Here is a 144,179-nt window from a genome sequence, read left to right as displayed (position 1 = left end):
CTTCCCATCCTTTCCGAGGGGTGGGCACTCCAGCGGGAGACAAGACGCTCTTTAGGGGAAGAGGCAGCAGCTGAGCAGCTGAAAATATCTGAGGGCAGATGAAGTGGGGCTGCATCTCTGCTTGGGCTGTTAGCACAAAGCCCTCCCAGGGTAGCTCTTCGTGGAAAGTCCCCCTGTGACCTGAGCCGGCAGAGAGGCAACTCCAGTGGGAATAAGCCAGCTCTCACGTGCTGGGCAGGACCGGTTCCAGCACCCACACCTCAAAGGTAAGACCAGGAGCCCCAGGGGCAGCCGTTTCTTCCGGTCGGGACCCCTGTGGTTCTTCCTCTCCTTTTCTGAAGGAAGCTGCCCGCTGGGATTTCAAGGTGATACTCTGGCCCCCGCGCTCCCGTGAAGTGGCTAGAAACTGCTGTTGTCTTTCACTAGAGAAGGCGTAAAGGAAAAAGATTTTCTCAGTAGCGAGAAAAGCTGTTAGACTTGGTTGAAGCAGAGCAAGGTGCCCCAACCCCCCAGGTAAACGTGTGCAACCCTGTTTTCCCCAGAGGAAATGAGGCAGTTTTTGAAACGTTTCTTAAAGCGACTGTGAATTCGCTTGTGATACCCTTAAAGGCATCTGCCCGCAGAGTCACGCTTTGAGCAGACTTGCCAGTGAATCGTTTTGGGAGGCTACGTGGCTGATTTCCCCACTTAGGAAGAGCTCCAGGGACCTCTTGCTTTCCCTTACCGACCCCTGGTTATTCGTTACAAATGGCGGTAGTGGAGGGTGGATCTGAATGACTGAGGGCAAATGCCAGGAATATTTTGCTCACCTTCTCACCCCCAGGACACCAGTCAGCACTATTTGTTGCACGAATTTCCAAATTACTGGGTTAGTAAATGGAACTGGCAGGTCAGCCTCTCTGCCAATTACATGTCCCGGGCGAATGCACGTGGTCCCGCCACGCAGCTCCCCTTGGTTTCTCCCACCTGCGGCCTGCTTGTTTGGGCGCTGGCTGTCTCAGCTGTGCTGGTTCATTTTCCCTTTGTCTACGCTCTGCTCTTCCTCTGGCCATTCATTAGCCTGCTAGATTCAGGGCCCTCTTAGAAACTACCCGGACGCTAGCTCTGCTTTCCTGCTTACAGAGGACAGGCAGGTGGAGCCTTGAGAGCCCTCACCAGGTGTGCTGTCACCAGCACCATCGTCTCTAACTTGCTCGCGGGGGCCATCAGAGGGGAGGGTTTGAGAAAGTAGGGCTTTGCCGCATTGCCTTGAAGCCCAGTTGGAGTAGAGGTCAAAACCCTCCTCTATGTCCTTTTAACCCCTTTGTTCGTCTTCCCTCTGTGCCCAGGCAGAGGGACTTTTAAACTGGAAAAGGTATTGATTCAGAACTGAGCAACCCAGCCTAGCATGTCAGGGCCGCGATGGCTTCTGGGAAATGGCCAGAACCTACCTGGAGCCAGTGGGGACACGAGTCACCAACCTGCCCTGGACCTTGCCTGGTGTCATCTTAGGGTCACCTTAGTGTCCTCCCACCACTAGGATGGATGTTCACCCAGTATTCAGTTTTAACCAAGCCTGGCCCTCTAGCAGTATTCATAACAGCTGGAAGGGACAGTGTTCGAGTCAATTTAATCAGACAGTTCCAGGTGTTTCCTTTCAGTGGCCAACTGTGTGTATGTGATGCATTCAGGATGCCTAGGAGAATGCCAGGGGCTCTGAGGACCTAATCAACAGTAGACACGCTTAGGCAGTGGTGGCCAGCCCTTGGCCAGGTGGAAAGGATGAACAGCTGGAGCACAGAGGATCTTCAGGGCAGTGGAAATACTCCGCATGATACTATAATGGTAGATACACGTCATTATATGTGTTCAAACACCAAGAGTGACCCCTAATGCAGACTGCGGACTTTGGAGGCTGATGGCGTGTCAGTGTAGGTCCATCCGTTGTAGCGGATGCCTCACTCTGGTGGGGGGGAGGGACGTTGCCGGTATGTGGCTCTGCTCCTCTGAGAATGAGGTACAGGGAGAGAAAGTCATGGATTAAGACCTGGAGGCGCGGGGACACGCTCTGGCCGATCTGGACGTGACGGGTGGGTTGTCTGCACACGACGGGGGCAGGAAAGAGGCTGCTGTTGGTTATGACAGAAACTCATCTAGGGTTCCTTCCCCCACCCTGCCTCGCCTGGCCCCTCCCTCCCTCCCTCTTGGGGAACAGACGCTGAGCTGTGTGCAGGCTGGAAACTCACATTCTGCGTCAGATGCTTAGTTTATTTGGGAGCCGATTGTGAGCAAGCTTGGACCTCCTTGTCTGCTTCCCTGTGGCCCAAACACTGGCTGGCCACATGGCCAGGCACGGGCCAGCCTGGAATGAAGACCCTGTGGTAGGGCCCCCCCATGGTGTCCAAGACTTCAGGCTGCCCCGGTTGGCTAATTCTCACCTGGGGTGATTTGCTCACTCCTGGTCGCTGGGGTCTGGGGAGGAGGGTGGGGACCCTTCGGGATGACCTTTCTCATGTCTTGTTTGAACTCTTACAATTTGGCTGAATTTCTTTTTTAAAAAAATAGTTGATTTACAATGTGTTAATTTCTACTGTACCGCAAAGTGATTCTGTTATACATATATATATACATTTTTTCATATTCTTTTCCATTATGGTTTATTACAGGTTACTGAATATAGTTCCTTGTGCTATATAGTAGGACCTTGTTGTTTATCCATTCTGTATATACCAGTTTGCATCTGCTAAACCCAAACTCCCAATCCATCCGTTCCCCACCCCCTCTCCCCCTTGGCAACCATCAGTCTGTTCTCTATGTCTGTGAGTCTGTTTCATAGAAAAGTTCATTTGTGTCATATTTTAGATTTCACATATAACTGATATCATATGGTATTTGTCTTTCTCTTTCTGACTTTCTTCACTTAGTATGATAATCTCTAGTTGCATCCATGTTGCTGCAAATGGCAGTATTTCATTCTTTTTTATGGCTGAGTAATATTCCATTGTATATATATATATATATATATATATATATATATATACACACACCACAACTTCGTTATCCATTCCCCTGTCGATGGACATTTAGGTTGTTGCCATGTCTTGGCTGAATTGCTTAAGGACCTGGCTCAGTGGTTGTCAGATGTGGCTGCACATTGAAATCACCCGTATGAGTCTCGCTGGTTCTGATGTAATTGGTCTGGGGTGTGACCTCTGCAGTGGGAATGTTTAAAGCTCCCTCTGATGATTCTAGTGTTGGAAAAAGGCGGGGGCTCAGTGGCCCAGCTGAAGCGTTTCTAGATCTGATGAGGATTAAATAGCCTGACACTGGAACTCCTTACTGCCCTCATCTGGTTCGTACAAAGAAGAGATGACTTGGAGAAGAAAGATTGGGTTAGGATGCTTCTCTGGAAACCCTCCTATCTTTAAGGCTAAATGTTCTTTAAGGCTAAATCCACCAGGTGACCAATCTCTTATCTTTTGAGTAAAGGATTTGAAAACACTTTTGATACATGTTATATATCAGATAAGATACAGAATGCCCAGTTAAACTTGAATTTCAGAAAACAGTGAATTTATTTAGTATAAGCATAGCCTATGTAATATTTGGGATATACTTATACTAAGAAATTATTCAAATTCAACTTGGAATCCTGTATTTTTGTCTGAAAAATTGGGAGATTATAATAAAGTACTCAGAATTCTTCTGTTACAGATGACAAAAACCCAACTGAAACTAATTCAAGCAAAAAAATAAATTAATTAATGGGTTTCTGTAACCGAAAAGCCTGCTTATTGGGGCTGTATTTAGATGTGTCCAGGGAGCTGTCTCCATATTTCTTAGCTCCTCTTTTCTCCATCCAGGTCTTTCTAAATAGAGGGAAAGAAGGCCTTTGGGGGCTCTGGCCTTGCCTAGTCCTAACAGCTTGTGATCCCAGTGGAAGAGAAAGTCTCTCCTGAGTGCTGCAGAAACAGGCAAGGCTGATTTTTCTGGCTTGAGGCCACACATCTACCCCTGAACCACTGTGGCCAAGGAAGTTGAGTAGTGGGTTTGCTCTTGTGTTTATCCCATGCCGGTCTGGAGGGGTGGTTACTCCCTGCCCCACCCCACCCCCAAATCACATGGACTGATCAGCATTACAACAGATGGGAATATGGGCGGTTTTCCAAGCGAAAGGATTCTGAGCACGCGTATGTCTACTACATGCAAAGAGGGAATGCACTTCTTTTTTTTTTTTTTTTTTTTTTGCGGTATGCGGGCTTCTCACTGTTGTGGCCTCTGCCGTTGTGGAGCACAGGCTCCGGATGCGCAGGCTCAGCGGCCATGGCTCACGGGCCCAGCCGCTCCACGGCATGTGGGATCTTCCCGGACCGGGGCACGAACCCGCGTCCCCTGCAGGCGGACTCTCAACCACTGCGCCACCAGGGAAGCCCGGAATGCACTCCTTGATCATCCCAAACGTGAGCATGCACTGCCTAAGGAAGGGAGGATCTGAATTAGCTAGGATGGCTGTGAGGTCAGAAAGAGTGGGCGACCCCCTGAGGATCTCTAAATGAACTTCACAGCTGCTCAGCTCTTCTAGCAGGAGAGCACACACACCTCACCTCTCTGCCGTCCAGTGGGGGCTCGTGCATGAAGAAGAGACCAAGGTCTTTAGTGTGTCATGTGGGGTGGGGCTCGAGGGCCAGTACTGCCTTGCTGGGGGCATCCTTCCTCCAGCTCTGTGTACCCCTCTGGCTATACAGAAAGGGGGAAACCTCTCAATCTGCTATGGTTGAAGACCCCCACTTCTGATGTCTGAATGGCTCATCCACAACATTCTGACTGCACTGTGCCCTGGTCACCTCACCAAGGTGGCACCTGAAAATCCTCTGGCCGGGTGGGTGGCTGGCTGTTTACACTGCAGAGGGAGGGGGAGGGCTGCAGGGGTTGCCCCATTCTGCTTTGTGTCATGACCTTTCTGTTCGTGGGGCTCATGTTTGAGTTCTCGGCTGTCCCGCTAGAGCATAGGCTTCTTAAAGGCAGAGACTCTTCCTTCTCGTCTTTCCTTGGGCCCAGCGTGGGGCCTTGTTGGATGTATTAAATTACTAGAAAGGTGGGGAAGAAGGCTCTGTTATCCTCCTGTCCCCAGTTCTCATAAACCAACATTTCTATTTAACACACCTCTCCATCAGGGAGTGTCTATCAGAATCAATGTGTTCAAACGAAATGGCCTATCTCATGCTTTAGGAAATCGTGATGGAGAAGGTGGGGATGTTGGGTTGGACAGGAATGTGTTTTTGGTTTTTGAAGCGCTCCACCAATAATTCTGATGAGCTGCTCTCTTCTTCCCACAAACCACCTTCAACGGAAAATAGTTCTGAAACAATTCTCTCCTGTGGCTTAGAATATCAAAACTAAGTCTGGAGCAGCAAAGCCTGTGGTTTGATTTCAACACATCTTCACACTACGTGGTATGCCACCATTGTGTTGGAAATAATTTAGTAGAAACGTCAGCCAAATAAAGTTGCATGTCGCTAACCAATTCTAGTCTTATATTTAGAAGTACTTTCATGCAAGCACAAAAGGTGATTTCTAGAAAAAGAGGTTCATTAATTGGGGGAGGTGGTTTCCCTTCTTCCGATGACTTAGGTTTAGTTCTGACAGAGCTTGAGGGTGGGACTTAAGGTTCTTTTTCCTCTGGCTCCTGAAAAACGTGTTGTGACAGTGATCCCCATGATGTCTGGGGATGGAACTACTATTGGCAACACGGATATTAAATATGGGGAGGAAGGAATGCTCTGTTGGCTTTACTTCAAGTTATAATGAATAAGAATCAAATCCTGCGCAATAATGTCAAAAAGAATTGGGAGCTGGGAAGCATGAAGTCGAACAATAGCAGTGGGAGGGGCTCAGTGTGGGGTTGCCAGGCTGGCAGAATAGGAAAGGAAAGTGGTGAGTAACAGCTTGTGGATGAGAGACACCTAAAACCCAGGACTCTGCCTCGCCTGTGATGTAGATTCCACCTGGCGACTCTGAACTTATTCCAGTGTCCCAGCTATCGGCAACCACAGGAGAGCTTTCCCACACCCAGGTCTCCTCCATCTCTGTCCCACTCAGCTCAAGGTAAACCACGCCTCTCTAGAACCAGTGGGAACATAACTAAACTCAATGGTTATCTGGTCCCAACACTTAGGTTTTAAATGACAACAAATGAATCAGAATCACTCAAGAAGTCAGGGGCCTCTCCCACCCCTGCTCCTGACACCCCTTCCCCCAAATAAAAGCAGTATTTTCCAGTCAACATAAGTTTCCACATTGCAGGTTTATACATGAGTATTTTTTAAAATCAATTTATTTATTTTTGGCCGCGTTGGGTCTTGGTTGCTGCACGCAGGGTTTCTCTAGTTGCGGCGAGCGGGGGCTACTCTTCATTGTGGTGTGTGGGCTTCTCATGTTGGTGGCTTCTCTTGTTGTGGAGCATGGGCTCTAGGCACGTGGACTTCAGTAGTTGTGGCGCGCGGGCTTCAGTAGTTGTGGCTCGCGGGCTCTAGAGCGCAGGCTCAGTAGCTGTGGCTCGCGGGCTCTAGAGCGCAGGCTCAATAGTTGTGGCTCGCGGGCTCTAGAGCGCAGGCTCAGTAGTTGTGGCACATGGGCTTAGTTGCTCCGTGGCATGTGGGATCTTCCTGGACCAGGGCTCGAACCCGTGTCTCCTGCATTGGCAGGCAGATTCTTAATTACTGCACCACCAGGGAAGTCCTATACATGAGGATATTAACATCTAACCAAATCCATTATTTTCAGATTCATACTTGAACTGAAATGATAATAATACTTTATAATTAATTTTTTTAACCACTAGATTACTTCCCTAATGGTGGAAACTTTCCCACCGAAATACAGCTATAGGGCTTCTGTGCTCCACCCTCCCAAGGGATTTGAAGTCATTGTCTAAAGAAGTCATGCACAAGCCCCAAATTTCCCCACAGACCTATGATTTACCTTGAAAACCACTGAAGTTTTTCTAATTCTACGTCATTAGGAGATCTGGGCTTATTTTAATATAAAATAAGATTTTAAACCATTAACTATCAGGAAAGCTGAAATGAACATAAGTGATATCATATATTAGGGTTATAAAAATTGAAGAACATAGACTCACATAAATATGTAGAAAATAACAGTGTTTTCTCACTGCTATACAAGTCATGATTGGTAATTACTAAGGAGAGCTGCCCAGAATAGTGTCAAAGACTTGGTATAGTATAACATTTGGGGCCACTTTTGGTATAAATTTACTGAGACAGTGGGGTTGAATGGTACACTGAAAAAGTTTCCAATCCACTATATCTTCACCATCTTGCGAAGTATTCATCAACATTTTCTGTGAGGAAAGATGGTGGGTCCTTAGATAGTGTCCTTAATTTTACCATCAGCGTGATGATTTTTATTACACATCAAATACTTAACAGTCCCGAACACATTATAGTTCTCTCAATTCATTCTCTTTAACTCTCAAGCCTTTTTTCATTGCAGGGATCTTGTCATGTTTAGGTTTATTTTTTTAATGTAATTTTGCCTTGAGATTGTTGAGAGTGTCAGGCCTTGGAAAAATATCTGCCTAAATAAACCAATTTTGAGATATTTAAAAAAAATTATTACTATGTTTAACCAGTGGTGCACTATTTTTAAAAAAGCCCCGACATGTTGTTTGCCAATTACAGTGGTGTAAATAGTCCCACCATGGCCGATTTCTAGCTGTCAACACGCATCACTGAATAGGAAGTTGGGATAAAATAGCACACGTTGGTATGAGGAGGCAGGACCAGCAGACTCTAGCACAGCAGTGATGTTAACTATATGGAAAGATGCACACAACCTGTACATATAAGTTAACAAATTCTTTTAGAGAGAATACCCATGTAACTCCACCAAGGTCAGGAAATAGAACACTGTCAGTGCCCCAGATGTCTACCACATGCCCTTTCCCATTTATAACCTCTTCTTCCCCGTGAGAGTTAACCGTACCCTCCCTTTTATGGTGATCTCTCCCATGATATTCTTTATACTTTTACCACCTAGGTATACATCCCTAATCGTTCTGACTTATTTTGGCCTATTTTGAACTTTATGTAAATGGAATCATACCCTATATCTTCTTTTATCCTTTGTTTACTTTGCTCAATGTTACATTTGTGAGATTTACCCATGTTGGTGCACGGAGCTAGAGTTCGTTCACTTTTACGGCTGTCTAGTGTTCCAGAGTCTGAATCTACTGGATGATGTGCTGGAACCGGCTTGTACTGGCTCAGAGGAGCTGGCTGTTGAATGTTCAGGACTTTTGCAAGCTGGTTGATACCATGTTGGGAGCTAGAAATTGGCCATGAATGGGAGTATTTACATCACAGAAATTGGCAAATGCTACAAACCAGGGTTTTCCCCCACTGTTGTTAAACATCTTCCAGCATGCCCCTGAATCCACTGTAATGCATTTATCCCTTCTACAGTAAATGGACGTTTGGTTTGTTTCCAGTTTTTGCCAATGAATATTCTTACCTGTGTCCTGGTACATAGGTACTCACATTTCTGAAGGCCAGACTGTCCCTCAGGAGGGAAGTTGTTGCTAGGTCATAGGGTATGCCCATGTTCAATCGTAGTCAATAATGTCAAATTTTCCAATTATTTCCATTTACATGGAACCCCAGCAGCTTTGAGACTTCCTGTTACTCAATATTATTGCCGTCCTTGGAACTGCCAGACTTTTAAATTTTTACCAAAATAGTGTTCGTATACTTATGTATCATTGTACATATGTGATACTTCTGTATCCTTATAGTTTTAGGTTGCAGTTTCCTGATAGCTAGTGAGCTTGAGCACCTTTCCTTAGGTTATTTGGCCCATTTGAATGTTTTCTTTGTAAAGTATTAATACTTAAGTCCTTTGCCGATTTTTTTTTTACTGTCTTTTTGTTGTTGATTTTCAAATTTCTTTATACTGATATTTTAATATAAACATCTAAGGCTATAAACTTCCCTGTATTTCTTTCTTATCTCTTCCTTGAAGTTTATTAGCATAGTTGCTTTGCCATTAACAAAAAGTCTTGTTTATGGTTAATATGGGTGCCTTAGTATAGACTTTATGTTTACTGTGATCGTCTCATGAATTTTGCTTGACATCCTTTAAACCTCTCTGGAATCACTTTATTCCTCTTCATTCTGAGCTATAATTTAAAGACGGAGTGTAGAGATTCTTTCCATTTCTCTGAGGCTTATAGAGGCAGGAAGAAGAGGGGAAATTTTGCATGCGTTGTATATGGGGTCCTGTACTATCCCCTCCAGCCTCAGATACTTGTAAATGTCCTGGGCCCACTCTTTGTAGCCAGTGTATTGCCTTCTCTTGGGTGCTGGAAACTTCCTGTAACCCAACACAGTGCACTGGAAGATGGCAAGTCTTGAATGCCCTTCTAGGCATCTGCTAGATCCCACTGAAGGCTAATGGTAAAGGGAAAGAAGGAAGCAAAATATTATTATATAATAAAAAGACATATGTCTTAGTCCACTTGAAACTGCCATAGCAAACTCTCATGGACTGGGTGGCTTAAACAACAGACATTTATTTCTCACAGTTCTGGAGACTGGGAAGTCCAAGATGAAGGTGCTGGCAGGTTCAGTGTCTGGTGAGGGCCCACTTCATAGACAGATGTTTTCTCACTATGTCTTCACATGGCACAAGGGGCAAGAGAGCTCTCTGGGGTCTCTTTTATCAGAGCACTAAGCTTATTCTGTTACTTCACCATCCCACTAGTGCCCTGTCTACCTGCATGGCCAGGAAGAGCTCAACACCACCACCCTCAGCCAATGAGAAGGGGGGAAAAATGAGTGATGGGCATACAGCTCCCATGTAAGTGCCCAACCATAATTGCATACATCACTTGTGCTCATCCTATTGGACAGAACTTAGTCATGTGGTCACACCTAGTTGCAAGGAAGGCTGGGAATTGTAGTCTTTACCTGGGGGGCTAAAACTTGAGGGGTTCTAGTAATGAAAGGAAGAAGTGGGGGAAGATCTGTTGGGAGTCAAGAAACAGTATTTCCACAGGTACTCAGCCAAGCTGCCTGGTGACGACATTAAGAGATCACCACGCACCTCACCCTGCCTCTACCTCTGGTCTCACTTTCCCCTGTAAGTTTTCTTCTTCCCTTCCCGTACCTGCTCTTATCTCCTTCTCAGGTTCTGCTAGCCCTTTGGATATCAGGCCCTCAGAAATAGCTCAGGTAAGTTCTATCAGAGCCCCCAAGGCTCTATAAAGTAGGAACCATGGAAAACCTAAGGACCTCTTGAGGCAGGTTATACCCATCATGTTCTGTGGCCTTCATCATTTGGTTGCATGGTGAGCCATCAGAACTCTAGTTTTAATTTTTCTGATATTTGGGTTTTGGCCTTGGAAAATGAAGCTGCTTGGGGGAAAGGAAGAGAGACTAGAAAATGGGGCTGGCCCACCTACAATAGAAGGTATAGAACATGGGTTCTCAATGTTAGGGTCACCCAGGGAACTTCAAGGGACCACCAAGGCTGAGAACCACTGGTGTAGATTGTAGAGAGCACATACGCCATGTTTTGCAAACCCAACTTCACAAGCTCATAGATGGGGTGACAAAGGTCACTATGACCCATCAGTGACTATGTTTCAACTTTGACTGCTCATAACTATGTCACCCCACCCTAGGAGCCTTCTGGAAATGTTTGTGCATCCAGAAAGACCATTTAGGGTGTGAGCTAGAAACTAGAATCCTCTGAAACAATCCAGCCACCTGGGAGTAAAAAGCACACCAGTGAATCTGATTCCTATTTCAGGTGCCACATCTGTCACAGCTTCCCCTCTGCTCCCTTTTCTGAACAGCTTCTCTTGTCCCCAGGGCCAGATCTTTTTTAAAAAATTTCCATTTTTACCCACTCCTGGGCATATACCCAGAGAAAACCATAATTCAAAAAGACACACGCACCCTAATGTTCATTGCAGCACTATTTACAATGGCCAGGTCATGGAAGCAACCTAAATGCCCACTGACAGACAAATGGATAAAGAAGATGTGGTACATATATACAATGGAATATTACTCAGCCATAGAAAGGAACGAAACTGGGTCATTTGTAGAGATGTGGAAGGACCTAGAGACTGTCATACAGAGTGAAGTAAGTCAGAAAGAGAAAAACAAATATTGTATATTAATGCATTTATGTGGAATCTAGAAAAATGGTACAGATGAACTGGTTTGCAAGGCAGAAATAGAGACACAGATGTAGAGAACAAACATATGGACACCAAGGGGAGAAAGCGGGGGTGGTAGTGGTGGTGTGATGAATTGGGAGATTGGGATTGACATATATACACTAATATGTATAAAATAGATAACTAAAATAACCTGCTGTATAAAAATTCAAAAAGTTTTTCTATTTTTATCTCCTATAACTTTTCTATTGGAGTATAATTGATTTACAATGTTGTGTTACTTTATGTTGTACAGAGAAGTGAGTCACTTATACATATATCCACTCTTTTTTAGATTCTTTTCCCATATAGGCCATTACAGAGTATTGAGCCGAGTTCCCTGTGCTATACAGTAGGTCCTTATTAGTTATCTATTTTATACATAGTAATGTGTATATGTCAGTCCCAATCTCCCAATTTATCCCTCTCCTGGTAACCATAAGTTTGTTTTCCATGTCTGTGAGTCTGTTTCTGTTTTGTAACTAAGTTCATTTGTATCATTTTTTAGATCCCACATTTAAGTGATATCATATGATATTTGTCTTTCTCTGACTTCACTGAGTATAACAATCTCTAGGTCCATCCATATTACTGCAAATGGCATTATTTCGTCCTTTTTTATGGCCAATATTCCATTATATGTACAGGCCACGTCTTTATCCATTCCTCTGCTGATGGACATTTAGGTTGCTTCTATGTCTTGGCTATTGTAAATAGTGCTGCAATGAACACTGGGGTGCATGTATCTTTTCAAATTATGGTTTTCTCCAGATATATGCCCAGGAGTGGGATTGCTGGATCATATGGTAGCTCTATTTTTAGTTTTTTAAGGAACCTCCATACTGTTCTCCATAGTGGCTGTACCAACTTACATTCCCACCAACAGTGTAGGAGGGCTCCTTTCTCTCCACACCCTCTCCAGCATTTACTGTTTGTAGATTTTTTGATGATGGTCATTCTGACCGGAGTGAGGTCATACCTCACTGCAGTTGAGATATGCAGTTCTCTAATAATTGGTGATGTTGAGCATCTTTTCGTGTGCTTTTTGGCCATCTGAATGGCTTCTTTGGAGAAATGTCTATTTAGATCTTCTGCCCACCTTTTGACTGGGTTGTATTTTTTTTTTTTTTTGATATTGAGCTGCATGAGCTGTTTGTATATTCTGGACATTAATCCCTTGTCGGTCGCATCCTTCGCAAATATTTTCTCCCATTCTGAGGGTTGTGTTTTCATTTTGTTTATGGTTTCTTTTCTGTGCAAAAGCTTTTAAGTTTAATAAGGTCCCATTTGTTCATTTTTGTTTTATTTCGATTACTCAAGGAGGTGGATCAAAAAAGACATTGATGCGATTTATGTCAGAGAGTGTTCTGCTTATGTTTTCCTCTACGAGTTTTATAGCATCTGGCCTTACATTGAGGTCTTTAATCCATTTTGAGTTTAGTTTTGTGTATGGTGTTAGAAAATGATCTAATTTCATTCTTTCACATATAGCTGTCCAGTTTTCCCAGCACCACTTAATGAAGAGACTGTCTTTTCTTTATTATATTTTCTGGCTTCCTTTGTCATAGATTAGCTGACCATATGTGCGTGGGTTTACCTCTGGACTTTCCTGTTCCATTGATCTATATAACTGTTTTTGTGCCCAGGGCCATATCTAATGCCCTGATATTGCTGCCAACAGGAAGGGACAAAGGGATAAGGGGACAGGTGGTGAATTGGGGGCTGGTTTACTGAGGGATGAGGGAAAACCCTGGAGTGGTTCCCACCCCTTGTGTGCCCTCTTGTTGCCTCAGGTGTCCCTCTTCTTGTAAAATAAACAGGTCGAGGGGCAGAAAGTTGCCATTTGAAAGTCCACTAGAATCTGGACTGAGCTGGTTGCTGTAATCTGGCAGCTGAACCCCCACCAGGAAGATGACAGGCTGATGGTCAGCGCACAGGGGGTTCAGAGAACAGTGCAAGGCTCCCCATCAGGTGTCCTTCTCTACGCACAGTATCCTCTTAGATGGGTTCCTGGAAACCACTTTTTCTTGGTCACTTGCTCATTCTCCTTCCTTTACACCCTTCTGTTCACCTGACCTGATCCCGGATCCCATGTGCCTCTGTTCCTGTGTCCAAGCCTGGGCCACCTATGCCTGGTTCTGTCTTAGAAGGGCTACGACTGTCCATCCATCACGAGATCCTTCAGGCACAAGCGCCCTCAAGACCCAGACCTCTCACCTACCAAGGTGGTTTCCTTCACATAGCATCAGGCTGGGCGTCATTGTGCTGAACGACCCCCGTGGACAGGCTGGGATTTGGGGAGGGACACACAGAGGAGAGAGTAGGTAGAAGAGGCAGGGAGGCCAGTCCTGCCCCACACCTCAGCCTGTGTGACAGAGAAGCAGCTCTGGGTTGATGGTGTGGGGTGACGTGAACCACAGGGGGCTGGAACTGTCTGCAGGAGCACAGCTGAGCTGCCCTGGGCCCCAGAGTGAAGCAGAAGGTGAGTGACTCAAGGGGCATGATTGTCCTCTGGGAATTCTTAGAAAAATGGCTGTTGATTCACAGATTTTTTCACAGTTTTCCAATTCTGGGAATTTCCCAAGAGGGGGGCATATATAATTTTATTTCCATTGAAAAATGTCTCTAGGTGACTTAGAGCTATTCCAATTATAAATCTCCTCCTAAATAGAATAAAACTAAATTACAAAAAATTGTAGAGTGGGAGACACAGATCTTGAAGGGAATCACTTCCTGAAGTGAACAGACGTGTGTGAGGAGAGTGATCATCTCTGGGGAGTGATGGGCACGTCGAGAGGAGGGGAACGTCCTCAGACAGTCCCTCCCCTGCACACCTGTGCTCCCAATCCATAGCTTTTCCCTCCTTTACACTTTGGATATTTCCATTTGTTCCTTCCATGCCAACTCCATGTCTCATTTGACTGGTGCGACCACTAAAAATTGTCTCAGTTTTTGGCTTCAGTGGCTTTTTTCTTATGTATCCTTTCATCATTCTGAAGGCAGTGTATCTGCCCCGTTAGCGTCACGTCACTCCCCAAAGCCCCGGGCTCAGCTCACCTCTTGCTCCTCTTCTCCCAGTTATAATCCCTGCTAAAAAGAGCTTTTGGCTCCCTTTTGCATAATAAGGACCCTCAAATCTACTATATGAGTAGCCTTCAGTGCTACTCAAAGTGTGCTTTCTGAGAAGAGAAAAATAGTGGAAACATCCAGAAAGTTTTTAGCAAGTTGACTTTGCTATAACATCCAAGTGGGTGATTTTGAACTTTACATGCTATTCCCAGTTGCCAGCTCCCTTCCAGTGGTTAAAATGGGGCCTGGAGTTGCTAAAGTGGTGTGCTGAGGATGCAGGTTCCTAATGCATTATAGTGGCAACACGGAGGAAGTAGGATGGCCTGTGACCTATGTCTTGGTTTGCCTGGGAGAGTCCCAGCTTGTAACTGCTGTCTAGCATAATTATGTCAGAGTGTCCCTATTCAGTCTCAGAAGTGTCCACGTTTGGACAGTAAATTAAATGGCCACTCTCCCTGATCCCCATCCACATTGCATGGCCTCTGTGTTCACCCTCATCTCGTCACCCCAAATTGCATAAGAAGCCACGGTGATTTCAGAGGAGGCCAGAGAAATGCTCCATCCAGTTCAAGTACGTTTCTTCTTCAGGGATCTCATCCTCGGATTCATTTTCTTTATACGCGCTTGGTGCCTTGTGACTTATATTCCAGTCGTTACTGAGAAAGCCCCCTGGTGGGATCAGAGAGCCTTGCTCCACAAGCAACTTTCTGCAATGAGACGTCACAGAAGTCAAGAGCCAGAGGATGCAAGGAGATGGAGAAAGGGTGATGCTTCTTTTCACTCTGAGTTGACTGATGTTCTCTGTAAATGACGATCTGTAGTTACTGCCTATGTGGTCCCTCGGGAAGAAACTAAAAGTCCAACTTGTCTACAAATACATGCCCTTAACCTGTTACTATGTCTAAAATTCCTACTTCACAGCTACTCTTTCAGTTGAATCCCAAATTCCCAATCCTTCCCTCCCACACTCCCCTCCCCCTTGGCAACCACAAGTCTGTTCTCTATGTCTGTGAGTCTGTTTCTGTTTTGTAGATAAGTTCACCTGTGTCATATTTTAGATGCCACATATACGTGATATCATGTTATTTGTCTTTCTCTTTCTGACTTACGTCACTTAGTATGATAATCTCTAGTTGCATCTGTGTTGCTGCAAATGGCATTATTTCATTCCTTTTTATGGCTAATATTCCACTGTGTGTGTGTGTGTGTGTGTGTGTGTGTGTGTGTGTGTGTTTATACACACATATACCACATCTTTATCCATTCATCTGTTGATGGACGTTTAGGTTGCTTCCATGTCTTGGCTATTGTAAATAGTGCTGCTATGGACACTGGGGTGCATGTATCTTTTTTGAATTATAGTTTTGTCTGAATATATGCCCAGGAGTGGGATTGCTGGATCATATGGCAACGCTAGTTATTTGAGGAACTTCCACACTGTTTTCCACAGTGGCTGCACCAACTTACATTCCCACCAGCAGCATAGCAGAGTTCCCTTTTCTCCACACCCTCTCCAGCATTCATTGTTTGTAGACTTTTAAATGATGGCCATTATGACCGGTGTGAGGTGGTACCTCATTGTAGTTTTGATCTGCATTTCTCTAATAATTAGTGATAGTGAGCACCTTTTCGTGTGCCTGTTGCCCATCTTTATGTCTTCTTTGGAGAGATGTCTATTTAGGTCTTCTGTCCATTTATTGATTGGGTTGTTTGGGTTTTTTTTGTTATTGAGTTACCTGGTAGTTGGTTTTGAGCCAAAGTACAAAAGAACTGAAGGATGAGAAGTGATAATTGGCTGTTGTTTAAATATGTATTTATTTATTTTGGCCACGCTGGGTCTTTGTTGAGGCATGCGGGATCTTTAGTTGCGTCATGCACACTTTTTAGTTGTGGCATGTGGACTCTTAGTTGCAGCATGCATGTGGGATCTAGTTCCCTGACCAGGGATTCCACCCGGGTCCCCTGCATTGGGAGCGTGGAGGCTTAGCCACTGGACCGCCAGGGAAGTCCTGGCTGTTGTTTAAAACTGTGGACATTCAAATGCTTTTTCTCCTTTGTATTTTCATAGAATGCTAAGAAAGGTTGTAGTGGATTTTGCACGGCTAGGATTATCAAAGATGGAAACTAAATTGTCTTAATCAGGATAGCCTCCCCATTGCCCTTCAACTCACCCTTTTTTCTCCCTTTCCTTAAAACACCAACAGTGTTCTTGCCTTTTAGGGAGGTCCTTCTTCTGAAGAGCAACTTCTTCACTCCTGGACACGTGGCTCAGTGCAGCCCTGAGCAGTTCCCAGGGTTGGAGTTCCTGTGTGTGGACCTTCCTAAGAACCTTGTAATGAGGAGTTAGGGACCCTGCGTGGTATGGGCTCACACACTGACTTCTGCAATGGACTGTAGTGGAGCGATGCTGGCTTTCTCACGTGGAAATGTGCTGTTTTACAATCTCAGGTAGAGGATGGAGCGATTATAAAACTAAGCTCTACTTACAAGTTGAACTCAAGCATCAGCGCCCTTCCTTTCAAGGCTCCCCACCTTCCAGTGCATCTGGCAAAGGTGTAGGTGTTAGCTTCGGTGTCTCCTGAGGGGACTCTTGGTATTACTCCTGGAGTCTGAGAGCTCTTCCATCCCTCAGGGATCCCACTTTCCTGCTGGCGTGGATGCACCTTTTTGATAGGGTGCCATTCCCTGCCCCTGGGTACCAGTGGAAGGAGGGATGTGGAATCAGTCAGAATTCCCCTCACTGCCCCATCACATTAGGGTCCACACCAGCACCACACAAGAATGAAGTCTTCACAAAACCATTTCATTACACTTGACCTAACAATATGAAAGAGGATGACTAAATAAGACTTCCCTCATAGTTGACGGAAAAAATACCTCAAAACTTAACCCTCCATGGACAATAAATTACCTGCTTTAAGAATGAGGAATTTTTTTAATGTACTGAAATGGAGCAATCTCCAATATATATATATATATATATATATATATATTTTTTTTTTTTTGCAGTACGCTGGCCTCTCACTGTTGTGGCCTCTCCCATTGCGGAGCATAGGCTCCGGACGCGCAGGCTCAGCGGCCATGGCTCACGGGCCTAGCTGCTCCGCGGCATGTGGGATCTTCCCGGACTGGGGCACGAACCCGCATCCCCTGCATCGGCAGGTGGACTCTCAACCACTGCGCCACCAGGGAAGCCCTCCAATATATATTTTTAAATAAGTAAAGTACAGAATAGTGTTCTGTGTGTGTGTGTCTGTGTGTGTGTGTGCGCGCGCATGTGTGCGCACGTGCATGTGTGTGTATGTGATAAGATACACAAGAAACTGATAATTTTGGCTGGTTCTGGAGAGGAAACCAGATGGCTGGGGTATTTGGGTAGGACTTTTCCTTATACATCCTTTGCCACCTTTTGAATTTGGGATCATGTGAATGTATTAATAATTCAAAAATTAAAGCTAAAGTTATCAGTTTTTGTTTAACATAGCTTGAGCTGGATTTTCTGTCATTTGCAACCAAAGAAACGTGACTGGGCTACCTTTATGGCTATATATTTAGTTTGCTCTGTCCACAAGGCAGGTATCTGTTTCTCACATATGAAACACTCAATGTTACTTATTTCTTTTTAGTTCCGTAGTGAGTTCTGTATGGATTTCTTCATGTTACCACCTGCTGCCTTGTGCCTTTTACTGAAGGGTTTGGGTAATTAAATGGAATTTCATCCTAGGGGTGGGCGCAGTACCTTATAATTATGTGCTAAATATGACTTTCCTCAAAGTCCAAGAGGAAAATAGTTAAGAAGTGAAGCCTTACCAGGGAATCCCCTCAACGGAATATTCCTTTTCGTGCCCAGTTCCCAAAGGGAAATGTTTCAGCTCTACAATCTTCCAACATGTGGGAATCTCCACCCACCTAGAGTGTGTACTGCAATGCCTTAGTACATGTGAGGGCTCCTGAAATAGAAGCTCTTACTAGTATTCCTACTCTGCAATTCACTTGAGGGCCAAGAGAATCCCTGGGAATCAGATATCTAAAAGTTCACAAGCCAGGGCCCATCACTTACTAGCTATCTGAGTGGGAGGAAGTTAGCCTTTCTGACCTTTATTTTTCTCATCTGTAAAATAAGTTTCCATTTTATATTTGTAAAATACTTGCTCCAGGATGGTTATGGGGATCCAATGAGACAACGGAGAAAAAGCATTTAACCCAGAGTCTGGTGCAGAGTAAATAAAAAACAGCTCCAGACCTCACAGTGGCGAGGCGTCTCCATGTGCGTCACGAGCCGTTAGGCACACTTCTGTATTCAGAGGGTAGCTGTGTGCCGCTCAGAGCGCAACTCTTCAGTGGTGCTGAACATCTTCTTTTTAATAACATGGGATTTATAACCATGCTCCCCACAGCCTAGCCTTCATTTTCTGTGCCTCACAGTAACCTTTTTAAGGAAAGAACTACTTGGCAGTATCAAACAAGGCCAGCTGCCCTAAATTAAAAATTTTAAACATTTAGTCTGGTTCTACACTGAAGAGAGCTCTCTGATATCTGGAGAAGTTTTTCTTTTCCTTTTGGAAAGTGAAGCATTTTGTTCTCTGAGTGATTGGATATAGGCCTAGATTGTCAAATGATTACCACAGTAAATTTAGACTATTCATTTTTCTTCTTGTGAAAAGAACTTTTAAGATTTACTCTCTTAATTTTGAAATATGTAGTATCCCACTGTTAACTATTGTCACCGTGCTGTATATTACATCCCCAGGACTTACTTATCTTATAATAGATGTTTGTACCTTTGGACCACCTTCATCCAGTTTGCCCACTTTCATCCAGTTTGCCCACTCCCTCCCCCTGCCTCCGGAAACCACCAATCTGTTCTTTGTATCTATAAGTTCAGTTTCTTTTTAGATTCTATCTATGAGTGAGATGATACAGTACTTGTCTTTCTTTGTCTGACTTATTTCACTCAGCGTAAAATCCTCAAGGTCCCTGCTTGTTGTCCCTAATGGCAGGATTTCCTTCTTTTCTATTGTTGAATAATATTCATATGTATCTGTGTAGATATATGTATGTATTTGTATACACATCGTATCTTCTTTTTCCAGTCATCTGTTGATAGACACTTAGAGTGTTTCCATGTCTTGTCTATTGTAAATAATGCTGCAGTGAACAGGGGGGTACAGAGAGCTTTTCGAGAGAGTGATTTTTTTTCTTTCATAATTGAGATTTTATTGGTTGTTTTGAGGATGAGTGCACAGACATTTCAATTTGTCCACAATTCTCAACATACGTACCAAAAATCTAAAAAATCATGTAGTTGTGATTCTTTTCTACACAGTCATTGCAGTGACTTTCCAGCTTAAAATTTGGAGGCAAATTTCCCTTAACAGGACATCAAGTACCAACATCTTCAGATATTGGCATGTTGTTACATCGTAAGTCCTACTAATTCACAATTTAATATCACATACCCTACATAGTCAAATTGTCAATCATTCACAGCACATTAACAAAGTTACTAGGAAAACTGGACTACCGCCACCAAGGATGTTACAGAGTGCACAGAATTCTGACCAGGAGAGCCAAGATCAAGGAGTGGGTGGCTCGCTTTAGGAAACAATTCTACCAGAAACAACATGGGAAGAGAAGCAATTTAAAGTGTTCAGGACATTAAATGCACAACTGACTCTAAACTGCCATTTAGTGTGCTTTGTATTATAGGATAGAAAGGCTCCCCCCCATCTATGGAATGTGAAGCTCACACCCAAGACAATCAAAGCCTCCCATATTCAATATCCCACTATTTTCTGGTTGTACCAAAAAATAAGCAACGAGCAAATGATTTCACCTCTTAAAAATAAAATGAAGCAAAAAAATAAAAAAATAAAAAGCAGCATTTACAGTTAAAAAATGGGATGAGGTAGGATCCCTCCTTTTAAAAAATGTTTCTGGAACTACTGAAAAACTTGCATTTACAAAATAGTTGATAAAAATGTTCCTCTGGAAGGTACAAGAAGGGAGACAGGGGCCCTGATAGGACCGGGTGCGTGGTATTAATCAGACTTGGCTTCTTTCTCTCCTGCTTCATTAGAGGCTGGGGGCTCCTCGTTCTTAGTTTCTCTGTTTACCGCAGGTAAGTCGTCTTCAGTCTCTTGGTTAGCCACTTCGACCTGTTTTCCCTTTGCTCCCCTTTTCACTTTTTTTGCTCCCCTTTGCACTTTTTTGTCTGAAGATGTATCCTTTCCTGCCGCCTGTTTTGGGCTTCGTTCCCACTTCTGCAGGAGCGGGTGTAGCTGACAACCTCGCCCATCTCCCCTCGGGCTCCTCGTTTGCCGCCCCCGTGGCGGAGCTGACCTTTGGCGAAGCTGGGATGCCTGGCCGCTGCCGTTCCTCCTGCTGCCCGAGCTGCTGGGGACCCGCTCGAGATAGTGATTTTGTTTCTTTTGGATAAATTCCCATAAGTGGGGCTGCTGTATCACATGGTAGTTCTCTTTTTAATATTTGGAAGAAACTCCATACTGTTTTCCATAGTGGCTGCACCAGTTTACATGCCCATCAACAGTGCACAAGTGTTTCCTTTCTCCACATCCTCTCCGGTATTTATTTCTTGTCTTCTTGATAATAGCTATTCTAACAGGTATGAGGTGACATCTCATTGTGGGTTTGATTTGCATTTCCTGATTATTAGTGATGTTGAACACTTTTTCATGTATCTGTTGTCCATTTGTATGTCTTCTTTGGAAGAATGTCTATTCAGTTCCATTTTTTTTTTCTTTTTTTATATTGCGAGTTCTTGTTAGTCATCAAATTTATACACATCAGTGTATACACGTCAATCCCAATCGCCCAATTCAGGACACCACCATCCCCACCCCACCGTGGTTTTCCCCCCTTGGTGTCCATACGTTTGTTCTCTACATCTGTGTCTCAACTTCTGCCCTGCAAACCGGTTCATCTGTACCATTTTTATAGGTTCCACATACACGCGTTAATATACGATATTTGGTTTTCTCTTTCTGACTGACTTCACTCTGTATGGCAGTCTCTAGATCCACCCACGTCTCAACAAACGACTCAATTTCGTTCCTTTTTATGGCTGAGTAATATTCCATTGTATATATGTACCACAACTTCTTTATCCATTCATCTGTCAATGGGCATTTAGGTTGCTTCCATGACCTGGCTATTTTAAATAGTGCTGCAATGAACAATGGGGTGCATGTGTCTTTTTGAGTTATGGTTTTCTCTGGGTATATGCCCAGTAGTGGGATTGCTGCATCATACAGTAATTCTATTTTTAGTTTTTTAAGGAACCTCCATACTGGTCTCCATAATGCTGTATCAATTTACATTCCCACCAACAGTGCAAGAGGGTTACCTTTGCTCCACACCATCTCCAGCATTTGTTGTTTGTAGATTTTCTGATGATTCCCATTCTAACTGGTGTGAGGTGATACCTCATTGTAGTTTTGATTTGCATTTCTCTAATAGTGATGTTGAGCAGCTTTTCGTGTGCTTCTTGGCCATCTGTATGTCTTCTTTGGAGAAATGTCTATTTAGGTCTTCTGCCTACTTTTGGATTGGGTTGTTTGTTTCTTCAGTATTGAGCTGCATGAGCTGTTTATATATTTTGCAGATTAATCCTTTGTCCATTGATTCGTTTGCAAATATTTTCTCCCATTCTGAGGGTTGTATATTTGTCTTGTTTATTGTTTCCTTTGCTGTGCAAAAGCTTTGAAGTTTCATTAGGTCCCATTTGTTTATTTTTGTTTTTATTTCCATTACTCTAGGAGGTGGATCAAAAAAGATCTTGCTGTGATTTTTATCAAAGAGTGTTCTTCCTATGTTTTCCTCTAAGAGTTTTATAGTGTCCAGTCTTACATTTAGGTCTCGAATCCATTTTGATTTTATTTTTGTGTATGGTGTTAGGGAGTGTTCTGATTTCATTCTTTTACATGTATCTGTCCAGTTTTCCCAGCACCACTTATTGAAGAGACAGTCTTTTCTCCATTGTATATTTTTGCCTCCTTTGTCATAGATTAGTTTACCATAGGTGTGTGGGTTTATCTCTGGGCTTTCTATCTTGTTCCATTGTTCTATATTTCTGTTTTTGTGCCAGTACCATATTGTCTTGATTACTGTAGCTTTGTAGTATAGTCTGAAGTCAGGGAGTCTGATTCCTCCATCTCTGTTTTTTTTCCCTCAAGACTTCTTTGGCTATTCAGGGTCTTTTGTGTCTCCATACAAATTTTAAGATGATTTGTTCTAGTTCCGTAAAAAATGGCTTTGGTCATTTGATGGGGATTGCATTGAATCTGTAGATTGCTTTGGGTAGTAGAGTCATTTTCACAATATTGATTCTTTCAATCCAAGAACATGGTATATCTCTCCATCTGTTTGTATCATCTTTAATTTCTTTCATCAGTGTCTTATAGTTTTCTGCATACAGGTCTTTTGTCTCCCTAGGTAGGTTTATTCCTAGGTATTTTATTCTTTTTGTTGCAATGGTAAATGGGAGTGTTTCCACAATTTCACTTTCAGATTTTTCATCATTAGTGTATAGGAATGCCAGAGATTTCTGTGCATTAATTTTGTATCCTGCTACTTTACCAAATTCATTGATTAGCTCTAGTAGTTTTCTGGTGGCATTTTTAGGATTCTCTATGTTTAGTATCATGTCATCTGCAAACAGTGACAGTTTTACTACTTCTTTTCCAATTTTTATTCCTTTTATTTCTTTTTCTTCTCTGATTTCCATGGCTGGGACTTCCAAAACTATGTTGAATAATAGGGGTGAGAGTGGACATCCCTGTCTCGTTCCTGATCTTAGAGGAAATTCTTTCAGTTTTTCACCATTGAGAATGATGTTTGCTATGGGTTTGTCATATATGGCCATTATTATGTTGAGGTAGGTTCCCTCTATGCCCACTTTCTGGAGAGTTTTTATCATAAATGGGTGTTGAATTTTGTCAAAAGCTTTTTCTGCATCTATTGAGATGATCATATGGTTTTTATTCTTCAATTTGTTAATATGGTGTATCACATTGATTGATTTGTATCACATTGAAGAATCCTTGCATCCCTGGGATAAATCCCACTTGATCATGGTGTATGATCCTTTTAATGTGTTGTTGGATTCTGTTTGATAGTATTTTGTTGAGGATTTTTGTATCTATATGCCTCAGTGATATTGGTCTGTAATTTTCTTTTTTTGTAGTATCTTTGTCTGGTTTTGGTATCAGGGTGATGGTGTCCTCGTAGAATGAGTTTGGGAGTGTTCCTGCCTCTGCAATGTTTTCGAAGAGTTTGAGAAGGATGGGTATTAGCTCTTCTCTAAATGTTTGATAGAATTCACCTGTGAAGCCATCTGATCCTGGACTTTTGTTTGTTGGAAGATTTTTAATCACAGTTTCAATTTCATTACTTGTGATTGGTCTGTTCTTATTTTCTGTTTTTTCCCTGGTTCAGTCTTGGAAGCTTATACCTTTCTAAGAATTTGTCCATTTCTTCCAGGTTGTCCATTTTATTGGCATAGAGTTGCTTGTAGTAGTCTCTTAGGATGCTTTGTATTTCTGCGGTGTCTGTTTTAACTTCTCCTTTTTCATTTCTACTTTTATTGATTTGAGTCCTCTCCCTCTTTTTCTTGATGAGTCTGGCTAATGGTTTATCAATTTTGTTTATCTTCTCAAAGAACCAGTTTTTAGTTTTATTGATCTTTGCTACTGTTTTCTTTGTTTCTATTTCATTTATTTCTGCTCTGATCTTAATGATTTCATTCCTGCTGCTAACTTTGAGTTTTGTTTGTTCTTCTTTCTCTAGTTCCTTTAGGTGTAATATTTGATTGTTTATTTGCGATTTTTGTTGTTTCTTGAGGTAGGCTTGTATAGCTATAAACTTCCTTCTTAGAACTGCTTTTGCTGCATCCCATAGGTTTTGGATCGTCGTGTTTTCATTGTTATTTGTCTCTAGGTATGTTTTGATTTCCTCTTTGATTTCTTCAGTGATCTCTTGGTTATTTAGTAACCTATTGTTTAGTCTCCATGTGTTTTGTTTTTCACGTTTTTTCCCCTGTAATTCATTTCTAATCTCATAGCGTTGTGGTCAGAAAAGATGCTTGATATGATTTCAATTTTCTTAAATTTACTGAGGCTTGATTTGTGACCCAAGATGTGATCTATCCTGGAGAATGTTCCGTGCGCACTTAAGAAGAAAGTGTAATCTGCTGTGTTTGGATGGAATGTCCTATAAATATCAATTAAATCTGTCTGATCTATTGTGTCATTTTAAAGCTTCTGTTTCCTTATTTATTTTCATTTTGGATGATCTGTCCATTGGTGTAAGTGAGGTGTTAAAGTCCCCCACTATTATTGTGTTACTGTCGATTTCCTCTTTTATAGCTGTTAGCAGTTGCCTTATGTATTGAGGTGCTCCTATGTTGGGTGCATAGATATTTATAATTGTTGTATCTTCTTCTTGGAATGATCCCTTGATCATTATGTAGTGTCCTTCCTTGTCTCTTGTAACATTCTTTATTTTAAAGTCTATTTTATCTGATACGAGTATTGCTACTCCAGCTTTCTTTTGATTTGCATTTGCATGGAATATCTTTTTCCATCCCCTCACTTTCAGTCTGTATGTGTCCCTAGGTATGAAGTGGGTCTCTTGTAGACAGCATATAGATGGGTCTTGTTTTCGTATCCATTCAGCAAGCCTGTGTCTTTTGTTTGGAGCATTTAATCCATTCACGTTTAAGGTAATTATCAAGAGGTATGTTCCTATGACCATTTTCTTAATTATTTTGGGTTTGTTTTTGTAGGTCCTTTTCTTCTCTTGTGTTTCCCACTTAGAGAAGTTCCTTTAGTATTTGTTTTAGAGCTGGTTTGGTGGTGCTGAATTCTCTTAGCTTTTGCTTGTCTGTAAAGCTTTTGATTTCTCCATTGAATCTGAATGAGATCCTTGCCAGGTAGAGTAATCTTGGTTGTAGGTCCTTCCCTTTCTTCACTTTAAGTATATCATGCCACTCCCTTCTGGCTTGTAGCGTTTCTGCTGAGAAATCAGCTGTTAACCTGATGGGAGTTCCCTTGTATGTTATTTGTCGTTTTTCCCTTGCTCTTTCAATAATTTTTGTTTGTCTGTAATTTTTGCCAATTTGATTACTATGTGTCTTGGCATGTTTCTCCTTGGGTTTATCCTGTATGGGACTCGCTGCACTTCCTGGACTTGGGTGGCTATTTCCTTTCCCATGTTAGGGAATTTTTGACTATAATCTCTTCGGATATTTTCTCTGGTCCTTTCTCTCTCTCTTCTCCTTCTGGGACCCCTATCATGCGAATGTTGTTGTGTTTAATGTTGTCCTGGAGGTCTCTTAGGCTGTCTTCATTTATTTTCATTCCTTTTTCTTTAGTCTGTTCCACAGCAGTGAATTCCACCATTGTGTCTTCCAGGTCACTTATCCGTTCTTCTGCCTCAGTTATTCTGCTGTTGATTCCTTCTAGTGTCGTTTTCATTTCAGTTATTGTATTGTTCATCTCTGTTTGTTTGTTCTTTAATTCTTCTAGGTCTTTGTTAAACATTTCTTGCATCTTCTCGATCTTTGCCTTCATTCTTTTTCCGAGGTCCTGGATCATCTTCGCTATCATTATTCTGAATTCTTTTTCTGGAAGTTTGCCTATCTCCACTTCATTTAGTTGGTTTTCTGGGGTTTTATCTTGTTCTTTCATCTGGTACCTAGCCCTCTGCCTTTTCATCTTGTCTATCTTTCTGTGAATGTGGTTTTTGTTCCACAGGCTGCAGGATTGTAGTTCTTCTTGCTTCTGCTGTCTCCCGTCTGGTGGATGAGGCTATCTAACAATTTTTTTTTTTTTTGTCTTTCATTCGGTAGCCATTTATTGAATGCTTACTGTGTGCCAGGCCTTACTCAAGGCTCTGAGGACACATCCGTGAACAAAGCAGATAAAAATCTCTGCTCCTGTGGAGCTTAAATTTAAGATCTATCATAAGGGATGGGATTAGCAATAAATTTACATAAATTCAACCATACCTATCAGCAAAATGAAAAAAACACATTTAAATAGTTTAATTATTGGTACTACAAAAGTCTACTGTTAATATGTAGTTTTTTATTATATATTCTACTTACTATATTCATAAAATATTCATACCCATGTATAACTCTACAGGCATTTGAATTGTAAGATTATAGAGATTTCCAAGGACCATTTTGAGCATGCTTGATTCCATCCTTAGCACAGCCCTAAAAACCCACCCACCTTCTGAGCTGTGACTGTATTGTACCACAGTGGAAACTCTGAGACTGTTGGGCAAAGGAGAACCATTTTAAGTATTTGAGCATGAGAGTGACAGCATGATAAATCCGTGGCTGTCGGTTTAGTCTGGTAACAGGGAACAAGAGATAGTACATTCACATAAACATACACAGTCAATCAACAGTGGAATTCATGTCAAGAATTTTAAAACAGTTTGTGAGCCATTTCCCATTGTTTTAAAACAACTAAAATAGTAAGAGCTTGAGGTCATAAATATTTATAATCAACTCCTGATTATAAAATCTAAAAGAAAAAATCTTAACACATGGGCTTATTCTGACTAAAGGGTTATCATTGTAATCAATTTTTCAGAGTATTTAAAAAGAACACCTAGTTAAGAAAAAATCATTTTTAAATTTTGCAGTATTGGCAAAGTGATTGGTATACATTAATACCAATCATTTAACACTGAAAACATTCTTGTACAATGTAAAAAAAAATTTGACAGTATGTGACTAGAAATATTCCATTACCATAAAGCTACAAACAGATTTATGCTCCTAAGAGCAAAGTTAGAAAAGCAAAAATAATACTATAACACTGATTAGCACCAAGACAGAACTTTTTTGCACTTAGGGCCTGATTGGTTGTATTTAAACATAACCTCTACCAAAAAGGACCAAAATGACACCTTATTTGGTAAAAACAAAGAAAAAAAAAAGGATAAAAATATACACACTGAGGTCTGGAAACTGAAGAATGCCCACTTTAAAACAATAAAATCAGTCGTACCTGTGTTTTAACTAATGTGACATTTGCAAAATACATCCATGTCACTTCTCTTCCTCTTTAGTTCACTTTTACAATTCAGACTCTGCCCCATGTTTGTTAATGTGTTGTCACACTAGTGTAAAGAAATATTCTGAATTACAGGAGTTTGCCATAATGAATCCAGACCATTGGAGCCAGACCCAGTAGCTCAAACAATCTTAGTTGCAGCTCATTCCAACTAGTGAAACACATTATTTATCTGTGTAGTTTTAAAAAACCTTAGCTAGATGAGGGGTATGTGTGTGTGTGCGTGTGTGTGTGTGTCTGTACACATACAAGTTTGCCAGGGCAGTGGGAGAGTGTCTGCATCCCAGAGAGAGGAGTGATATACAAGCAACCGTACACAATGGCCCCAAAGACTTGGGCAGCCAGACACCGAATTCCCCCCCAAACAAACCTGAGGCTGAGCAATGGGGGAATTACAGGATATGTGCTCACAACGTGGAATCAGTGAGCGGTTCGGAAAACTAAGACTAAGGCAGGATGCCTCGGCCACAACATTCCCATGACACTGGAGGATGTGAAGCAGCGACAGGGTTCACGCAGGGATCAGGGACTGACTCTGGCTGCACTTGGAGGGATTCCCTGGGTCTGCAGCTGAGGATCCCTGGACCTTCCCCAAAGGGCATTGGCAGTGGCCCTCCACCTCTTAGCGAGGACGTCTCACGGATCCCAGGGTCTGAGCCTGGGTATCCCTGCCTCCCGGTCTCAGAGGTTCTCTAAGTACAGATACTATCCCTTCTAGAAGCTTGGCCAAAACCCATCACTACCTTCCACTGCCAACTCAGTCTTAGAAAGGGGTTCTCCTTCTGTCTCTGTGGGGTCCCTGAGTTTGAGGTAATGCCAACGTACCGTACGCTGTGTGGCAGTAACAAAGTCAGGCAGTCCACTGGAAAGCTCAAGCAATCTAGATTCAATATATTAGCCTGTTTCTGTTATCTCAGTAATACCTTTTAGCGAGATAGTTTCTCCACACAACTTATAATGTGTGGGGTAAAGGAAAAAAATATTGCTAGAATATGATAGAAAGATTTTAAAAGTTCAGCACTGAAACTCCTTCTTTAGGGAAGGAAAAGGAGACATATTATGTTCCCACTCTCTATTTTCCATCCTTGACTCTGAGGTACAAGAGCACCAAGGTTCCTGTAGAGCGTGTTAAAGGTTCTCCTTGTCTCTCTACCCACAAAACAATCCTAGGGAAATCCTGAAGGGTCTACTTCCCAAATCTGTAACCATATCTCTGGGCATGTCTATGTAGCTCTTTAATTCACTTTCAAAATCCATAGCATTTTTAAAACAAAATGACATAGTTGCATTCTTTAAATGCCAGTCATGAAATCATCACTTAAAAAAAAAAACTAGTCAGATTATATATATATATATATATATATATATATATGTCAGATAAAATTGTATCTTTTTAAAAAATATTTATTTATTTATGGCTGCGTTGGGCCTTCATTGCTGTGTGCAGGCTTTCTCTAGTTGCGGCAAGTGGGGGCTACTCTTCCTTGCGGTGCATGGGCTTCATTGTGGTGGCTTCTCTTGTTGGGGAGCACAACTGCGCTAGGCGTGCAGGCTTCAGTAGTTGGGACACGCAGGCTTCAGTAGTTGTGGTACACAGGCTCAGTAGTTGTGGCACATGGGCTTAGTTGCTCCACAGCATGTGGGACCTTCCCAGACCAGGGCTTGAACCCGTGTCCTCTGCATTGGCAGGCAGATTCTTAACCACTGTGCCACCAGGGAGGCCCTCTCTCTCTTTTTAAGGTGCTTTATTTGGTCTGCTGAAGACAAGCCTATGGCTGCTTCTAAAAGCCCTTAAGGAGAGCCTCAGATGATATCCTGCAGTTGGATAGTTTGCTCCAGTGTTGTCAGGTTCTTAAACTACACTGTAGGTATAAGTTATTGCATGAAAATTCCCCAAAATGTGCACACTAAATGCAGAGGAAAACCTCATTTATAATTCAGGTGAATTTTCATCACACCAAAATAATCAAACCTGTTCAAACATGTAACTTTTCTCTTTTTTCCCCCATGAACTAAATCCTCTTCTTTAAAAAATGGTCAGATTTGAAGATCAAGTTAAAATCCACCATATTTCAAGTTAAACTCTGAGGGTTTCTATACAACTGTAGCATGATTTCAAATTCATATTGGCATTCATCTTTCTATATTTTCCTATACTTATCCTAAATAGGCTTCCTGGATCATAATATTTACATAGAAATGAAAAGCGTTTTATATTATATTGCGAAGTTCCAGTAAATTCTGTGTATCAGGGTTTACCCTTAGCTCGATGTCATACAACTTCTGTATGAGGCAAGTATACCGGTAACAAGTTATTTCAAATACAAAACTCTTAGCTCTGTGTCATAATTAAATTTGGGTAAAACTACAAGCCTTCCACTGAATCATCTCAGCAAGAAGCAACCTTTCTTTAGCCAGGAGGACAGACATTCCCACAGGCTTAGCAAACTCTTCTGATGTTAGAGACCCCTTTTCTGAAACCGTCTCCAAGGCTGAGGCCACCATTTACTCCTCCTTGTGGGACTGAAGTTCAATTACCATGACACCGCTGTCAAACACATGGAGGCCGAGAGGTAATTTCAGGGCTTCCAGCATCTTGCATGCATTCACTAAATCTTCTGGTGAGAGCAATTCCATTCCTCAAGCTCGGTTTACTAAACAGTACACCTCTGTGAGTGACATTTATTCCCCCTCGTTCCTCCAAAGGCGCCTGCAATATTCCAGCCAGCTGTTTGGCCAGCTGCATGTGGTACTGTGTGCCTGAGCCGTACGTTTCCCTGGTAACCGGGTTAGCTATTCCCATGCTCAGTAAATAGGATTTAAACCTGATGGTCTCATCATCTGTGATGTCACCTTGCTTCTCTTTAATCTTATTAGCGATGGATTTTGATAACACCACCAATTCCCTTAGCCTTGACCATTAGCTTACTGAGGTCTCCGAAGGCCTCAGAAATGTTTGTCAGTTTCTTTTCTTTTTTCTTCCAGTTTCTTTTCAATACCTACAATTCCTACAGCCCTTATTCTTCCTGGCTGGGGTCCTCTATTTGCTTGTAACGACTGGGAAACTGGCATATTCTCCCACCTTCTCTGTGTCACTTCCTCTGATAAATGCCTGTAAAACTCAATCTCAAATGTCTTTTTAGATCTTCTGCTCATTTTTTGATTGGGTTATTTGTTTTTTTGTTATTGAGTTGTACAAACTGTTCGTATATTTTGGAAATTAAGCCTTTGTCAGTTACATCATTCACAAATATTTTCTCACAGTCCGTAGGTTACCTTTTTTTTTGTTTATGGTTTCCTTTTCTGTGCAAAAGCTTATAAGTTTGATTAAGTCCCGTTTGTTTATTTTTGCTTTTATTTCTATTGCCTTGGGAGACTGACCTAAGAAAACATGGCTATGATTTATGTCAGAGAATGTTTTGCCTGTTTTCTTCCAGGAGTTTTATGGGGCCATGTCTTAGTCTTTAAGCCATTTTGAGTTTATTTTTGTGTATGGTGTGAGGGTGTGTTCTAACTTCATTGATTTCCCTGTGGCTGTCCAGCTTTCCCCACACCACTTGCTGAAGAGACTGTCTTTTCTCCATTGCATATTCTTGCCTCCTTTGTCGAAGATTAATTGACCATAAGTGTGTGGGTTTATTTCTGGGGTCTCTATTCTGTTCCACTGATGCATATGTCTCTTTTTGTGCCAGTACCATGCTGTTTTGATTACTGTAGCTTTGCAGTATTGTCTGAAGTCTGGAAGGGTTATGCCTCCAGCTTTGTTCTTTTTCCTCAGGATTGCTTTGGCAATTCTGAGTCTTTTGTTGTTTTTTGTTGTTGTTGTTTGTTTGTTTGTTTGTTTTTGCAGTACGCGGGCCTCTCGCTGCTGTGGCTTCTCCCGCTGTAGCGCACAGGCTCCGGACGCGCAGGCTCAGCAGCCATGGCTCACAGGCCTAGCTGCTCCGCGGCATGTGGGATCTTCCCAGACCAGGGCACGAACCCGTGTCCCCTGCATCGGCAGGCGGACTCTCAACCACTGCGCCACCAGGGAAGCCCCTGAGTCTTTTGTTGTTCCATATAACTTTTAAGATTATTTGCTCAGTTCTGTGAAAAATGTTATGGATAATTTGATGGGGATCGCATTAAATCTGCAGACTGCTTTGGGAAGTATGGCCATTTTAACAGCATGAATTCTTCCAACCCCGAAGCATGGGACATCTTTCCATTTCTTTAAATCATCTTCAGTTTTCTTTATCAGTATTTTATAGTTCTTAGCATATAGGTCTTTCACCTCCTTGGACAGGTTTATTCCTAAGTATTTTCTTTTATGCAATTTTACAAGGGATTGTTTTTTACTTTCCTTTTCTGATATTTCATTGTTAGTGTAAAGAAATGCAACAGATTTCTATATGTTAATCTTGTATCCTGCTGAATTCATTTATCAGTTTTAGTAGTTTTTGTGTTGAGTCTTTTAGGGTTTTCTATGTATAGTATTATTTCATCTGCATATAATGACAATTTTACCTCTTCCCTTCCAATCTGGATACCTTTTATTTCTTTTTCTTCTTTGATTGCTGTGGCTAGTACTTCCAAAACTATGTTGAATAGAAGTGGTGAGAGTGGGCATCCTTGTCTTGTTCCAGATTTTAGCAGGAAGGCTTTCAGCTTTTCACCATTGAGTATTGTGTTGGCTCTGGGTTTGTCATAAATGGCTTTTATTTTGTTGAGATATGTTCTCTCTGCACCCACTTTGGTAAGAGTTTTTGTCATGGAAGGATGTTCGATTTTATCAAGTGCTCTTTCTGTATTTATTGAGATGATCATGTGGTTTTTGTCTTTTCTTTTGTTGGTGTGGTGTATCACATTGATTGATTTACATATGTTGAACCATCCTTGTGACCCTGGGATGAATGCAACTTGATCGTGGTGTATGATCATTTTTATCTGTTTTGGATTTGGTTTGCTAATATCTTGTTGAGAATTTTTGCATCTATCCTTGTTTTATATAAGGACATTCAAGCTTGGAGAAGTTAAGTAATTTGCCTAGCACTACAAGTCGTGAATGAGCCAGAGCAAGGAATTGAACTCAAGGACATGTGACTTCAAACTTTGGGGTCGTAACTATTACATTATTTTGCTCAGTGCTGCTACTGGTAAAAAGTCTGGGTCAAGCAAGGACCCTGTAGTCACCAGCCTGTTTTTGCACAGATTCATCTGTGTCTGCTCTGCTTTACCCACTGACCCACATCAGTCACCTCTGTTTGAGCTCAGTTTGATATATCAAAGGTGCAGGGTACAGAGTGCCTTCTTAATCCTTGGCAGAAAGTGAGCTAGAGACAGGGCTGCAGAATTAAACACAGGATGGGATGCCTCATGACATTTGAATTTCAGATAAACAGTGAGTAATTTTTTTTAGCATAAGTATGTCCCCAATATTTCACAGGACATACTTTATGAAAAGAAATTTTGTTGTTTAACTGAAATTTAAATTTAAATGGCATCCTGTACTTTTATTTGCTGAATCTGGCAACCTTACCTGGAGAGACCCTCATCAGAGTTTTCTTACATTAAACCTCAGATCAGAGAGTAAAGGACAGGACTGAGGGAGATCCAAGAAATGATGAAAGGGTACCATGCGAGAAGTTAAAATCATATATGGAAAGTGGAAGTTACTGAAAAGCCCCAATTCCTCTTTAATATCACATCTGGGGCATATTTCACCCCTGAATTCCTCCTAAGAAAATCATTAGCCCCTCTCTTGTTCTTGGTTCATTCTACCTAAAGTTTCAGACCAGCCATGGAAGGGATTCATGGGGCTGCAGGAAGGGCTCCCATTCCCATGGTACCCATATGCTGAGAAGGGGCTCCAGTCTTTGTCACCCTAATCCCCTTTCTACACATCGCTTATAACTTAGTCAATCCTCATGCCACTCATCGATTTATCAAATTCTTATTCAGTGGACATTTCTTGAGCTTGCGCTATTTGCCAGGGGTTCTGCTAGGCCCAGGGACAAGAAGATGCAAAACACCAGTCCTCGACCTTGCCTTTGCTGAGGAGGCAAACATGTCACCTAACAACTGCAATTTAAATACGAGAAGTGCTGGCGGAGGTATGGACAGATTCCTACTGAAGGCTGTCGGGAGGGGTAACATTGCCTGGGGATGCAGTCATGGAGGTGTTGTGTGTTTGAGGCCTCGAAAGGTGGGTCTGTAGGTATTCACTATGCAAGCAAGGCATGGCGGAGACACTTTAGGTAGGAAGAATGGCATCTGCAAAGGCACAGAGGTGTGGAAGAGCAGACCGTATATAAGCCCTCAAATTCTTGAGTGTTGAAACTAGAAGGGAAAATGAAAGTGAGCTAACTGAATCTTGAAATATGTTTTAATTAATGAACATGCAAGGGAGATATAAAAGAGAGAGGGAGGGAGAGGAGGAAACAGAGAACACTGTGGGGAGTAAGAAACCACAAATCACTAAGTATCAATATTAGCGCTCATAGCTCTTCCTCTGCTCGTTTCCCTGTTCCAATCTCAGATATGCACATCACCATCCATCCAACTATCTGAAATGCAAGTTTTCTTTAACTCTTTTTTGCACCACGGAACTCATTTGCTCACACAGTCCTATCAATTCTCCACTCAGATATCCTTCCGATTTATCAAATTCTCTTCACGTCCACAGGAAGTGTCACAGTTTGGGCCATTGTCTTGACTATTCCAGTAGCATTCTGGTCTTTCTGATGTGTGCCTCCCCCGTCTCCTCAACATTGCTGTCATTTTTGTCTTTCTGAAACATAATATTGTTTACATCCTCTAATGGTTTTCTTAGAAGGAATTCAGGGGTGAAATATGCCCCAGATGTGATATTAAAGAGGACCTGGGGCAATATGTCGCTCCATCCAGGCTGGACAGGAGAGGGCTGTGTGTTGCTCTATCAAAACCAGCCAGACAGCTGTGTGTCTCTGTTCAAAACTGGCCAGGAGAAGGCTGTGTATCTCTCCATCAAATCAGCTGGGAGAAGGCTGTGTACCTCTTTACCAAAGCTGGCCAGGAGAGATGGTGTGTCGCTCCCTCCCAGCCAGCAGGCAGATGGCAGCATGTCTCCCTACATTTAAAAAGGCTGGGAGAGAGCTCTATATCTCTCCATCAAAACAGGCAGGGAAAGGGCTGTGCATCACTCTATAAAAACTGGCCTGGAGAGGGCTGTGTATGGGTCCATGAAGATGGACCAGGGGAGTGCACTCTGTTGCTCCAACCAGGCTGGACAGGAGAGGGCTGTGTGTTGCACTTTAAAAATTGGACGGTAGATGGTGGTATATCCCACCATCTCAGTGGTTAAGAATCCTCCTGCCAATGCAGGGGACACGGGTTCAATCCCTGGCCTGGGAAGATCCCACATGCTGTGGAGCAACTAACCCCATGTGCCACAACTACTAAGCCTGTGCTCTAGAGCCCGTGAGACACAACTACTGAGCTCACGTGCCTAGAGCCTGTGCTCTGCAACAAGAGAAGACACTGCAATGAGAAGCCCGCACACCACAACGAAGAGTGGCCCCCGCTCGCCACAACTAGAGAAAGCCTGTGCGCAGCAATGAAGACCCAATGCAGCGAAAAATAATAAATAAATAAATAATTTCCATTAAAAAAAAAAAGACATGCCTTGAGAGGGGGCTGTCTATGTCTCCATTAAACCAGCTGGGAGAAGACTGTGTATCGCTCTATCAAAACAGGCCGGGAGAGGGCGGTGTGTCATTCTATCAAATACAGATGGGAAAGGATGGTGTGTCACTCTATTTTGGCCGGATGGGAATGGCAGACATGTCGCTCCATCCTGTTTGGCTGAGACGGGGCTATGTTTTGCTGTATCAACACCCGTCGAAGTGTATTGCTGTGTGTTGCTCTAGCAAAACCAGCCAGTAGATGAAGGTATGTCCCTCCATCCAGGCCAGCCAGGAGAGGGCTGAGTTCCCTCCATCCCAGCAAGCCGGGAGAGGGCTGTGTGTCACTATCACGGCAGACAAGGTGAGGGCTGTGTGTCACTCCATTAAAACAGGCCTGGCAAGGTTGTGTTTTGCTCCATCAAAGCGTGACCTGAGAGGGCTGTGTATCTCTCCATCAAATTGGCAGGGAGAAGAGTGGGTATCCCTCTATCAAAACAGGCCAGGAGAGGGTGGTGTGTCACTCTAGTGTGGCAGGTAGGGAGAGGGCTGTGTATAGCTCCATCAAATCCAGATGGGAGAGGGTGATGTTTCACCCTATTTTGGCCAGACACAAGAAGCAGGCGTGTCCCTGCATCCCATTTGGCCAGGAGAGGGCTGTGTGTTGCTCTGTCAGAGCTGGCCAGGAGAGGGCTGTGTACCATCCATCAAAACCCTGCTGGGATACAGCTGTGTGTCTCTCCATCAAAACCAGCCTAAGAGGTCTGTTATGGCTCCATCAAAATGGGCCAGGAGAGGGCGGTGTGATGCTCCATTCTATCCACTTGTAAGAGGGCTGAGCGTCGTCCTCTTCCGGCTGGCCAGCCAGGGGCTATGTCAATACATCAAAAAGAGATCAGAGGAGAAATTAATGAAATAGAGACTCAAAAAAGGTCAATGAAACTAAAATCTAGTTCTTTGAAAAGATAAAATTGAGAAACCTTTAGCCAGACTCATCAAGAAAAAAGAGGAGAGGGCCCAAATCAATAAAATCAGAAATGAAAACACTGCAACTGATGCTACAGAAATACGAAGGATCATAAGAGACTACTACGAGCAACTATAGGCCAATAAAATGGACAACCTAGAAGTGGACAAATTCTTAGAAAAATACAATCTCCCACTACTGAACCAGGAAGAAATAGAAAATATGAACAGACCATTTACCAGTACTCTAATGAATCAGTAACACACGAAAGTCCAGCACCAGATGGCTTCACAGGTGAATTCTACCAAACATTTGGAGAAGAGTTAATACCTGTCCTTCTGAAGCTATTCCAAAAATTTGCAAAGGAAGGAATTCTTCTTAACTCATTCTGTAAGGCCACTAACACCATGATACCAAAACCAGACAAAGATATCATAGCAAAAAGCAATTTACAGGCTAGTATCACTGATGAACATAGATGCAAAAATCTTGAACAAAATACTAGCAAACCGAATGCAACAATTCATTGAAAGGATCATATACCATATCAAGTGGCATTTGTCCCAGGGATGCAAGGATTTTTCAATGTCCACAAATCAATCAGTGTGATACACCACATTAACAAATTGAAGAATAAAAATCATATGATCATCTCAATAGATGCAGAAAAAGCTTTTGATAAAATTCAACATCCATTTATGATAAAAACTCTCTAGAGAGTGGGCATAGAGGGAACATACTTCAACATAATAAAGGTCGTATATGGCAAACCCACAGCTAACATCATACTCAACAGTGAAAAGCTGAAAGCATTTCCTCTAAGATCAGGAGCAAGACAAGGATGTCTACTCTCGCCACTTTTATTCAACATAGTTTTGGAAGTCCTATCCACAGCAGAGAAGAAAAAGAAATAAAAGGAATCCAAATTGGAAAAGAAGAAGTAAAACTGTCACTGTTTGCAAGATGACATGATGCTATACATGGAAAAATCATAAAGATGCTACCAGAAAACTACTAGAGCTCATTAATGAATTTGGTAAATTTGCTGGATACAAAATTGATATACAGAAATCAGTTGCATTTCTATACACTAACAACAAAATGTCAGAAAGAGAAATTAAGGAAACAATCCCATTTACCATCACATCAAAAAAGAATAAAATATCTAGGAATAAACCTTCCTAAGGAGGCAAAAGACCTGTACTCTGAAAACTGTAAGACACTAATGAAAAAAATTGAAGATGACACAAACAGATGGAAAGATATACTGTGTTCTTTGATTGGAAGAATCAATATTGTTAAAATGACCATACTCCCCAAGGCAAACTACAGGTTCAAAGCAATTCCTATCAAATTACAAATGGCATTTTTCACAGAACTAGAACAAAATTTTTTTTAATTTGTGTGAAAACGCAAAAGACCCTGAATAGCCAAAATACTCTTGAGAAAGAAGAATGGAGCTGGAGGAATCACACTCCCTGACTTCAGGTTATACTACAAAGCTACAGTCATCGAAAGAGTATGGCACTGACATAAAAACAGATATTTAGCTCAATGGATAGAAAGGATAGAAAGCCCAGAAATAAACCCACACACTTATGGTAAATTAATCTTTGACAAAGGAGGCAAGAATATACAATGGAGAAAAGGGAGTCTCTTCAATAGTGGTGCTGGAAAAACTGGACAGCTACAAGTAAATGAATGAAATTAGAGTTGGCTGAGAGAGATCTGTGTATCGCTCCATCAAAACAGGCCTGGAGAGGGCTGAGTGTTGTGTTTTATGTTTTGGAAATACTGCTAAATTCAGTGACATTAACAGTTTAAAAGAGATCAAGCAGGATTCAATGTTTTCCACCTTCTGCCTTTTTTTTTTCAGTTTTTGAAATAATTATTATAGTATTTTGTTTAATTAATTAATTTTAAATTGATATAATTGATGTACAATATTATATAATTTTTTCAAGTCTACAACATAATGATTCACATTATTTAAAGTTTATACTCCATTTATAGTTATTATTAAATATTGGCTACATTCCCTGTGCTGTACAGTATAGCCTTCCAGCTTATTTATTTTATACATAGTAGTTTGTACCTCTTAATCCCTTACCCCTATATTGCCCCTCCCTACTTCCCTCTCCCCATTGGTAACCACTAGTTTGTTCTCTATATCTGTGAACCTGTTTCTTTTTTGTTGTATTTACTAGTTTGCTTTGTTTTTTAGATTCCACATATAAGTGATATTATACAGTGTTTGTCTTTCTCTGTCTGAGTTATTTCACTTAGCATAATACCCTCCAAGTCCATCCATGTTGTTGCAAATGGCAAAATTTTATTCATTTTTATAGCTGAGTAGTATTCCATTGGTATGCATGTGTGTGTGGGGTGTGTGTGTGTGTGTGTGTGTGTGTATATATATATATATATATATATATATATATATACACACACATACCACAAGATATGTGTATGTATATATATATATATGTGTGTATGTATATATACATACAACTTCTTGTTTATCCACTCATCTGTTGATGGACACTTAACTTGCTTCCATATCTTTCCAATTGTAAATAATGCTGCTATAAATTCGTGTGCATGTATCTTTTCAAATTAGTGCCTTTGGGTTTTTTGGAGATATACCCAGGAGTAGAATTGCTGGGTTATATGGTAGTCCTTTTTCTTATTACTACATACTGGTGGATGGCTACTTCCTAGTGGTATTAAATATTTTAGCCCCTTTTGCTTTCCTTCCTGGGGGAAAATTTTGTTTGTTGGTGTGTTTCTATTCAAGTTCATTTTCTGAAGTGTCTTCCCAAGTGGAGCCAGTTCCAGGGCACCTTAAGTCAAGCAGCCATGAATTATGTATGCATGGTTACCATAAGACTTTGATATTCTTTTCTTTTTAAATAATATATATTTTATTGAGATATAGTCAACATATTGTATTAGTTTCAGGTATACAACATAATGATTTGATATATGTATTTATTGCAAGATGAGCACCACAATAAGTTTGGTTAACACACATCACCGCACATAGTTACAAAAAATGTTTTATGAGGATGAGAACTTTTAAGATCTACTCTCTCAGCAACTGTCAGATACACAATTCACTATTGTTAACTAGAGTCACCATGCTGTACATTACCTCCCCAGGACTTATTTCCCTTAAACTGGAAGTTTGTACCTTTGGACCATCTTCATCCATTTCACCTACTCTTCTACCCACTGCCATTGGCAACCACCAAACTATTTTCTGTATCTATGAGTTCAGTTTTTGTTTTTTAGATTCCAGATATAAGTGACATCATACAGTATTTGTCTTTCTCTGACTTGTTGACCTAAAACAGGCGGTTATTTTACTAGCAAAATGGTTTATTCAGGAACAGCAAAGAATCGCAATTCAGGAGTTGCAATCTATGGTGAACCACTGGCAAGTCTGGAGAACAAAGGAGAGGAAACTTCTCTTACAGAGGAAAATGGAGAGTTAGAAGGGGCTGTTATAAACAAAGAGCCCATTGAAGGGAACTGGGAGTTTGGTGAAGTGTAGTGGCTTTTTATTGGCTGATTTGTGACAGTTTATCATCGGCTGGGCGGTACCAGGCAAGGAGAAATTCTTCCTTTCTTTTGCTGTGTAGTAAATTAGTAACCTTCTTCCTGTTGGAGATGAAAATGTACCTCTCTTCTTGTTGGGTCTGCAACTGACATTGAAGGGTTAAGTGTAACAGCTCCCCCTTCTGACCCCCAACTCCATTTTAAATGAGGTTTCTGTTTATCAATTTTCACAGACTTATTTCACTTAGCATAATTCCCTCAAGGTCCATCTATATTGTCCTGATGGCAGGACTTCCTTCTTTTTCATGGCCATATAATATTCCATTATATATTTATCACATTTTCTTTATCCATTCATCCATCAATGACGCTTATGTCGTTTTCATATTTTTGCTATTGTAAATAATGCTACAGTGAACATGAGGGTGCAGATGTGTTTTCCAGATAGTGATTTTGTTTCCTCTGGATAAATACCCAGAAGGGGATTACTGAATCATATGGTAGTTCTATTTTTAAATCTTTGAGGAACCTCTTTTCACGGCAGCTGCACCAATTTATATTCCCACCAACAGTGCACAGCAGTTCCCTTTTCTCTACATTTTCCCAGACACTTGTTGTTTCTAGTCTTTTTGATAATAGCCATTCTAACAGGTATGAGGTGATATTTCATTGTGCTTTTGATTTGCATTTCCCTGATTACTTGTGATGTCGAACACCTTTCCATGTACCTTTCAGCCATTTTGTATGTCTTTTTTTTTTTTTTTTTTGCGGTACGCGGGCCTCTCACTGCTGTGGCCTCTCCCGCTGTAGAGCACAGCCTCCAGACGCGCAGGCTCAGTGGCCATGGCTCACGGCCCCAGCCGCTCTGCGGCATGTGGGATCTTCCCGGACCGGGGAACGAACCCGTGTCCCCTGCATCGGCAGGCGGACTCTCAACCACTGCGCCACCAGGGAAGCCCTGTTGTCTAGTTTTGGTATCAAGGTAATGATGGCTTCATAAAATGAGTTTGGAAGAACCCACTTATCTTACATTTTTGGAAAAGTTTGAGAAGGATTGATATTCATTCTTCTTTAAATGTTTGGTAGAATTCACTCATGAAGCCATGTGGTCCTGGACTTTTTGTTGGAGAGTTTTCATTATTAATTCAATCTCTTTACTAGGAATTGATCTGTTCAGATATTCTATTTATTCATGATTCATTCTTTTTAAGTTGTATGTTCATAGGAATTTATCCATATCTGCTAGGTTACAGATTTTTTGGCTTATAATTATTCATAGCAGTCTCCTATGATCCTTTGCTTTTTGCATGATATCACTTGTCCTTCATTTATAATTTTATTTATTTCAGTCCTCTCTTTTTATTGATTAGTCTAGCTAAAGATTTGTCTATTTTGTTTATATTTTTAAAAAACAGCTCTTATTAGTTTCATTGATCTTTTATATTGTGTTTTAGTTTCTATTTCATTTATTTCTAGTCTGCTCTTTATTGCCTTCCTTGTACTAACTTTGGGCTTAGTTTGTTCTCATTTTTCTAGTTCCTTATTAGCTTGTTTATTTGAGATCTTTTTTTTTCTTAATGTAGATTTATTGCTATAAACTTCCCTCTAAGGACTGCCTTTGCTACATTCCATAAGTTTCCGTATGTTGTGTTTCCATTTTCATTTGTCCTGAGGTATTTTTTTAATTCTCTTTTGACTTCTCATTTGACCCCTTGGTTGTTCAGTCGTATGTTGTTTAATCTTCACATATTTGTGAGTTTCCCAGTTTTCTTCTTGTAACTGATTTGTAGTTTCATACCACTGTGGTCAGAAAAGATGCTTGATATGATTTCAATCTCAATTTTATTAAGACTTTCTGTGGCTCAACCTGTTATCTCTCCTGGAGAATGTTCCATGTACGGTTGAGAAGAATGTATATTCTGTTGCTGTTTGATGGAATATTCTATAAATATCTCTTAAGTCCATCTGGTCTAAGGTGTCATTTAAGTCCAATGTTTCCTTATAGATTTTCTGTCTGGGTGATCTATCCATTGATGAAAGTGGGGTATTGAAGTGCTCTACCATTATTGTATTGCTGCCTATTTCTCCCTTTATGTCTGTTAATATCTGTTTTATATATTTAAGAACTCCTTGATATTCTTAACATTATTTTTAAAATGCCTTTGGATTCCTTAACATGAGTCAAACAATCAGAATATACTTGGTTCACTGGAATGTGTATAAACATGATATGTTTCCTACCCTTAACAATATCACAGGTCTAACCAAAAAGACAATGTGGAACTACAGGAAAATTGAAACTTTTTGAAGGGTCACATAGGATAGGAGATCTGTCTTGGCAAAATGTTTTTGAAGGATATTGCCACTCATTCCAGAACCAAGTTGAGACTTGTCTTCCCTTGCTCTTGTCTTCTTTACCAGGTAGTGTTCATTAACTTTTTTTTTTTTTTTTTGGTTGCTAATAGCTATTGTTTAGCTGCTGAGCTACAAAACCTATCACAGCAGTCATGCCAAAAGGTGAGGGTTTCTTTGGTCTGGCTTTTAGGAAGTTAGTAGAAAAAACTAATGTAGGACGTACTGGAGCAAAACAGGAGCAAAGAGCACTGAAGCCAGGCAGAGGCCACTTATACCTAGTCCCCATATGTAAGATTGCCACCAGAACTATAGAGAGCAGTGGTGCGCTCTTCTTGAGAAATCCTGAAATCATGCCAGAACTGAGTTTTGTAGTGATTTCCTTCAGTCCCTCCAATTTTAACCCAAATGGACAGGTTGCAACTGTTTCCTGAGGCTGTATCAGAACAGCTTTCCTCATGTCACAGAAATTTCCAGAAGTTTGAGATTTAGAAGTAGAACCTGTGGTGGGGCAGTGGTATCAGAGCCCGCTGCAGGAGCACAGGGGAGAGGCTGGCATCCCATCAGCAACCACCTTCATCCTTGATGACACACTGCACACCTTGTTTAGTTGTTGAACAGGTTTCTCTAAATCAGCAGGAAACTCCACACACTATTAGATTATGCAGTGATCCAATCAGTCTCTGCTGAGAGCTGACGATATGGCCACCACTTTGCTGGGTGCAGTGATGTGGGAAGGACTGGGCCCCCATGCTTCCTGTCCTTGTGTCATTTAAGGCCCAGCAGTGTCTGGAGTAATACCTTTTTTGTAAAGGGGCAGAAGCTTGGTTTCGGTGGATTTGACTATCAGAATGGGAGACAGTGCCCTCTGGATTTTTCTGCCCTCTGTTTTCTATATCTGTGTTTTTGCATCAATTTGTCCTGCTAGGACTCCAACTCAGACCAGTTATTTAGTGCATGGGGCCAAGAATCCAGCAGTAGTCTACAAATTCACTACAGTGTCCATTTTTGTGGGTGAAATAGTATAATCCACTAAATCCCTACAGTTTTGATTCCACTGTGTCATCTGTGTGTGCTCTGTGAACTGAGAATTGAGTACTCACATTAGAAAAAAATGAATTTGAAATCCCAGTGAGGTTGTGCAAGTGTCTGGGTGGTGTGGGTCACATGTGTTCCAAATCCTGTTCTGAGCTATTCCGCTGACTTATTGACATTGAGCCACTGTGTCTTACATCAGCCTGGCCATTGTTAAACCAAGGGGTCCTGGCCAAACGTGTGGTAAACATTCCACTGCAGAATCATGATAGCTCCCTAAGAGGAATGTTAACTTTGGTTTCCATTACTAATTGAGAAGAAAGAATACCAGGTTAAAATGCTGCCTCCAGCATTTACTAGCTGTATGACCCTGAGAACTTGGGCAAGTTAATATAACCTCTCTGAACTATTGCTTTAGTTCATTATGAGTAAAATGGGGCTAATAATATTTACCTTGTAGTGCTGTAGTGGTTAAATGATAAAGTCCCCAGTAGAGTGTTGACATGTACTGTGGGCAGGTGATGGCTGCTCCACGGATGGTAGCTGTGAATGACTTAACGGTTAGTGTTTTAGCGCAGTGAGGAGTCAGAGAGAAAGGGGACCAAGGGGAAGACTTCATATTACTATGGAATGCGAAGGAATTCCTGATAAGGCAGGACAAATGGGAACCATTTCTGAAGGAAGCCATTGAATCTCTTTCTCATTAGATTCTTTAAAATAAGACAATATCCATCCATTGAAAGAATTCACTACAGAGTGGATAACCCTCTGAGGTATACTTTGGGTTCTGGGAAATGTCTGTTAACAGAGGGATTGCTGTTGAAATTTACCCATGAACCCAGACCCTGACCCTTGTTATAAGCTCATCCCTAATCCTTCCCGCTTGGTGATAGACCAACTCACTGGCCTTCCGCAGTTTTGTTTTCAAGTTCGAGGGAAGCAGAGCTGATACTGAAGCAGCATTTATAGGTCCTTTCTTTTAAAAAAAAAAAAAAAAAAAGCAAAACAAGATTGCCGTGGAAACTGAAGGCAAAATGACAAAACTCCAAGGGGGGCTATCCTTTGTTAATTGCTTATGAAAATATGAGAAGGGAACAGAAAGTTCAAGCCTGGTAAAATGATGGATCTGTTCCAGAGGAGGAAATGAAAGAATAGGTAACAACACCCTTGGGGAGGCCCCAGACAGCACTGTGGAAGCATTTGATTAGAGAGTTTCAGTTACATTGCCTCTCAGATTCATGCTGAGGTTAAAAAAAAAAGCTTGAGTTACATTGACTATTATATGATTAAACTGAGACTCTCTGGGGAGGAAAACAAAATGGTCAGCATACATGCTTCTTGGCTGGATTTTAAATCCCTTTTTAAAAATTACCTGTCATTTCTTCAAGGATTAAATAAGAAGGTAGAGTGTTTCCTAAGTTTCAGTGAATTCAAACACTTCAGGTTTTTTTCTATCTATCTATAAAAAAGACACAGCCCAGGTATTAAAAGCTAAGTGTAGACTGCACAGCATTATAAAACATAAAGTACTCTTATTCTTTACAGCTTCCTTTAAAACTTAAACGTGTATCAGAGAACGAAATTAAACCTCTATTTAAAAAGTACACCTTTGTTCAAAATGTTCTTTATAAGACTATAGGCCTTTCAGAACTAATTTTTGTAGAACTCTCATACTAAAGCAGTTTGTAAGAGCGGTAGGTTATTAAGGCTTCACAAGGAAAGTACTATTGTATGTAATTTCAAGCCACACCTAGGTATCAGTGCCTAGTTAGAAACTGGTGGAAAAGTGACTATTTAATTCTTCTTTATGAGTAAAGTAAGAAAAGATAAGTCAGGATGAGGGGTGATGTTTTGGTGCTATTAGGATGGTGTTATTTCTATGGACCAGCATCACCCAAATTCTGTTTTGGGACTAACTCTTCCTCTGCAAAGTATTCTTGACCTGAGAGTGAGACTGAAAGAATAAAAACTAAATAGGAAACAAAACACAGGATTCTTTATATCTAAGGATAACTAATATTAGAAAAAGTTCACTCAAATGGAACCCACTTAAAGTTAGGACCAAAAACATCATAGTAGACAACATAAAACCTAGAGATTATCATATTAAGTGAAGTAGGTCAGACAAAGACAAATATGTGATATCACTTATATGTGAAATCTTTACAAATGATATAAATGAACTTATTTACAAAACAGAAATAGATTCACAGACATAGTAAACAAAATTATGGTTACCAGAGGGAATAACGGGGGCAGGGGTGAAAGGTAAATTAGGAGTTTCAGATTAACATACACACCCTACTATATTTAAAATAGATAATCAGTAAGGACCTACTGTATAGCACAGGAAACTCTAGTCAATATTTTGTAATAACCTAAATGGGAAAAGAATCTGAAAAAGAATAGATATAAGTAAAAGTATATGTAAAACTGAATCACTTTGCTGTACACCTGAAACTAACACAACGTTGTAAAGCAACTATACTCCAATATAAAATAAAATTTTTTAAAATAAAAATAATAAAAAAACAGGTTTGATAGGTATGATTTTTGACAAATAAAATGAAAATTTATAAAAATGAGTTTATTTTGTTTTATAATTAACAAAATGATCTTATAATGACAATTGTGCACTAAATCATTTGGCTCAACCAAAAATAAATGGAGTGTTGATTTGAAGGATGTGATGGACTGTCACTTTGGTGGCCCTCAATGAACCATGCTTCTTTTTATCTGTACCCCTGTGAGTCGCTTCACACATTGATTCTGGTCTTGGCCACATGACTAGCTTTGACCAATGGAACATTAGTGAAAGAAGTGAAAGACTGGTAAATCCTTGGACCTTGTCTTCTTAGAATGCTTCTTCTTGGAACCCATCCACCACGCTATGAGAAAGCATAAGCAACCATATGGAGAAGCCCACCTGGAGGAGAATCGAGACCCCTAGCCAAGTCCAACTGGGCTCCCAGACTGTAGCCAGTACCAATTTCCATCCCTGCATGAGTCCATTTCTAAAATGAGTCCATTTTAGATCTTCTAGACATCCCGTCTCCAAGCCAACAACATGTGAAGCCCAGTAACCTCCTGGTCAACCCACAGAGTTGTATGAGGTAATAATAAATTGTTAGAAGCCATTAAATTTGGGGTGGTGTGTTATGCTGCAATAGATTAACTAAAGCAGAAACTATTACCTCCAAGTGGGGTCCTGCCATCACTTGTGGCATTGATTTTGAGTCTGGGAGAGGAATGGAGAAATTTGGAGGAATGATGAAGAGACTGTTTGGTGGAGGCCGAAAGATAGTGAGGAATATCTTATTGGAAGCTGAAGGAAAGAGAACTTTCAGCTTCCAATAGGATATAGGCAGAAAAATTAGCAAAACTATTGCAGTATTGCAGAAAAACTAGCAAAACTATTAGCCTGTGGACATATGGGAAATAGAAAGGGTACCTCATAACCTTGTGGATATGGCTAAGGAGAGTTCTGGACAGAATGTTGAAGGTGCCATCTGGCTTCTTTTAGATGCCTACAGTAAAGTCCAGGAGGAGCCTGTTGAGGCAAAGAGGGGACTATTTAGATTTCAAGCAGAATTTAGAAGAACTAAAAAAGCACTAGAACTTGTGGGCTTGATAACAAAATTGCATTCAACCCTAGTCTCTCCAAGAAAACATTTCTCAACCTAAGAAATGGCCTTGGTTTGCAGATGAAATACAGGGTGCTGTTAGTAAAATATGACCTCAGGGTCAACGTCTCTGTTAAGGCATCAGAAAGATTTAAGGAGTATCTCAATCATCCTCTCAGCTACACAAGAGGACGTCTAAGAATCTTAAAGGTGTTTTCCCATAGCTTCCTGATTTGCAGCTCCAAACAGAGAAAGGGTTGTCTTGAAGAGATTTGTGAGTGTGATGATTTATCTAATAGAGTGGATTATAATTTGATACATAGAAAACTACAAAGTTTGTAATGTAATGTAAGCTACAGTAATCAAAACAGTATGGTACTGGCACAAAAACAGAAATATAGATCAATGGAACAGGATAGAAAGCCCGGAAATAAACCCACGCACCTATGATCAATGAATCTATGACAAAGGAGGCAAAAATATACAATGGAGAAAAGATAGTCTCTTCAATAAGTGGTGCTGGGAAAGCTGGACAACTACATGTAAAAGAATGAAATTAGAACATTCTCTAACACCGTATACAAAAATAAACTCAAGATGGATGAAAGACCTAAATTTAAGGCTGGACACTATTAATAGCTCATTTTTTAAATTGCTGAATAATACTTCATTTTATATCAGTTTGTTTATCTGTATACTTGTGGATGGACTTTTGGGTTGTTTCCTGTTTGGGGCTATTACAAATAAAGCTGTAATGACATTCATATTCAAGTCTTTGTACAGAATATGTGTTAATTCTCTTGGGTAAATACCTAAGAGTGAAATGGCTCTATTGTATGTTTACCTTTTTAAGGAACTATCACATTGTTTTCCAAAGTGGTTGTACAATTTCCCTTCCCACCAGCAGTGTATACGCGTTCCAGTTCCTCCACATTCTCAACAACACTTGATATGATCAGTCTCTTTAATTTTTGCCATTCTAGTAGATGTTTAGGGGTAGCTCACAATGGTTTTAATTTGCATTTCTCTAACGACAAATGATGCACTTAGTTGCCATCCTGATATCTTTTTTGGTGAAGTGTCTGTTCAAGTATTCTGCCCGTTTTTATATTGGGTTTTTTGTCTTCTTACTGGGTTTTGAGAGTTCTTTGAGTATTCTGGATATGCATCCTTTATCAGATATATGCTTTGCAAACATTTCCTTCAAGTCTATGGCTTGACGTTTTATTCTCTTAACAGTGTCTTTTATAGACAGAAGTTTTAAATTTTGATAAAGTGCTATTTTTGTCTAACCCAAGTAAGCAGAGGCTTTCTCCTAAAAGTTTCATGTTTTGTATTTTGAGTTAATTTTTGCCTATGGTGCAAGTTATGGATTGACGTTCTTTTTTTTCTTTTGCATATGAATATCAAATTGTTCTATCACCATTTGTTCAAAAAACAATCCATTCTTCAATGAATCGACTCTGCATCTTTATAGAAAAACACTTTATTTATTTACTTCTGCACTCTCTATTCTATTCCATCGGCTCATGTATCTGTGTTTACACCAAAGCACACTATATTGATTACTATAACTTTACAGTAAGTCTTGAAACCAGGTAATGTTAGTCTTCTAAATTTGGTCTTTATTTTTTAAGTTGGTTTGGCTAAGTTCTTTGCATTCCATATGAAATCTGGAATCTGCTTGTCAATTTCTACCAAAAAGTCCACTGAGATTTTGATTGAGATTGCATTAAATTTGTAGATTAGTTTGGTTAACATTGACACCTTAACAACATTCAGTCTCCTGACTGTTAGCAAACTATGTGTGTCCATTTTTCACAGACTTCTTCCATTTCTCTCAGTAATATTTATAGTTTTCAGTGTATAGTCTTTTCAGCTTTATTCCTAAGTATTTTATATATTTTGATACTATTGTGAATGGTATTGCTTTTTAAATTTCAATTACCAAACTTTTGCTGTTATATATAGAATACAATTGATTTTTGTATGTTGATCTTGTATTCCATACTTTGTTAAACTTGCTTATTAGTTCTAGTAGCGTTTTTTTGTGGATTGTATCAGATTTTCTATATAGATGATTATGTCAGCTATAAATAAATAGAATTTGTTTACTAAATGAGTTAAAACATTTCATAATATCACTGTCTTAGTCTGCTCAGGTAAATGGTTTATTTATTAAACCATTTTTATTGAAGTATAGTTAATTTATAATGTGTTAGTTCCAAGTGTACAGCAAAGTGATTCAGTTATATATATGTGTGTGTGCGTATATATGCACACACACATATATATACACGTATATATGCAAATTCTTTTGCATTATATGTTATTACAAAATATTGAATATAGTTCCCTGTGCTATATAGCAGGTCCTTGTTGGTTATCTATTTTATATATAGTAGTATGTATCTGTTAATCCCAAATTCCTAATTTATACCCTCGACTTTCCCTTTTGGTAACCATAAGTTTTCTCGCTCTGCCTGTGTGGACTCTGGAATCTGATGCTGGGGTTTGAATCCTTGCTCAGTCACTTTCTAGCTCTGTGATCTTGGGTAAGTCAATTAACCTCTCTGTACCTAAGTACCTTATCTCTGAAATGAGGACGATACTAATACCTACTTTGAAGTGTGGTTTGGAGAATTGCTTAAGATAACATATGCAAAGTCCTTACAACAGTGCTTGGCCTGTAGTATGCACTGTATAAGTGTTAGCAGTTGTTAATATTATAATTTGGCAATGCTTGCTCGCTCTACGTCGGCTTGCCAGGAGTATAAACCGTTTCATATCCTCTCTCTTTTTTTCTAGCAACCCTGCAAAACACCTGCTAAATAACTGTTATGGACTGAATTGTGTCGCCCTCCCCCCACTCCCCACCCCCTACCCCCGTCCCGCCGCCTTCTCCCTGTCCAAATTCATATATTAAAGCCCTAACCCCCAAGGAGGCTATATTTGGAGACAGGACCTTTAGAGAAGTAATTAAGGTTAAATGAGGTCACAAGGTTGGGTCTTAATCATCTTTATAAGAAGACACACCAGAGAGTTCCCTCTCTCGCTACATATACACAGAAAAAGGCCAAGTGAGGACACAGTAGGAAGGCGGCCATATAGGAGAGAGGAAGAGAGACCACACCAGAAAGCAATCCTGCTGGCACCTTGATCTTGGACTTCCAGCCTCTCACTCTGTGGTATTTTGTTACGACAGCCTGAGCAGACTAAGACAGTGATACTATGAAATGTTTTAACTCATATATTCCACGAGAGGCAAATAAGCAGTCCTGACATACAACGTCTGATGCCAACCTCGGGTACCATTTCCCCATTGTGGGAAAGTCTGGCATCTACCATGGCTGAGGTGGGGGAGTGCTGCAGAGTCATATACCATTGGGACTACTGCCCACTTGCTTCCCTCAATATAGCTATTTTTCCTACAAAATTTGTTGAAGCCCCAGGCTGACTACTAGCTATACAGGGGTTAGTTATTAACTGCGAGAGCTGTTACTCTTATTTCTTTCTTCTTTCAGGCCCATCACAGAGTCCACTAAGTCGCTGATCAGATTCTGGGCTAGTGTGACCTCATGCAGGCTATAGCCTTCCATTCCCTCCCGAGCTGGGCAGGGCTGCGCTGGCTGGAGTCCTGGTCATTCCACTTGTTGGGATTCCCAAAGCCCTCCCGATTTGGGGGTCATGGGAGGTGAGGCCCAGCCTTGGAATTTTCTCTCCTGCTTCTCTATCCTCTTTTCTCTTACCTTTCCTTCCAGAATTCCCTAAGAACTCTTTTCCCTTCAGTACAGAGAAGAATTCAGCTGGGTTCCAGGGCTTAAACTTGCAGACACCCTGGTTAATAAGATGTTTGCAGAACAAAGAGCCTGCCATTTTAAGGCAGTTTTGCTTGTACATTTATTATAAATATATATTATATATAACATGTATGATATATGTACGATGGTATGTATATTATATGCATGATATTATGTATATGTGTGCTATATTGAATATATAAAAGATACATATTTCTAAGTAATATCCTTTATTTTCTTCTTCTTACTACATTAGGAACAATTAAAGAAAACTGGAGATAAAAGCAACCTCTGAGTTTAGAAATATAGAACTGTGAGTTCGGGTCTCCTCAGGTTCACTCACTGACTTGTGAAAAGCTGTTTGCAATTTACCTCTGAATTTATTTCTCAGGTGTAGGGTGTTCAGAATACGAAAGCAGTAATTATGTAAATCATGAAGTCAGGTGGCTGTAGGAAAATCAGAGCACTATGGCTTTGGCTTTTCAAATCTTTTATTAAGACTTTCCAAAGACCATCATTAAAAAATAAGCAGAGAGAGAGAGGAGGTCCAGAAAAGTTTATTAGATCACACTTAATTTCCTAGTTAACCTCTGCGAAGGTCAAGTCAGATTGCTATATATTTGACTCTAAATGAACTACATAGAAAATGCAAAAACATATACAGAGTAATCGTGGCAATTGACAGCGCTCGTTTTAAAGAGGTCGCGGGTCTGCAACAGGCTTTGCGCCTGGAAAGCTTTGACTCAGTCATCTGCGCGCAGGAAGAGGGCTGGGCCGCCGCTCCCAGCACTGGCTTTCTCGCGCGCTGCCCCCAGATACCGCGCCCGCCCCGGGGCAACGCATCCAGCGCAGAGCGTCTGCGGAGCATCGCGAGCCCCCCACCCCCGGCCGGCGTCCCGGCTCCGCCCCTCCCGCCGCGGCCCACGCCCCTGCCCCGGGGGGCGTGAGGAGGCGGCGGCCCGTCCTCCACGCGCCGCTGTGGGGCGTCACGGGCTGGGACGGGCCGAGTGCGCCTGGCGGCGGAGAGAGCGGCGCGCGGAGCTGAGCGCCCAGGGCTGCGCTTCTCCGGCCGGCGGGGCGGCGCCGTGGGCCGGACGCTCCGGGCTCCCCGACGCCGCCGGCGGCCCAGCTCCGCCCCGGGCCTCCCCGCCCAGCGCCCCGGTAGTGCGCCCCGGGCGCAGCGCCCACCCGGCCGGTCGCAGCCGGCACGCTGCCCTCGGGGCTGCTCGCCGCGCTCTGCCTGGCCGAGCGGCTCGGGGCCGCCTGCGGCTGCCAGCTGCCTTCGAGTGGAGACCCCTGAACGAGGGCTGCGGCACCCAGTTGACCGAGAGCGTCTCGTACGCCAAGGTGCTGGCGCTGCACCAGGAGGTGCATGGCCTATACAGCTCCTGCCCCGGCAGTACGAGGCTGGCAAGGCGGGGCGCCTCTACCGGGCCGAGGTCAAGCTGCTGTGGACCAGGCGTGGGGCAGCGTTCTCGAGGTGCCCGCGGGCTCCAGGCTCCACCTCAGCGGCCTGGGCTACTTCTCCTGTCACTCCCACACCGTGGTCTAGGATTACGCCTGTTTCTTCTTCCTCAGGTGAGCCTGCCACCTCCCGCCCATACCACCCCCTCGGCCCATTTGCGTGACCAACTGAGGTCGCCTTTATCCGGAGCCGGATCAGGAACTCGCAGGGAGTTCTGTCCGTGCGATGTTAGATGATGCCTTGGGCTCCTTCCCGTGCTCTTCGTTCTTTCCTGCTCCTCCCGTCGTGTCTACAACATCCTGGGTACCTCTGGCCAAGACTGTTGGAAAAACAGGGAGTGTTCCTGTGCTTTAAGGACAGAAGAGTGTTTCAGGCAAAAGCTCCAGGTGCTTTCCAGCAACAAGTAGCCAGCCCATTCCAGGTAGCAAAGGTTTATGCGCGGGGCTCCGCGGGGAGACCCTGGTCGCAGTGCTTTGAGGAATATAAAGGTAAATCAGGCAGGACCCTCTCTGATTGAGTTCATGCAAGTTGGTCTGTGGTCCAGATGAAACGCTTGTGTGTAAGAATTCAGGTGACGGGTTAGACTAAGGTTTGAAATAACAGCAGGTGGAATCCTAGTATACTTGGAACTCTGTGTTTTAAACTGGATTTGGTGGGAGTAGTTTGGGATGGGTGGTGGTCACACCAAAGCAGAATCCCTTTGAAATCAATTGTTGGAATTCTGGCTCCTCTTTTCCTGTGGGTTTGAGCAAGTTACTGACCTTGTCCAGAATCTCAATAGCCTCACCTTCATAATGTGAGAAACAAGGTTGCTTGAGACTAAAACCCAGTCACTCACACAAAACACCTGGTGCAGGTTAGATGCGGACCAGTCACTATTCTGCACACCTGCTTAAATGCCAAGATGGCGCTGGTGTGGAATGCAGCCCAGCTGGCCTCCCGTTTCACCCGCGTGATCTCCCATCGGCTGCCGGCAGATCTCAATGCCAGGCTCTAACAAACAAATTTATGGAGGAGTGGCGGGGGGTAGGGTGCTGGATGGGGTCAGGGCCTTGCGGGGGTCACAGGGCTTTGAAGAATATAGAAGTGAATTAGGCAGGAGGCCCTGTCTGATTGGAGACTCCTGGAATCTTGGGCAGTTCCGTGAAAGTTGGGCTGTGGTCAAGACGAAACACATGTGGATAAGAATTTAGGCAATGGGTTTGACTGAAGTTTAAAGTAAAAAAACTGCAGGTGGAACCCTAAATGCATTGGTTGTCTCCAGTTGAAGGAGGAGACTGAGAGGAACCTCAGAATGGAATCGAATGCATCTATCGAGATAGCGATTGAATCTACAGCTGTGATGGGCGACAGATCCAGTCTTCCCAGTCTGTGGAGTAGGATTAAAGATATTTGGAATGACCATGACCTTGGTCTGCAGACTCACTCTTAGCTCTTTAGATTTCATGTCACTGAGAAACAAGAGTGAGTTCCGCAGAGGGCTGTCCGTAAGCTCATGGCAACATATTTTCCATGCTGAATCCAGAATATCTAAGATTAGACTATGTGGCGTGCTTTGTGTTGGCTTGGGTGGCTTAGCTAGATTCAGTTGAATTTATTTTTAATTGCTGAACAAGTACAGTTTCTAAATAAACTCGTCAAGGAGTGAGACAGTACCTTCTTGATACAGAGAAAAACTAGACTTTTCATGTCTTTATTTAAGGAAAACACTGGGGACCCAGCTACAAAACTATTCAACAATGAAACTTCATTTTCCAAAGAAAAAAACCAGAGTACTTGAGAAGACGTTATTTTCTTTTCCTATTGTATAATGAAATACTGTTTTGTCCACTGGTTCTGTGGTCAACCAACTCTTTCATCTTCTCTCTGACATGTTTATAGAACGTTAGGGCAGAAATAGAGTCAAATGGTAGTCTGATAGATTTCTATTTCACAGAGTTATGTTGCCCTGATGTGTGTTAACAGCTGCATACAAAGCATTCCTCCTCTGTTATTCTGGGACCCATTGAGAAGAGAACAGATTCTGGTCAGCGTCACAGGAGAAGGTGGCACTGGAGACTCCCTGGTGAGCCCCGCATGCCCCCCATGGGCTGGAGAGTAACTCGTGTCTCTCCTTTTCCTTTTGTTTACTTCTTCATCTTGACAACAGGCATTTTTTGCGAGGCTCAATAGAAATGTTAACTAACTTTTATACTGCAGTTACTCTAGCCAGAGACTTTTTTTTTAATGTAATCCTTCCATCACCATCAAAAAGTAAGGTGCTTTTGTCATCCTCTTTTTATAGATTGTAATACTGAAGCTTAGGGAATTTAAGAAATTCGTTTCCTGTCAGACAGAAGTAGTAGTGGTAGGACTTGAACCTGGGTCATTGCAACTGGCCTCCCTTTCACCAAGAAACAAGGAACACACTGTCTATGAGAAGGAAGGCCACCTGGGAGATAACACAGATAGACAAATGCAGACACATGCACACACTCCCTCTGCCCCCAAACTCACCTTTTTCAGAAGTTTAAGGATAGACTCATGAAGTAGGAGGCAGAGAAACAATTAGAAATAATGAGAGCCGATGGAGACTGTCACAGTCTTCTGTTGACTCAAGATTCAAGATGGCGCACCCCATGGCTGTCCAATCTACAGCTCTGCTTTCTTCCTCTTTCTTATTAGGATGGATGAAAATTATAACCTCTTGCCTCATGGAGTCAGTTTCCAACATGCCATCTTTCCAGACACTCAAGAGAACAGAAGGATGTTTTCCCAGTGGCAGCAATGGTGACTTTTTCCAGTGACCGGGAGATCCAAGAAGACAATTGGTAAGAATTGGTACCCTGTGCCAGAGCAAAATAATAGAATAGCTGCATTTTGACCCAGAGAGTCAAGAGTGCTCTTCCAGAAGCTCAGACCAAAGAGTATTTTCCTCCGTGCCCCCGACCGCCACTCCCAGCAGTTAACAAACCCTGCTCATAAACCTTCGACTCCTGAGGCTTTACTATTGGGCGTGGAGTTCCTCACAGTCAGGGAACAAGGTGGGATGAAGGTTGGCACGCTGTGCCTCAATTGCCTCTTCTGTAAAATGGAAACAATAGTAGCATCTACGCTATAGGGCTGATACCATAGGATTTAACTCTGTAGGAAATGTAGATATGTAAAGCCCTTAGCATAGCGCTTGACAGAGAAAGTACTCAGTACATGTGAGCTGTTATGACTACTACCATTATTATTATTATAATTGATAGCATAAGGCTACTCTGATTGATAGCATAGGGCTCTGAGGAATTTTCTAAAAGGAAAGAAAAGTCCTCAAGAAAATGAAATGAGAGAATTATAGTAGCTAACACTTCTATGATTCTTATCTATAGCTATTAAGACGTAGAGGTACAGGGTGACCAAGGTAGTCGTGGAACGTAAGGGTCAGGATGATTTGGGGCATGAACATATAAAAGGGGTATTCCAGTCTGAGGCATTAGCCAGAGTTGTGGGGACATTCTGAGGACTGTCACTTTGCCAAAGCAGTGGCATTGACACAGTTGAGCTGGGACGATTGTGGGACCAGGTCAGGAGAGGTGGTGGCCCATGGCTCGCAGTCTCCCATCTGAGATGTTTTTAGGACCACATGACAGACTACTGGAGAGAGTTCTGATGTGGGTGTCCCCCAGGACAAGGACTTTTTTGTGGGTCAAGGAACCAATCTGAACATGTTGGGTGGCTTCCTTCTTTCCACCCATCTGTGCTGGCCTTGCAAAGAGTGTCTTTCTCTCGTCTGGTGGGTTGGCCTAGGGGGACGGCCTTGTTCTTCCAAACCTCCTTATCTTCTGCCCTAGGCTCCCTGGCACCTGGAGGCCTTCTGCATGTTCTTTGCACAGAACCTGTTCTCACGATGGGCAGGGGTGTCCAGCTAAGGAAAAATGTTGATTCTTGCTTCCTAGACATTATCAAGGGTCCCTTCCTCAGGCGTACCCTACTGACAGATCTAGACTGCTCTGACCCCTCCTCCATGGTTTGCCAGAATTTTCTGAACTCTGCTCCCAGCATGGTTCCAAGCACCTGTTTGTTTTTCTGCTCTTAATCTGTACTGGTACCCACTCCACATTGAGCTGGACCTACCAGGTGTCAGCCTAAGTATCCCTGGCTTGAGTCAGAACTTCGCATGTTCCAAATGAAATCTTTTTGGTCTCCGTCCTTTGCTTCTCCATTTTTATGGGAGTTTGCTTATTTTACTAAATCTTTGGTAACGATAGATTTGTATCAAAAGATCAGATGTTGTTCCAAAAACACCTTATAGCTTAGCCCCCAAACTCTTCAGGTGCATCACTAATTAGCCCTGTGGTCACATAATGAAGCTATTAATATTTCCCTGGAATTAGATATTCCATCATTAGAAAAAAATAGAACAACAGGACCATGGAGAATTGTTTCAAGGTGAAGGCAGTTCTATTTCGGGTGGTCAGATGTTGATCTTGGGGAGAATCTCTTTTCCCTTTCATCACCCTGGTCTCTTAGATAATAAGGGGTGGGTGTGTGCATTGCCCTGAGAGTCAGAAGCTTTGGGGGAGGAAAATTAATTCTTCCAGATTGCTGAGCTGCTGTGTAGCTGAATTTACGCGTTGGAACCGATGGACCTTGCACGTTTCAACACCTTAGCTCCCTCCATTTTTATCCCTTGTCCTCTTTGAAAGGTACCACATCAGACCTCAGTTAGCTTGTTAGTTTCAGAATTTAAATTTAAACTAAAAATAAATTGGCTTTTTGGTAAATTTTAGCATTTACATTTTATGATACTCAAGAAATTTTTACTTCCTCTGCAGTGAGTAAAGTAGTTGTAAATGGAAGATCTCAGAGTTAGATGAAGAATTGACAATTACTTGCTCTTTTCTTCCCAAAAAACCCACTAAAACTTCTCTGCCTTTTCCTTTTGAAGGTGAACATCTTATTTTCTCTCCTACCCAGAATAAATACATCACGTTACATCAGAAGCAGTCTGTTTTTCCTATGGTGGTGGGTCCTCAGTCTTAGGAGGGATCAGAGGAGCTGTTCAGGTCACCTTTTGTTTAAAAATTTATTTTATTGAAGTATAGTTGATTTACAATATTGTGCTATTTTCTGCATAGTAGAGTGATTTCATTATACATATATATACATTCTTTTTCATATTCTTTTCCATTATGGTTTATCACAGGATACTGAATATAGTTCCCTGTGCTATACAGTTGGACCTTGTTGTTTATCCATCCTATAGATAATAGTTTGCCTCTGCTGACCCCAGCCTCCCAACCCACCCCTCCCCCTTCACCCCTCCCCGCCTTGACAACCACAAGTCTGTTCTCTATGTCTGTGAGTCTGTTTAGTAGATAAGTTCATTTGTGTCATATTTTAGATTCCACATATAAGTGATACGGTATTTGTCTCTTTCTGACTTGCTTCACTTAGTATGATAATCTCTAGGTCCATCTGTGTTGCTGCAAGCAGCGTTATTTCATTCTTTTTTATGGCTGAGTAGTGTTCCATTGTATATATGTACCACATCTTCTTTATCCGTTCATCTGTCAATGGACATTTAGGTTGTTTCCGTGTCTTGCCTGTAGTGAAGAGCGCTGCTGTGAACGTAGGGGCGTGTATATCTTTTTTGTTTTTGCCGCTGTTGTTTTGGGCTGCACCGTGCAGCCTGTGGGATCTCAGTTCCCCGACCAGGAGTCAAACCCCTGCCCCCTGCAAGGAAGCATGGAGTCTTAACCACTGGACACCAGGGAAATCCTAGGAGCGCATGTATCTTTTTGAATTAGAGTTTTGTCTGGATACATGCCCAGGAGTGGGACTGCTGGATCATATGGCAACTCTATTTTTAGTTTTTGAGGAACCTCCATACTGTTTGAGGAACCTCCATACTGTTTTCCAGTTTACATTCCCACCAACAGGAGGGAGGGTAGGAGGGTTCCCTTTTCTCCACACCCTCTCCAGCATTTGTTATTTGTAAACTTAATGATGGCCATTCTGCAGGTCAGCTTTTTGTTCCAGTTAGACGTTTGCTAATCAGAGCACGTGAACCTTCCGCATGCTCTGAGGCCTTTATGAATGGCCCTGGACGTTGCACGTTACACGGCTTCCCTGTATTCTAATCTGTATCGTAGAGGATGATAAATCCTGGAGGAACACTGCCGAGCTCTTGTCCTTTTCACTGCTGCTGCTCTCTAGTCCCCCAGTCAGCCTGATCGGTGGATCTGGGCCTCGGTTGTCAAGAGCGCATTTCATTCTTTTCCCTCAGAGGTCTCACTCTCTCAGAGCATCACGTGAATCTGGGACTGCAGTATCAATCCAGAGGTTAAGAAATGGAACCAGAGGACGATCTTATGTAGGGAAGCTTTTTGTGATGCACACCCAGGGTGACATGCAGCTTCGTCCTCAGCAGGCAAATAAATCCTCCCATTCTCTAGTTCCATCCTCAAACATCCCACCCACGCCTCAGTCAGTGGAAACACATTCTTGCTTTCAAAAGTTGCCGGGAAGTCAGCATCATCGTTACTAAGTATTCAGCGTCTCTGGTGCAGTATCGTGGTGTTACTGGGACCTCAGGGGACGTCTGTGGCAGGTCAGAGCATCCATCCCCTTTACTGGCAGCGTTCTCTCCACACCAGCCAAGAACGTTTTCCTTCCTCTTCTCGTCTCTGCTGGGTGAGTGTAACACAGAACAGAAGTCGGCTGTTCTCCCCTCTCTGCAAGTCCTGTCCCCTAGGACCAAAACCCAGACTCACCCACACTTACATCAGTCTGTCCTAGAATGTCATGGGGTTGAAACAAAATCTGTGAAAGACCTGCTGCCATTTTTCTTTTCCTCTTTTGGAATCTGGAAGGGTGGTGGGGAAGTTGTCATCCTCCGAACTGCATGGGAAGGATTGTCGACTTTTCATCAGAAGATCGAAATTGACTCTGACATTTCCAGACGCGTGACCTTGGGAAGGACCCTTTATTTCTCACAACTTCAGTTCTCTCATCCATAAAATGGGGCTAAAACCATGTAAACTGTCTCAGGTTGTTGTAAGGACCTAATTAGAGAATATGTTTGAAAGCACTTAGTAAACTATACAAAGTGATGCAAGGGTTTACGACTAAATTGATAATTACAGAGTATGGCTTTATAAAAAGTGATGCAAGGGTTTACGACTAAATTGATAATTAGAGAGCATGGCTTTAAATGTTAAAGAATACGTAGCTTTTGAAAAGCTGCTTGCTTCTTCCCAGGACGGTGGCAGAGTGGTGGCGGCCGTGCTGAGGGGGGATGTGTGTTAGAGACGGGAACGGTGATGGCGAAGCTGTCATGTGAGCTGTAATTCATTCAACAGTTCATTGGGTTCTGGCCAGGGAGCACGTCTTTAAAAATTCATCTGTTCAGTTATAAACATATAACACATTCAGGGGGGTTCCCAAATCTAAGTATAAAATGATAGTAGAGTTTTTTCTCCCACCTCTGACACCCGTCTACCCAGTTAGTTACACCTACCCTCTAAACAAGTAGCCACTGTTAAGTTTCTCAAACATTCCATGAGTATTTTCACCCAATAAGTAATTCAAATGTGATTTACTGTTGTCTCTGACACCAGCGGTACTTCACTATGCACATGCGCTTTGCTATGCCCTGCTTTATTCACAAGTAGAGCTTGAAGATCTTTCCATATCAGTGCATGTAAATTGCTCTAGATAGTATTCCATTGTATGAATGTCTCACAGTATATTTAATCAAGTCCCCTGTTGATGGGTCGTTACGTTGTTTCCAATCCATTGCTATTATTAAAGAGTGCAGATATGTATGACATTGTACATACCTCATTTTGTGGGATTGTTGATTCCAATCTTTAGCAAATATTTATTGAGTGCCTACCTTGAGGCAGCTACTGTGTTAGATACTAGAGTTTCAGCGTTGGGCAAAATACAAAGTCCCTGATCATGGAGTTTATAGTCCTAGTGTTGGTGGTTGACATGATCAAAAGACCATATTAATGACTTCATAATTTTATTTTTTAATTAATTTTTATTGGAATATAGTTGATTTACAAGGTTTCTGCTGTGCAGCAAAGTGAATCAATTATACATATACATATATCCACTCTTTTTTAGATTCTTTTCCCATATAGGTCATTACAGAGTATTGAGTAGAGTTCTCTGTGCTGTACAGTAGGTCCTTAATAGTATAATTTTAAGTGGAAATAAATACTCCAAGGAAAAGAAAGGAAATCAGGAAGTCTGGTGTAAACTTCAGGGTAAAGAAAACGTTTTCTGCTGAATTGATGCTGGGGCTAAAATCTGATGGAAGAGAGGTATCCTAGTTAATTTTGGGGTAATGGGGTCATGAGAGCAATCCAGAGAAGGAGAAGAATCTGTGCAAAGGCCCTGTGGTAGCAGGGTCCGTGGTACCTTTGAGGGAACCAAAGAAACCCTCTGTAGCTGGAGGAAAGGGAGTGAGTGCGAAGGATGAGGCCAGAGCACAAGGTGGGGCCAGACCATGCAGGGATTGATAGATCCTGGTGAGGATCTGGGCTTTGTTCTAACGGTAACGGGAAACCTTTGATGTTTGGAAAGCAGAGGGTGATGGGACCAAATTCACATTTATAGAAAGACAAAGTGACAAGAGTGGAGAACTGGATTGGAGGGGATCCGGGTGATATAGTAATAAGTAGTGGTGGTTAGAAAGCTACCAGATAGATGTTGGTCTAGGATGGAGGCGGGGAGCATGGAGCGATGTAAGCAAATTTGAGAGATATTTAGGAAATTAAATCAGTAGATGTTAATGACAGGTTGAATTTGGGTGGTAAAGGAGGTGGGAGGGTCAAAGATACGTCCTGTGTTCCTGGCCGATGGCATGCCAGGACCAACACTGATAAATGGGAGTAGGACAGGTTTGGTAGGAGATTTGTGAGCCCAGTGTTGGACATTTTGAGTTGAGGTGCCCTTGAGCCGTCCATGTGAGATCTTGACGAGGTGGTTGCATCTATAACTTTGCAGCTTTGAGAAGAGCTCTGAGTAGAGCTTACACCTTTGGGTCTGAGCCATAACTAGGTGTCAGCTGAAATGGGAAATGGGTGACATTTCCAAGGGAGAGGGCTTAGAGTAAGAGTAGAAGCCCCAAGGTAGGACCGAGTGGTGTAGAACGCTAACACTGGTGGAGAAGGAACAGTCAGACAGATACGAGGAAAACTATGAAAGTCAATGGCACAGAATATCTCTGAAAGGATGAGTGATCGACAGAACCAAAAGCTGTTGAGAAGTCAGGATGAGGACTAAAAAGTAACCAGTCGACTTCGGCAGAGGTGAGGACAGTTCCATGGAGTGAGGGAGTAGAGTCTAGGCTGTGGAGGTGGGAGGAGGGAGTGGGACAGGAGGATATGGAGATGGTGGGGGTGGACGACTCCTTCAGGACGTTTGGCTGTGGAGGGTTGAATACAGATGAGGCTGCAGGTACAGGGCGCAGAACGGTTGAGGGAGGGGGTTTTGTTGTATTTAAAGATGGCAGCCATCCTGGTCAAACCATCTTGGTCCCTGTTTTCCTACTTATCAGATGCTGTCTTCCCAAGTAGACTAAACTACTCAAGGGCAGGGATATCTATTTTATTCACTGTTGTATACTGTTGTGCATTTTTATGGTGTCTTACACATTTATTGAATAAATTATCTCTCATCCAGAGAGCTCTGAGGCCTTAGGAAGCAGGGGTCTTCTCTCTCTCCCTCTCTATTTCTGTTTTCTAAATTAATATTTAAAATCCACATACAGTAAAAAATTTTTTAAATATTTATTTATTTATTTATTTATTTATATTTTGGCTGCGTTGGGCCTTCGTTGCTGCACGGGCTTTCTCTAGCTGCTGTGAGCGGGAGCTACTCTTTGTTGTGGTGTTTGGGCTTCTCCTTGCAGTGGCTTCTCTTGTTGCGGAGCACGGGCTCTAGGCGTGCGGACTTCAGTAGTTGCAGCACGTGGGCTCAGTAGTTGTGGCTCTCGGGCTCTAGAGCACAGACTCAGTAGTTGTGGCGCACAGGCTTAGTTGCTCTGCGGCATGTGGGATCTTCCCAGACCAGGGATTGAACCTGTGTCCCCTGCATTGGCAGGTGGATTCTTAACCACTGTGCCACCAGGGAAGTCCGTATACAGTAAAATTTGCTTTTTTCACGTATAGTTATGTTTTGGCAAATACACATGGTTGTATAATCACAACTACAGCCACAATATAGAAAAGTTCCATCATTGCCAAAACCCTCCCCTGTGCTGTCGCTATATAGCCAGACCCTTCCCCAACCTCAACTCCTGGGAACCACTGATTGGGAACCTCAGTGTGGACTGTCATCCATAATGACTGTACCAATTTACTTTCCCACCAACAGTGTACAAGGGTTCCCTTTTCACCATATCCTCAATAACACATCTTTCAAATTTTGGATAATAGCCATCCTAACATCCCATTATGGTTTTGGTTTGCATTCGGCCATTTGCATGTCTTCTTTGGAGAAATGTCTGTTCGGGTCCTTTGCCCCTTTTAAAATCAGGTTTTGTTGTTTTGCTATTTACTTGTATGCATTCCTTATATATTTTGGATGAGATAGATGGCTTTCAAATATTTTCCCCCTATCCATATGTTGCCCTTTCATTTTAATTGATTGTTTCCTTTGCTGTACAGAAGCTTTTTATTTTGACACAATTTTTGCTTTTGTTCCTGTGCTTTGCGGGTCATATCTAGAATATTATTGCCCACACCAATGTCAAGAAGCTTTTTTCCTATTTTCTAGTAGTTTTATAGTTTTGGGTCTTACATTTAAGTCTTTATTTTGAGTTAATTTTTGTATATGTGTGTGAGATAAGGGTCCAGTTTCATTCGTCTGCACGTGAATCCAGCTTTCCCAACACAATTTATTAAAGAAACTATTCTTCCCCATTTGTGTTCTTGGCATCTTTACTGAAGCTCAGTTGACTGTAAATCTGTGAATTTGTTTCCGGGCTCTTGATTCTATTCTGTTGGTCTATCTGTTTTTAATGCTTGTACCATACTGTTTTGATTACTGTAGCTCTGTAATATAATTTGAAATCATGAAGTGTGTTGCCTCCAGCTTTGTTCTTTTCACAAAATTGCTTTGGCTATTCAGGAGATTTTGTAGTTCCACACAAATTTTAGAATTGTTTTTTTCCACTTGTGTGAAAAATGCCATTGCAATTTTGATAGTGATTGCTTTGGGTACTATGAACATTTTAACAGTATTCTTCCAATCCATGAACATGGGATATATCTCCATTGATTTTTGTCTTTCTCTCATCAGTGTTTTAAACTTTTCAGTGCATAGGTCTTTCACCTCCTCCATTAAATTTATCCCTAGCTCTTTTGTTCTTTTTGGTGCTATCATAAATGGGATTGTTTTCTTCATTTCCTTTTCAGATAGATTGTTGCTGGTGTAAAGAAATACGACTTTTTTTTTGATATGTTGATTTTGTATCCTGCAAATATACTGGATTCATTCATTCTAATCTTTTGTGGTGTCTTCAGGGTTTTCTACATATGGAATTGTGACATCTGCAGACAGAGAATTTTACTACCTTTGTTCTAATTTAGATGCCTTTTATGTCTTTTTCTTGCTAGTACTTCCAGTATTATGTTTAATAGAACTGGGAAGAGGGGGAAAAACTTTCAGTTTTACCAATTGATTATTATTATTTTGCTGTGGGCTTTTCATAAATGGCCTCTATTGTTTTGAGGAAGTTCCTTTTATATCTATTTTATTGAGCATCTTTTAGCATGAATGGATGTTGAACTTTGTCAAGTGCTTTTTCTTCATATTGAGATGATCACATCATTCAGATCTTTCATTTTGTTAATGTGCTGTATCACATTGATTGATTTGCATATGTTAAACCAACCTTCCATCCCAAGGGTAAATACCATTTATTCATGGTGTATAATCTTTTTGATGTGTTTTAGTGTGCTAGGATTTTATTGAGGATTTTTGCATCTATGTTTATCAGAGACATTCGTCTGTAGTTTTGTCTAGCTTTGATATCCAGTGAGGCTGGTGTCATAAAATGAGTCTGGAAGTAATCCCTCTACATCTATTTTTTGGAAGAGTTTAAGAAGGATTGGTATTAATTTTTGTTTGAATGTTGGTAGAATTCAACTGTGAATCCATTTGGTCCTAGGCTTTTTGCTTTTGGGAGTTTTTTGATTACTATTTGAATCTCCTTATTTGTTATTGGTGTGTTCAGTTTTACTGTTTCCTCTTGATTCAGTCTTGACAGGTTGTATATTTCTCAGAATTTTTCTGTTTCTCCTAGGTTACCAATTTGTTCACATAATTGTTCATAAATAGTCCCTTATGATCCTTTTTACTCCTGATGTATCTATTGTAATGTCTCTTTCGTTTCTGTATTTATTTATTTCAGTCTTTTTTCTTCTCAGTTTAAGTAAGGGTTTATTGATTTTGTTTCTTTCAAAAATTCAACTTAGTTTTTTTCTGTTATTTTCTAGTCTCTATTTATTTCTGCTCTGATCTTTATTTTTTCCCTTCCTGCTGCTAACTTTGGGTTTGTTCTTTTGTAGTTCATTGAGGTGTGTAAAGTTTGGTTGTTTACTAGAGATCTTCTTTTATAATGTAGTCATTTATCACTGTAAACTTTTCTCTTAGTACTGCTTTTACTGTGTCCCATAAGTTTTGGTATGTTGTGTTTTCATTTTCATTTGTTTCAACGTTTTTAAAAATTCCCTTTTAATTTCCTCCTTAACCCATTGGTTATTCAAGAGTGTGTTGTTTAATTTCTGTGTATTTGTGAATTTTCCTCTTTTCCAGAACTATTATTGATTATTCCATTGTGTTCAGAAAAAAATGCTTGGTATAATTTCATTCCTTTTAAACTTGTTAAGACTTGTTTTGTAACCTAACGTGTGATATATCCTGGAGAATATCTGTGTGTGCTTGAGAAGAATGTATACTCTTCTGCTGTTGGGTGAAAAGTTTTCTGTATGTCTGTTAGGTTCATTTGGTCTATACTGTTGTTCAAGTCTACTCTTTTATTTTAAATTTATTTATTTATTTGGCTGTGCCAAGTCTTAGTTGTGGCACACAGATCTTCGTTGCAGCGTGCAGGATCTTTAGTTGCGGTATGTGGGATCTTTTAGTTGCGACATGTGGGCTCTTAGTTGCGGCCCATGAGATCTAGTTCCCTGACCAGGGATCGAACCCAGGCCCTCTGCATTGGGAGCCTGGAGCCTTAACCACTGGACCACCAGGGAAATCCCCTGTTTAAGTCCACTCTTAATTGATTTTCTGTCTAAGTGTTATCTCCATTATGAAAGTGGGATACTGAAGTCTGCTACTATTACTGTATTGCTATCAATTTCTCCTTCAGATCTGTCAATATTTGTTTTATATACTTAGGTGTTCTGATATTGGGTACATATATATTTATAATTATTATATCTTTCTATTGAACTGACCCCTTTATGATTATGTAATGACCTTCTTTATCTCTGGAGACAGTTTTTAAAACCTACTTTGTCTGATATTAGGATAGTCACTCCTGCTTTCTTTTGGTTACCATTCACATGGAATATCCTTTTCCATTCCTTCACTTTCAGTCTCTGTGTCTTTGAATCTAAAGTGAGTTTCTTATAGATATCATACAACTGTATCTTAATTTTTTTGTATCTCTCCAGCTACTCTGTATCTTTTTATTGGGGAGATTAGTCCATTTATGTTTAAAGTGATTATTGATGCAGAAGGATTTACTGTTGTCATTTTGTAACTGGTTTTTGTTTGTCTTATAATTCCGTTGTCTGTGTTCTTCTGTCTTGCTATCTTCAACACTTTGTGCTATGGGTTTTTTTTTTTTTTGATAGGTTTTGATTTCTTTGTGTTTTTTTCTTTTGTGTAACTTCTGTAGGTATTTTCTTTGCGGTTACCAAGGGGCTTACATAATATACTGTATAGTTATAACATTCTGTTTTAGGCTGACAACTACTTAACTTCACTTGCATACAAGAAGTCTTGTCTTTTACCTCTCCTCCTCACTGCATTATATGTTCCTGATGTCACAGTTTACTTTGAGTTTCACATATTCATTAACATTTAGTTGTTTCTAATGCTTTTGTCTTTTATAGTCTAAAGTAATACAGTATGATCTTTGTTTATATATTTACCAACTAGTTTCATGCTTTCTTATGCTCTCATATTTCTGATCAGTGTCTTTCATTTCAACTTGAACTGCCTTTAGCATTTCTTGTAAGGCAGGTGATAGACTTTCTTAGGCTTTGTTTGTCTGAGGAAATCTTTATCTACCCTTTGTTTTTGAAGGACAAGTTTGACAGAATTGTGTTCTTGGTTGGCAGTTCTTTTCCTTTTTTTTTTTTGACTGTATTGGGTCTTAGTTGTGGCACGCAGGATCTTCATTGAGGCATGCGGGATCTTTCCTTGTGCCGCGCGGGCTTCTCTCTAGTTGTGGCAAGCAGGGGTTTTTTCCCTCTCTAGTTGTGGCATGCAGGGTTTTTTTCCCTCTCTAGTTGTGGCATGCGGGCTTAGTTACCCCACAGCATGTGGGATCTTAGTTCCCCGACCAGGGATCAAAACCGTGTCCCCTGCATTGGAAAGTGGATTCTTTACCACTGGACCATCAGGGAAGTCCCTTCTTTCAGTATTTTAAATACATCATTCCACTCCTTTTGACTGGCAAGAATTCTGTGAAAAATCCTCCGATAGTCTTATTGGAGGGGGTGCAGAGTTCCCGTCTACGTAACAAGTTGCTTTTCTCTTGCTCCTTTCAAAATTCATTCCTTGCCTCTAACTTTTGACGATTTGAATGTAGTGTCTTGGTGTGGGTCTCTTTAGATTCATCTTATTGGTGTTCTCTAGGCATCCTGGATCAGGATGTCTATTTCTTTCCCCAGATTTAGGAAGTTTTCAGCCATTATTTCTTTCAACAAGCTTTTTGCCCCTTTCTCTCTCTTCTCTTTCTGAGTCCCCCATAATGCGTACGTTGGTCCACTTGGTGGTTCCCCATAAGTCTCTTAAGGGATCTTCACTCTTTTTCACCTTTTTTTTGCTCCTCTGCTTAGATGATTTCCACTGATCTGTCTTTAAGGGTGTTGGTGCTTTCTCTCGTTTTATCTGGTATGCTGTTGAACTTCTCTGTTGATTTTTTCAGTTCAGTTATTGTATTCTTCGGCTCTATGATTCCTCTCTGGTACATTTTTTATATTTATGTTTTGAGCATACAGATCCTGCCCATATGTTGCTAGATTTATACTTCATTATTTATTTGTATTCTACAATCAATGATACTGCTTTTAATGTTTTTATTTCTAATTATTGATTGCTTGTCTGTGGAAATACAATATTTTTTTATATTTACTTTGTAACCCGCAATCTTGCTAAGCTCACTTATTAGTTCTAAGAGCTTTTGTAGATTCCATGGCTTTTTTTTTTTTTCTTTCTTTTTAATGTGGTACGCGGGCCTCTCACTGTTGTGGCCTCTCCCGTTGTGGAGCACAGGCTCCAGACGCGCAGGATCAGCGGCCATGGCTCACGGGCCCAGCCACTCCACGGCACGTGGGATCTTCCCAGACCAGGGCAGGAACCCGTGTTCCCTGCATTGGTAGGTGGACTCTCAACCACTGCGCCACCAGGGAAGCCCTCCATGGCATTTTGTATTAAGTTATTACGTCTTCAATGAAGAGAGAGAGTTTTATTTCTCCCTTTCAAGTCTGTATGCCTTTTTTTCCTATTGGATTGGCTAGGACTTCCTGTATGAGGTTGCATAGGAGTGATGAGAGTGGACAGCCTATTTTAAGTATGCTATTTTTAGTTTTTGGTGTTCATGCCTTTTATCAGGTTAAGGACGTTTTCTTCTATTCCTAGCTTGGTAAGAATTTTAACCATGAATTGAAGTTGAATTTTGTGAGATGCTGTTTCTGCATCTGAGATGATCATGACATCTTTCTTCTTCAGTTTGTGATAAAGTGAACTACATTCATTGTCAAATGATGAACCACCCTTGTATTCTCAGGATAAATCGCATTTTTTATATATTGATGGACTTAATCTGCTAATATTTTGAGAATTTTTTACATTTATGTTCATGAGGAATATTGGTCTGTAGTTTTCTTATAATAAAATAATCAAAAAGTGGGCATCAGGATAATATTGGCCTCACAAAATGAGTTGGGAAGTGTTCTTTCCTCTCCTTTTTTTTTAGATGAGATTGTGTAGAATTGGTATTTTTTTCCACTAAATGTTGGTGTATTAGTCTTCTGTGGAAAACAAAATACCACATAATGGGTGGCTTAAACGAGAGAAATTTATCCTCTGTCAGTTCTGGAGGCCAGCAGTCCCAGATCAGGGTGCTGGCAGGGTTGGGTTCCTCTGGGTCCCTGTCTGCGGCTGGCACAAGGCCACCCTCTTGCTGCCTCTTCACAGGGTCATCCCTCTGTGCGTGAGCATCTTTAGCGTCTCTCCCTTTGTCCTCAGCTCCCCTTCTTATAAGGACACCAGTCTGGTTGGATCAGAGTTATACAGATCTTGAAAATGTTGAGATTTTTATTGTACAATATTAAAAAAAGTCCTTTTCATCAATATCACTACTGATCTCATCAGGAAAGTCTCAAAGTAATGGAAAAACGTCGAGCACAAAGTTTTCTAAAATTCTAATTTTTGCTTGAAAGCTCACATTTTATCCCTGGCAACAAATACTGCTTGTTTTCCTTGAAATGACAGACTTACTTTATTCATTTTCAAGAAAATGTCTATCACAAAGCGAGAGAGAGGCATGGACATATATACACTACAAAACGTAAGGTAGTTAGTGGGAAGCAGCCGCATAGCACAGGGATATCAGCTCGGTGCTTTGTGACCGCCTGGAGGGGTGGGATAGGGAGGGTGGGAGGGAGGAAGATGCAAGAGGGAAGAGATATGGGAACATATGTATATGTATAACTGATTCACTTTGTTATAAATCAGAAACTAACACACCATTGTAAAGCAATTATACCCCAATAAAGATGTTAAAAAAAAAAAGAAAATGTCTATCAAACATTCAAATCTATAGTTTGTCATTCATTGTTTCAAGGAAAAATAGTCTTTCACAAGGAAAGCTACTAGTTCAGCTCAGAACGCCATCACCTAAGTGCTTTTCCTTGAGACACGACCATTGTACCTTGATAAGCAGCAGAAGTGCTTTGTGTCAGCTTCTGATTTCTTCACACAGAGTATTAAAAACATGTGTCCTCCAGGGTCAGGATTTAATTAATGATTTTTCACTGATTCATCAAGGACATTCTTAAATTAAACTGCCTTCTTTTCTGCCCACACAAGGCACTGAAAATCGGTCATTCATTTGGCCAGACAGGGCCAGAATATGAAGTAGGTAGTGTTAGGATGGTGGTCTTTTTCATTTATTCAGACCTTCATAGTACACATATTTATTGAATACCTGCTATATGTCAGGCACTGAGAATACAAAAGAAAACAAGCTCCTCCTGCCCTCCTGGAGCTTATACTGTAGTGGGATGAGGGAGAGATAGTCAACACATCAGTCAATACATCAGCCCATTAAAAATGGCAGGTAATGACGTGTTTGGTCAAGAATTGAAAGAGGGTGGTAATTGACAAAGAGGAACTAGTAACTACTTTAGGTTGAGGAGGTAACCCCTACACTGAAGTCTGAATGACACAGTTCCAGCTGTACGAAGATCAGGCAGCAAAGCGTTCCAGGGAGAAGAAAAAGCCGGTGCCGTTGTGCAAGACAGACCGCGCTTGGCATGCTTGGGGGGTGGAAAGGTGTGAAGGGGAGCGATATTGGTGGGGAAGAACAGAATGAGATGAGTTTGGAGAGGTGAGCAGGAGCTGGACCATCTAGAGCTTTCTAAGCAAGGGTAAGGAGTTTAGATCTTTGTGCTTCGGGGAGCCGTTGAGGGGAGTGATGTGCCCTGAGTGACGGAGTCTGGGCCTAGGGGTCGGCAGGTGCTGGACAGGAATGGCTAAGTTCAGGGGACACTTGGAAGTGGGGTTCCTCCAGTGTTCCCTGATCACAGTCTACTCTTCTATTCCCACTTTTTAGGGCTTTTCCTCTTGTTCCTCTTCCTAAAGAGCCTTGGCCACCCCCAAGGTGTTGGCCTAGTACCCTATTTTGTGCTGCACAATTTACACTTTGTTTTGGGAATATGTGCATCTTAATTTACTAGTAATTTGACTCTTTACAAACAGAGTTTTAAAGTGGCAATTTGCCTCTCCATAGGGTTTTAGGATGAGCCTTGGGTTCTAACATTGATTCAGTACCAATTGTGACTTTGCATATCACTTAACCACTCTGAACTAAGGTTCCTTACCTGTAACATGGGTCAGATTATATACCTTCTTTGCTTTATTCATAGTACTGTAATAAAAAACTGAAAAGACATATTTAAAAGTACACAGTCATGATTACGTGTGAGACGTTGTGTCTTGGCTTTCATGCCCCGTGTGTACCCATTCTCCATCACGTAGCTCACAAGAGTGCGAATAAAAGATCTTGAGGCAGGCATGCCTTTATTCCATCAGTAGAGATTTTTGATACTTCCTACATTCCCAGCATTGTGTCGTGTATTATGGAGGATGTGGTACAGGAAGACGACCTGGTGTCTGAACTCAAGCATCTAGTTAGAGAGATACGGTTAACCCACGTGGAAAGATGGATACTGCTGCTGGGCCTAATGACCCAGTGGGAAGGATTTGGATAAGTGGCGAGAAGATGGAGTCAGACAGGGGAGAGCATGGAGGGAAGCCCACAGGTGAGGATGTGTTAGGACAGCAGAGCTGCATTCGGGGGGGTTGGAGGGCAAGTGAGGACACTTGTTAGCAGGTCCCCGCTGGGAGGTCTTGATTTGTTATCAAGTATGTGCAGTTCATCTGAAAGGAGGATTCCCTCCAGCATGTTGTAGAGGTGATGGCTTGTGGCTGTACTGCGCGGTCTGTCATTTCCTCTTGACTTCTGCCTTCAACTCTGAGCTTTATTGAAATACTTCCATTACTTTGAAACATTGGCTAATGCTCTGACTGTATAGTTAAAAATTAAAAAAAAGCTCACAAACTTCTTGTTTTGGAATAAATATAGATTTACAGGCAGTTGCAAAGAAATGGAGAGAAGTCTTTGGTACCCCTTGCCCATTCTCTCCAGCTGAACATCTTGTGTAACTAGCGCAACAGCAAAACTCGGTAATGACATTGGAAAATGCACAGAGCTGATTCAGATGCTACCAGTTATACACGCACTTGTTTGTGTGTGTAGCTTCCTGTCACGACCAGCAGAGTCAAGATACAGAACCGTCCCATCATCCCAGGCTCCCTCGTGCTACTCCTCACAGCTACACCTTCTCCACTGCCGATCCCCAAACCCTGGCGGCCACTCATCTGTTCTCTATCTCCAGAATTCTATTTCAGGTGTTACATGAGTAGAACCATATAGTTTATGGAACTTTCTGAGATTATCTTCCTTCACTCAGTATAATGTCCCTGAGGTTAATCCAAGTTGTTGTATTTCTTTTTATTTACTGAGTAATAGTCCATGTTATGGATGGACCATTGTTTGGATAACCATACACCCCTCAAGGACATTGGGGGGTTCCCAGTTATGAGCTATAATGAAAAAAAGCTACTCTGAACATTCATGCATAGGATTTTGTGTGGACAGAAGTTTTTATTTCTCTACAGTAAATGCCTAAGAGTGTTGTATGCTGGGTCATCTGATAAACCCATTTGTCATTTTAAAAGAAACTTGCAAAATATGTTCCAAAGTGGCTGAATCATTTACAATCCCACCAATAACTTATGAGTGGTCCAATTTTTTACATCGTTGCCAGCATTTGCTATTGTCATATTTTTGTTTTAGTCATTCTGATAGGTATGTTCTCACTGTGTTTAAATTTTTTTCAGATATAATTCACATACCATAAAACTCACCCTTTTAAAGTATATTATTTGATAGTTTTTAGTATATTCTCAGATATATGCAACCATCATCATTGTCTGTATTTCCAAAGCATTTTCATCCCTCCAAAAAGAACCCAGTACCCATTACCAGTCACTCCCAATTCAGCCCTCTTCCCAGCCCCCGGCAGCCACTATCCTCTGTCTCTATGGATTTGCCTGTTACAGACACTTCTTATAAATGAAACCTTATACTATATGGCCCTTTGTGAACGGCTTCTTTCACTTAGCATAATGTTTCCAGGGTTCATCCACGTTGTAATATGAATCTGTACTTCCTTTATATAGCTGGGTAATACTCTATTGTATGAATACATCACATTTTCTTTCCATCAGTTGATGGACATTTGGGTTGTTTCCACATTTGCCTGTTGTGAATAATGTTTCTAACAACATTTATGTACAAGTTCTTGTGCATCTGTGTGTTTCCATTTCTTTGGGGTATTTTCCTAGGAGTTGAATTGCTGGGTCGTAGGGTACTTACATGTTTAGCCTTTGGAGGAGCTGCCAAACTGATTTCCGAAGCAGCTGCACCATTTTCCATTCCCACCAGCAGTGTGTGAGGGTTCCAGTTTCTCTACTTCTTTTTCAACACTTGTTATTATCTGTCTGATTGATTCTAGCCATCCTACTGGAAGTGAAGTGGTCTTTCATTGTAATTTTGTTTTTTCATTTCCCTGATGACTGATGATTTGAGCATCTTCTCATGTGCTTACTGGCATTTGTGTAGCTTCTTTGGAGAAATGGCTATTCGTCTTTTGCCCAGTTTTGAATTGGGTTGTCTTTTTATTGTTGCGTTGTCACAGTTCCTTACATATTTTAGAGACTAGACCCTTATCAGATATATGGTTTGCCAGTATTTTCTCCCATTCTGTGGGCTGTCTTTTCACTGTGGTTTCAATTTGTGTTTCCCTGATGACTGCTGACGTTGGTTATCTTTTCACCTGCATGCTTTACCATCTGTATGGCCTCTGATGAAATGTGTTCATATCTTTTGCCCATGTTGGTCATTTCTTCTTACTAGAGCTGTGGCTGTAGACATTTTCCTTTAGAGTATATATGTCTTCAAACTCATCTCTACAGCAGCACTAAGATGGATCAGAGACACAACTGTTAAGCTACGCATCGCTATAGATTTTTTAAATTGTGATTAAAAAAACACGTAACATGGAATCTACCCTCAACAGTTAGGTATACAGTACAAATGTTAACTATATGCGTGTCGTTGTACAGCAGATTTCTAAGACTTCTCCATTTTGCACAAACTGAAACTCTAGACCCGCTGAATAGTAACTCCCCATTCCCCCCACCTCCCGGCTCCTGGCAGCCACCAGTCTGCCTTTTGCCTCTGAGTTTGACTACGTTAGGTGCCGTAAACCGGTGGAATCATGCGTCATTTGTCACTCTGTGAATGCTTTGTTTCACTTCACACAGTGTCCTCCAGGTTCATCCATGCTGTAGCCGGTGACCGTGCTATAGATTTGGATCCATGCGAGGCCAGTTCTCATTTTTAACTCATTAATAATCACGTTCTCTCACCATGACTCAGTTTCTCCATCACGGAAATCTTGGCCGTAACTAAACTCAGAGCTTTGTGAATAATCCGTACTCTCGTCCTGTGGACCGCCTCACAGATGGCAGTTACGCGCGCCTTTGCCAAAGAATCAGAGGTCAGCAGGAGAAAGTTCTCATCCTGGTTTGTTGAAGAGGCTTCACTGAGTGGCCTCATTTCTTCATTAATTTTTCATTTATTGCATAAGGAAGCTCACCCTTTAATCCCCAATCCATTCCAGAGTACCTCAGCACATATATCCTGAAATGCAGAGGGGAGGGCCAACAAGGGGTCTGGTTCTCAGTAAAGGGTCTTCTATGGCCCCAAAGGGAGGATGCTCAAGCTGGCCTCCATCTGGCCCCTTGAGGCACCCGGTTCTCGGGGAGTTGCCATGGAAATGTGCTCCAGTACTAGGAGGAAAAGGAATGAAGCATTCCGAGAGTCTCGCAGGCTAGGCAATGGACGTTCTGACGTCTGTTCCCCAAGTCTCCTGCAGTTGCTTTCTTTGTTGAGTTCTTCATGTTTCACTGTTCGCATGTGGACACAGAGGCTGAATGTGTTGACTGTCCTTGTAGAGGCTTTACAACGCAGCATGAGAGATGTATAAGATCTCTGCCCATCAAGCTGTGGATTGAAATGAGAAAGGATGATCGTTTATTGCCATTATCTCGGAAGCTAAAAATCTGCCACCATCTGAGCTCTCCTGTACGCATCTTAGCTCATGCAACCTTCTCTTGGGAAGGGAAAACGTATCTTTGTCTTTATGCTTTTTTCTTCCCCAAACCCCCTCCACCCTGTAGGCCCTTTGCTTCTGCACCATCCCATCCCGGGAGGTGATCAGCAGCTTCAACTCTCCCCCGTCTCAGCACACACTGTGGTTTTGCGCACAGGCGGGGGGCCCCTGGGGATGGATCTCGGTGGTCAGAACAAACACCACCTGTGAATTTTGAGCCAGAGGAGATTCCTCCAGTCTCCTCCATACTGCCAGACCCTCAGGGATGCTGTCAGGCTTCAGTTCCCATGGCTGGTTGAAATCAGCTGTGACCCCTGCAAGAGCCACACTTCCCCTGGGGGCCTAGGCAAACCCGGATGCTGCCAGCATGTTCTGGGGTCGGTGTCCCTGGAGCACACTCAAGGCCAGTCCATTTACTCTGCACAGACGCAGAGAGAAGAATGTCGGTGCTAGAAGGGAGCTGAAAAGTCTTCTAGTCAAACCTTAATGCACCATCACAGAAGAATTTTATAGGAAAACAAAGACCTGCCCCAGAGCTACAGCTCTTAGCAGGTGGCCAAGTGATGCTGTTTTTTTTTGTTTGTTTGTTTTTTCCGGTACGCGGGCCTCTCACTGTTGTGGCCTCTCCCGTTGCGGATCACAGGCTCCGGACGCGCAAGCTCAGCGGCCATGGCGCACGGGCCCAGCCGCGGAGGTGTGGGATCTTCCCGACTGGGGCATGAACCCGCGTCCCCTGCATCGGCAGGCGGACTCCCAACCACTGCGCCACCAGGGAAGCCCAGTGATGCTGTTTTGACTTTAAATACAATAATCATAATTTCAATGATAAAACTATTAAAATATTAGTAGAAGCTAGCATAGGGTTCCAAAAGTGTGAAGCCTCTGTCGCAGCTTTGTAGTAAAGCAAAAGTCATAATACAGATCAAAGGAAGTAAACCAATGCATGTGTGCATACGTACATACAGTACATTCATACATACGTAAAAAGGAAGGACATTCTTGCACAGTGTCAGCTGGTAACGCTGCAGGTGCTTTCTAAATTATTTCTGTTTATTTATTTGCCCTGAGAAGAGGGTCATTTTTCAATCTCCTTATTCTGTGGCCAGAGAGAAGGGTTGATTTCTCAGTGTTCTGGGAAGTGGTTGTAGTTGTGTCTGGAGACCAGGGTTAGTCTCTGTGCTGTTTGTCTTTTTGTTTCCATCTCTAGGTTCTCCCTGCAGACCCGGGTTGGGCACCTGCCCGGTGCCCTCAGTTCCCACCTTTCTCTTTCTCAGAGTCCCATTCTCTAGGCCCCAGAGATTTCTTCTGCCCCACCTGTCCTTTGCTGATCTGTGTTGTATAGCCCCGAGGCTCTGCTAGACAGGTGAAGCTGATCCCATACACTAATTCCAGGTGAAGTGGTAAAGGAGATTAGTGGCATTATTGCCTTTCCATAAACATTTACATTTTAAAGCGTTAGATCCTTTAATTCTAAAAAAAAAAGAAAAAAGAGTAGGAGGGGAGAGGGTAGGGACATGATAGGGGAAGGGGATTAAGAGGTATAAATTCCTAGGTATAAAATAAGATACAGGGACTTCCCTGGCAGTCCAGTAAAACACTTCGCCTTCCAATGCAGGGGGTGCGGGTTTGATCCCTGGTCAGGGAGCTAAGATCCCACATGCCCTGCGGCCAAAAAACCAAAACAGAAGCAATATTGTAACAAATTCAATAAAGACTTTAAAAATGGTCCACTTAAAAAAAATCTTAAAAAAAATAAGATACAAGGATGTAATATACAGCACAGGGAATATAGCCAATATTTTATAACTTTAAATGGAATATAATCTTTAAAAGTATTGAATCACTATATTGTAAACCTGAAACTAATATAGTATTGTAAGTCAACTACAACTGAAAAACAGTGAGTGGAACAGGCCACTCAAGCAACAGTGGGAACGCAGCTTTTCTTTTCTGGGCAATGCATTGGGTCACTCAAACCACATAGTTGATACCATCCAGACACCATCCGTGCACAAGCCCAGGCCCAAGTTTGTTCCTCTGTCCAGTTCTTCCTAAGGAAGATTAAACCTGCTTTACTCCAGGTGTGTCTTTTATGAGTATTTATCTGTCTCTAATCTGGTCCTAAGCTACTAATGAAAAGGGATCCTCTCCTTTGGATCCAGTGTATTCCTTAGGATTAGGTTCAGGCCAAGGATCAGAAAACCCAAGAGGCTTAGGTAGAAGTTTGTTTCTCACTCTTGTGAAAGTCAGGTAGGCAGGCCAGGCTTGAATGGAATGCCCTGGGGTCTGGCCCTTCCATCTGGTTACTCCACTGTGCATGGTCTCCATGACTAACTCGACTCATGGCCTAAGATGTCCACTCCAGCTCCAGCCATCACGTCTGCATTCTTGCCAGTAGGAAGGAAAAAATGTTAAGAGGAGGACATACCTTTTCCCTTCATGAAGCACTTCCCAGAAGTTGTACATTATACTATTCTACCTACCACTTCTACCCACATCCCGTGGTCAGAACTTGTTCACATGGCCGCACTTGGCTCAAGGCAGCCGGGATACGTGGGTTCTCACCTGGGCAGTTACAGTTAGTTACAGCCAGTTCTCACAGGACTCTGTTACCGAGGAAAAGAGAGAACCAATATAGAGGGGCCACTGGCAGTGGTGTTTGGCTCTTCTGCTATTTAAATAACAAAATGAGTCTTCCCTCCCAGGGACCCTGAAAATCAAATGTGATGTTGCAGTCCATTCACAGCCCCACTGCTTCCCAGGTGTCCTCATAATGTCGCAAGAGATAAATGAACTGGCCTAAGGACAGGGACTTGAGCTCTGACCAGACTTGTTGGTCTTCAGTTGGTCACCAGGTGTTTATTTAGTGCTCCCAGACTTAGGGCATATAAGGGCAAACACTGTCTGATAATGACCTTCATTCCCATCATTAAGATTAAAGAGAGAGACCAGCTGCTCTAGGAAGAGTCCTGCAAGTACAGAGAGAGAGGGAAGGGGTCTGAGGTGAAGGGGGCCCCTCCCCTCATCATGTATGTGTGCTGCCTTCCTTCAGCACATCCGATTCTCATCCCCGCCATCCCTTTGATGAGGGAACCACCCTGACCCTAAGGTGACTTCTGCAGACATCTAAGCTCATTCATAACATGGATCTTATTAGCGTAACTCTCCAGGGATCATGTGATTCTGAAGTCCTTGCAGACCATTTCATTGCAGTCTGCTGTGAACCAGTAACATATGTGAAATGTAGCAGTTTTCCAAACTGTAAAGTCTTATTCCCAGGAGAAACAGTGTACTGGGGCTTGGCTTGGGGGGGAAAAACTCAGTCACTCTTTTTCCAGATGCCTTGTTTCTCTCTGTGGGTGTTGCTTCTGTAACTGAGATAGTCTGGTGTATTTATGCAATTTTCTTTTCTCTGTAAAACACAGCTGCCAGCAGGGTCCTGTGCTTTGCCAAAAAATCAGCCTGTTTTTAGTTAAGTCTGCTGTGTTTACACAGAAGTAAAACTGGAGATAGGGAAGGTCCTGGAATGGGCACTTAACCCATCCGAGCCAGGTCTATCCTCTCCAAATTTAAAGGCCTCCAGTCTTACTTTGATGAACTGTGCTAGTACATAACAGTCTTTATTTTCAGGAAATGGGGAGTTAGCCAGTTAAGATTTTTACTAAGTCACTGGCTATAAAGTTATTGATTTTGGTCACTCTAGATTGCTCAGGCTTTGATTTCATCATTCTTTTAGGTAATTATCATGATTTGGTTGGAATCTCTAGTGTGTCTCTGTGTGGCCCCGTGTGAGAGAGCTGACCTTCCCAGAGTGTCTAATTTATTCTTTTTATTTTATTTATTTTTTAAAATTTTTATTGGAGTATAGTTGATTTATAATGTTGGGTTAGTTTCTGCTGTACAGCAAAGTGAATCAGTTATACATATATCCACTCTTTTTTAGATTCTTTTCCCATATAGGTCCTTACAGAGTATCGAGTAGAGTTCCCTGTGCTATACAGGAGGTCCTTATTAGTTATCTATTTTATATATAGTAGTGTGTATATGTCAGTCCCAATCTCCCAATCTAATTTATTCTTAGAGACCAGCTGATATCTGGACAGAATCAATCCATTTCTACTGTTTATCACATACTAGTAATCTGCATTATAAAATAGAAAGCTTCCTTCTCCGGCAGCTTAAAAGCTGCAGTTGGATGGGTTGGATGGAAGTTGAGCGCTCGAGGAGGCATTTAGCTTACTCCAAAGAAGGGCAGCTTTTCTGTTGGAATGGGGAGATCAGAAGATGCAGATATGTTTAAGGAATGAGGAAGAAAGTTGAGGAGACTATTCTGCTCCCCCCGTCTCTCTTTCTCACACACACACACACACACATACATACATACATACATACATACATACATACATACATGGAAGTGTTTATTTCTCTATAAAGCAGGGAGCAAAGTCATCTGCCAGGAGTGAAGAAAGAGGCGGTAGGAGAAGGGTTTGCGCAGAGTGCTGAAGGCTGGCATCACAGTTGTGAGCGACAGGAAAGAGTTGACTTGAGACCATAAAGGAAGGGCTGGGCAGGGTTGAAGTTGGAGATGCTGAGTTTGTAGCGGAAGCAGTCAGCATCTGGGAATAGAAGGAGAGAAGGTAGGTCTTTGGTTAGATCTGGAGCTGCTGTACTGTTGGGGTTTTTATTAAAAGGACAAGAAGGCAGAGGGGTTGCAGGTATGAGAACATAGTTGAAGTTATGGGTCATTGATTCATTCATCCATTAAGCAAATATTTATGAAGCAGCCGTGGGAGACAGGGTGGCTGGCTAGGGAAGGAGGTGAAGTCAGGAGTAAACGGAGAGGTGAGGAGGTAAGAAGCCTCAGGAAGTCAAGGACCAACAGAGGAAGTGAGGGCGTGAGCAATCTGGAAGGATGACAGTGGAAGCCGGTGTGTAAAGAGCTCAGCATGTGTGCCAAGCGTTATTATAGATTTTGGGGTAAATTAACTCATTTAACTCTCACAGTAACTGTATGAGAAAGGACTATTCTTCTTCTTATTTTACAAGCATGGGAAGGTTAAGTAACTTGTCCAAAGTCTCCCCACTATTACAGAGCTGGAATTTGAACCCAGCTAGTCTGGCATCAGAAAGCCCAGGCTTTCACTCACTGTACTTACACTGCCTCTAGGAAGGTGTGGTCAGAATGGGTGCAGAATGTTAAAGGTGGAGTGGTTCCACGCGATTACCCCATACTGAAGACATCCATAGGAGAAAGGGGCTAAAGCCCGGTATAGACAAACATCCCTGAAGGCAAGATCGAGGTGCATTATCCGTGTGATTCCTGTGGGGAGAGAAGAATGGGCTAAAAGCATTCACGGGTGTAGGCTGGTGATTAGAAGGCCAGTGGATGACAAATGAAGAAGTGGAGATGGTCATACAATCAGATGGCCTGAGTCTGAAAGAAAGCTCCAGGGTTCTCATATGTGAGTAGAGGAGGAATAGTTTGGAAATGCCATTGTCGGGGAAAGAAAAAGCGAATCCCTTCTCCCAGCCCTGCAGCCTGAGGGACCGGGAACCTGTGTTCTTAGGGACAAGCCAGGCTTTAGCGAAGCAGGCAGATGGAAGGAGGATTGTCCCTGTGAGATGAAGGTGCTTGAGGATTGATTTTCTATACTGCAGAGTTCCAGGGATTTGGGACGGAGGAGGGTGTGGGGAGCCTGGATCAAAGCAAAAGAACACAGAGAAAATAAGAGTGGGAGCAGGGCCAAGGATGGGAGACGGAAGGGGCCAACATTTGGGGTGATGACAGACCTGGACAGATTGTTTGCCTTCAAGGGTCCAGGTAGGGCCCTGGTGTGAAGTTGCATGGGCCTCCATGCAGGCCATGGCCCAGGTCATGATCGTCGTCCAAAGGGCTCGGGTTGGCCTTCCATCTGAGCCAGGCCAGTGAACATGCTTTCCGCAGACCATCAGCTTTCCTTTAGCCGTGGCAACAAGCTGTGAATGGGCTTATTCTGAGGGACACTCTATCCCTGTCCAGCATAGAGCTCCGTGGCAGTCTGGTGAAATGTAAGGACCCCTTTTCAGAGTAATAATTTAAATGCATAAAATAAGATGCCCAGGGTTACAAAGGCAACCAATTTTATGTACATAGGTGATCAGAATATGAAAAACGAATTTGTGATATAGAAATATACATGCTCTATTATTGACACATTCTAAAATAAGAACTAGCTACAGGTCTAATAAAAATTTCAAAGTAATGATGAGCAAAAGGACTGAAATTGGGTCATTTATAGAGACATGGATGGACCTACAGACTGTCCTACAGAGTGAAGTAAGTCAGAGAAAAACCAATATTGTGTATTAACGCATATATGTGGAATCTTAAAAAAATGGTATAGATAATCTTATTTGCAAAGCAGAAATAGAGACACAGATGTAGAGAACAAATGTATGGATACCAAGCGGGGAAGGATGGGGTGGGATGAATTGGGAGATGGGGATTGACATATATACACTATTGATACTATGTATAAAATACATAACTAATGAGAACCCGCTGTAAAGCACAGGGAACTCTACTCAGTGCTCTGTGGTGACCTAAATGGGAAGGAAATCCAAACACGAGGGGATATACATATAGCTGATTCACTTTGCTGAACAGTAGAAACTAACACAACATTGTAAAGCAACTCTACTCCAATAAAATTTTTTTAAAAGACATCAAATAAAATATGTAACAATAAAATAAACTGAATTAAAAATAAATGATGAGCATAAATAATTTATTGAGATATAAGGTAAAATGAAGATATCTGTAATTTCTACCAGTGACATAAATGCCAGGTACTGCTAATGCTGCTGTGGCTCGTTGAATGAATGTGTAACAGGGTGAAATGTGATATTTCAGTTAGTGAAGATAAATATGTGATATCTTCCCACCCAAATCCACAGTCTGTGAATTCTACTTACAGACCCTTTGGGGCGTGAGGACCCCAGAGTAAGAACCCCATAGAGGAAGCACACACATAGGACCTAATTCTTGATATGCAGACAGTTTAGGACTTCTGGCTTTTCCCATTCTCCTATAGATGCCTAAAAAGTTGAGAACTGTTGCTTTTGTGGGTGGACCTCATTCATAAAGGTTTGTGAATACAGTGTACTTGTCAGATCTGTAAATCAGATCTTCAAATCAATTTGTGCCCCCCACTATGTAGAGTCAAGTCTGGACCAGAGCCTGGGACAGACACATGTCATTGGAGTTCCACCGATGCCCCGTCCTTACAAGCCCCTCCTTTACTCTGTGCTCCAGATCTTCTGGAACGGGCTTTCTCAGCCTTAGCACTGTTGGCATTTGGGGATGGATACTTCCGTGTTGTGGGGCCTGGCCTGTGCATTGAGAGATGTTTGGCAGCATCCCTGGCCTCTGTCCACTGACGGCAGTAGCATTATCCCTTAAGTCATGACAAAAATGTCTCCAAACACTGTCAAATATCCCCGGGAGGTAAAATCACCCCCAATTTGAGAACTATCCTCCAGAACACGGTTTCAGCTGTTAACCCAATAGTAGTAGCCACTCTCTGCTATGGCCATTGTCAGCTGCAGAGGAAGACAGTTCTACTGCACGTGTCAGAACGGCATCCCGTCCCCTTAGTGTCACATTAACCTCTTACTAATCATACAGAGCAACGTTCACACATTGAAGGGACTTCTCATTCCAGTCATGGAAAGAGAACCTTTTATTTTCTTAACCATTTTTAAATTGAAGTACAGTTAATTGACAGTATTGTGTTTCAGATTACAGCAAAGTGATTCAGTTATATATAAATATTTTTCAGATATTTTTCCATTATAGGTTATGATATTGAAATGTAGTTAAGATATATTATATCTTATATCTTAAATATAAAGATATTGAAATATAGTTCCCTGTACTATATAGTAGGTCCTTGTTTAACTTACATAGTAGTGTACAGATGTTAATCCCAAGCTCCTCATCTGTCTCTCCCCCCATCCCTTTTGGTAACCATATGTTTGTTTTCTATGTCTGTGAGTCTTTCTGTTTTGTAAATATGTTCATTTGTTTCATTTTTTTAGATTCCACATATAAGTGACATCATAGGATATTTGCTTTCTCTGACTTAACTTCACTTACTATGATAATATCTACATCATCAATGTTGCTACAAATGGCATTATTTCATTTGTTTTTATGGCTGAGTAATAATTCCATTGTGTATATATATATATCACATCTTCTTTATCCACTCATCTGTCGATGGACGTTTAAGTTGCTTGCATGTCTTGGCTGTTGTGAATAGTGCGGCTATGAACACTGGGGTACATGTATCTTTTTGAATTAGAGTTTTGTCCAAATATATGACCAGGACTGGGATTGCAGGATCATATGGTAACTCTATTATTAGTTTTTTAAGGAATCTCCATACTGTTTTGCACAGTGCCTGCACCAATTTTCATTCCCACCAACAGTGTAGGAGGGTTCCCTTTTCTCCACACCCTCTCCAGCGCTTATTATTTGTAGACTTTTTGATGATGGACATTCTGACTGGTGTGAGGTGAGACCTTATTGTAGTTTTGATTTGCATTTCTCTAGTAATTAATGATGTTGAGCATTTTCTCATGTGCCTGTTGGCCATCTGTATGTCTTCTTTGGAGAAATGTCTGTTTAGGTCTTCTGCCCATTTTTTCATTGGGTTGTTTATTTTTTGGATATTGAGCTATATGAGCTGTTTGTATATTTGTAAATACAGCTGTTATCAGTTGCATCATTTGCAAGTATTTTCGGCCAGTCCATAGGTTGTCTTTTCATTTTGTTGATGGTTTCCTTTGCTGTACAGAAGGTCCCATTTGTTTATTTTTATTTTTATTTCCGTTACTTGAGACGGATCCAAAAAAATATTGCTACAATTTATGTGAAAGAGTGTTCTGCTTATGTTTTTCTCTAGGAGTTTTATAGTGTTCAGTCTTACATTTAGGTCTTTAATCCATTTTGAGTTTATTTTGTATATGGTGTTAGATAATGTTCTAATTTTATTCTTTCACATTAAGCTGTCCAGTTTTCCCAGCACAACTTATTGAAAAGACTGTCTTTTCTGCATTGTATATTCTTGCCTCCTTTGTCAGAGATTAATTGACCATAAGTGCTTTGGTTTATCTCTGGGCTTTCTATCCTGTTCCATTGATCTATATTTCTGTTTTTGTGCCAGTACCATACTGTTTTATTTTAATTATTATTTATTTATTTATTTTACAGTAGGTCCTTGCTAGTTATCTGTCTTAAATATAGCAGTGTGTACATGTCAATCCTAAACTCCCAATCTGTCCTTCCCCGCTGGTAACGGTAAGTTCATTCTCTAAGTCTGTGAGTCTGCTTCTGTTTTGTAAATAAGTTCATTTGTATCATTTTGTTTTTTAGAGTCTGCATATGAGTAATATCATATGGTATTTGTCTTTGTCTGACTTACTTCACTTAGTACGATAATCTTCAGGTCCATCCATGTTGCTGCAAGTGGCATTATTTCATTCTTTTTAATGGCTGAGTAATACTCCATTGTATACACGTACCACATCTTTATCCATTCCTGTCAATGGACATTTAGGTTGCTTCCATGTCTTGGCTACTGTAAATAGTGCTGCAGTGAACATTGGGGTGCATGTATCCTTTCAAACCATGTTTTTCTCTAGATATATGCCCAGGAGTGGGATTGCTGGATCATATGGTACCTCTGTTTTTAGTTTATTAAGGAACCTCCATACTGTTTTCCATAGTGGCTGTATCCATTTACATTCCTACCAGCAGTGTAGGAGGGTTCCCTTTTCTCCACACCCTCTCCAGCATTTGTTCTTTGTAGACTTTTTGATGATGGCCATTCTGACTGGTGTGAGGTGATATCTCATTATAGTTTTGATTTGCATTTCTCTAATAATTTGCGATGTTGAGCATCTTTTCATGTTCCTCTTGGCCATCTGTATGTCTTCTTTAAGTCTTTTGCCCATTTTTTGATTGGGTTATTTGTTTCTTGGATATTGAGTTGCAAGAGCTGTTTGTAAATTATGGAGACTAATTCCTTGTCAGTTGCATTGTTTGCAAATATTTTCTCCCATCCTGTGGGTTGTCTTTTCGTTTTCTTTGTGGTTTCCTTTGTTGTGCAAAAGCTTTTGAGTTTAATTAGGTCTCATTTGTTTATTTTTGTTTTTATTTCCATGACTCTGGGAGATGAATCGAAAAAGGTATTTATTTCTGCAATTTATGTCAAAGAGTGTTCTGCCTGTGTTTTCCTCTAAGAGTTTTATAGTATCCAGTCTTACATCTAGGTCTTTAAATTTTTTTTAAATTTTTTAAAAAATTTATTTATTTTTGGCTGTTTTGGGTCTTTGTTGCTGTGTGTGGGCTTTCTCTATTTGTGGCGAGTGGGGGCTACTCTTTGTTGCGGTGTGCGGGCTTCTCATTGTGGTGACTTCTCTTGTTGAGGAGCACAGGCTCTAGGCACGTGGACTTCAGTAGTTATGGCACATGGGCTCAGTAGTTGTGGCTCAGGGGCTCTAGAGCACAGGCTCAGTAGTTGTGGCACATGGGCTTAGTTGCTCTGAGGCATATGGGATCTTCCTGGACCAGGGCTCGAACCTGTGTCCCCTGCATTGGCAGGTGGATTCTTAACCACTGTGCCACCAGGGAAGCCCACATTTAGTTCTTTAATCCCTTTTTGAGTTTATTTTTGTATATGGGGTTAAGGAATGTTCTAATTTCATTGTTTTACATGTAGCTGTCCAGTTTTTCCAGCACCATTTATTGAAGAGACTGTCTTTTCTCCACTGAACAGTCTTGCCTCCTTTGTTGTAGATAAATTGACCATAAGTGTGTGGGTTTGTTTCTGGGCTTTCTATCCTGCTCCATTTATTTCTATTTCTGTTTTTGTGCCAGTACCATATGGGTTTGATGACTGTAGCCTTGTAGTGTAGTCTGAAGTCAGGGAGCATGATCCTCCAGCTCCATTCTTTTTCCTCGTTTGTTTTTGCTATTCAGGGTCTTCTGTGTTTTCATACAAGTTAAAAAATTTTTTGTTCTAGTTCTGTGAAAAATGCCATTGGTAATTTGATAGGGATTGCATTGAATCCATACATTGCCTTGGGTAGTATGGTCATTTTAGCAATATTGAGTCTTCCAATCCAAGAATACAGTATATCTTTCCATCTCTTGGTGTTATCTTCAATTTCTTTCATCAGTGTCCTGTATTTTTCAGAGTACAGGTCTCTTGCCTCCTCAGGTAGGTTTATTCCTAGATATCTTCTTATTTTTGATGCAGTGGTTGCATTTGATGGATTGTTAATTTCTCTTTCTGATAGTTCATTGTTAGTGTGTAGAAATGCAGTAGATTTCTGTATATTAATTTTGTGTCCATTCATGAGCTGTAGTAGCTTTCTGGTAGTGTTTTTGGGATTTTCTATGTATAGTGTCATGTCATCTGCAGACAGTGACAGTTTTACTTCTTTTGTGATTTAGATTCTTCTTACTACTTTTTCTTCTCTGATTCCTTGGCTAGGACTTCCAAAACTATGTTGAATAAAAGTGGCAAGAGTGGCACCCTTGTCTTGTTCCTGATCTTAGAGGAAATGCTTTCAGCTTTTCACTGTTGAGTGTGATGTTAGCTGTGGGTTTGTCATAAATGGCCTTTATTATGTTGAGGTAGGTTTCCTCTATGCCCACTTTCTGGAGAGTTTTTATCATAAATGGATGTTGAATTTTATCAAAGGCTTTTTCTGCATCTGTTGAAATGGTCATACAGTTTTTATTCTTTAATTTGTTAATCTAGTGCATCACACTGATATGCAGATATTGAAAAATCCTTGCATTCCTGGGATAAACCCCACTTGATCATGGTGTATGATCTTTTTAATGTGCTGTTGGATTCTGTTTGCTGGCATTTTGTTGAGGATTTTTGCATCTATATTCATCAGAGATATTGGCCTGTAGTTTTCTTTTTATGTGACATCTTTGTCTGGTTTTGGTATCAGGGCGATGATGGTCTCATAGAATGAGTCTGGAAGTGTTCCTTCCTCTGCAATTTTTTGGAATAGCTTCAGAAGGATAGGTGTTAAATCTTCTCTGAGTTTGTTAGAATTCACCTGTGAAGCCATCTGGTCCTGGACTTTTGTTTGTTGGGAGTTTTAAATTCACAGTTTCAATTTCAGTACTTGTGATTGGTGTGTTCATATTCTCTATTCTTTCCTGGTTCCATCTTGGGAGATTGTACCTTTCTAAGAATTTTTCCATTCCTTTTCGGTTGTCCATTTTATTGGCATATAGTTGCTCATAGTAGCATCTTAGGATCCTTTGTATTTCTGTGGTCCAAATTGTAACTTCTTTTTCTGATACTGATTTGGGCCCTCTCCCTTTATTTCTTGGTGGGTCTGGCTAAAGGCTTATCAGTTTTGTTTATTTTTTCAAGGAACCAACTTTTGGTTTCATTGATCTTTTCTATCTTCTTAGTCTCCATTTATTTCTTCTCTGATCTTTATGATTTCTTTCTACTAACTCTGGGTTTTGTTTGTTCTTTCTCTAGTTGCTTTAAGTGTAAGGTTAGGTTGTTTCTTTGAGATTTTTCTTGTTTCTTGAGGTAATCTTATATTGCTATAAACTTCCCTCTTAGAACGGCTTTTGCTGCATCCCATAGGTTTTGGATCATCATGTTTTCGTGTTCATTTGTCTCTAGGTGTTTTTTTATTTCCTCTTTGATTTCTTCGGTGATCCATTGGTTGTTTAGTAGCATATTGTTTAGCCTCCACGTGTTTGTATTTTTTGGCAGTTTTTTTTTCTTGTAGTTGATTTCTAGCCTCATAGCATTGTGGTTGGAAAAGAATCTTGATATGATTTCAATTTTTAAAAATTTACTGAGGCTTGCTTTGTGGCCCAGCATGTGATCTATCTTGGAGAATGTTCCATTTTCTCTTGAAAAGAACACATATTCTGTTGCTTTCAGATGGAACACTCTATAAATATCAATTATGTCCATTTGGTCTAATGTGTCATTTAAGCATGTGTTTCCTTATGGATTTTCTGTTGGGATGACCTGTGCATTGATGTAAGTGGGATGTTAAAGTCCCGCCTACGATTGTGTTACTGTCAGTTTCTCCTATTGTGTCTGTTAACATTTGTCTTATATGCTGAGGTGCTCCTATATTGGGTGCATATACATTTAAAACTGTTGTGTCATCTTCTTGGATTGAGCCCTTGGTCCTTGTCTATTGTAACAGTCTTTATTTTAAAGTCCATTTTTTCTGATATGAGAGTATTGCTATTCAGGCTTTCTTTCAATTTCCATTTTCATGGAATACCTTTTTCCATCCCCTCACTTTCAGTCTGTGTGTGTTCCTAGATCTGAAGTGGGTCTGTTTTACACAGCATATATATGGGTCTTGTTTTTGTTTCCATTCAGCCAGTCTGTGACTTTCAGTTGGAGCATTTAATCCATTTACATTTGAGGTAATTATCAAAACGTAAATCTTATTGCCATTTTGTTAATCGTTTGGGATTTGCTTTTCTAGGTCTTTTTAGCCCTTCTTTTGTTCTTTTCTCTTCTGAAATGATGACTATCTTTAGTATTATGTTTGGATTCTTTTTCTTTTCTGTGTGTATATCTATTATGGAGTTTTGTTTTGTGATTACCATGGGGTTTTGGTATAGCAGTCATGTTACATGATTACTTTAAGCTGCTGATCTCAGTTTGAAATGCACTGTAAATACCCTGCATTTGTACTCTCCTTCCCTCATTATTACCGGTTTTGTTATCATATTTTATATCTAATTGTTTTGTGCATCCCTTAACTGCTTCTTGTGGATACAGATGATGTTACTACTTTTTTTGGATTCAGGAGAAACATTTATTTGCTGAGGCAGCCTAGTTGTAAAAATAATGTATAAAGTACTTAACTACTTGATAAGAAGCTAACTTTTACATTAGAAATTTAAAGTAGTAATGATTCTACAGTATGCTCGGAACATCAGTAATAATTACAAATGATATTCAAACTACATCATCTACACTGGATATACAATTTCTCTAAAAATTGGTACAGCAATATTCAGCTTGGACAGCTTTTAAAAATAAGTTGGATAATCATTTGCCTTTATAATATAAAGTAGCACTAAAAGACCACCCTTATCTTTTCCCCAAAGATCTCCCCTGTTTAACAGTCAGTTACCTGGAATTCTATCACTAACGATTTAGTCTTGTTGAAATAGATTGCTAGGCCCAAGATGGAGTCACTCCTGCTCAGGGTGATGCGTCAGTGAACGAAAACTTAGGTATCTTTTGCATCCCTGTAAATACTCCTCCACTTGGCCAGAAATGCAGTATATCCACTCAGCCAGTCACCAAACACCAAGCCAACAATGGGCTCTGTACTTATCTGCTATTCCTTCTTACCCTAATCAAGGCCTCAGCCAACATGTTTTCTATGCTTTCTATTTCTGTTTTTCTCTGCCTTGTTCTTTATTCTTTTTTTTAACATCTTTATTGGAGTATAATTGCCTTACAATGGTGTGTTAGTTTCACCTTTATAACAAAGTGAATCAGCTCTACATATACATATATGCCCATATCTCCTCCCTCTTGCGTCTCCCTCCCACCCTCCCTATGCCACCCCTCTAGGTGGTCACAAAGCACAGAGCTGATCTCCCTGTGCTATGCGGCTGCTTCCCACTAGCTGTATTACATTTCGTAGTATATATAAGTCCATGCCACTCTGCTTCGTCCCAGCTTATCCTTCCCCCTCCCTGTGTCCGCAAGTCCATTCTCTACATCTACGTCTTTATTCCTGTCCTGCCTCTATGTTCTTCAGAACCGTTTTTTTTTAGATTCCATATATGTGTTAGCATATGGCATTTGCTTTTCTCTTTCTGACTTACTTCACTCTGTATGACAGACTCTAGGTCCATCCACCTCACTACAAATAACTCAATTTCGTTTCTTTTTATGGCTGAGTAATATTCCATTGTATATATGTGCCACATCTTCTTTATCCATTCATCTGTCGATGGTCACTTAGGTTGCTTCCAATACGTCCTGGCTATTGTAACTAAAGCTGCAATGAACATTTTGGTACATGACTCTTTTTGAATTATGGTTTTCTCAGGGTATATGTCCAGCAGTGGGATTGCTGGGGCGTATGGTAGTTCTATTTTTAGTTTATTAAGGAACCTCCATACTGTTCTCCATAGTGGCTGTATCAATTCACATTCCCACCAACAGTGCAAGAGGGTTCCCTTTTCTCCACACCCTCTCCAGCATTTATTGTTTGTAGATTTTTTGATGATGGCCATTCTGACTGGTGTGAGGTGATACCTCATTGTAGTTTTGATTTGCATTTCTCTAATTATTGGTGATGTTGAGCATTCTTTCATGTGTTTGTTGGCCATTTGTATGTCTTTTTTGCAGAAATGTCTATTGAGGTCTTCAGCCCATTTTTGGATTGGGTTGTGTATTTTGTTCATATTGAGCTGCATGAGCTGCTTGTTAATTTTGGAGATTAATCCTTTGTCAGTTGCTTCATTTGCAAATATTTTCTCTGATTCTGAGGGTTGTCTTTTTGTTTATGTTTTCCTTTGCTGTGCAAGTTTCATTAGGTCCCATTTCTTTATTTTTGTTTTTATTTCCATTTCTCTAGGAGGTGGGTCAAAAATGTTCTTGCTGTGATTTATGTCAAACAGTATTCTGTTTGACATAAACAGAAACAGTGTTCTGCCTATGTTTTCCTCCAAGAGTTTTATAGTGTCTGGCCTTACATTTAGGTCTTTAATCCATTTTGAGTTTATTTTTGTGTATGGTGTTAGGGAGTGTTGTAATTTCCTTCTTTTATATGTAGCTGTTCAGTTTTCCGAGCACCACTTTTCTCCATTGTATATTCTCGCCTCCTTTATCAAAAATAAGGTGACCATATGTGTGTGGGTTTACATCTCGGCTTTCTGTCCTGTTCCATTGATCTATATTTCTGTTTTTGTGCTGGTACCATACTATCTTGATTACTGTAGCTTTGTAGTATAGTCTGAAGTCCAGGAGCCTGATTCCTCCAGCTCCATTTTTCTTTCTCAAGATTGCTTTAGCTATTTGGGGTCTTTTATGTTTCCATACAAATTGTGAAATATTTTGTTCTAGTTCTGTTGAAAAATGCCATTGGTAGATTGATAGGGATTGCATTGAATCTGTAGATTGCTTTAGGTAGTATAGTCATTTTCACAATGTTGATTCTTTCAATCCAAGAACAGAATATATCTCTCCCTTTGTTTGTATCATCTTTAATTTCTTTCATCAGTGTCTTATAGTGTTCTGCATACAAGTCTTTTGTCTCCCTAGGTAGGTTTATTCCTAGGTATTTTATTCTTTTTGTTGCAATGGTAAATGGGAATGTTTGCTTAATTTCCCTTTCAGACTTTTCATCATTAGTGTATAGGAATGCAAGAGATTTCTGTGCATGAATATTGTATCCTGCTACTTTAGCAAATTCATTGATTAGCTCTAATAGTTTTCTGGTAGCATCTTTAGGATTCTCTGTGTGTAGTATCATGTCATCTGCAAACAGTGACAGCTTTACTTCTTCTTTTCTGATTTGGATTCCTTTTATTTCTTTTTCTTCTCTGATTGCTGTGGCTAAAACTTCCAAAACTATGTTGAATAATAGTGGTGAGAGTGGGCAACCTTGTCTTGTTCCTGATCTTAGTGGAAATGGTTTCAGTTTTTCACCATTGAGAACGATGTTGGCTGTGGGTCTGTCTTATATGGCCTTTATTATGTGGAGGTAGGTTCCCTCTATGCCTACTTTCTGGAGGGTTTTTATCATAAATCGGTGTTGAATTTTGTCAAAAGCTTTTTCTGCATCCATTGAGTTGATCATATGGTTTTTCTCCTTCAATTTGTTAATATCGTGTATCACATTGATTGATTTGCATATATTGAAGAATCCTTGCATTCCTGGGATAAACCCCACTCGATCTAGGTGTATGATCCTTTTAATGTGCTGTTGCATTCTGTTTGCTAGTATTTTGTTGAGGATTTTTGCCTCTGTGTTCATCGGTGATATTGGCCTGTAGTTTTCTTTCTTTATGACATACTTGTCTGGTTTTGCTCTCAGGGAGATGGTGCCCTCGTAGAATGAGTTTGGGAGTGTTCCTCCCTCTGCTATATTTTGGAAGAGTTTGAGAAGGATAGGTGGTAGCTCTTCTCTAAATGTTTGATAGAATTCGCCTGTGAAGCCATCTGGTCCTGGGCTTTTGTTTGTTGGAAGATTTTTAATCACAGTCTCAATTTCAGTACTTGTGATTGGTCTGTTTATATTTTCTGCTTCTTCCTGGTTCAGTCTCGGAAGGTTGTGCTTTTCTAAGAATTTGTTCATTTCTTCCAGGTTGTCCGTTTTATTGGCATAGAGTTGCTTGTAGTAGTCTCTTAGGATGCTTTGTATTTCTGCAGTGTCAGTTGTTACTTCTCCTTTTTCATTTCTAATTCTATTGATTTGAGTCTTCTTTTTTGCTTGATGAGTCTGGCTAATGGTTTATCAAATTTGTTTATCTTCTCAAAGAACCAGCTTTTAGTTTTACTGATCTTTGGTACTGTTTCCTTCATTTATTTTTCATTTATTTCTGATCTGATCTTTACGATTTCTTTCCTTCTGCTAACTTTGGGTTTTTTTGTTCTCTCTCTCTTATTGCTTTAGGTGAAAGATTAGGTTGTTTATTTGAGATGCTTCATGTTTCTTGAGGTAGTATTGTATTGCTATAAACTTCCTGCTTAGAACTGCTTTTGGCATCCCATAGGTTTTGGGTTGTGGTGTTTTCATTGTCATTTGTTTCTAGGTATTTTTTGATTTCCTCTTTGATTTCTTCAGTGATCTCTTGGTTATTAAGTACTGTATTCTTTAGCCTCCACGTGTTTGTATTTTGTAAGATTTTTTCTTGTAATTGATATCTAGTCTCATAGTGTTGTGGTCAGAAAGGATACTTGATACGATTTCAGTTTTCTTAAATTTACCAAGGCTTGATTCATGACCCAAGATACGATCTGTCCTGGATAATCTTCCATGAGCACTTGAGAAGAAAGTTTATTCTGTTGTTTTTGGATGGAATGTCCTATAAATATTAATTAAGTCCATCTTGTTTAATGTATCATTTAAAGCTTGTGTTTCCTTCTTTATTTTCATTTTGGATGATCTGTCCATTGGTGAAAGTGGGGTGTTAAAGTCCCCTACTATGACTGTGTTACCGTCAATTTCCCCTTTTATGGCTGTTAGCATTATGTTTTGAGGTGCTCCTATGTTGGGTGCATAAATGTTTACAATTGTTATATCTTCTTCTTGGATTGATCCCTTGATCATTATGTAGTGTCCTTCCTTGTCTCTTGTAACATTCTTTATTTTAAAGTCTATATTATCGGATATGAGTAAAGTTACTCCAGCTTTTTTTGATTTCCATTTGCATGGAATATCTTTTTCTGTCCCCTCACTTTCAGTCTGTATGTGTCCCTAGGTCTGAAGTGGGTCTCTTGTAGACAGCCTTTGTATGGGTCTTGTTTTTGTATCCATTCAGCATGTCTGTGTCTTTTGGTTGGAGCATTTAATCCATTTACATTTATGATAATTATTAATATGTATTAATAATTTAGTATACTATTTAGTATTACTATTTTCTTAATTGTTTTGGGTTTGTTATTGTAGGTCTTTTCCTTATCTTGTGTTTCCTGCCTAGAGAAGTTCCTTTAGCATTTGTTTTAAAGCTGGTTTGGTAGTGCTGAATTCTCTTAGCTTTTGCTTGTCAGTAAAGGTTTTAATTTCTCCGTCGAATCTGAATGAGATCCTTGCTGGGTAGAGTAATCTTGGTTGTAGGTTCTTCCCTTTCATCACTTTAAATATGTCCTGCCACTGCCTTCTGGCTTGCAGAGTTTCTGCTGAAAGATCAGCTGTTAACCTTATGGGAATTCCCTTGTATGTTATTTGTTCCTTTTCCCTTGCTGCTTTTAATATTTTTTCTTTGTAATTAATTTTTAAGAGTTTGATATGTGTCTTGGCCTGTTTCTCCTTAGATTTATCCTGTATGGGACTCTCTGCACTTCCTGGACTTGATTAACTATTTCTTTTCCCATAGTAGGGAAGTTTTCAACTATAATCTCTTCAAATATTTTCTCAGTCCCTTTCTTTTTCTCTTCTTCTGGGACCCCTATAATTTGAATGTTGGTGTGTTTAATGTTGTCTCAGAGGTCTCTGAGACTGTCCTCAATTCTTTTCATTCTTTTTTCTTTATTCTTTTCTACAGTAGGTATTTCCACTATTTTATGCTCCAGGTCATTTATCCGTTCTTCTTCCTCAGTTATTCTGCTATTGATTCCTTCTAGAGAATTTTTTTTTTTTTTTTTTTTTTGTGGTACGCGGGTTTCTCACTGCTGTGGCCTCTCCCGTTGCGGAGTACAGGCTTCGGACGCGCAGGCTCAACGGCCATGGCTCACGGGCCCAGCTGCTCCGTGGCACGTGGGATTTTCCCGGGCCGGGGCAGGAACCTGTGTCCCCTGCATCGGCAGGCGGACTCTCAACCACTGCACCACCAGGGAAGCCCTAAAGAATTTTTAATTTCGTTTATTGTGTTGTTTATCATTGGTTGCTCTTTAGTTCTTCTAGGTCCTTGTTAAATGTTTCTTGTATTTTCTCCATTTTATTTCCAAGATTTTGGTCATCTTTACTATCACTCTGAATTCTTTTTCAGGTAGACTGCCTATTTCCTCTTCATTTGTTTTGTCTGGTGGGTTTTTACCTTGCTCCTTCATCTGCTGTGTATTTCTTTGTCTTCTCATTTTGCTTAACTTACTGTGTTTGGGGTCTCCTTTTCACAGGCTGCAGGTTCGTAGATCCCGTTGTTTTTGGTGTCTGCCCCCAGTGGCTAAGGTTGGTTCAGTGGGTTGTGTAGGCTTCCTGGTGGAGGGGACTAGTGCCTGTGTTCTGGTGGATGAGGCTGGATCTTGTCTTTCTGGTGGGCAAGACCGTGTCTGATGGTGTGTTTGAGGGTGTCTGTGACCTTATTATGATTTTAGGCAGCCTGTCTCCTAATGGGTGGGGTTGTTTTCCTGTCTTGCTAGTTGTTTAGCATAGCATGTCCAGCACTATAGTTTGCTCATCGTTGAGTGGATCTGGGTCTTAGCGTTGAGATGGAGATTTCCGGGAGAGCTTTCATTGTTTGATATTATGTGGAACCAGGAGGTCTCTGGTGGACCAATGTCCTGAACTCAGCTCTCCCACCTCAGAGGCACAGGGCTGACACCCAGCTGGAGCACCAAGACACTGTCAGCCACACGGCTCAGAAGAAAAGGGAGAAAAAAAGAAAGAAAGAAAAAATAAAATAAGGTTATTGAAATAAAAAATAACTAGTAAAAATTTTAAAAAAGTAATAAAAAAGAAAAGAAAGAAAGAAGAGAGCAATGAAACCAAAAAACAAATGCACCAATGCCAACAAGCACTAAAAACTATACTGAAAAACTGACAGAACCCTAGGACAAATAGTAAAAGCAAAGCTATTCAGACAAAATCATACAAAGAAGTATACACACTCACAAAAAGAGAAAAAGGAAATATATATATATAACTATATATGGGAAAAAAGGGAAGAGAGTAACCAAAAATCAACAAATCTACCAATGATAACACCCTAAATACTAAACTAAGATAAACATAAAACCAGAAACAAGTTAGACGTTTGGAGAAAGCAAAACCCAAGTCTACAGTAGCTCCCAAAGTCCACTGCCTCAATTTTGGGATGATTCGCTGTCTTTTCAGGTATTCCACAGATGCAGGTACATCAAGTTGATTGTGGAGATTTAATCCGCTGCTCCTGAGGCCTCTGGGAGAGCTTTCCCTTTCTCTTCTTTGTTCGCACAGCTCCCAAGGCTCAGCTTTGGAGTTGGCCCCGCCTCTGCGTGTAGGTCGCCGGAGGGCGTCTGTTCCCCACCCAGACAGGACGGGGTTAAAGGAGCAGCTGATTAGGGGGCTCTGGCTCACTCAGGCTGGGGGGAGGGAGGGTTACCGAATTAGGGGGCGAGCCTGTGGTGGCAGAGGCCAGCGTGACGTTGCACCAGCCTGAGGTGCACCATGTATTCTCCCGGGGAAGTTGTCACTGGATCCCGGGACCCTGGCAGTGGCGGGCTGCAAGGCTCCCGGGAGGCAGGTGTGGATAGTGACCTGTGCTCGCACACAGGCTTCTTGGTGGCGGCAGCAGCAGCCTTAGCGTTTCATGCCCTTCTCTGTTTTCCGCGCTGATAGCTGTGGCTCGCGCCCGTCTCTGGAGCTCGTTTAGTCCATGCTCTGAATCCCCTCTCCTCACACACCCCGAAACAATGGTCTCTTGCCTCTTAGGCAGGTCCAGACTCTTTCCTGGACTCCCTCCCAGCTAGCTCTGGCGCACTAGCCCCCTGCAGGCTGTGTTCACGCCGCCAACCCCAGTCCTCTCCCTGGGATCCGACCGAAGTCCGAGCCTCAGCTCCCAGCCCCAACCCGCCTCGGCGGGTGAGCAGACAAGCCTCTCGGGCTGGTGAGTGCTGGTCGGCACCGATCCTCTGTGCGGGAATCTCTCCGCTTTGCCCTCCGCACCCCTGTGGCTGCGCTCTCCTCCGTGGCTCCAAAGCTTCCCCCCTCCGCCACCCCCGTCCCTGCCAGTGAAGGGTCTTCCTTGTGTGTGGAAACCTTTCCTCCTTCACAGCTCCCTCCCACTGGTGCAGGTCCCGTCCCTATTCTTTTGTCTCTGTTTATCCTTTTTTCTTTTGCACTACCCAGGTACGTGGGGAGTTCTTGCCTTTTGGGAGGTCTGAGGTCTTCTGCCAGCATTCAGTAGGTGTTCTGTAGGAGCTGTTCCACATGTAGCTGTATTTCTGATGTATTTGTGGGGAGGAAGGTGATCTCCATGTCTTACTACTCCACCAATCTTGAAGGTCCCCTGATGTTACCAGTTTCGTCTTTTAACTTCCCTATTAGTTTACGTGTTGGTGAGTTCCTACCTTTACTGTATATTAGCCTTTACTGGTGAGCCTTTCCATTTCATAATTTTCTTGTTTCTAGATGTGGCCTTTTTTTCCCACCTAAAGAAGTTGCTTTAGTATTTGTTGTAAAGGTTGTTTGGTGGTGCTGAACTCTTTTAGCTTTTGCTTATCTGTAAAGCTTCTGATGTCTCTATCAAATCTGAATGAGAGTCTTGCTGGGTAGAGTATTCTTGGTTGTAGGTGTTTTCCTTTCATCATTTTAAATATGTCCTGCCACTCCCTTCTGGCCTGCAGAGTTTCTGCTGAAAAAGCAGCTGATAACTTTATTGGAATTCCCTTGTATGTTTTGCTTTTAATACTTTCTCTTTGTCTTTAATTTTTGTCAATTTGATTACTGTGTGCCTGTGTGTGTTCCTCTTTGGGTTAATCCTGTATGGCAGGGGTCCCCAACCCCCAGGCTGCAGACCAGTATCGGTCCGCAGCCTGTTAGGAACCGGGCCACAAGGCAGGAGGTGAGCAGCAGGGGAGTGAGCGGAGCTTCATCTGCTGCTCCCCATCGCTCTCATTACTGCCTGACCATCCCCCACCCTCCCAATCCCATCCGTCGAAAAATTGTCTTCCTCGAAACTGATTCCTGGTGCCAAAAAGGTTGGGAACCGCTGTTGTATGGGACTGTCTGCATCTCCTGGACTTGGGTGACTGTTTCCTTTCCCAGGCTAGGGAAGTTTTCAGCTAGTATCTCTTCAAATATTTTCTCAGGCCCTTTCTCTCTCTCTTCTCCTTCTGGGACCCCTCTAATGTGAATATTAGTGCACTTAATGTCATCCCAGAGGTCTCTTAAACTGACCTCATTTGTTTCATTCTTTTTTCTTTGTTCTGTGGCAGTGATTTCCACTACTCTTTCAGCTCACTGATCCATCTTTCTGCCTCACTTATTCTACTGTTGATTCCTTCTAGCATTCCATTTCAGTTATTATATTCTTCAAGTCTGGTTTTTGTTTATATTTTCTAACTCTTTTAAAAACTTCTGACTTCTTGCTCTGTGCATCCATTCTTCTCCCGAGTTCTTGGATCATCTTTATGATCATTACTCTGAACTCTTTCTCAGGCAGATCACCTATGTCCACATTACTTAGTTCTTCTGTGGTTTTATGTTGTTCCTTCATCTGAAACATATTCCTCTGCTACCTCATTTTGTCTAAATCTCTATTTGTATTTTATGTATGTGGTGGGTTAGTTATGTTTCTCGACCTTGGCGAAGTGGCCTTCTGTAGGGGATGTCCTACGTGTCCCCTCTTGTTACCCAAGGGCCAGGGGCCAGCTGGTCCCAGGGTAGGGTCTGGCCTGTGTTTGCGGACTCCATTCCGTAGGCTTCAGGACTGTAATTTCCTTGCTTCTGGTGTCTGTCCCCTGGTGGGTGAGCCTGCTCTAGAGGCTTGTGCAGGCTTCCTGGTGTGAGGGGCTGGCGCCTGCCCACTGGGGGATGGAGCTGCATCTTGGCCCTCTTGTGGGCAGGGCTGCAGCTAGGGGCATGTCTAGAAGTGGCTGTGGTCTCAGGAAGTCTTTAGGCAGCCTTTCTACTGCTGGGTGGGGCTGTGTTCCTGCCCAGTTAGTTGTTTGGCGTGAGGTGTCCCAGCACTGGAGCCTACAGGTTGTCGGGTGGGGCCAGGTCTTGGTGCTGATGACCCAAGCAAGGTATCATCCTACAGGAGAGCGCATGCACATGAATACTCCCCAGTATGTCTGCCACCAGCTTTTATGTCCCCAGAGAGAGCCATAGCCACCCCCTTCCTCCCCTGGAGACCCTCCAAGACCAGCAGGTATGTCTGTCCCAGGCTCCTATGAAGTTACTGCTTTTGCTTTTGGTCCCATTGAGTGTGACATTTTTGTACACCTTTAACAGTGAAACCTCTGTTTCCCCCAGTCCTGTGGAGCTCCTGAAATTAAGCCCCACTGGTCTTCAAAGCCAAATGCTCTGGGGGCTCCTCTTCCCAGTACCAGACCCCCAGTCTGGGGAGCTGACATGAAGCTCAGAACTCTCACTCCTGTGGGGGAGCCTCTGCACTATATTATTCTCCAGTTTGTGGGTCACCCACCTGGGGGGTATGGGATTTGATAATATCACCAGTGCTATTTTATTGTGGTTTCTCCTTAATGTCTTTAGTTGTAGAAGATTTTCTTTTTCCCGGTAGGTTCCAGTCTTTTTAATGATGGTTGTTTAGCAGTCAGTTGTGATTTTGGTGTGTTCGTGAGAGGAGGTGAACCCAAGGTCCTTCTACTCTGCCATCTTGGTCTAATCCCACTATTGTCGTTTTAGTCTCTATTTCATTTATTCTGCTCCAATCTTTGTTATTTCCTTCCTTCTACTAACTTTGGGCTTCATTTTTTTTCTTTTTCTAGTTCCTTGAGGTGTCAAATTAGGTTTATTCATGATCTTTCTTGTTTCATCATGTAGGCATTTATCACTATGAACTTCCCTCTTACAACAGATTCTGTTGCATGCCATAAGTTATGGTATATATTATTTTTTTTAATATTTATTTATTTATTACTTATTTTGGCTATGCCGGGTCTTAGTTGCAGCACTTGGGATCTTCGTTGCAGCATGCGGGCTCCTTAGCTGCGGCAGGCGTGCGGGATCAAGTTCCCCAACCAGGGATTGAACCCGGGCCCCCTGCATTGGGAGTGTGGAGTCTTACCCACTGGACCACCAGGGAAGTCCCTGGTATGCATTACTCCTTGATTTCTCTTTTGACTCCTTGGTTGTTCAGGAGCATATTTATTCTCCATATATGTGTGAATTTTCCAGTTTTCTTCTGTAATTGATTTCTACTTTTATACCATTGTAGTCAGAAAACCTGCTTGACAAGATTTCAGTCTTCTAATTTATTAAGACTTGTTTTGTGACCCAACATATTACCTGTCCTGGAGAATGTTTCCTGTACATTTGAGAGGAATCTATGTTCTGTTGCTTTCAGATGGAATGTTCTATAAATGTTAAACTACATGTTAGACCAGATAGACTTAAGCCCAGTGTTTCCTTATTTTTCTGTCTGTATGATCTCTTCATTGTGGATGGGGGAGTACTGAAATCCTGTAATATTACTGTATTGCTCCCTATTTCTCCCGTCTGTTAATATTTGCTTTAAATATTTAGATGTTCCTATGTTAGGTGCATAAATATTTACAAATGTTATATCCTCTTGATGAATTGATTCTTTATCATTATATAATGACATTTGTTTCTTAAGGTATAAATACAGCTACTCCAGCTTGCTTTTGTTTTCCATTTGTGTGGAATATCTTTTTCCATACCTTGACTTTTAGTCTCTATGCGTCCTTAAAGCTGAAGTGAGTCTCTTATATTTTATATTTTATTCATTTATTTGCCCATGCTGCTCGGCTTGCTTGATCTTAGTTCCCCAACCAGGGATCAAACCCAGGCCCTGGCAGTGAAAGTGCTGAGTCCTAACCACTGGACCATCAGGGAATTCCCCTGAAGTGAATCTCTTTTAGGCAGCATATAGATGGGTCATTTTTTATATCCATTCAGCCAGTCTGTCTTTTAATTGGAAACTTTAGTCCATTTACATTTAATGTAATTACTTATAGGTATGTACTTATTGCCATTTTGTTAGTTTCTTTCTGGTTGTCTTGTAATCCCTCTGTTCCTTTCTTCTCTTGCTCTCTTTACTGTCTGATGATTTTCTGTAGTGGTATGCTTAGTCTTTTCTCTTTATATTTTGTGTATCTACTATAGGTTTTTGCTTTGTAGTTAGCAAAGCCAAACTACTCATTTTATATAAATGAGATATACATAAAACAACTTACAACAGTCCATTTTAAGTTGATAACTTATTTTCCAATGCTTTTGATGTCACAGATACATCTTTTATGTATCCATTAACAAATTATATAGTTATATTTTTACTACTTTTAACCTTCTTACTGGCTTAATAAGTGCTTAACCACCCACTGCCTTTATGAAATTATTCTGAATTTTACTGTATACTTACCTTTACCAGTGACATTCATAATTTCATATGTTTTCTTATTACTAATTATTACATTTTCTTTTCAGCTTGAATAACTCCCTCTTAACGTTTCTTGTAAGGCTGGTCCAGTGGTGATGAACTTCTTTTGCTTTTGCTTGTCTAGAAAACTCTCTCTCTCTCCTTCAGTTCTGAAGGACAGTTTTCCTGGGTAGAGTATTGTCAGTTGGCAGTTTTTTTCTTTTAGCTCTTTATATATCATGCCACACCCTCTGGGCTGCGAAATTTCTGCTGAAAAATCTGCTCATAGTCCTGTACGATTCCCTTGTCTATAACAAATTGTATGTTTCTTGTTGCTTTTAAGATTCTCTCCTTGCCTTTAACTTTTGATACTTGAATTGCAATGTATCTTCCTTTGGGTTCATCTTATTTAATAGTCTCTGGGCTTCCTGGATCTGGATCTAGGTTAGGGAAGTTTTCAGCCATTATTTCGTCAAATGAGTTTTCTGCCCCTTTCTTCCTCTTCTGGAATCCCTTTGCTTGATGTTGTTTCATAAGCTGCCTTCATTCACTCTTTTCATTCTTTTTTCTTTTTGCTGTTCTGATTGGATGAGTTCCATTGCCCTGGCTTTGAGTTCAGTGATCCTTTTTTCTGCTTCATCTCGTCTTCTGAACCACCTCTATTGTATAATTTTTCAGATCACTTATTATATTCTTCAGCTCTGTCACTTTTATTTGGTACTTCCTTATATTTTCAGTCTCTGTTGAAATTCTCATTCATGGATTGTTCTCCTGAGATCAGTGAGCATCTTTATCACCATCTTTTGAGCTCTTTATCAGAAAAATTACTTATCTCCATTTCATTAAGGCCTTTGTCTGGGGTTTTATCTTGGTCTTTCCATTGGAACATATTCCTCTGTTTCTTCATTTTCCTTGACTCTCTGTGTTGGTTTATGTACATTAGATAAAACAACTACCTCTCCCAGTCTTGAAGGAGTGGCTTTGTGTAGGAGATTAATCTTATTGTTCAACTCTTCCCTAGCTCTTGGTTGTCTCTCAAACCTTCGGGATTGTCCAAGAAGCCTACTTTATTCTTAACCGGTAGTTGAGTGTGTTCTGACCTGCCAGGGGGAGGATTTCGGTCAGCCCTTAGATTCAGGCTGATTGGAAACCAGACCCACAGGCAGCAGCTTTTATAGCTTTCAAATACATCTCTTTCAGGAGAAGACTGGGAGATGGGCATTTCTGTCTGCTCCTTCTGCTTTTGAACCCTATGATGATAGCCAGTTAAGAACTATTTCTTTGTTTGACACCATCCTGATGAACCCATGAAGACAAGCCCCATTGGCCACAAGAGCCACACCATCAAAGGATGTGCTCTCTGGGTGGCGGACACAAAAGCTAGGGTGTCAGGTATACACCTAAGCCCCTTTCTTGGAGACACCGCGACCTGGAGTGGGCAGAGGGAAAGCACAATGGTGGCACCTGCTGGCCATCGTCTTTGGAGAGCATTGCAGTTGGCCTTTAGTTGTGTGTTCAGCTAGAAGTCTGCTCCTCAGGCCAAAGCTTTAAGATAAACAAATTGGGTGCTTTTCAGCTGGCCGCCTCTGCACGGGGCTGTGGTGGTGGGTAGCCAGATGTGTCTGTGTGAGCCCTTTAGGAACTGTTTTTCAGCTCACCCATAGCCTCTGGATCTCATGTACCCAAGCCCTGGTGGCTTTCAAACTTGGAAATTTCAGGGCTCACCTCTCAGGTGCAGGTCTTGAAAGTTAGGGTGCCTGATGTGGGGTTGAACCCCTTTGCTCATTGGGGATGAGCTCCGAGTTGTCAGTTCCCTCTTGATAGCAGGTTGTTGCATTAGGTTTATGATGAGATTGTCTCAGCTTCTCCTACCTCCTACGATGTGGGTTTTTTCTCTGTTGCCTCATATGTAGAAGTCAGCTAGTTTTGGGGTTTCTTTCAGGGGAAGAAGTTCTGTATGTAGCTGTAGATTCGGTGTGTCCATGGCAGGAGGTGAGCTCAGGATCCTCTTAGGTCACCGTCTTGAACTGGGACCCTATCTCTTTATTTTTTTGATGAGAATCATCGTGACAGGTGTGATATCGCATTATGGTTTTTGATTTGTATTTTCCTGATTATTAGTGATATTAGTGATGATTAGCACCTTTTCATATATCTGTTGGCCATTTGTATATCTACTTTGGAGAAATACCTGTTGAGGTCCTTTGCCTGAGAGGGGCTGGAGGCAGCTCACAGACCACTGCAGGGTCCACAGCCAGGACTGATGTCTGTCGACATCAATACATGGGTGGGCAAGGCTCCTCTGGGTCCCTTGGTAGACCCCACAGTTCTCTCAAAGTCACTTTCGTTCATGGATAAATGCCAACTTTTTGTTGGTGGACAGGGGCGTGAGGGATATTTTATATGGCCGTGATGCTAATGTCATTCCTCAACCTTCTTATTACAGTGTTAGCTGTAATACACACACACACACGCTCACGTGGGAGTATATATATCAGATGAAGTCCCAGAATGACTAGATCAAAGGGTATATGCAGTTTTCATTTTGATAGTCAAATTTCTCTTTATCAAAGTTTACACTCTACCCCGCAGTATATGCGAATGCCTATTTCCCCAAATCCTAACTCTGATTTTACCAAAGAGTAAAATCAAAATTTGATTTTGTGAAAAGAAAAAAAATTCATTGTGGATCTACTTTGCAATTATTAAGAGTAGGCCTAAGCTTTTCCTCCATTTAAGAGAGATTTACATTCCCCTGCCTGTGGACCCTCCATATTCCCTGTGCATTTTTCTATTTGGGGTTTTGGTCATTTGCTGATTGGGTCACTGGAGCTCTGTCCTTTTGGATAGGGGTGACAAATAGTTAGACTATCTTTTATTTTCTGTTAGAAACCAAGGTGGCTTAGGTAAGAAACAAAAAACTCAATTTTTCAAAAGAGACAGTCACTTCCATCCCATCTCGTGATGACTAGAAAAGGTTCCAGAATCCGGGTATTTGCACCTCAGTGCAGGCAAAGCCCTTTCGTGGAAAGATGCTGAAGGCCCTCTGTGGATCCTGTTTCCCTTCCAGCTGGCTGATCCTCAAGCTTTGGCTTTACTGGAAAATGATTTGGACCCAGATTACAACCTAATAGGCAAAATTGCTAACTGAAAGCAGAAAGTGAAGAGTGACCTGCCCCAACAGGGAATCAACAGTATACAAACGGATAAGCATGTAGGAAGATAAACCATGGAGCATATTTTTTTATTTAATTTTTATTTTACATAGGAGTATAGTTGATTTACAGTTTTGTTAGTTTCAGGTATACAGCATAGTGGTTTTTATATATAGTAGTGTGTATAGGTTAATCCCAAACTCCTAGTTTATCCCTGCCCCCCCACTACCTTTCCCCTTTGGTAACCGTAAGTTTGTTTTCAAAGTCCCTGAGTCTATTTGTTTTCTAAATAAGTTCATTTGTATCATTTTTTTAGATTCCACTTATAGTGATAGCTTGTGATACTTGTTTTTCTCTGTGAGACTTACTTCACTTAGGATGATAATCTGTAGGTCCACCCATATTGCTGCATTAAATGGGCATTATTTCATTCTTTTTATAGCTGAGTAATACCACATCTTCTTTATCCATTCCTCTGTCGATGGACATTTAGGTTCTTGGCTGTTGTAAATAGTGCTGCCAGGAACATTGGGGTGCATGTATCTTATCGAGTTATGATTCTCTCCAGATAGATGCCCAGAAGTGGGGTTGCTGGATCATATGGTAGTTTTAGTTTTTTAAGGAACCTCCATACTGTTCATAGTGGCTGCACCAATTTACATTCCCATGAACAGTGTAGGAGGGTTCCCTTTTCTGCACATCCTCTCCAGCATTTACTGTTTGTAGACTTTTTGATGATGGCCATTCTGAGTGGTGATACCTCACTGTAGTTTTGCTTTTCATTTCTCTAATAATTAGTGATGTTGAGCATCTTTTCATGTGCTTTTTGGCCATCTGTATGTCTTCTTTGGAGAAACGTCTATTTAGATCTTCTGCCCATTTTTGATTGGGCTGTTTTTTTTGATATTGAGCTACATGAGCTGTTTGTATATTTTGGAGATTAATCCCTTGTTGGTCACTTAGTTTGCAAATATATTTTCCCATTCTGTGGGTTGTCTTTTTGTTTTGTTTATGGCTTCCTTTGCTGTGCAAAAGGTTTTAAGTTTAATTAGGTCCCATTTTTTTACTTTTGTTTTTATTTTCATTACTCTAGGAGGTGGATGCAAAAAGATACTGCTGCAGTTTATGTCAAAGAGTGTTCTGCCTATGTTTTCCTCCAGTATCCAGTAAGTATCCAGTCTTACATTTAAGTCTTTAATCCATCTTGAGTTTATTTTTGTATGTGGTGTTAGATTTACATGTAGTTGTCCAGCTTTCCCAGCACCACTTATTGAAGAGACTTTTCTCCAGAACACTCCCAAACTCATTCTACTAGGCCACCATCATCACCCTGATACCAAAACTAGACAAAGATACCACAAAAAAAGAAAATTATAGACCAATATCACTGATGAACATAGATGCAAAAATCCCCAGCACAATAATAGCAAACCAAATCCAACAACACATTAAAAGGATCAGACACCATGATCAGGTGGGATTATCCCACGGAGGCAAGGAGTTTTCAATATCTGCAAATCAGTGTGATACACATTAACAAATTGAAGAATAAAAATATGATCATCTCAATACATGGAGAAAAAGCTTTTGATAAAATGCAACACCAATTTATGATAAAAACTCTCCAGAAAGTGGTGAAAAACTGAAATCATTTCCTTTAAGATCAGGAACAAAACAAGAATGTCCACTCTCACCACTATTATTCAACATAGTCTTGGAAGTCCTAATCTAGGCAATCAGAGAAGAAAAAGGAATCCAAATTGGAAAAGAAGTAAAATTGTCACTGTTTGCAGATGACATGATACTATACATAGAAAATCCTAAAGATGCTACCAGAAAACTACTAGAGCTCGTCAATAATTCAGTAAAGTTGCAGGATACAAAATTAATACACATAAATCTCTTGCATTCCTATACACTAACAACAGAAGATCAGAGAGAGAAATTAAGGAAACAATCCCATTTCCCATCCTATCAGAAAGAATGAAATACCTAGGAATAAACCTACCTAAGGAGGCAAAAGACCTATACTCAGAAAACTAAAAGATACTGATGAAAGAAATAAAAGATGACACAAATAGGGACTTCCCTGGTGGGGCAGTGGTTAAGAATCTGCCTAGGGGACACAGGTTCAAGCCCTGGTCTGCGAAGATCCCACATGCTGAGGAGCAACTAAGCCTGTGTGTGACAACTGCTGAGCCTGCGTACCACAACTACTGAAGCCTGCATGCCTAGAGCCCGTGCTCCGCAGCAGGAGAGGCCACCACAATGAGAAGCCTGCGCACCGCAATGAAGAGTAGCCCCCGCTCACCACAACTAGAGAAAGCCTGCGTGCAGCAACAAAGACTCAACGGAGCCAAAATTTTAAATAAATAAATAATTTATTTTTAAAACAAACCTAAGGGGTAAGCTTCTTGGCATCAGTATTGGCAAAGTTTTTTTAGATTTGATCCCAAAAACAAAAGCTAATATAAATAAGTGAGACTACATCAAGCTAAAAATATTTTGCACACAACAAAGGAAGCCATCCGTGAAAATGAAAAGGCACCCAATGGAATGGAAGAAAATATCTGCAAATCACACATCTGATAGTGGGTTAATATCCAAAAAATATAAAGAACTCATACAACTCAATGCAAAAAAAAAAATCAGATTAACATACGTACAGAGGATCTAAATAGACGTTTTTCCAAAGAAGACATACAAATGGCTGACAGATACATAAAAAGGTACTCAACATCACTATCATCAGAGAAATGCAAATCAAAACCACAAGATATCACCTCACACCTGTTAGAATGACTATTATCAAAAAGATAAAAATAACAAATGTTGGCAAGGATGTGGAGAAAAGGGAACCCTTGTGCACTGTTGGCAGGAGTGTAAATGGGTGCAGCCACTGTAGAAAACAGAAAGGTTCCTCAAAAAATTAAACATAAAACTACCACATAATCCAGCAATCCCCACTTCTGGATATTTATCTGAAAGTAACAACAAAATCGCTATTTTGAAAAGATACCTGCATGCCCATGTTCATTGCAGCATTGTTTATAACAGCCAAGATATGGGAACAACCAGAGTCCATCAATGGACACATGGATAAAGAATCTGTGTGTGTGTGTATATATATATATATATATATATATATATATATGCATATGTATGTATATATACCTTTGTGTGTGTGTGTGTATATACACACACACACACAATGGAATATTATTCAGCCATTTCAAAAAAGAAGGAAATCTCACTGTCTTGCGATGTGGGTCAACACAGATGGACCTTGAGGGCATTATGCTAAGTGAAATAAATCAGAGAAAGATAAATACCATGTGTTATCATTTATATGTTGAATCTAAATTTTAAAAGACAGAGAATAAATTGGTGGCTGCCAAAGGTAGGTGGTGGTTGTAATGGATGAAAGTGGTAAAAGGCACAAAATTCCAGTTGTAAGATAAACAAGTCCTGGGATTGTAATGTACAACATGTGACCCTAGTTAACAATACTATATTGTATATTTGAAAGTCACCAAGAGAGTAGTTCTTAAAAGTTCTCATCACAAGAAAAAAACTGTAACTATGTCTGGTGATGGATGTTGACTAAACTTACTGTTGTAATCCTTTCATTATTATATATATATATATATATGAAATCATGTTGTACACCTAAAACTAATACAGTGTTATATGTCAATTATATCTCAAAAAAAAAAAGAATAAAATGCCTAGGAATGTCTTTAACCAAGGAGGCAAAAATCTGTGCACTGAAAACTATAAGACAGTGATGAAAGGAAGACACAAATAAATGGAAATATATTCTGTGCTTTGGGACTGGAAGAATTAATACTGCTCAAATGTCCACACTTCCCAAAGTGACCTATAGATTCAATGCAATTTCTCTCAAAATTCCAGTGGTGTTTTTCACAGAAATAGAACAAACAATCCTAAAATGTATATGAAACCACAAAAGAGCTGAATAGCCAAGGCAATCTTCTGCAAGAACACAAAACTGGAAGCATCACATTGTGTGATTTCAAAGTATATTACAAAGCTATAGTAATCAAAACAGTATGGTATTAGTATAAGAACAGATATTTAGACCAATTGACCAGAATGAGTCCAGAAGTAAATTCATGCATTTACAGTCAACTGATCTTTGACAAAGGTGCCAAGAAATACATAATGGGAAAAAGATAGTCTCATCAATAAATGGTGTTGGCAAAAACTGGATAACCACATACAGAAGAATGAAATTGGACCCTTATTTCACACCTGATACAAAATTTAATTCAAAATGGACTAAAGAATTGAATGTAGACCTGAAACCATAAAACTCTTAGAAGAAATTATACGGGAAATTTTTCTTGACATTGTGCAGTACTTTTCATGGTATGATTAAAAGCAAGACAACCAAAGCAAAAATAGACAAATGGGATTGCACGAAACTAAAAAGCTTCTGCACAGTAAGGAAAACAATCTATAGAGTGAGAAGACAGCCAACTGAATGGGAGAAAATATGGACAAACCACATTTCTGATAAGAGGTTAATATCCAAATTTTATATGTAACTCACACTATTCAATAGTTAAAAAAAAAGATTGAAAAATGTGCAGAGGATCTGAATAGATATTTTTCTAAAGAAGATATACAGATGGCCAACAGTTATATGAAAAGAGCTGAACATCAATAATCAGGGAAATGCAAATCAAAACCACAATGAGATGTCACCTCACACCTGTTAGAATGGCTATCATCAAAAAGACAAGAGAGAAAAAGTGTTAGCGAAGAGGAGAGAAGGTAATCTCTGAGCACTGTTGGTGGGAATGCAAATTGGTGCAGCCACTATGGAAAACAGGAGGGAGGTTTGTCAGAAATTTAAAATAGAGCTACCATGTGATCCAGCAATCCCACTTCTGGGTGTATATACAAAGGAAATGAAAACAGGATCTTGAAAAGATATCTGCACTCCCATGTTCATTGCAATATTATTCACAATAGCCAAAATATGCAAACAGTCTAAGTATCTGTCCATGGATGAATGGATTAAGAAGATGTGGTATGTACACACACACACACACACGAATAATAGTCATGAGAAAGAAAGAAATCTGCCATCTGCAACAACATAGATGGACCTTGAGGGCATTATGCTAATTGTGATAAATCAGAGACAGACAGCTACTGTATAATATCACCTATACATTAAGTCCAAAAATTCAGATTCATAGAAACAGTCTAGGATGGTTGTTACCAGGGGCTGGGAGGGAGGAGGGACTGAATGGAGAAATGTTGGTCAAACAGACAAACTTCCAGTTATAAGATGAGTAAGTTGGGGATCTGAAGTGTACAGCATGGTGATTCCAGATAATACTGTATTATATGTGTGAAAGTTGCTAAAAGATAGAGTATATTTTAAATGTTTTCACCACAAAAATGTAATAGTATATATGTGAAGTGATGGAGGTGTTAGCTAACACCATGGTGGTAATCATTTTGCAATATGTTAAGTGTATCAATTCAACACATTGTACACCTTAAACTTACACAATGTTGTATGTCAATATATCTCAGTAAAGCTGTGAAAAAAGAAAACGAAAATGAAAAAGTATTTAGCGTCACTGTCCTTAAAACTGAAGCCATCTTCAGAAGGTGAGAGATGAACGTGGGAGATGCCATTGAACTAGTCCTGTGATTTCAGTGTAGAATGGGGTCCTAGGGTGCAAAGTCCATGTGGCAGTGCTCATCTTCAAGAGACAAAAATGAGTGTTAAACCAAAAGAAAGCATGACTAAAGAGGCCATCCAAACAACTGATCATGGAGTTCCCAGGACTGAAAAGCTGATGGACCTCCTACTAAATATATACATATAAATATTGGGATTGGCCAAAAAGTTCGTTCGGGGTTTTCCGTAAGATCGTATGGGAAGATAGAGGAACCAAGATGGCGGAGTAGAAGGACGTGCTCTCACTCCCTCTTGCGAGAACACCAGAATCACAACTAGCTGCTAGACAATCATAGACAGGAAGACACTGGAACTCACCAAAAAAGATACCCCACATCCAAAGACAAAGGAGAAGCCACAATGAGATGGTAGGAGGGGCGCAATCACAGTAAAATTAAATCCCATAACTGCTGGGTGGGTGACTCACAGACTGGAGAACACTTATACCACGGAAGTCCACCCACTGGAGTGAAAGATCTGAACCCCACGTCAGCCTTCCCAACCTGGGGGTCCAGCAACAGGAGGAGGAATTCCTAGAGAATCAAACTTTGAAGCATAGTGGGAATTGATTCCAGGACTTTGACAGGACTGGGGGAAAATGAGACACCACTCTTGCAGGGCACACACAAAGTAGTGTGCTCATCAGGACCCAAAGGAAGGAGCAGTGACCCCAGGGGAGACTGAACAAGACCTACCTGCTAGTGTTGGAGGGTCTCATGCAGAGGCAGGGGGTGGCTGTGGCTCACCAAGGAGACAAGGACACTGGCAGCAGAAGTGCTGGGAAGTACTCCTTGGTGGGAGCCCTCCCAGAGTCTGTCATTGACCCCATAAAAGAGCCCAGGTAGGCTCCAGTGTTGGGTTGCCTCAGGCCAGACAACCAACAGGGAGGGAACCCAGCCGCACCCATCAACAGTGAAGTGGATTAAAGTTTTACTGAGCTCTGCCCACCAGAGCAACAGTCAGCTCTACACACCACCAGTCCCTCCCATCAAGCCTCTTAGATAGCCTCATCCACCAGAGGGCAGAGAGCAGAAGCAAGAACTACAGTGCTGCAGCCTGTGGAACAAACACCACATTCACAGAAAGACATACAAGCTGAAAAGGCAGAGGGCTATGTACTAGATGAAGGAACAAGATAAAACCCCAGAAAAACTAAATGAAGTGGAGATAGGCAACCTTCCAGAAAAAGAATTCAGAATAATGATAGTGAAGATGACCCAGGACCTCGGAAAAACAATGGAGGCAAAGATCAAGAAGATGCAAGAAATGTTTAACAAAGACCTAGAAGAATTAAAGAAAAAACAGAGATAAACACTACAATAACAAATGAAAACTACACTAGAAAGAATCAATAGCAGTATAACTGAAGCAGAAGAAGGGATAAGTGACCTGGAAAACAGAATGGTGGAATTCACTGCTGCAGAACAGACTAAAGAAAAAAATGAAAAGAAATGAAGATAGCCTAAGAGACCTCCGGGACAACATTAAACACAATGACATTCGCATTATAGGGGTCCCAAAAGGAGAAGAGAGAGAGAAAGGACCAGAGAAAATATTCGAAGAGATTATAGTCAAAAACTTCCCTAACATAGGAAAGGAAATAGCCACCCAAGCCCAGGAAGCACAGCTAGTCCCATACAGGATAAACCCAAGGAGAAACACACCAAGACACACAGTAATCAAACTGGTAAAAATTACAAACAAAAATTATTGAAAGAGCAAGGGAACTCCCATAAGGTTAACAGCTGATTTCTCAGCAGAAAAGCTACAAGCCAGAAGGGAGTGGCATGATATACTTAAAGTGATGAAAGGGAAGAACCTACAACCAAGATTACTCTACCTGGCAAGGATCTCATTCAGATTCGATGGAGAAATCAAAAGCTTTACAGACAAGCAAAAGCTAAGAGAATTCAGCACCACCAAACCAGCTCTAAAACAAATGCTAAAGGAACTTCTCTAAGTGGGAAACACAAGAGGAGGAAAGGACCTACAAAAACAAACCCATAACAATAAAGAAAATGGTCATAGGAACATACCTCTTGATAATTACCTTAAACGTGAATGGATTAAATGCTCCAAACAAAAGACACAGGCTTGCTGAATGGATACAAAAACAAGACCCATCTATATGCTGTCTACAAGAGACCCACTTCAGACCTAGGGACACATACAGACTGAGAGTGAGGAGATGGAAAAAGATATTCCATGCAAATGGAAATCAAGAGAAAGCTGGAGTAGCAATACTCATATCAGATAAAATAGACTTTAAAATAAAGAATGTTACAAGAGACAAGGAAGGACACTACATAATGATCAAGGGAACAATCCAAGAAGAAGATATAACAATTGTAAATATCTATGCACCCAACATAGGAGCACCTCAATACATAAGTCAACTGCTAACAGCTATAAAAGAGGAAATCGACAATAACACAGTAATAGTGGAGGACTTTTAACACCTCACTTACACCAGTGGACAGATCATCCAAAATGAAAATAAATAAGGAAAGAGAAGCTTTAAATGACACAATAGATCAGACAGATTATATAATTATATTATACAAATTATAATTATACAATTTTATATAATTATACAATTTATATAATTATACAATTATATTATACAAATATAATTGATATTTATAGGACATTCCATCCAAACACAGCAGATTACACTTTCTTCTCAAGTGCGCACAGAACATTCTCCAGGATAGATCACATCTTGGGTCACAAATCAAGCCTCAGTAAATTTAAGAAAATTGAAATCATATCAAGCATCTTTTCTGACCACAACACTATGAGATTAGAAATGAATTACAGGGAAAAAAACATTAAAAAACCAAAAACATGGAGGCTAAACAATACGTTACTAAATAACCAAGAGATCACTGAAGAAATCAAAGAGGAAATCAAAAAATACCTAGAGACAAATGACAATGAAAACACGATGATCCAAAACCTATGGGATGCAGCAAAAGCAGTTCTAAGAGGGAATTTTATAGCCATACTAGCCTACCTCAAGAAACAAGAAGAATCTCAAGTAAACAATCTAACTTTACACCTAAAGGAACTAGAGAAAGAAGAACAAACAAAACCCAAAGGTAGCTGAAGGAAAGAACTCATAAAGATCAGAGCAGAAATAAATGAAACAGAAACAAAGAAAACAGTAGCAAAGATCAATAAAACTAAAAGCTGGTTCTTTGAGAAGATAAACAAAATTGATAAACCATTAGCCAGACTCGTCAAGAAAAAGAGGGAGAGGACTCAAATCAATAAAATTAGAAATGAAAAAGGAGAAGTTAAAACAGACACGGCAGAAATACAAAGCATCCTGAGACTACTAGAAGCAACTCTATGCCAATAAAATGGACAACCTGGAAGAAATGGACAAATTCTTAGAAAGGTATAACCTTCCAAGACTGAAACCAGAAAGAAACAGAAAATATGAACAGACCAATCACAAGTAATGAAATTGAAACTGTGATTAAAAATCTTCCAACAAACAAAAGTCCAGGATCAGATGGCTTCACAGGTGAATTCTATCAAACATTTAGAGAAGAGGTAACACCCATCCTTCTCAAACTCTTCCAAAACATTGCAGAGGCAGGAACACTCCCAAACTCATTCTATGAGGCCACCATCACCCTGATACCAAAACCAGACAAAGATACTACAAAAAAAGAAAATTACAGACCAATATCACTGAGGCATATAGATGCAAAAATCCTCAACAAAATACTAGCAAACAGAATCCAACAACACACTAAAAGGATCATACACCACGAGCAAGTGGGATTTATCCCAGGGATGCAAGGATTCTTCAATATACATAAATCAATGAACGTGATACACCATATTAACAAATTGCAGAATAAAAACCATATGATCATCTCAATAGATGCAGAAAAACTTTTGACAAAATTCAACACCCATTTATGATAAAAACTCTCCAGAATGTGGGCATAGAGGGAACCTACCTCCACATAATAAAGGCCATATATGAAAAACCCACAGCAAACATCATTCTTAATGGTGAAAAACGGAAAGCATTTACTCTAAGATCAGGAACAAGACAAGGATGTCCACTCTCACCACTATTATTCAACGTAGTTTTGGAAGGCCTAGCCACGGAAATCAGAGAAGAAAAAGAAATAAAAGGAATCCAAATTGGAAAAGAAGAAGTAAAACTGTCACTGTTTGCAGATGACATGATACTATACACAGAGAATCCTAAAGATGCTACCAGAAAACTATTAGAGCTAATCAAAGAATTTGGTAAAGTAGCCGGATACAAAATTAATGCACAGAAATCTCTGGCATTCCTATACACTAATGATGAAAAATCTGAAAGAGAAATTAAAGAAACACTCCCATTTACCACTGCAACAAAAAGAATAAAATACCTAGGAATAAACCTACCTAGGGAGACAAAAGACCTGTATGCAGAAAACTATAAGACACTGATGAAAGAAATTAAAGATGATACCAACAGATGGGGAGATATACCATGTTCTTTGATTGGGAGAATCAATATTGCGAAAATGACTACACTACCCAAAGCAATCTACAGAGTCAATGCAATCCCTATCAAATTACCAGTGGCATTTTTTATGGAACTAGAACAAATCATCTTAAAATTTGTATGGAGACACAAAAGACCCCAAATAGCCAAAGCAGTCTTGAGGGAAAAAAATGGAGCTGGAGGAATCAGACTCCCTGACTTCAGACTATACTACAAAGCTACAGTAATCAAGAAAATATGGTACTGGCACAGAAACAGAAATCTAGATCAATGGAACAGGATAGAAAGCCCAGAGATAAACCCACGCACCTATGGTCAACTAATCTGTGACAAAGGAGGTAAGGATATACAATGGAGAAAAGACAGTCTCTTCAATAAGTGGTGCTGGGAAAACTGGACAGCTACATGTAAAAGAATAAAATCAGAACACTCCCTAACACCATACACAAAAATAAACTCAAAATGGATTAAAGACCTAAATGTAAGACTGGAAACTATAAAACTCTTTGAGGAAAACATAGGAAGAACACTCTTTGACAAAAATCACAGCAAGATCTTTTTTGATCCACCTCCTAGAGTAATGGAAATAAAAACAAAAATAAACAAATGGGACCTAATGAAACTTCAAAGCTTTTGCACAGCAAAGGAAACCATAAAGAAGATGAAAAGACAACCATCAGAATGGGAGAAAATATTTGCAAACGAATCAACAGGCAAAGGATTAATCTCCAAAATATATAAACAGCTCATTCAGCTCAATGTTGAAGAAACAAACAACCCAATCCAAAAATGGGCAGAAGACCTAAATAGACATTTCTCCAAAGAAGACATGCAGGTTGCCAACAAACCCATGAAAGGATGCTCAGCATCACCATTTATTAGAGAAATGCAAATCAAAACTACACTGAGGTATCACCTCACACCAGTTAGAATGGGCATCATCAGAAAATCTACAAACAACAAATGCTGGAGAGGGTGTGGAGCAAAGGGGGAACCCTCTTGCACTGTTGGTGGGAATAGGAATATATGATCCAGCAATCCCACTACTAGGCATATACCCAGAGAAAACCATAATTCAAAAAGACACATGCACCCCATTGTTCATTGCAGCACTATTTAAAATAGCCAGGTCATGGAAGCAACCTAAATGCCCATTGACAGACGAATGGATAAAGAAGTTGTGGTACATATATACAATGGAATATTACTCAACCATAAAAAGGAACGAAATTGAGTCATTTGTTGAGATGTGGATGGATCTAGAGACTGCCATACAGAGTGAAGTAAGTCAGAAAGAGAAAAACAAATATATATTAACGCATGTATGTGGAACCTAGAAATGTGGTACAGATGAACCAGTTTCCAGGGCAGAAGTTAAGACACAGATGTAGAGAACAAACATATGGACACCAAGGGAGGAAAGCCACGGGGGGTGCGGATGGTGGTGTGCTGAATTGGGTGATTGGGATTGACATGTATACACTGATGTATAAAATTGATGACTAATAAGAACCTGCAGTATAAAAAAACAAAGAATACTAAACTTTCTTTGGGTTATGTGTATGGAAATATGTTAATATAAATGTTTCAGACATTACCTGAAATTTCTAAAAATCGTATATGTTCTGGTATAATGTTATAAGTCATAATTCTAGTTATTACTTTAAAATGTATATCTCAGAAATAACTAAATTTTATTGTCAATTGCATTATTATGAACTTTCATCAAATCTTTAACTGTGGTCACTTTTAAGTCTTTTGTCATTTACAGACAGTTCTGGGTGTACTCTGATGCTTTTGCAAAAATGTTCCTATAAAAGGGTTTCATCTTCAAGGAATTCATGGAAAAGACTCAGACAAGTACAGGTTTCTGGTAACTGACTATACCGCTGAACTGAATGAATAAGCATTTTCAGAACTCTAATGGAAAAGTGATGAATTCATAAAAGTGCTAACAAAATCAAGATGAAAAAAATTAATTACATGGGACTGAGTGAACTGATGAGGATGATTATAATTTTTGTGACTTTCTGTTTGAATTAAAAAAAAATCCCACAAGGACTCAGAGGCAAAAAATATACAAATCAATTTTCACTGCAAAGTAAAGGAGCTGTTACCGTGGACGATTCCTGGACTGAATGTCACTATTATGACATAGTGTGAGTGTGTTTCGTGTTTGGTCATTGCAATCATTATTGCTTTTGTTGTGGTCATCCGTTTACGATGCTTGGTGTCAGTCTATTTATCTCTTGTAAAAATAAAATACAGTGTGTATGTGAGTTGTGGAAAAAAAAAAGATTGTATATGCCTAAATTACATGTTTTAGACCCTTCAAAGAAAGGATGAATTAATATTTGCTTTTTTTTTTCCTGGTAAAAACTATTCATTGAGCGAACATCTAAAAAAATAATTTCAATATTACCATAAATTTGAAGTGGAAAATGTTTTTCTATAAAGGAGTTTGTATAAATTACTTAAAAAGTAAACTGGAGCTCAACTAAAGAGTGTATTGTAGGAGGGAAAGTGGTCTCTTCATGAACAGAAACTAAATGTTTTCATAAAGTGGTGCAGTTATTGTGACAGCACAAATTGTATTAATAACTAGTTGGGAACTGAAATAAAATGTTACTAAGTTTCAAAAAAAAAAAACTATCAAGTAGTCACTATCCACCACACATTCTTAAATTAGCATGTATAAGAAATCTGGAGGCTGGCCCCAAGGTACAGTGGTATGCCAGGAGTCTGTCTGTCTCACTAAGATTCTGTATTCGATCTCCATTGCTAAAATTTGGGGCAGCAGTCATTTTAGACCTTGTCAAACTTCTAAAAGTCTCACTACTTGATACCTTACTCTGAACATAAGCTAATAAACAGACAAGGATAAATCTGCTGTAAGGTGTTTGGGACACAGGAAATTTAATGTGTGAACAGAGTGGGCCAGGTGTACATAAAGCAGGAAAGTCCAAGATAGATTTTTCTCATGTGACATAACCATGTTAATTCCAATTCTGAAACCCTTTTTCCCTTGAATTTGGAGTATATCTTGGTGAACACAGCTTTCTCTTGTTTCACTTAATAACTGCTGTTAAAATTTTAGTGACAGAATGAGAAAGCCATTCAGTGGAGACTGTCAAATGTCTAATTACACGATGTTGAAAATCAAAGGAGGAGAATCCAACTGCTAAATATAATAAGCTCAGGCATAAAATCATTTATGAGAAAAGAAAACGGTACCTTCACTTTGTTAAAGTGGGGTACACGTATTAGATATTTCCTGAGATTCTCCGTTGATTAAGTCTATTAGGACCAGTATCGACTGAGTTTCAACTCTACATTGATTTCACATCTGATCCAGAATTACTGTATACTCATTGTACTAGAGAACAAAAAAGGAACTAAACCTGTCTTCCTAAAATTAAAAGAAGTAAAAACCGTAAAAAAACATATAAATAATATCCACTACCTGAAAATTTTAAACTACTTTTAAACAAAAGACACCTAAACAAAGTTCAAAGACAAGAAACAGATTGTGAAAGATAGTCAACACAAATATGAAAGACAAAATGTTTATATCCAGAATATAAAAAGAACTGCTAAAAATTAGTAAGAAAAAGATGATCCAGTAGGAAAATAAATATAATAGGCAATTCATTGAAGAGGAAATACAAATGGCCAAGAAACAGGACAGTAAGTTTGCCCTCACTAACAACCAGGGAAATACAAATGGCCAAGAAACAGGACAGTAAGTTTGCCCTCACTAACAACCAGGGAAATACAAATTAAATCACTAGTGGTATTTTACAGTGATCAGATAAGAAGAAATGTTACATTTGAGAATACCATGCATTGGCAAGGTTTTATAGACAGAGGGATCTATTTACCAGTGGCGACCTGGTCAATTAGAACATTCACTTTGCACCACCTGTTAAAATGTAAAACGTTCATACCCATGACCCAGATGTTAAACTTCTAGATATCTACTAATTTAAAAAAAGGGGGGAGGGAATTAAAAAAAAAAAAGATCGCATGGGGAAAACCCGAACGAACTCCCGAGCGAACTTTCTGGCCATCCCAATATATACATGAAACAGAGGCCTGCCTTGAGTCTCTACTTATACGTTAGTCATGGTCCTTCAACTGATTCCAAGACCTGAGAGAGTTCATAGAGCCCTTGATTAAAGGGGAGATCAGAAACCCTGAAGAAAACCCTGTGGTAACATTACAGGACGTTATAAATCTTCCTTGTGTGTACAGGTGCTCACTCGTGTACATGTGCACCAGAGAAAGGGAAACCCTAGAACCTGAATAGGATCCGATGATGGCACTGAGCTGTCCCTGAGCTAAGAGAGGCAATGCTTATTGAGGGAGGGGGGTGTCTCATAGTAAATGGTATTCTGGCCCAAGTCCCTGTCACAGTAAGTCTCATGGGTCTGTGAACCCATTCTGTGTTTACTTTCCCCAGCTCCCAAGTATACAGTTGGAATAGACATTCTTGGCACCTGTCGGACGCCCACATTGGATCCCTGAACCATGCGGTTAAGGCTAGTATGGCAAGGAAGGTCAAGAGGAAACCCTGAAGCTTCTCCTCTTAAGTAATGTGAAAATATATAAAATAGTGAACAAAACAGAATCCATTAGAACAATATCTTACCAGATAGGGAATATCTATAAGCAAAATAAACCACCTTCCCTATGATGATAATATGCAGCAAGAATTGAGAAGTCACTGCTCTGAAGGTAAAATAGGTTATTTATCTTCAGAATAAACACTTTAGGGGTAATTATCTTGGGGAGCCCCCTGGGGAAGAAGATAAACATTGAGGTACCTGGAGCACCTCTGAACATCGGTAAACTGATCCAAATGCAAGTAGTTTAGACTGATACGTTAGCCACCTACTGCTGTGTAACAAAGTACCACACAGTAATAACTGTGTAATTACTAATGACTTAGTAACTAACTGTGAGATAGCACATGCACATTGTTTTATTGCCTCACAGCAAGATGCATTTATTATCTCACATTTTCCATGGATTCTGGGCACGGCTTAGCTGGGTTCTCTGCCTCAGGGACTATCACGAGGCTGCAACTGAGGAGCTGGCCGGGACTGGGGTCTTATCTGAAGGCTCGAATTATTTCCAGGCTCACGTGGTTGTTGGTAAGATTGGTTCCTTGCAGGCTGTTGAACCGAGGCCCTTGGTTCCTAGCTGGCTGTTGGCTGGAGGCTGCCCTCAATTCCTTGCCACGTGGGCTGCTCCAGCATGACTGTTTACTTCAAAGCATACAAACCAGGAGGGCAACAGAGAAAGTCCACAAGTAAGGTGTAAGTTACAGTCTTGTGTAACCTGATCAAGAAAGTCATATCCCATCACCTTTACAGTATTCCATTGGTTAGAATGAAGTCACAAGGTCCTACACACACCCAAAGGGAGGACAACCCAACATAAATACCAGGAGTTGGGGATCTGTGGGAGCCGTCTTAGAATTTTCCTGCCTCAACTTGGGTTCAATAATTCAATTTAATGGTATAAATCATGTCCTGTGGTGAGAAGGGTACATCCCTATGGACACATTTTTCTCCCAGCTTTACTGAGGAATAATTTAAAAATAAAAATTGTATATATTTAGGGTGTACATGATGTTTTCATATATGTATAGATACATCATGAAATGCTTACCACAATCAAGCTAGTTAAGATATTCATCACCTCATATAGTTACCTTTTTTGTTTTGTTAAGAACAATTAAGAACTACTCTCTTAGCAAATTTCAAGTATACAATACAGTATATTTAACTGTAGTTGCTGGGCTGTACATTAGACATCCAGAACTTATTCATCCTGCATATTTTAAGCTTTGTACTCTTTGACCAACATTGTCCCACTTCCCCTACTCTCCAGCCCCTGGTAAACACCATTCTACTCTCTAAGGGTTTGAATATTTCAGATTATTATATATAGGCAACATCATGCAGTATTTGACTTCCTGTGTCTGGCTTATTTCATTGAGCATAATGTCCTCCAGGTTCATCTATGTTATCACAAATGACAAGATTTCCCTTCTCTTTAAGGATAATGTTCCATTGTATAATATGTATATTATATATTATATATATACACACACACATATATACACCACATCATCTTTATCCATTTATCTGTCAGTGGACCCTTATGTTGTTTCATTGGCTGTTTTATCAATAAATGCTGCAATAAATGTGGGAGTGAAGATCTCTCTTTGAAATACTGATTTCATTTTCTTTGGATATATACCCAGAAGTAGGATTGCTGGATCATATGGTAGTCCTGTTTTTAATTTTTTGAGGACCCTCCATACTGTTTTCCATAATGGTTGTACCAATTTACAATCACACTAACAGTGCACAAGTGTTCCCTTTTCTCCATATCCTTGCCAACACTTAATCTTTTGTCTTTTTTGTGATATCCATTGTGGCATTCACTTGCATTTCCTGATGATTAGTGATGTTGAGTACCTTTTCATATACCTGTTGGTTCTTCGTCTTCTTTTGAGAAATATCTATTCAGGTCCTTTGCCCATTTTAAAACTATGTTTTCTTGCTTTTGAGTTAGTTGAGTTCCTTATATACTTTAGATATTAACCCTTTATCAGACGGCTCTACTCGCAACTCATTTTTACCATTTTGGTTTCATGTTATAGAGATGATTTAGCTTCTCTATACTAGTTTCCCCATTAGTACATTTAAAAACCAATCAATCTATTATCTTTATATCTATATTTGCTTTCCAACATAGCCCTGGAAGATACATGAAGAGGATTGATTTTTTTACATTTGCTCAAGTACGGGATTCTCTTCCAAAGAGTGGTTCTACCTACACCCCCCGACCTTGCGTGTGGGCAGCACTAAAAATGGACTTTCTTCGTTAAGTGTGACTTTGCTTTGGATCCCCCAAGGCAATTTTTTACTTGAAGTTAATAACTCAGACCCAAGTGTTTAGTTTGGAAGACGGAAGTTATTGTCAGTCTTGGGTTACCTAATCCAAGGCCAAGTGGAAAGTTTTTCTAAGCAGCAGATGGAGGGAGGGGCCAGCCCAGCCCTTCCACCGCTCTCCTCCAGGTAACCCCTGTCAATGTCCCAGAGGCATACGCCTTTACACCCACCCGGTCTGCCTGTTTGCCAAGAACTGTACACCACGGGGACTTCTGAGAGGAAAGCAACATGATCAGTTTGAGAGACATGATTTCCTCTAATCTCCATAGATTTTTTGTTTCGATCATAAACATCAGTGATGGGTAGAATATTTGTCCTGCCACCGCTACAGAATGTTTATCCATCCATCATCCACCCCAGCAAGCAGTGTGAGGCTGGGCCTTCAACATCGCTCCCTCATCTGCATGTGGCGATGGATGCCCACCAGGGACATTCAGCAGGGTCACTGATGTGGGGGGAGGCCTACAACTGGCTTTCAGCTACAAAAGAGGAGGAAAGAATGGGAGGATTCTCCCATAGTCCTAACTCCCATCACATAGAACCTATTTCTACTTTTAAAATCATGTCAGTCATGGTTATACATGTTTTCAACCCATGCTATTGGCCATTTTTAAATTTTACTTTTGCACTGGGACTTTGAAGGATTGGATTATTGTCCTTTTTTTCTTTTTGGAGAGTTGTGGTGGGGAATAAAGGGAACATTATAACCCGCAGAGCACAGCACACTGAATGTGACCACACAGCATTTCACAAACAACTACTCTTACATCCCTGAGGAAGAGGCTCTACTCTCAACTCATTTTTACCATTTTGGTGTCAGACACCAAGTGCCAACAAGCCAACAGGCTGCACATATCAAGTGCTTCCCATTTTCCGGCTCTCAGATAATCGAATATCAGGAAGGTTTTGGCTAGGAGGGTCACCAGCTCCTCTTTCCTGGAAACTGACTGCAAAGATTTAAGCCCTCCCTTTTCTGATTTTCCCTTTCAAATTACAGTGATTGATATATACAGATGTTTCCAGAACTTTATTACACTGTTTAGTGAGACTTTTTCATCAGACTAAAAAGAGGCATAAACAATATTTCAAAAGAAGAACAAATTCTAACATGCGTAGATCACGATGTGTCTCAAGCTATGAACTCTGACCTCCTCTAGAATAATGGAAATTTTGACAGGTTTTCCCTTTGCCTTCATGCCTCCCTATTGGCTAATTCACATGTATAGATTAAAACTCTTAAGAATACCTTTACTTCAGATTAACAAAAGCCTTTACCATTTCATCTTCCCTTTATAATATTTCTGCCACTGTGTATATATCTATGTGTGTATGTGTGTGTGTGTATATTTTTTCCCCCCATTTTGGCCACAGCATGGTATGCGGGATCTTAGTTCCCAGATCAGGGATCAAACCCGAGCCCCCTGCAGTGGAAGCGCAGAGTCTTAACCACTGGACCACCAGGGAAGTCCCAGTATATTTTCTTAACTGGTCCCGCTGTTCCTTCTTTCTGCCTCTCAGGAGATTTGGAGGGGAGATGTTGCTGGGAAACAGAGAGCTCTGTCATATTTTCAGCTTCCTCCTTAGGAGGAGAGCTAGCACTTAGCTTCTCATTCCAGTCCCTCTCATAGAAGCTGGATACTTGCTGCATTCCCAGAACTCTGCAGTGTGTTGGAATGGAACATAAAAATAGCCTTCTCTCCTGCAGGGGACGCATCTTGATTAGAAATCTTGAAATATTTTTCTCAATTGCATTTTCCATGGAAGGGACTAGATTTCAAACCAGGCAGGTGGCAAACAGTCACATGGTTTTTCAGCTTGCTGGCCCTGACATCTCATGAGAACAACTTAAAATGCTTACAAAAAATCTTTCATTTCAGGAGCTTAGCAGGGTGTTACAGTGGATCCACCCATCTCTGGGCCATAATTCTGCATATGCCATCGTGCTCAGTGATTGAAGCAAACAGCACTCACGGGTCTTGGAATTCCACCATGTTGTTTGCCTCTATGTTCCCTGGTAATTATCCCAGGTGGGGTCTTTAAGATCCAGTTCCTCCCTCCTACACTGTTGGTGGGAATATAAATTGGTACACTCACTATTGAGAACAGTGTGGAGGTTCCGTAGGAAACTAAAAATAGAGTCACCATATGATCCTGCAATCCCACTCCTGGGCATATATCCAGAGAAAACTCTAATTCGAAAAGATACACGCACCCCTATGTTCATAACAGCACTATTTACAATAACCAGGTCATGGAAGCAACCTAATGTTCACCTACAGATGAATGGATGAAGAAGATGTGGTATAGATACACAATGGAATATTACTCAGCCATAAAAAAGAATGAAATAATGCCATTTGCAGCAACATGGATGAACCTAGAGGTTATCATACTAAGTGAAGTAAGTCAGAAAGAAACAGACAAATATATAATATCACTTATGTATGGAATCTAAGATAGAACACAAGTGGACTTATTTATAAAACAGAAATAGACTCACAGACATAGAAAACAAACTTATGGTTACCAAAGGGAATTGCAGTGGGGGAGGGGCAGGAGGGGGAAGAGATAAATTTGGAGTCAGGGATTAACAAATACACAATATGTGTAAAATAAATAAACAACGAGGACCTACTATATAGCACAGGGAACTATATTCAATGTCTTGTAATAACCTATAATGGAAAAGAATCTGAAAAATAATATATTTGTGTGTGTGTATAACTGAATCACTTTGCTGTATACCTGAAACTAACATGACATTGTAAATTAACTATATATATATTTTTAAAAAGTTAAATAGGGACTTCCCTGGTGGTCCAGTGGCTAAGACTTCATGCTCCAAACGCAGGGGGCCCTGGTTTGATCCCTGGTCAGGGAACTAGATCCCACATGCCGCAACTAAGAGTTCGCATGCCACATGCCACAACTAAAAAAAAGATCCCACATGACACAACAAAGATCCTGCACGTGGCAACGAAGACCTGGTGCAGACAAATAAATAAATAATTTTAAAATACATAAAAATTTAAAAAGGTTAAATAAAATCCAGTTCCTCAGACCTGCTTTATCTTGCATAACTGAAAGTTTATACCCATTGAATAGCAACTTCCCACATCCCCCCCTCACCCTGCCCTGGCAACTACCGTTCTACTCTCTGCTTCTACGAGTTTGACTATTTTGTTAAGAGGGTAGATCCCATGTTAAATGTTCTTATCATAATAAACAAAATAGAGCAAAACCATTCCTTGTCTTGGGCAGAGGGCTTGGTGATCTGGAGTAAGGCTACTCCAGCCCATGCTTAGAGCATCAATTAATCCACTCATGATATCTCAGACAGGGGCAGCTTGTTCACGTCCTCAACAAATATTTATTGTGCACCTACTATGTGCCAGGCACAGTGCTAGTTCTGGCTGACAGTGATGACCACGCAGGCACGTTTCCTTCCATCATAGAGTCTAATTCTCTCTCCAGTGGAGGGGAGAAATAAAAAATATAAACTAATTATTATAAATGAATGATATGAATAAAATTAACAGTGTGCTGGCTGAGGAAATGGTGCAGTAGGGGTGGAAACCAAGCGAGGAGACCTATTTCGCATAGGGAGGCTAGAGAACGTCTTTCTAAGAAGGTGACCTTTAACGTGAGACCTGAAAAACAGGGAGTTAAATGGAGTCTGAAAATACATATGATCCCGCAGGAAAGGGAAATATTCATAGGAATGTGGTGATTGACTATCAGTGTTGAGTGAGAACCATCTCTATGTTTGCCTCCCCTTCCAAAGCCCCTAGACTTTGCTCCCTGTAGGCATCTAGAGACACTGAACTGGACCTTAGGGGGAGACAGGAGAAATGGTGGCCACTGCGATTTCAAGGAGACGTAGTAACAACACACTCTATGTTGCTACAGACATTTCCTTGTATCTTGAGCCTCGATCTTGTCCCTGAGCTCCAAACTATCAGATTCTGTTGTGTGCATGACGTTTCCATATGGCTGTCTAATATACACCTGAAATTTATCAGGTCTAAAACAGAACTCAATTTTCTGCCTGGGATTCCCTTACCTTACATATGACACCAGCATCTACCCGTAGCACAAGCCAAAACAGATAGAGTCATTCTTGATTTTTTTCTTTTTCTCATCTCCTTCGTGAAATACATTAGCAAGACTCTATCACCAGTATATATCCAGAACTATCCACTTCTCTCCTTCTTCAAGACCACCACCATGGTCCAAGGCCACCACCATGGTCCAAGCCCCCAGTGCCTGTACTGCTGCAACAGCCTCCTACAAGTTTCCTTGCTTCTGTAATTGTTTCCTCTACAACTAATTTTCCACAGCATAGACAGAGTGATTACTGTAATGTTAAATCAGGTCTTCTTAATCCCCTTTGTAAACCTTTCAAGGGCTTCCATGGCCTTCATAATCCCTGAAAAGCCATTGATCCATACTTTTCTCAGCTCTATCTCAGACCATTCACCTTGCTCCCGACTCTCAACTTTGCTCACTACTCTCCGGTCATACTGAGCTTTTGTTCTTTACTATTCAGGCTCATTCCAGCCTTTTAGTAGGTGCTCAGCCAATGGTTTTAACATTTTCAACAATACATTAAAATGATCCTACACCATGACCAAGGGGGATTTATTCCAGAGATGCAAGGATGGTTCAATATCTGCAAATCAATGTGATACACCACATTAACAAAATGAAGAATAAATCATATGATCACCTCGATAGATGCAGAAAAAAACTACTGACAAAATTCAACATCGATTTATGTTAAAAATCCTCGACAAAATGGGTATAGAGGGAACAAACCTCAACATAATAATGACCATGTACGACAAACCTATAGCCAACATCATACTCAATGGTGAAAAGCTGAAAGAATTTCCTCTGAGATCAGGAACAAGGATGCCCACTCTCGCCATGTTTATTCAACACAGTATTGGAAGTCCTAGCCACAGCAATCAGACAAGAAATAAAAGGAATCCAAGTTGGAGAGGAAGAAGTAAAACTGTCACTGTTTACAGATGACATGATACCATATATAGAAAATCCTAAAGATGCCACTAAAAAACTATTAGAACTACTAAATGAATTCAGTAAAGTTGCAGGATACAGAATTAATATACAGAAATCTGTTGTGTTGCTATACACTAGCAATGAACTAACAAAGAGAGAAATTAATAGAGCAATCCCAATTACAATTTTATCAAAGAGAATAAAACACCTAAGAATAAATTTAACCAAGGAGGTGAAAGACCTGTGCACTGAAATATATAAGACACTGATGAAAGAACTTAAAGAAGACACAAATAGAAAAATAGTCTGTGCTCTTGGATTGGAAGAATTAATATTGTTAAAATGTCCAACTATCCAAAGCAATCTACAGATTCAGTGCAATCCTTACAACGGCAATTTTCACAGAAATAGAACAATCCTAACATTTGTATGGAACCACAAAGACCCTAAATAGCCAAAGCAATCTTGAAAAAGAATAAAGCTGGAGGCATCATGCTTCCTGATTTCAAAATATATTATAAAACTAAGTAATAAAAACAGTATGGTATTGACATAAAAACAGACACATAGATCAGTGGAACAGAGTAGAAATTCCAGAAACACACATATTTGGTCAATTAATTTATACCAAAGGAGCCAAGTATATACAGTGGGGATAGGATGGTCTCTTCAAAATATGGTGTTGGGAAAACTGAACACATACAAAAGAATGAAACTGAATCACTATCTTCTACCATACACAAAAATCAACTCAAAATGGATTAAAGATTTGAACGTAATACCTGAAAGCATAATGCTCCTAGAAGAAATCATAGCGAGTAAGCTCTTTGAAGTTGGTCTTGGCAATAATTTTTGGACTTGGTACCAAAAGCAAAGGCTGCAAAAGCAAAAATTCAAGAGACAACTTCAAACTAAAAAGCTTCTTCGTAACAAAGAAAACCACTAACAAAATGAAAGGCAACCTACTAAACAGGAGAGAATATTTCAAATCATATATCTGATAAGGGGGTTAATATCCAAAAGATATAAAGAACACAACTCATTAGGGCAAAAAACGATCCACTTAAAAATGGAACTGAGGCAGGGTGCACATCTGTGATGGCGAGGAGAAGACAACATTTGATGCTGGGACCCTCCTTCTTAGTACACACCATCTAATTTGGAGAGATCAGAAAAATCATGAATGCTGCATGGCCCTTCCTCTTTCCCAAATCGTGTTCATTGAAGAACAGGCAGCTGGAATTGGGAAAAGTGCCCAAATAGTGGTTCATCTTCACCCAGCTCCTTCTAACAAAGAACCTGGCCCATTCCAGAGTAGTAAGAACTCCTACATCAAGCTTTCCTTCAAAGAACACGGCCAGATTGAGTTTTACAGGCATTTATCAGAGGAAGTGACACAGAGAAGGTGGGAGAATATGCCAGTTTCCCAGTCGTTACGAGCAAATACAGGACCCCAGCCAGGAAGAATAAGGGCTGTAGGAATTGTAGGTATTGAAAAGAAACTGGAAGAAAAAAGAAAAGAAACTGACAAACATTTCTGAGGCCTTCAGAGACCTCAGTAAGCTAATGGTCAAGGCTAAGGGAATTGGTGGTGTTATCAAAATCCATCGCTAATAAGATTAAAGAGAAGCAAGGTGACATCACAGATGATGAGACCATCAGGTTTAAATCCTACTTACTGAGCATGGGAATAGCTAACCCGGTTACCAGGGAAACGTACGGCTCAGGCACACAGTACCACATGCAGCTGGCCAAACAGCTGGCTGGAATATTGCAGGCGCCTTTGGAGGAACGAGGGGGAATAAATGTCACTCACAGAGGTGTACTGTTTAGTAAACCGAGCTCGAGGAATAGAATTGCTCTCACCAGAAGATTTAGTGAATGCATGCAAGATGCTGGAAGCCCTGAAATTACCTCTCGGCCTCCATGTGTTTGACAGCGGTGTCATGGTAATTGAACTTCAGTCCCACAAGGAGGAGTCAATGGTGGCCTCAGCCTTGGAGACGGTTTCAGAAAAGGGGTCTCTAACATCAGAAGAGTTTGCTAAGCCTGTGGGAATGTCTGTCCTCCTGGCTAAAGAAAGGTTGCTTCTTGCTGAGATGATTCAGTGGAAGGCTTGCAGTTTTACCCAAATTTAATTATGACACAGAGCTAAGAGTTTTGTATTTGAAATAACTTGTTACCGGTATACTTGCCTCATGCAGAAGTTGTATGACATCGAGCTAAGGGTAAACCCTGATACACAGAATTTACTGGAACTTCGCAATATAATATAAAACGCTTTCAATTTCTATGTAAATATTATGATCCAGGAAGCCTATTTAGGATAAATATAGTAAAATATAGAAAGATGAATGCCAATATGAATTTGAAATCATGCTACAGTTGTATAGAAACCCTCAGAGTTTAACTTGAAATATGGTGGATTTTAACTTGATCTTCAAATCTGACCATTTTTTAAAGAAGAGGATTTAGTTCATGGGGGAAAAAAGAGAAAAGTTACATGTTTGAACAGGTTTGATTATTTTGGTGTGATGAAAATTCACCTGAATTATAAATGAGGTTTTTCTCTGCATTTAGTGTGCACATTTTGGGGAATTTTCATGCAACAACTTATACCTACAGTGTAGTTTAAGAACCTGACAACACTGGAGCAAGATATCCAACTGCAAGATATCATCTGAGGCTCTCCCTAAGGGCTTTTAGAAGCAGCCATAGGCATGTCTTCAGCAGACCAAATAAAGCTCCTTAAAAAGAGAGAGAGGGCTTCCCTGGTGGCACAGTGGTTAAGAATCTGCCTGCCAATGCAGAGGACACGGGTTCAAGCCCTGGTCTGGGAAGGTCCCACATGCTGTGGAGCAACTAAGCCCATGTGCCACAACTACTGAGCCTGTGTACCACAACTACTGAAGCCCGCGTGTCCCAACTACTGAAGCCTGCACGCCTAGCGCAGTTGTGCTCCCCAACAAGAGAAGCCACCACAATGAAGCCCATGCACCGCAAGGAAGAGTAGCCCCCACTTGCCGCAACTAGAGAAAGCCTGCACACAGCAATGAAGGCCCAACACAGCCATAAATAAATAAATTTTTTTAAAAAAAGATAGAGAGAATTTTATCTGACTTATGTATATATAATCTGACTAGTTTTTTTTTTTAAGTGATGATTTCATGGCTGGCATTTAAAGAATGCAACTATGTCATTTTGTTTTAAAAATGCTATGGATTTTGAAAGTGAATTAAAGAGCTATATAGACATGCCCAGAGATACGGTTACAGATTTGGGAAGTAGACCCTTCAGGATTTCCCTAGGATTGTTTTGTGGGTAGAGAGACCAGGAGAACCTTTAACACGCTCTACAGGAACCTTGGTGCTCTTGTACCTCAGAGCCAAGGATGGAAAATAGAGAGTGGGAATATAATATGTCTCCTTTTCCTTCCCTAAAGAAGGAGTTTCAGTGCTGAACTTTTAAAATCTTTCTATCATATTCTAGCAATATTTTTTTCCTTTACCCCACACATTATAAGTTGTGTGGAGAAACTATCTCGCTAAAAGGTATTACTGAGATAGCAGAAACAGGCTAATATATTGAATCTAGATTGCTTGAGCTTTCCAGTGGACTGCCTGACTTTGTTACTGCCACACAGCGTACGGTACGTTGGCATTACCTCAAACTCAGGGACCCCACAGAGACAGAAGGAGAACCCCTTTCTAAGACTGAGTTGGGAGTGGAAGGTAGTGATGGGTTTTGGCCAAGCCTCTAGAAGGGATAGTACCTGTACCGAGAGAACCTCTGAGACCGGGAGGCGGGGATACCCAGGCTCAGACCCTGGGATCCGTGAGACGTTCTCGCTAAGAGGTGGAGGGCCACTGCCAATGCCCTTTGGGGAAGGTCCAGGGATCCTCAGCTGCAGACCCAGGGAATCCCTCCAAGTGCAGCCAGAGTCAGTCCCTGATCCCTGCGTGAACCCTGTCGCTGCTTCACATCCTCCAGTGTCATGGGAATGTTGTGGCCGAGGCATCCTGCCTTAGTCTTAGTTTTCCGAACCTCTCACGGATTCCACGTTGTGAGCACAGATCCTGTAATTCCCCCATTGCTCAGCCTCAGGTTTGTTTGGGGGGAAATTCGGTGTCTGGCTGCCCAAGTCTTTCAGGCCATTGTGTACGGTTGCTTGTATATCACTCCTCTCTCTGGGATGCAGACACTCTCCCACTGCCCTGGCAAACTTGTATGTGTACAGGCGCACACACACACACCCCTCATCTAGCTAAGGATTTTAAAAACTACACAGATAAATAATGTGTTTCAGTAGTTGGAATGAGCTGCAACTAAGATTGTTTGAGCTACTGGGTCTGGCTCCAATGGTCTGGATTCATTATGGCAAACTCCTGTAATTCAGAATATTTCTTTACACTAGTGTGACAACACATTAACAAACATGGGGCAGAGTCTGCATTGTAAAAGTGAACTAAAGAGGAAGAGAAGTGACATGGATGTATTTTGCAAATGTCACATTAGTTAAAACACAGGTACGACTGATTTTATTGTTTTAAAGTGGGCATTCTTCAGTTTCCAGACCTCAGTGTGTATATTTTTATCCTTTTTTTTTTTCTTTGTTTTTACCAAATAAGGTGTCATTTTGGTCCTTTTTGGTAGAGGTTATGTTTAAATACAACCAATCAGGCCCTAAGTGCAAAAAAGTTCTGTCTTGGTGCTAATCAGTGTTATAGTATTATTTTTGCTTTTCTAACTTTGCTCTTAGGAGCATAAATCTGTTTGTAGCTTTATGGTAATGGAATATTTCTAGTCACATACTGTCAAATTTTTTTTTACATTGTACAAGAATGTTTTCAGTGTTAAATGATTGGTATTAATGTATACCAATCACTTTGCCAATACTGCAAAATTTAAAAATGATTTTTTCTTAACTAGGTGTTCTTTTTAAATACTCTGAAAAATTGATTACAATGATAACCCTTTAGTCAGAATAAGCCCATGTGTTAAGATTTTTTCTTTTAGATTTTATAATCAGGAGTTGATTATAAATATTTATGACCTCAAGCTCTTACTATTTTAGCTGTTTTAAAACAATGGGAAATGGTTCACGAACTTTTTAAAAATTCTTGGCATGGATTCCACTGTTGATTGACTGTGTATGTTTATGTGAATGTACTATCTCTTGTTCCCTGTTACCAGACTAAACCGACAGCCATGGATTTATCATGCTGTCACTCTCATGCTCAAATACTTAAAATGGTTCTCCTTTGCCCAACAGTCTCAGAGTTTCCACTGTGGTACAATACAGTCACAGCTCAGAAGGTGGGTGGGTTTTTAGGGCTGCGCTAAGGATGGAATCGAGCATGCTCAAAATGGTCCTCGGAAATCTCTATATAATCTTACAATTCAAATGCCTGTAGAGTTATACATGGGTATGAATATTTTATGAATATAGTAAGTAGAATATATAATAAAAAACTACATATTAACAGTAGACTTTTGTAGTACCAATAATTAAACTATTTAAATGTGTTTTTTTCACTTTGCTGATAGGTATGGTTGAATTTATGTAAATTTATTGCTAATCCCATCCCTTATGATAGATCTTAAATGTAAGCTCCACAGGAGCAGAGATTTTTATCTGCTTTGTTCACGGATGTGTCCTCAGAGCCTTGAGTAAGGCCTGGCACACAGTAAGCGTTCAATAAATGGCTACCGAATGAATGACAAAAAAAAAATGGTTAGATAGCCTCATCCACCAGACGGGAGACAGCAGAAGCAAGAAGAACTACAATCCTGCAGCCTGTGGAACAAAAACCACATTCACAGAAAGATAGACAAGATGAAAAGGCAGAGGGCTAGGTACCAGATGAAAGAACAAGATAAAACCCCAGAAAAACAACTAAATGAAGTGGAGATAGGCAAACTCCAGAAAAAGAATTCAGAATAATGATAGCGAAGATGATCCAGGACCTTGGAAAAAGAATGAAGGCAAAGATCGAGAAGATGCAAGAAATGTTTAACAAAGACCTAGAAGAATTAAAGAACAAACAAACAGAGATGAACAATACAATAACTGAAATGAAAACGACACTAGAAGGAATCAACAGCAGAATAACTGAGGCAGACGAACGGATAAGTGACCTGGAAGACACAATGGTGGAATTCACTGCTGTGGAACAGACTAAAGAAAAAAGAATGAAAATAAATGAAGAGAGCCTAAGAGACCTCCAGGACAACATTAAACACAACAACATTCGCATGATAGGGGTCCCAGAAGGAGAAGAGAGAGAGAAAGGACCAGAGAAAATATTCGAAGAGATTATAGTCAAAAATTCCCTAACGTGGGAAAGGAAATAGCCACCCAAGTCCAGGAAGTGCAGCGAGTCCCATACAGGATAAACCCAAGGAGAAACATGCCAAGACACATAGTAATCAAATTGGCAAAAATTACAGACAAACAAAAATTATTGAAAGAGCAAGGGAAAAACGACAAATAACATACAAGGGAACTCCCATAAGGTTAACAGCTGATTTCTCAGCAGAAACGCTACAAGCCAGAAGGGAGTGGCATGATATACTTAAAGTGAAGAAAGGGAAGGACCTACAACCAAGATTACTCTACCTGGCAAGGATCTCATTCAGATTCAATGGAGAAATCAAAAGCTATACAGACAAGCAAAAGCTAAGAGAATTCAGCACCACCAAACCAGCTCTACAACAAATACTAAAGGAACTTCTCTAAGTGGGAAACACAAGAGAAGAAAAGGACCTACAAAAACAAACCCAAAATAATTAAGAAAATGGTCATAGGAACATACCTCTTGATAATTACCTTAAACGTGAATGGATTAAATGCTCCAAACAAAAGACACAGGCTTGCTGAATGGATACGAAAACAAGACCCATCTATATGCTGTCTACAAGAGACCCACTTCAGACCTAGGGACACATACACACTGAAAGTGAGGGGATGGAAAAAGATATTCCATGCAAATGCAAATCAAAAGAAAGCTGGAGTAGCAATACTCGTATCAGATAAAATAGACTTTAAAATAAAGAATGTTACAAGAGACAAGGAAGGACACTACATAATGATCAAGGGATCATTCCAAGAAGAAGATATAACAATTATAAATATCTATGCACCCAACATAGGAGCACCTCAATACATAAGGCAACTGCTAACAGCTATAAAAGAGGAAATCGACAGTAACACAATAATAGTGGGGGACTTTAACACCTCACTTACACCAATGGACAGATCATCCAAAATGAAAATAAATAAGGAAACAGAAGCTTTAAAATGACACAATAGATCAGACAGATTTAATTGATATTTATAGGACATTCCATCCAAACACAGCAGATTACACTTTCTTCTTAAGTGCGCACGGAACATTCTCCAGGATAGATCACATCTTGGGTCACAAATCAAGCCTCAGTAAATTTAAGAAAATTGAAATCATATCAAGCATCTTTTCTGACCACAACGCTATGAGATTAGAAATGAATTACAGGGGAAAAAACGTAAAAAACAAAACACATGGAGACTAAACAATAGGTTACTAAATAACCAAGAGATCACTGAAGAAATCAAAGAGGAAATCAAAACATACCAAGAGACAAATAACAATGAAAACACGACGATCCAAAACCTATGGGATGCAGCAAAAGCAGTTCTAAGAAGGAAGTTTATAGCCATACAAGCCTACCTCAAGAAACAAGAAAAATCGCAAATAATCAATCAAATACTACACCTAAAGGAACTAGAGAAAGAAGAACAAACAAAACTCAAAGTTAGCAGCAGGAATGAAATCATTAAGATCAGAGCAGAAATAAATGAAATAGAAACAAAGAAAACAATAGCAAAGATCAATAAAAATAAAAACTGGTTCTTTGAGAAGATAAACAAAATTGATAAACCATTAGCCAGACTCATCAAGAAAAAGAGGGAGAGGACTCAAATCAATAAAATTAGAAATGAAAAAGGAGAAGTTAAAACAGACACCGCAGAAATACAAAACATCCTAAGAGACTACTACAAGCAACTCTATGCCAATAAAATGGACAACCTGGAAGAAATGGACAAATTCTTAGAAAGGTATAAGCTTCCAAGACTGAACCGGGAAAAAACAGAAAATAAGAACAGACCAATCACAAGTAATGAAATTGAAACTGTGATTTAAAATCTTCCAACAAACAAAAGTCCAGGATCAGATGGCTTCACAGGTGAATTCTATCAAACATTTAGAGAAGAGCTAACACCCATCCCTCTCAAACTCTTCCAAAACATTGCAGAGGCAGGAACACTCCCAAACTCATTCTACGAGGACACCATCACCCTGATACCAAAACCAGACAAAGATACTACAAAAAAAGAAAATTACAGACCAATATCACTGAGGCATATAGATGCAAAAATCCTCAACAAAATACTATCAAACAGAATCCAACAACACATTAAAAGGATCATACACCATGATCAAGTGGGATTTATCCCAGGGATGCAAGGATTCTTCAATGTGATACAAATCAATCAATGTGATACACTATATTAACAAATTGAAGAATAAAAACCATATGATCATCTCAATAGATGCAGAAAAAGCTTTTGACAAAATTCAACACCCATTTATGATAAAAACTCTCCAGAAAGTGGGCACAGAGGGAACCTACCTCAACATAATAATGGCCATATATGACAAACCCATAGCAAACATCATTCTCAATGGTGAAAAACTGAAAGAATTTCCTCTAAGATCAGGAACGAGACAGGGATGTCCACTCTCACCCCTATTATTCAACATAGTTTTGGAAGTCCCAGCCACGGAAATCAGAGAATAAAAAGAAATAAAAGGAATAAAAATTGGAAAAGAAGTAGTAAAACTGTCACTGTTTGCAGATGACATGATACTAAACATAGAGAATCCTAAAAATGCCACCAGAAAACTACTAGAGCTAATCAATGAATTTGGTAAAGTAGCAGGATACAAAATTAATGCACAGAAATCTCTGGCATTCCTATACACTAATGATGAAAAATCTGAAAGAGAAATTGTGGAAACACTCCCATTTACCATTGCAACAAAAAGAATAAAATACCTAGGAATAAACCTACCTAGGGAGACAAAAGACCTGTATGCAGAAAACTATAAGACACTGATGAAAGAAATTAAAGATGATACAAACAGATGGAGAGATATACCATGTTCTTGGATTGAAAGAATCAATATTGTGAAAATGACTCTACTACCCAAAGCAATCTACAGAGTCAATGCAATCCCCATCAAATGACCAAAGCCATTTTTTACGGAACTAGAACAAATCATCTTAAAATGTGTATGGAGACACAAAAGACCCTGAATAGCCAAAGAAGTCTTGAGGGAAAAAAAACAGAGATGGAAGAATCAGACTCCCTGACTTCAGACTATACTACAAAGCTACAGTAATCAAGAAAATATGGTACTGGCACAAAAACAGAAATATAGAAGAATGGAACAACATAGAAAGCCCAGAGATAAACCCACACACCTATGGTAAACTAATCTATGACAAAGGAGGCAAAGATATACAATGGAGAAAAGACTGTCTCTTCAATAAATGGAGCTGGGAAAACTGGACAGATACATGTAAAAGAATGAAATCAGAACACTCCCTAACACCATACACAAAAATAAACTCAAAATGGATTCGAGACCTAAATGTAAGACTGGACACTATAAAACTCTTAGAGGAAAACATAGGAAGAACACTCTTTGACAAAAATCACAGCAAGATCTTTTTTGATCCACCTCCTAGAGTAATGGAAATAAAAACAAAAATAAACAAATGGGACCTAATGAAACTTAAAAGCTTTTGCACAGCAAAGGAAACAAGACAAATATACAACCCTCAGAATGGGAGAAGATATTTGCAAACGAATCAACGGACAAAGGATTAATCTGCAAAATATATAAACAGCTCATGCAGCTCAATACTGAAGAAACAAACAACCCAATCCGAAAGTAGGCAGAAGACCTAAATAGACATTTCTCCAAAGAAGACATACAGATGGCCAAGAAGCACATGAAAAGCTGCTCAACATCACTATTAGAGAAATGCAAATCAAAACTACAATGAGGTATCACCTCACACCAGTTAGAATGGGAATCATCAGAAAATCTACAAAGGGCAAATGCTGGAGAAGGTGTGGAGCAAAGGTAACCCTCTTGCACTGTTGGTGGGAATATAAATTGATACAGCACTATGGAGAACAGTATGGAGGTTCCTTAAAAAACTAAAAATAGAATTACTGTATGATCCAGCAATCCCACTCCTGGGCATATACCCAGAGAAAACCATAACTCAAAAAGACACATGCACCCCATTGTTCATTGCAGCACTATTTAAAATAGCCAGGTCATGGAAGCAACCTAAATGCCCATTGACAGATGAATGGATAAAGAAGTTGTGGTACATATATACAATGGAATATTACTCAGCCATAAAAAGGAACGAAATTGAGTCGTTTGTTGAGACGTGGATGGATCTAGAGACTGCCATACAGAGTGAAGTCAGTCAGAAAGAGAAAACCAAATATCGTATATTAACGCATATATGTGGAACCTAGAAAAGTGGTACAGATGAACTGGTTTGCAGGGCAGAAGTTGAGACACAGATGTAGAGAACAAACGTATGGACACCAAGGGGGGAAAACCACGGTGGGGTGGGGATGGTGGTGTCCTGAATTGGGCGATTGGGATTGACATGTATACACTGATGTGTATAAATTTGATGACTAACAAGAACTCGCAATATAAAAAAAGAAACAAAAAAAATGGAACTGAATAGACGTTCTTCCAAAGAAGACATACAAATGGACAACAGATACATGAAAAAGTGTTCAACATCACTAATAATCAGGAAATGCAAATCAATCCCACAATGAGATGTCACCTCATACCTGTTAGAATAGCTATTATCAAGAAGACAAGAAATAAATACCGGAGAGGATGTGGAGAAAGGAAACACTTGTGCACTGTTGATGGGAATGTAAACTGGTGCGGCCACTACGGAAAACAGTATGGAGTTTCTTCCAAATATTAAAAAGAGAACCACCATGTGATACAGCAGCCCCACTTATGGGAATTTATCCAAAAGAAACAAAATCACTATCTCGAGCGGGTCCCCAGCAGCTCGGGCAGCAGGAGGAACGGCAGCGGCCAGGCATCCCAGCTTCGCCAAAGGTCAGCTCCGCCACGGGGGCGGCAAACGAGGAGCCCGAGGGGAGATGGGCGAGGTTGTCAGCTACACCGGCTCCTGCAGAAGTGGGAACGAAGCCCAAAACAGGCGGCAGGAAAGGATACATCTTCAGACAAAAAAGTGCAAACAGAAGAGAAAAGGGGAGCAAAGGGAAAACAGGCCGAAGTGGCTAACCAAGAGACTGAAGACGACTTACCTGCGGAAAACAGAGAAACTAAAAACGAGGAGCCCCCAGCCTCTGATAAAGCAGCAGAGAAAGAAGCCAAGTCTGATTAATACCACCCACCCGGTCCCATCAGTGGTCCCTGTCTCCCTTCTTGTACCTTCCAGAGGAACATTTTTATCAACTATTTTGTAAACGCAAGTTTTTTAGTAGTTCTAGAAACATTTTTAAAAACGAGGGAATCCTACCTCATCCCATTTTTTAACTGTAAATGCTTTTTTTTTTATTTTTAAGAGGTGAAATCATTTGCTGGTTGCTTATTTTTTGGTACAACCAGAAAATAGTGGGATATTGAATATGGGAGGCTTTGATTGTCTTGGGTGTGAGCTTAACATTCCATAGATGGGGGGGGTAGCCTTTCTATCCTATAATACAAAGCACACTAAATGGCAGTTTGGAGTCAGTTGTGCATTTAATGTCCTGAACACTTTAAATTGCTTCTCTTCCCATGTTGTTTCTGGTAGAATTGTTTCCTAAAGCGAACCACTCACTCCTTGATCTTGGCTCTCCTGGTCAGAATTCTGTGCACTCTGTAACATCCTTGGTGGCGGTAGTCCAGTTTTCCTAGTAACTTTGTTAATGTGCTGTGAATGACTGACAATTTGACTATGTAGGGTATGTGATATTAAATTGTGAATTAGTAGGACTTACGATGTAACAACATGCCAATATCTGAAGATGTTGGTACTTGATGTCCTGTTAAGGGAAATTTGCCTCCAAATTTTAAGCTGGAAAGTCACTGCAATGACTGTGTAGAAAAGAATCACAACTACATGATTTTTTAGATTTTTGGTACGTATGTTGAGAATTGTGGACAAATTGAAATGTCTGTGCACTCATCCTCAAAACAACCAATAAAATCTCAATTATGAAAGAAAAAAAATCACTCTCTCGAAAAGCTCTCTGTACCCCCCTGTTCACTGCAGCATTATTTACAATAGACAAGACATGGAAACAATCTAAGTGTCTATCAACAGATGACTGGAAAAAGAAGATACGATGTGTATACAAATACATACATATATCTACACAGATACATATGAATATTATTCAACAATAGAAAAGAAGGAAATCCTGCCATTAGGGACAACAAGCAGGGACCTTGAGGATTTTACGCTGAGTGAAATAAGTCAGACAAAGAAAGACAAGTACTGTATCATCTCACTCATAGATAGAATCTAAAAAGAAACTGAACTTATAGATACAAAGAACAGATTGGTGGTTTCCGGAGGCAGGGGGAGGGAGTGGGCAAACTGGATGAAAGTGGGCAAACTGGATGAAGGTGGTCCAAAGGTACAAACTTCTCTTATAAGATAAGTAAGTCCTGGGGATGTAATATACAGCACGGTGACAATAGTTAACAGTGGGATACTACATATTTCAAAATTAAGAGAGTAAATCCTAAAAGTTCTTTTCACAAGAAGAAAAATGAATAGTCTAAATTTACTGTGGTAATCATTTGACAATCTAGGCCTATATCCAATCACTCAGAGAACAAAATGCTTCACTTTCCAAAAGGAAAGGAAAAACTTCTCCAGATATCAGAGAGCTCTCCTCAGTGTAGAACCAGACTAAATGTTTAAAATTTTTAATTTAGGGCAGCTGGCCTTGTTTGATACTGCCAAGTAGTTCTTTCCTTAAAAAGGTTACTGTGAGGCACAGAAAATGAAGGCTAGGCTGTGGGGAGCATGGTTATAAATCCCATGTTATTAAAAAGAAGATGTTCAGCACCACTGAAGAGTTGCGCTCTGAGCGGCACACAGCTATCCTCTGAATACAGAAGTGTGCCTAACGGCTCGTGACGCACATGGAGACGCCTCGCCACTGTGAGGTCTGGAGCTGTTTGTTATTTACTCTGCACCAGACTCTGGGTTAAATGCTTTTTCTCCGTTGTCTCACTGGATCCCCATAACCATCCTGGAGCAAGTATTTTACAAATATAAAATGGAAACTTATTTTACAGATGAGAAAAATAAAGGTCAGAAAGGCTAACTTCCTCCCACTCAGATAGCTAGTAAGTGATGGGCCCTGGCTTGTGAACTTTTAGATATCTGATTCCCAGGGATTCTCTTGGCCCTCAAGTGAATTGCAGAGTAGGAATACTAGTAAGAGCTTCTATTTCAGGAGCCCTCACATGTACTAAGGCATTGCAGTACACACTCTAGGTGGGTGGAGATTCCCACATGTTGGAAGATTGTAGAGCTGAAACATTTCCCTTTGGGAACTGGGCAGAAAAAGGAATATTCCGTTGAGGGGATTCCCTGGTAAGGCTTCACTTCTTAACTATTTTCCTCTTGGACTTTGAGGAAAGTCATATTTAGCACATAATTATAAGGTACTGCGCCCACCCCTAGGATGAAATTCCATTTAATTACCCAAACCCTTCAGTAAAAGGCACAAGGCAGCAGGTGGTAACATGAAGAAATCCATACAGAACTCACTACGGAACTAAAAAGAAATAAGTAACATTGAGTGTTTCATATGTGAGAAACAGATACCTGCCTTGTGGACAGAGCAAACTAAATATATAGCCATAAAGGTAGCCCAGTCACGTTTCTTTGGTTGCAAATGACAGAAAATCCAGCTCAAGCTATGTTAAACAAAAACTGATAACTTTAGCTTTAATTTTTGAATTATTAATACATTCACATGATCCCAAATTCAAAAGGTGGCAAAGGAAGTAGAAGGAAAAGTCCTACCCAAATACCCCAGCCATCTGGTTTCCTCTCCAGAACCAGCCAAAATTATCAGTTTCTTGTGTATCTTATCACATACACACACATGCACGCGCGCACACACACACACACACACACACACACAGAGAACACTATTCTGTACTTTACTTATTTAAAAATACATATTGGAGATTGCTCCATGTCAGTACATTAAAAAAAATTCCTCATTCTTAAAGCAGGTAATTTATTGTCCATGGAGGGTTAAGTTTTGAGGTATTTTTTCCGTCAGCTATGGGGGAAGTCTTATTTAGTCATCCTCTTTCATATTGTTAGGTCAAGTGTAATGAAATGGTTTTGTGAAGACTTCATTCTTGTGTGGTGCTGGTGTGGACCCTAATGTGGTGGGGCAGTGAGGGGAATTCTGACTGATTCCACATCCCTCCTTCCACTGGTACCCAGGGGCAGGGAATGGCACCCTATCAAAAAGGTACATCCATGCCAGCAGGAAAGTGGGATCCCTGAGGGATGGAAGAGCTCTCAGACTCCAGGAGTAATACCAAGAGTCCCCTCAGGAGACACCGAAGCTAACACCTACACCTTTGCCAGATGCACTGGAAGGTGGGGAGCCTTGAAAAGAAGGGCGCTGATGCTTGAGTTCAACTTGTAAGTAGAACTTGATTTTATAACAGCTCCATTCTCTACCTGAGATTGTAAAACAGCACATTTCCACGTGAGAAAGCCAGCATCGCTCCACTACAGTCCATTGCAGAAGTCAGTGTGTGAGCCCATACCACGCAGGGTCCCTAACTCCTCATTACAAGGTTCTTAGGAAGGTCCACACACAGGAGCTCCAACCCTGGGAACTGCTCAGGGCTGCACTGAGCCACGTGTCCAGGAGTGAAGAAGTTGCTCTTCAGAAGAAGGACCTCCCTAAAAGGCAAGAACACTGTTGGTGTTTTAAGGAAAGGGAGAAAAAAGGGTGAGTTGAAGGGCAATGGGGAGGCTATCCTGATTAAGACAATTTAGTTTCCATCTTTGATAATCCTAGCCATGCAAAATCCACTACAACCTTTCTTAGCATTCTATGAAAATACAAAGGAGAAAAGTCATTTGAATGTCCACAGTTTTAAACAACAGCCAGGACTTCCCTGGCGGTCCAGTGGCTAAGCCTCCACGCTCCCAATGCAGGGGACCCGGGTGGAATCCCTGGTCAGGGAACTAGATCCCACATGCATGCTGCAACTAAGAGTCCACATGCCACAACTAAAAAGTGTGCATGACGCAACTAAAGATCCCGCATGCCTCAACAAAGACCCAGCGTGGCCAAAATAAATAAATACATATTTAAACAACAGCCAATTATCACTTCTCATCCTTCAGTTCTTTTGTACTTTGGCTCAAAACCAACTACCAGGTAACTCAATAACAAAAAAATCCCAAACAACCCAATCAATAAATGGACAGAAGACCTAAATAGATATCTCTCCAAAGAAGACATAAAGATGGGCCATCGGCACACGAAAAGGTGCTCAATATCACTAATTATTAGAGAAATGCAGATCAAAACTGCAATGAGGTACCACCTCACACCGGTCATAATGGCCATCATTTAAAAGTCTACAAACAATGAATGCTGGAGAGGGTGTGGAGAAAAGGGAACTCTGCTACGCCGCTGGTGGGAATGTAAGTTGGTGCAGCCACTGTGGAAAACAGTGTGGAAGTTCCTCAAATAACTAGCGTTGCCATATGATCCAGCAATCCCACTCTTGGGCATATATTCAGACAAAACTATAGTTCACAAAGATACATGCACCCCTATGTTCATAGCAGCACTATTTACAATAGCCAATATGTGGAAACAACCTAAATGTCCGACAGATGAATGGATAAAGATGTGGTATATGTGTGTATAAACACGCACACACACACACACACACACAGTGGAATATTAGCCATAAAAAGGAATGAAATAATGCCATTTGCAGCAACTAGAGATTATCATACTAAGTGACGTAAGTCAGAAAGAGAAAGACAAATAACATGATATCACGTATATGTGGCATCTAAAATATGACACAGGTGAACTTATCTACAAAACAGAAACAGACTCACAGACATAGAGAACAGACTTGTGGTTGCCAAGGGGGAGGGGAGTGTGGGAGGGAAGGATTGGGAATTTGGGATTCAACTGAAAGAGTAGCTGTGAAGTAGGAATTTTAGACATAGTAACAGGTTAAGGGCATGTATTTGTAGACAAGTTGGACTTTTAGTTTCTTCCCGAGGGACCACATAGGCAGTAACTACAGATCGTCATTTACAGAGAACATCAGTCAACTCAGAGTGAAGAGAAAGCGTCACCCTTTTTCCACCTCCTTGCATCCTCTGGCTCTTGACTCCTGTGACGTCTCATCGCAGAAAGTTGCTTATGGAGCAAGGCTCTCTGATCCCACCAGGGGGCTTTCTCAGTAACGACTGGAATATAAGTCACAAGGCACCAAGCGCGTATAAAGAAAATGAATCCGAGGATTAGATCCCTGAAGAAGAAACGTACTTGGATGTTTTGGATGGAGCATTTCTCTGGCCTCCTCTGAAATCACCGTGGCTTCTTATGCAGTTTGGGGTGACGAGATGAGGGTGAACACAGAGGCCATGCAATGTGGATGGGGATCAGGGAGAGTGGCCATTTAATTTACTGTCCAAACGTGGACACTTCTGAGACTGAATAGGGACACTCTGACATAATTATGCGAGGACAACAGTTACAAGCTGGGACTCTCCCAGGCAAACCAAGACATAGGTCACAGGCCATCCTACTTCCTCCGTGTTGCCACTATAATGCATTAGGAACCTGCATCCTCAGCACACCACTTTAGCAACTCCAGGCCCCATTTTAACCACTGGAAGGGAGCTGGCAACTGGGAATAGCATGTAAAGTTCAAAATCACCCACTTGGATGTTATAGCAAAGTCAACTTGCTAAAAACTTTCTGGATGTTTCCACTATTTTTCTCTTCTCAGAAAGCACACTTTGAGTAGCACTGAAGGCTACTCATATAGTAGATTTGAGGGTCCTTATTATGCAAAAGGGAGCCAAAAGCTCTTTTTAGCAGGGATTATAACTGGGAGAAGAGGTGCAAGAGGTGAGCTGAGCCCGGGGCTTTGGGGAGTGACGTGACGCTAACGGGGCAGATACACTGCCTTCAGAATGATGAAAGGATACATAAGAAAAAAGCCATTGAAGCCAAAAACTGAGACAATTTTTAGTGGTCGCACCAGTCAAATGAGACATGGAGTTGGCATGGAAGGAACAAATGGAAATATCCAAAGTGTAAAGGAGGGAAAAGCTATGGATCGGGAGCACAGGTGTGCAGGGGAGGGACTGTCTGAGGACGTTCCCCTCCTCTCGACGTGCCCATCACTCCCCAGAGATGATCACTCTCCTCACACACGTCTGTTCACTTCAGGAAGTGATTCCCTTCAAGATCTGTGTCTCCCACTCTACAATTTTTTGTAATTTAGTTTTATTCTATTTAGGAGGAGATTTATAATTGGAATAGCTCTAAGTCACCTAGAGACATTTTTCAATGGAAATAAAATTATATCTGCCCCACTCTTGGGAAATTCCCAGAATTGGAAAACTGTGAAAAAATCTGTGAATCGACACCCATTTTTCTAAGAATTCCCAGAGGACGATCATGCCCCTTGAGTCACTCACCTTCTGCTTCACTCTGGGGCCCAGGGCAGCTCAGCTGTGCTCCTGCAGATGGTTCCAGCCCCCTGTGGTTCACGTCACCCCACACCATCAGCCCAGAGCTGCTCCTCTGTCACACAGGCTGAGGTGTGGGGCAGGACTGGCCTCCCTGCCTCTTCTACCTACTCTCTCCTCTGTGTGTCCCTCCCAGATCCCAGCCTGTCCACGGGGGTCGTTCAGCACAATAACGCCCAGCCTGATGCTATGTGAAGGAAGCCACCTTGGTAGGTGAGAGGTCTGGGTCTTGAGGGCGCTTGTGCCTGAAGGATCTCGTGATGGATGGACAGTCGCAGCCCTTCTAAGACAGGACCAGGCATAGGTGGCCCAGACTTGGACACAGGAACAGAGGCACATGGGATCCGGGATCAGGTCAGGTGAACAGAAGGGTGTAAAGGAAGGAGAATGAGCAAGTGACCAAGAAAAAGTGGTTTCCAGGAACCCATCTAAGAGGATACTGCGCGTAGAGAAGGACACCTGATGGGGAGCCTTGCACTGTTCTCTGAACCCCCTGGGTGCTGACCATCAGCCTGTCATCTTCCTGGTGGGGGTTCAGCTGCCCGATTACAGCAACCAGCTCAGTCCAGATTCTAGTGGACTTTCAAATGGCAGCTTTCTGCCCCTCGACCTGTTTATTTTACAAGAAGAGGGACACCTGAGGCAACAAGAGGGCACACAAGGGGTGGGAACCACTCCAGGGTGTTCCCACATCCCTCAGTAAACCAGCCCCCAATTCACCACCTGTCCCCTTATCCCTCTTGTCCCTTCCTGTTGGCAGCAATA

At 40.8% G+C, this 144,179-nt stretch overlaps 5 pseudogenes; 3 read left to right on the top strand and 2 right to left on the bottom strand.

Moving 5' to 3' along the window:
- Window positions 1–19,487: 19,487 nt before the first annotated feature.
- Window positions 19,488–22,445, bottom strand: LOC137206081 (non-histone chromosomal protein HMG-14 pseudogene; annotated as a pseudogene).
- A 7,295-nt stretch (window positions 22,446–29,740) lies between these two features.
- LOC137221556 (vacuolar protein-sorting-associated protein 36 pseudogene) lies at window positions 29,741–30,564 on the bottom strand (annotated as a pseudogene).
- A 15,867-nt stretch (window positions 30,565–46,431) lies between these two features.
- Window positions 46,432–54,624, top strand: LOC137221512 (coiled-coil domain-containing protein 3-like; annotated as a pseudogene).
- LOC137205387 (vacuolar protein-sorting-associated protein 36-like) lies at window positions 54,522–128,611 on the top strand (annotated as a pseudogene).
- A 7,220-nt stretch (window positions 128,612–135,831) lies between these two features.
- Window positions 135,832–137,857, top strand: LOC137206030 (non-histone chromosomal protein HMG-14 pseudogene; annotated as a pseudogene).
- The last annotated feature ends 6,322 nt before the right edge of the window (window positions 137,858–144,179 follow it).

Source organism: Pseudorca crassidens, chromosome 1 (genome assembly GCF_039906515.1).
Source record: "Pseudorca crassidens isolate mPseCra1 chromosome 1, mPseCra1.hap1, whole genome shotgun sequence".
NCBI lineage: Eukaryota > Metazoa > Chordata > Mammalia > Artiodactyla > Delphinidae > Pseudorca > Pseudorca crassidens.
Note: the sequence above shows the minus strand (reverse complement) of the source record. Positions and strands in the feature narration are given on the sequence as shown.